Raw genomic sequence first — 121,896 nt, 5'->3', positions numbered from 1 at the left:
CACACACACACACACACACACACACACACACACTGCTGCAGGGAGGATGGAGAAGAAGATGAGGGGAGGGGACCGGATGTGGGCGGAGGAGGAGGAGGTGTGTGGGAGAATCGCTGGGGTGACGTCACATCACGACCTCCTTCCCAGCATCCCCTCCTTCACATCACACACACACACACACACACACACACACACACAGAGTTTTACATCTCCTGAGTGTGTGAGGAGAACGTTACAGGTCTCCGGAGACGACCCCCGATGACTTCACCAGGATGAGGCGTTTCTTTTTAGCAGCACGACGAGGCCATTTATACCTGCGTGTGTGTGTGTGTGTGTGTGTGTGTGTGTGTTTCATCCTCTGCTCAGGTACGATGGGAAAACGACCACAGGATGAACCCCTCCTCCTCCTCCTCCTCCTCGTAAACGCACGCCCACAAATTACATCATCACCATCACCTCCTGCAATACGTCAGCGCCGTCTGCTCAGCAGCCGCTCATTCAGCGAAGGCGGGAGCAGGCCGCCATGTTTGAAGCTCAAATCGTGACGAATGTTTCCTGAGCGGCGTCTGAACTCATGACGCTCCTCTTCATACGTGACTTAAGCGTGTGAGAGGCAGGAGCTAAGATGCTACTTTGGCGGGAATGTGAGCTTGAGTCACCGGGACGCCTGCGACTGCCACCTCCGCCCCTCGACCTCCTCATCACCTCCTCCTGATGGTACCACAGTGTCCCCACACACACACACACACACACACACACACACACACACACACACACACACACTGCACCAGTGTTCGGCCCCAGCTGCAGACACACAGCTGCAGATCAGCGGGGGCGCTGTGACATCACCGCCTCCTTCTCCAATCACCTGCTTTGTGTATTTTAAGCAACATGTTCTTCCTGTTCAGAGGGGGATGAGGAGGGTTCCTGGATCTCGCCGTGACGCTGGCGGAGCGTCATGAGCTCATACCAACATGTATGAATGTGTCGCTCTTTCAAACCTCTGAGGAAGTGCGTTTTAGGAAAAGGCGACCCCCGTCTTCAACCGAGCAGTCTGTGGAGGGAACAGAGGGAAAGCGTGACTTTAAGCTCCTCGCTAACAGCTGAAGAGAGCAAAACTGTCGATCAAGTTAGCCACGCCCCTAATCATGCAAAACACTAACCTTAATAACTTCAAAAATATCGAGTTCAGTGTGTGCTGATAGAGAAATGATCTATTCAGACTGAAACCAGGCTGTAAACATGTTTCTTTCTGCTGTAAAATCCATGGAAGTAATCTCTGTGATGTCATCCATCTGTTTCTAAAGCAGAATTTTGAGGACTATTGTTGAAAAGTTCCATATTTGAAATGCTGATTCATCCTAACTTCCATTATTCAAGATTTAAAGAGAACTAAGGAGTTCCGGAATGTTGCTCTGAATGTCTCTGAGGATAGAGGAACATTCCGTAGACTTATTGTGACATCACTAGCAGTGACATCACTCACAGTGATGGAGAAATGATCCATTCAGATGGAAATATCATTTTGAACCAGGCTGTAAACATGTTTCTTTCTGCTGTTCATCTTGTAAAATACATGGCTGTAATCTCTGTGATGTCATCAATCTGTTTCTAAAGCAGAGTTTTGAGAACTACTGTTGTTAAGTTCCATACTTGAAATGCTGACTCATCCTAACTTCCATTCTTCAGAATTTAAAAAGAACTAAGGAGTTCCGGAATGTTGCTCTGAATGTTTGTGAAAATAGAGGAACATTCCGTAGACTTATTGTGACATCATTCATGGTGACATCACTCACAGTGACAGAGAAATGATCAATTCAGATGGAAATCTTGTTTTGAACCAGGCTGTAAACATGTTTCTTTCTGCTGTACATCTTGTAAAATACATGGATGTAATCTCTGTGATGTCATCCATCTGTTTCTAAAGCACAGTTTTGAGAACTATCGTTGGGAAGTTCCATATTTCAAATGCTGATTCATCCTAACTTCTATTCTTCAGAATTTAAAAAGAACTAAGGAGTTCCGGAACATTGCTCTGAATATAGAGGAACATTCCGTGGACTTATTGTGACATCACTAGCAGTGACATCACTCACAGTGACAGAGAAATGCTCAATTCAGATGGAAATCTTGTTTTGAACCAGACTGTAAATGTGTTTATTTCTGCTGCAAAGATCAGCTTTTTGAATGGGTGTGTATGTGGTTTCTGCTGATTCTGCACAGAGCCTCAAGTGGACACTCCAGGAACTGAAGTTTATCGCCATCACACTAAGGGGAAACATCTTAAAAGTGATAAAAGTTGCTGGCCGCAGTGGAAAAAAACAGACTTTAATGGCACAAAAAAGAAAATCTTTTAACATCCTGGTTTGAAAAACAGCTGAAAAAGAAGATATTAAGATTGTTTGTTTGTCCAATCAGAGACACAGCTCAGGTCATGTGACTGATAGGTGCCCTATAGGTGTTAGGACGGAAGCTCAGAGCCTGTGTCTTATCCAATATGGCCCCTGCCAACGATGGGCTTCATTACTCTGCGTCAGGACGGGTGACGTAGCAGAGACTAAGTTAAACTCAGTGTTTGGAAACTTCTGGTCTGCCATGAAAACTTCAGCATTTTTAGTTATTTTTCATTAAAAAACTCAAAAAAACAGAGTTTTCTGTCTGTAAAGAGGGAAGTTCTCTGAAAGAGGAACTTCAACAACAACTGGTCGGAAAGCCCTTTTTTTTATTTTGTATTTTATGATGAATTATTTATTTTAAAGGTGAAAAAAAGTTGAAAATGAACAAACTATTTTAAAACTACCCTCACAGGGACTTAAAGTGTCCTTAGAGTGTTTTTCTGACGCTCTTCTGACCTGGTGAGAGTTTTCAGACCTGGTGGTGGGTTCAGGTTTATTTGTGGTAAATCCACTTTTAACATCAGGATGTGGGAGCGTGATGATCGAGAGGAAGGCCATTATCCGTCCTGATCCAGATCCACTTTCTGAGAACCAAACGCTGAAGTTGTAATCGTGTTTGTCGGCGGGGATGGTGGCGTGGCGTCGGAGCAGCTGCGTGGTTTCTCTCAGGATGATTTCCATAATTTGTGGTGGGAAAGAAATGGCTCATCAATCAGAACCGCTGGGAAAGTGACCACGGCGAGGACCCCGGGCTGCTGGTGGAGGACCGGGCTCACAGGGGTCAGCCGAGGTGCTGTGTGTGTGTGTGTGTGTGTGTGTGTGAGTGTGTGTGTGTCATTAATCACCACAGGTTAAAAGAGAGTGAGAGGCATCGCAGCCTTTATCCCCCCTCCTCTTCATCCTCCTCATCCTCCTTCACGGCCGGTGGCCTTCGCACCCCATCTGACCACCGCACAGAGGCCAAGGTCAACCTGACCCCCTTCACACACACTCACACACACTCACACACACACACACACATCAACCCTCTCCAGGAGTCCACCCCCCCACTCTCCTCGCCCCACATTCCCCCCGCCGCGTCCCCTTTGTTCACCTGTTGTCCTGGAGACTCCACCGCCACAGAGACCACCCCTCTGTGTGTGTGTGTGTGTGTGTGTGTGTGTGTGTGTGTGTGTGTGTGTGTGTGTGTGTGTGTGTGGCAGAGGTCAGAGCAGGAGCTAAACTAACAGATAATCCCACAAAGCAGCGGTCGCTCCATGACACCATGAGGCCTCAAACACACAGTCACACCACACGACTCAACTACACAAACACACACACACACATTACATAACACACACTTTGAGCTTCAGGTGACTTCACTCAGACCACAGGTGTCCATCTGAACTGCTGCTCGCTGGATGTTTCCCGTGTTGGGGACCGTTCTCTGTGAACCTAGAGATGGTTGTGGGTGAAAATTCTCCTTCAGCAACTTCAGCAGCTCGTCTTGTCTACATGACTACCTGCTGCAGAGCTGCTGCCATTTGATTGGATGATTGGATATTTTTGTTAACGAGCAGGTGAACAGGTGTACTTAATAAGCTAGGCTGATAATTTCACAACAGTTTGCTGGAGTGAAGCCCAGCTCATAGTCAGAAGGCCGATCAGTCAAAAGGCTAGATAATTAAAAAAAAATAGTTGTTACTAGTGCTGTCAGGCGATAAAAAAATTAATCTAATTAATTACAGGATTTGTAATTAATTAATCTAATTAATCGCATTTTAATCTCATATCTGCTTAAGGTCCCAAAATAAAGAATTTGAATTCCAGGACATTAAAATTACATTAAAATTACATTAAAAGACATTTAAAAATAAGGTGGAAATATATACAACACATTTTTAGGTACCCTGATGCATAAGGAACACATGAAAAAAGTGTTATGGTTCTATCTTTACAAAATCTACTCAGTCCTGCACCTAAGATAAGCTGATTTGATTTTTAGGACGGTTTTTGCTTCTGTTCACATTTTTACTCGATGTGGACTCAATTTTCTCTGCAATATGAACTTCTATACTTCTATGAGGTCAGGAGAACCAGGGCTAAAGGCTAAAAACTGTGAGGAACTATGTACAAAACACTTTTTTCAAGTCTTGGATCAAAGACCAACAGGCCTTCTAAATTTCTGACTAACAAGCTCTCTGACTTAGAGGCCTTTTCATTTTCTGACGTACAGGCCTTCCTACCAATGGGTCATCTAAAATTCTAACTAAAGGGCCTACTAAATTTCTGACAAACAGGCCTTCTAATTTTCTAACTAACAGGTCCTCTGGATGTCTTACTAAAGGGCCTTCTAATTTTCCGCCCAAAGAGCTTTCTTATTTTCTGACTTATTGGCCTTCTGATTTTTTTTTTTTACTAACAGGCCTTCTAAAATAAGCACTAATGGGCCTTCTGACAAACACGTTTTCTATTTTTCTGTCTAACAAGCCATCAGGCTTTCTGACTAACAGGCCTTCTATTTTTCCTGACTCAAGGGCCTTCCGTTTTTCAGACTAACGCTTTCTGACTAACACGCCTCCTCATTTTCTGACAAGTGGGCCTTCTGACTTATACGCCTTCAAAATTTCTGACTAACCTTCTTTTTTTTGCAATCTGATTTTCTGAATGACAAGCCTTCAGAATTACTGACTGACAGGCTTTCTGACAAAGAGACCTTTTAATTTTCTGACTAACAGGGCTTCCTACCAATGTGCCATCTGAAAGTCTGACTAAAGGGCCTACTAATTTTCTGACTAACAGGCCTTCTTAAATTTCTACCAATGGGCCTTCTGACTAACATGCCTTTTCTTTTTTTCTGACTAACAGGCCATCTGATCGTCTGACTAACAGGCTATCCCATTTTCTAACTTTTAGGCTTCTGGACTAACATGCCTACTTTTTCACTGACTAAAGGGCTGTCTGTTTTTCCAAGGAATGCCTTTTGACAAACAGGCCTCCCAATTTTCTGACAAGTGGGCCTTCTGATCGTCTGACTTACAGGCCTTCTAAATTTCTGACTAACAGGCCTATTTTTGTAATTAACAGGCCTTGGATTTTTCTGACTAACAGGTTTTAGACTTTTCTGACAAACAAGCCATCTGATTTTCTCACTAACAGGCTTTCTGACTAACATACCTTCTATTTTTCTGGCTAAAGAGCCATCTGTTTTTCAGACTAATGCTTTCTGACTAACTAACCTCCCGATTTTCTGACAAATGGGCCCCTGATCGACTGACTAACAGGCATTTTGTAACTTTGACTAAAGGGCCTAATACATTTCTGACTAACAGGCTTTCTGGATATCTCACCAAAGGGCCTTCTAATTTTCTGACCAGAGACCTTTCTGATTTTTGACTAACAGGCTATACAATTTTCTAACTAATAAGCTTTTGGACTGACATGCCTACTATTTTTCTGACTAAAGAGCGGTCTCTTTTTCTGACTTATGCTTTCTGATCGTCTAACATGCCTTCGAAATGTCTGACTAACAGGTTTTTTGTCTAACATGCCCTCAATTTTCCGACTAACGAGCCTTAGACTTTCTAACAGGCCATCTGATTTTCTCACTAACAGGCTATCTGACTAACATGCCCTCTATTTTTCTGACAAAAGGACCTGCTGTTTTTCTGACTAATGCTTTAGACTAAGGCCGCGTTTACACGGAGACTCCCGCAACAATTCTTCCTTTGCGTTTTCAAAAGCCACCCGCGTTTACACTAGGACGGCGTGAAAACGATCCGCGTTCATACGACTCCAGGAGGAGAAGTCACTTCTTCTGTTCTTTCTTTTTCTGCCGTTTTGTTGTGTGAGACGGTCGGCAATCCAACCATAACGCGCATTACCGCCACCTACTGGCTCAACTGGAAATGTGGCTGAGCGCGGAGCCTTCACCGTCAGCGTTTCACCCTGAGACGCTCCGCTCTGTGTTTACACGAAGCTGGATGGAGGAGCGGATTCAGATCTTTCCACTCTGGGGAGCGTTTTCAAAAGTTTGCGTTTTCACTGAAAACGCAACGTGGTCTCGTCAAAATGGAAGGCCAAAACGCAACGAAATGTTTGCGGAATCGACCGTTTTCGGCGTCATGTAAATGGGGCCTAAAATGCCTCTTAATTTTCTGACAAATGGGCCGTCTGATCGTCTGATCGTCTGACTAACAGGCCTTCTGATTTTCAGACAAATAGGCCTTCTCAAAAGAGGATGGATCCCACAGGAAGTACCTCCTCTTGTGAGAGCTCCCTCTCCCTGTACATCTGCTCTGTGCTCCTCTCTTCTCAGGTGAACCAGTCACCTGTAAAACATCCATTAACGGGGTGATAACTCTGATTACCAAGGCTGGATCCCAACAGAAGGACGCCAAAGAAACAGCACTATGAAGATCGGTCATTTAGGTACCTTTACCAACTTTTTCTTAAGTTAAACTTTTAGGTCTTTTTTTCCTTGTTGATTCAAGAAAGGGGCCACAAGTTGGACCTAAACCTGAGCGACCACTTGAAGACCAAAGCTTTGCTTATGGGGGATGAGATTTAACCACTTGGCCACGCCACAGCCCCTCTTTCCTGACTTTTAACGGTAGAAGGCAACAAATGTTTGGCGTAGCGTACCAAAGTGGATGGTTGGTGGAAAAGCAGCGTTGATAGTGCGTACGTTTTCGTCCTGTGAGTTGATCTGTGTCTAAAACTGATTCTCCGTCTTCTCCTTCCCAACATTGACTGTTGAGCTCTCCCTCCGTCATTCCTCCGCTCCATCACGCTCCCTCCGTCATGCTGGGGGGGGGCGGCTGCAGGAATGCGAGGCGAGAGCGCTGGGCCCGTCCCAACCGTCCCAAATGACTGCACACACAAAAAAGGATTTAACTCTTTGTCACGATTGTCCCCTCACACTCCGGCCGGCCTGCACAGGACTCCCTGAACCAACCCCCCTCCCTCCCGTCAACCCTGACCCTCCCCCTTATTGTATACACCCCCCTCCCCTCCCGCCCCCACCTCTCCGCTGACCTCGGCCGCGTGCATAAAAGACCCATCAGAAGTATCGCTGGCCACATTTACAAGTGAAAGAGGCGCAATAATGGAGCGGTTAGCGAGAAGAATGAGGAGACAGAGGGGCTCTCACAGATGTGGAGGTGGGAGGGGAGGGGGAGGAAGGAGCTGCGTCCCATTGTTGCCCCCCCTTTAAAACCTCCCATTGCAGGGGAGGAAGGAGAAAGGGCTGAGGAGGGAGGAGAAGGAGGAGGTGAAAGTGGCTTTTTGCACTTTCTCCGCCGTCCTCCTCCTCGCCTCCTCTGACTCCAGCTGTTCCTCAGGGAGCGTGTGAAACAGGCGTCGCTGAGGTCAGCCGAGGTGTGTGTGTGTGTGTATACATGTGTGTACACGTGTGTGTGTGTGTGCTGTGGTCATCCTGGCGTTATTATGCATGTGCGTGTCTCATTGTGCAGCTGGCTGGAGATGGCGATGCAGCAGCTGGGGTGAAGAGGCCTCTGAGCTGACCTCCTCCTCCTTGCTCCGCCTGCGAGCTGCTGGGTGGGTGGGTGGGGTTGTGTTTATAGGATGGTGGTGGTGGTAGTGGGGGGTTTAATGAAGTCATCACAGCGGGATCGCAGAGAGATGTGGCGTATATAGGAGGCGGCAGGGTGCCGTCAGCAGATCGGGGAAGTGTCAGCTGCAGCAGGTGAAGAGTCAAACGAATTTAAAGAGTTTGTTGATGTTGAGAAACACAATTTGTTTATTATCCGAAAGTTTTTAAAGATATCATATTCTTTCACTTTTAGAGTCATGTCTGCTTTTTTAAATCCCTTTAGTTCAGAGGTTTCTTTAATATTATTTCAGCTATTCTTTATTTGAGCAGGACGAGACTTGTTGGGATCAAAAATCTCTCTGGTTCATTTGTTGGTCATGGACACCAAAATTTTTGTGTCTTCAGTGATATTTTTACTACTTTTTCTCCTGTGTTTGTCTGGAGATCCTACATGTAACCATGGCTGCATTGTTTACATGTGAAATCAGCTGTTAGCAGCCTATAGCATAACAATGCTAACTGGTGCAAGGCCGGATGTTTCCCCACAAGGTGAGGAGAAGGAGGTGAGGACGACAGTGTGAGCTAAGAAGTGACGACATGGACCTGTCCTTCCATCCATCGTTATTGGGAACGTAAGATCTATCTCCAATTAGATGGACGAGCTAGCTGTGCTAACCCAGCAACAGAGGGAATACCAGAAGGCAGAGTAGCATCATGCTATTCACAGACATGGCTAACAGAGCTAACACTTTTGTTTTCTTGATTGCTGCTGTGACTCCTCCTGAGCTTCCCCTCGGAAATAAATCATTTTCTATTCTATTTTTATTTTATTTTCTATCAGGTTTTCTGACGCTTGTATTTTGTTTTTACTGACAGCATAATTTTGGCAATGGATGTATGTGTTACGTCGGGTACGTGGGCCGTGCATGTTGTTTACGTGTGTTTCAGAGAAAACAGAAAAATTCTTGCGGTCTTTTCTTGCCTATTATCAGTATCACAGTTAGCAGTTCATTGCAGTTGACCAGCTAACTTGGTTAGCATTAGCCAAGCCTAGCTACCGTGTTCAGCCAGACTGCATTGACTGCAAAGTACTGCTTCTTTGTCTTTGACAGCAAACAACTAAGATGCTTACTGCCCCCTACTGTACACATGCATGTACCATTAAGTAAAATCAATGAAACTTTGTTTTCATAGAGTACAAACTGCAGAGCAAAGCGCTTATCAAGCCATTCATGTTAAAGACGTAGCAACACCCCCCACAGAGTCATGTGCCATGTTAAAGCATTTAAAGCAGTTTAAGGTCCACAAGAATCAAAACAGCCATGAAAAAAATACACAATACAAAAGTAAGTCTGATTAAATGAATGCCTAAACGCAGCACCTGTCGTTAGAAAATGGAATATACCAGTCTGAGACAAGTGGAATACCACTGATGGGAGTGGCATACTGTTTTTTTAAAACTGGAATAAGCCATCTAGTAACTAGCATAACAGTTTTCAAACTGGAATATGCGACAAAGGAAGTGGAATACCAGTTTTTAAACATGTAAATCCTGCTAAGGACCATACCAGTTTTTAAACTGGAATATGCCACTAAGAACGCGGCATACCAGTTTTCAAACTGGAATATGCCACTAAGGAAAAGGCATACCACTTCTTAAGCTGGAAAAAAAAACTAATGAAGTAGCATACCAGTTTAACTGGAACAAGCCACTAAGAAAGTGGCATACAAAATTTTAAACAGAAATATGCCACTAAGAAAGTGGCATACCTGTTTTCAAACTGGAATATGTTACTAAGGAAGTGGTATATAAGATTTAAACTGGAATATACCACTGAGAAAGTGGCATACAAAATTTTAAACTGGAATAAACCACCAATGGGACTGGTGTTCCAGTTATCAAACTGGAATTTGCCGCCAAGGAAGTGGCATACCAGTTTGTTAAACTGAAATATGCCACTAAGGAAGTGGAATACCATTTTTCAAACTGGAATATTTAACTAAGGAAGTGACATTCCAGTTTTCAAACTGGAATATGCCATTCATTAAGAGAAATACCAGCTTTCTAACTGGAATATGCCACGAAGGAAATTGCATACTGGTTTTCAAACTGGATAATGCCACTTATGAAATGGCATACCATTTTTTCAAACTGGTATGCCACTTACAAAGTGGCATACTATCTTCAAAATGGGATAGGCCATCAAGGAAGTGGTAAACCATTTTTCAAACTGGAATATGCCATTTAGTAAGAGAAATACCAGTTTTCTAACTGGAATATGCCACTAATGAAGTGGCATATTCCAGTTAGAAAAATGGTATGCCACTAATGAAGTGGCATACCATTTTTCTAACTGGAATATGCTGCTAAGGAAGTGGCATACACGTTCACAAACTGGAATATGCTACTAAGGAAGTGGTATTCCATTTTTCAAACTGGACTTTACCACTACAGAAGGGGTATATACCACTCAGCAGCAAGTGTTATGCCAGATATCCCTTTTTTGCTGTCTGTGTTGTTGGGGACTGTCAGTGGTGGCGGAGTTTCTTGAAAGCTTTTGTCAGAGGTTCAGTCCTGACCCTGGGAACAGACAGCAATATAAGGTCTTACCAACAAAGACCATGACTTCCTGTATTTATCTGTACCTGGTACGTGAGGAAATAAGAGAGAAGCAGATCGTTTTTTTTTTGTTTCTGAAGTGAAGTCTGGTGCAGGTAAAGGGATTGTGGTCAAAAGCAGAGCGTATGGATCACTGACTGTTGCAGAGACTGTGCTCTTTAAGCTGAACCTCAGGTGAGCAAAAACATTTCAGACTTTAAAGATGAAAAAATCAGAGCCAAGTGTGTGTGAGTGTGAGGCGCAGTAAAACTTTAACGTATGTCTCAACAACCCAGGAAAACACACACACACACTTACTCACACACACAACACTACAGACCTCTGACACCTGTTCATTTCCGATGGAGAATCTATTAATTTCCTGCAGGGGGAGATACTGAAGCGACGTCTCTGTCAGACAGATCTCATCTCTGCTGCTTCCTGTTCAGAGGAGGAGACACCAGCAGCTTCACCCGTCCTGCTTCATCTTCAGGTGGAGAAAAACATCACCAGCGTGCACCACAGCGCTCTGCGGACGTGTCTTTAACATCAAACTCGTCTTAAGATGAATGAAACAGACAGACTAAGGATAACACTGACAGAATCTCTTCATTTTTATTATTGTGGTCTTAAATCAAGGTGAGGTGACATTTTTGGCCACTAGGGGTGCTGAGGAGCAAAGGGTCCAAACCTCTTAGCTTCATTCATTTAGATATTAAAAGACAAAAATGACGCCTGAGCTGCTTCAAATATCTGCCAACGAGGTAAGGAAATTTTCTTATTAAAAAGCTGACAAATATTTTGAAGCTTATTGGAGATTGCCAAAGTTTTGTCTAAATGCTAATGAAATTATATATGTAAGTAAATGTTTGTTTAGCAGGGTTTTTACGCCCAGATCCAAATCGGTATTTAACACCGAGCATAACTGAGCCTTACTGGATGCAGTACCACCAGGATCCATGGGGGCAGTGTTGTTATTCCTACCAGATACGTAGCTCTGCTGAGGCATGAGGAGGTAATAACAACGGTGACCGTTGCCTCCTTCAACACTGCTTCTGTTTTTGTCTTCTATGCAAAAGATATATTGGCATAACCTCCTCGGCAGTCGCCATGTTTCTTTTTGAGTTTGTTGTTGTTGTCATAAACTTTTGACTCTAGGCTGCCCCCTGGTGGATGTATTGGTTAATGTGTGTCCACAGGTACCATAAAATAAGATGACATCGAAAGTCCTCACGATTTATCTTTTAAATGTTTCTAATATGCTTCAAATTGCTTCCTTAACTTTCCTTTTCTTTGTTGTTATTTATTATTTCTAATTTTCTTAAGGTTTTTTTTGTGTGTTTTTTTAATTTATTGTCCTGGTTCAGAGACTCTTGGCTATCGAAAGTTTTAAGACTGGGAGAAAAAACAAATAAAAAGATGGAAAAATTAAATGTGACCTAAAAATGTTATAAACATAACTGTGCATGTCCTGCATTTGTGATACTTTGCTTTAATGTTCGTAATTATTATTATTTTTGTATTTATTTCACCTTTATATCAATGTTGGCTGAGTTTTCAGACCCTTTTGTTGTCATGTTTGTCTTGATTGTTGAAAGAAAAAGCTAAAAGCCAAGAAAACATCTGAAATAAAATGCAATATATATATATATATATATATATATATATATATATATATATATATATATATATATATATATATATATACATATATATATATACATATATATATATATATATATATATATACATATATATATATATGTATATATATATACATACACACACACATATATATATATATATATATATATATATATATATATATATATATATATATGTATATATATATATATATATACATACATATATATATATATATATATATGTATATATATACATACACATATATATATATATATATATATATATATATACATATATATATATATATATATATATATATATATATATATGTATATATATATGTATATATACATACATACATACATATATATATGTATATATATATACATATATATATATATATATATATATATATATATATATATATATATATGTATATATATATATATATATATATATATATATATATATATATATATATATATAAATTTTATTTTATTTATTCAAGAGAACTTCTGTTACATCCCAACTTAAAGTGGCTTTATGGGGCCACAGATTGAATCCACATCAAACACCTTAAAACACCTGGATTTATTATTATTATTATTTATTATATTATAAATTAACAGAATACTAGATAAATAAATACAGAAAAACCCCTGATGGAGGAGTGTAGTGAGCTTTAAACACCTGAAACCAGGGAAAAAGGTGTTCAGAGGAGGGAAACACACGGCATCCTGTAAACCCACCCCCTCTTTTAGTGACTGAGGGACAAAGTGAAGAATCACAGACACAATCACATGTTTTTAGCTCTGCATTTACATTTATTGACTTTTTAATGACACTGTGGCTCCAGGAGCTGTTTTTGGCCTCAGAGTCTGACACAAGCATTCGCTGCAGGGCACAGAGGACGCTGAGCCTCAGACACTTTAAAGGGAGACCCTGTAACTTCCTGTAGCAGAGTTAAAGGACTATAACACAGGTTTCCATGTTTTATCCTCAAATCAGACACTGAATAATGAGACAATCATTTAATTTAAACTCTTATTTAAACTTTGTTCTCACACAGAGGAACAAAATCTGTCCCTCGTCTCTGAAACACGTCAGGTCCTCTGTAAAAATAAAGTGCACTTTGAGCGCCTGTAAACACACAATGAATACTTTAAACAGTACATCAACATTAAGACAACAACACGACTCACCTGAGTGAGCCACAAAGCACCGAGCTGCAGGTGAACTCAGAGTCACCGCTTCAGCTTCAGGCATCATAAAGTCTCTACTGCCACCTGGTGGCAGAGCGGAGGATGAGCTCAAAGCAAGAATGAAACCTTGTTTCATCCTGTTGCTGCTTCAGACTCATCCTCTGAGTTTTAAAACCAATTCGCACACACAGGCTGTGTGAGCGCCGTGGCACGGTTTAGCTCCGTTCACACAGGATCCATCTGAAGCAGCTGGATCCATCACAGGAGAACCTCACGTTCCTTCAGCAAAGCTTCAGCAGTTTCATTCAGCGTATTCTCCTTTCTGTTGGTGTCCTTACAGTAAGGCTGTGCTGTCTCATTATTCAACTCCAAGATTAACTCTTTTTCGTCCATGGAGTTGAATTTCCCTTGGGTCTCTCCAACCTAAAGATGACTTCTGGCCCCGTGCCACCGCTAGTTTTAATAAACAAAGATGAGATTAACGATCAGGTGCCAGAACATGGTGCTTTATGTTGAAATTATTAGATATTACGGATGGGTACTAGTAAGATTTTATCGATACCAACGCCATCATTGATTCCATTTATCAATCCCATTCTTAATCAATTCCCTTATCAATTCCTCCTGTGAATTTTCTCTTAACAAAAAATAGCTTTACAGGTTTTCTGTATCAACATTTTATTGAGTTTATAAGTAAATAAATATGAAATTGGTCACTGAATCTGGATATCTCTGGACGCAAATAAATAAAACGTAAGAATCTTTGCACATGGTGCTGGATCCCAGATCTCTGGACTAAAATAAATAAACTACAACCAACTCAACACTTCCTTTATGGGTATCAGGGGCGGACTGGCCATCCGGACGTTCTGGAGAAGTCCAGAACATCCGGTTCGACCGGTCACAACCTTTAGTGGTTTTTCGTCTTTCCGAATGGAAACTTTCTGAATGACTTTTCTGAAAAACAATACTATACATGGAAAGGAATATTCCAATCTCTGGTCTACATGCGCCGCTGTAATCAAACAGAATAGTCAATGGGGCATGCGCAGAAAAAGGTAAACATTGCGTGGTATATCAAATAGTTTTCTTTGACTTGTTGGAATAACTCTGTATTGTGAATTTTCGTCCGTCCTGTCTTGTAATTATGTTCAGCTCTTTCAAAGTTTGGATCAAAAACAATATATACACGATACCTCAATCGGTTTGGGGAAAAGAATATTCAACCCCTGTGAAACCGGTTAAATGTCCATTTGGATTGGCACTTTTCTTTCTGAATGAGGTGTATACAAAGGTTAAATTCTTTCTGTTTCAACAAATAAAGCGAATGCAAGCAGAATATTTGGGTCCATGTAAACGTGGCTATTGTCTCGTAAAATTCTGCTGCTTGGATAACGGGCAAGATTGTGGTGACGTACGGTCCACTTGCTGCAGCATGATGTAAAGAATGGACAAGGGAATCATCCGGTATAAAGGCTAATGATGTCGATGGATCAAACCATTTCTGATTGGTTCTTAACAGGAAGTGGTTATCGATTCCCATCCCTACCAGATACTCTGATCGTTTTTGCGTCTGTTTTCCTGTTCAGCACCAGCTGTTCTGCAGAGATTGACGTTTTTACAGTGTACTTTGGCACAAATAGGGATGGGTACCTTTTACATTTGAAACGATACAGTACCAACACCTGGTACGTGGTAATCAGTATGGAAAGTCATCGGTACCAATCTTTGGTACTTTTTATGTGTTTATTCGGTATTAAATATTAATTTGTTCAATACTAATATCGCAAAGTTTTTTTTTCAATTTAACATAACTTGTAATGCTGTGTTTAAGTCCAGCATGGCAAATCCCCTTCTCTTCCACTTCCTCACAAAGATGTGTTTAGGTACCGAAACTTTTCTATTAATAAAACTTTATTAACATTAATGGGTCTAGACCATGTTTTCGTAAAGTGTCTTGAGATAACGTTTGTTATGATTTGGCGCTATACAAATTAAGACTGATTGATAAAGACTAAACATGGTACCGTTTGATTTTATATGAATCGGTACTCGGTACTACAGATGGAAATCGGTCAGTGCCAGAAGTACCTAATTTGGTACCCACCCCTAGGCACAAGCAGCTGTTGGTAGCATGCATGCTAAGTCGCTAACTGTGAGGTTTAATACTTATAACACTCCTGGGAGCAGATTGTAGTTGAGTTCAAGGTTTTAGCCTTTCAAAATAAAATGCATGAGGACATTTTGTAAACACACTGAATGAAGTTTGGTGTGGCTCAGAGCGGACGCTGCTGAAACTTGGCTGAGAGATTTTAGGTTTTACTGTATCTCAATGATCAGGATCAGTCATCCTGAAGCTGGGAGCTGATCTCTGAGGTCCTCCATGAAGAATAATTTAGATATTTCAAACCTAAATGACAAACGCGTGAAATAAACATCAGAACGAGCCGTCTGAAATCTTAAACTTGGCAATAGAATAAAATAAAATGAAAAACTAACTCTTTAAAACACTAATGTGGATGAGCTTTGACTGAGTAATGTTGTGAAACATTAAAAAATGCTCTTCAAAGTGGTGAAATGATCTGAAACATCAGCTCTAAATGTGCACAGAGTCTCGAGGTTTTGTTCAAGTTTCTGGATCTCAAACAGATTTAAGACTCAATGAATCAAACTGTTCCCTCTGAACATTATTTCATTGTCCCCCTCCCTGCTGTGTTTCCACTGAATGTACGACGGTGAAGTCAAAAGCTCATCATGAACTTCCACAAACGTCGAACCATCTGTGTCTGAAGCGTGAAACCGGCCTGTACCTCTTCCAGAGTTCAGTGGTTAAAGGCAGAGCTGGTTTGAGGTAGAGGGAGGCAGGATAAACTCTCCGAAACTCACTCAGCACAAAGAGTCCAGATCCTCTCGACTCCAAGTCCAGCATCGCTCTGCCGGCTCCCGAGGTGCCACCCTGACCTTTGACCCCGGCGAGGGATCAGACTCTGAAACCTTTCCCTCGTCACTGACTCACCTCAGGAGGAGTTTTTCCCTTTCAGTCTTTGAAAACAAACACGTCTCTTCCGCCGCCGCTCTCAAAGGAAGAGGTTGATTTTGGCGGGGATGCCTTTGCAGCCGGTGGGGGAGAAGTACTGCCCCTGGACGGGCGAGTAGGAGAAGTCGTCCGCCACCGCCTCCACCACGTCGGAGCGATCGCAGCTGCCCTGCTGGCAGAGCTGAGAGCGGGTGCAGCGCTCTATGTGTCGCCTGCTGAGCGGCAGGAAGGGGACGAAGCGTGTGATGAGCTTCTGCTGGATGATGCTGGAGTGGAAGAAACCGCCTGGAGAGAGTGAAAAACAGAGAATTTCCCGCCTTCAGTGAGTCACATGACCAGCTGCACTCACTGTGACATCATCACACAACTGCAGCAGCAGAGAGAGGAGTCAAACCACAAAAATTTAGAAAGAGCTCTTCCTCAGAGGCCAGAATGTCGACCTAATCGCTGTAAAATATATATTCTTGTAGGAAATTTTGCCAGGAATCCATCCATGTCACTTTTAAAGCTGTACAACTCTTACTTTTTTGTGTAGAAGCCAAAATGTTGCAGCTTGATCTTCCCCTCCCATTCATTCTTAATGGGGGAGCTGAGAGGGCTTCTTATAAGTTCCCCTTATTTGTGGGCTTGCCGTTCAAAAACTTCAAAAACAACAAAATCCTGACTAACTTTTGGAAAACATGGTCCAATCTGTCATGTGAGCGAATTTCAAGATGATACCACTTATGGTTTCAGAATTTTTGGATTTTGTTTGAGGGCGAAAAAAAAGTGTGAAAATCTTATTTTGAAAGGGAAATTACCAACTTCCTGTTGGAGATAGGTCAGGGGTGTCAGTGTATGACTTTTGCGTCTCAATGAGACGAACATTTTGATTTTGGTTTGATTTGTGTATGAAATTCCTACAGGATACTAGAGGCGTTTTAGTGTGCCTGGGTGGCGCTACAGAGCAAATTATGGGATGTTAAACGTTTTTAAAAGCAAACTCAAAATTTACCTTTTTAGTCTGACCTTTAACTGAGTTTTATTTTTACTTTAACTTATTTATCTATTTATGTTTGGATCTTCCTCTTTTTAAAGTCCTAACTTTTGGTTCAATATATATTTAATATTTTTTATTTTAATTTCTTTTTATTTTTTTTCATGTGTCTTAACCAAACTATTTATCTTCTTATTTACTGCACTGTTACTTTCAGCTTTTTTAATTTTTGTTTCTTAAAGTTTTAGTTCTACATTGTTTCTTTTTTTTTCTTCAATCTCGTAATACTTTTTTAAATCTTTTTTCTTTTAGCTTGGTTGGTTTATTTTCTTACTGTGAGTTTAACATTTTACTTTACCTTCAGTGTTTCCTCATGAAGGTCTCCAGACAGCGTTTCCACAGTTCCTCAGGTCATCTGCAGGGATTTTAATTAACTGTGTTCCCCGTGTGCACTAGGGGTGTGGGTTGGTGGACTAGAGGTGGAGGGTTGTACACTGATTTTTTATTTATTTTTATTTATTTATTTAGTTTTTGCTTTGTTGTGTTTTGTTTTGATTCGTCAAGCACTTTGTGCTGCCACCGTTAGGCATGAAAAATGCTCTATAAATAAAGTTTGATTGATTGATTGATTGAGGGTCAAGTTTGGTATCATATCACTCTTGGAGCAAGGACCATAATTGAATCAGAAATCAAAAGGTCATTCAAGGACAATAATTGAAAAAAAAAAAAGATTGAATCAAGAAAAGCAGGAAACTCTAACTGTACAAAAACTGTCAGAAAGAAAACTTTAAAATTGAGCAAAAAAAAATAAAATAAATAAAATAGTTTAACCAACAAGCAATTCTGACACCACAAGGGTCTATACATGTACATCCCTGAAAATAACACATAAATTATTCTTTCTATCAACATTTAATGACATGTTCATTGTTGTAAAATGTTTGAACAAATTATAAAAGCACACGCTTATTTAAAATAAAAATTGAACCAAAGTGTTAACATCTAAAATCAGCACACTCCTCTCATTAGGGATGTATAAAATTAGATATTTTCTTTTTAATTTGAACTTTTTAGCATTTAAAAATAGGAAAAGTTAAAGTTGCAGCAATTCAAAAGTAGGCTGGATATAGATTTTAAGAGTTCTTTACATAACATGTAACTGTTTCACTAGCCCTGTTTGATTATTTTTATTTTTATTTTTTTTTACTTTACAGTGAATGGACGCACTTGGACAATTATGGAGGCTAATGAGTAAAACCCACAGACCTTGAACGTCTATAAAAGTTTGTTTCCCTAAGTAAAAGCTGCAGACACGTACTTGTGTTGCTCCTGTAAACCGTCTGTGCGATGGCGTCCTGCAGATCCTCTGACTTTATCTCCTCTCGGTCTCGTCCAGCTTGCCGATTCTCCAGAGCCGCTTTGTTAATCACCTCCTCTCCTGTAGTGCTGCAGAGGAAACAAATAACACATTCAGAAGCTGAAGCAAAGTAGAGATCTGAAGGACGACATCAAGGAGGATTTTAGACAAAGTGTGTGTGTGTGTGTGTGTGTGTGTACCTGATGAAGACATAGATGGCCTTGCGGTAGTTGGTACGAAACACAACGTGGGACGGACCCAGAAAAGGCTCCAGGATGTCAACGACACCTGCAGGCATCTTCTCCATCTCATCGAATATGAAGACAGAGCGAGCGCACTCTGTCAGGTTTCCCTGCACCCAGCTCTTCAGCTCCCCCTGCAGGTCACAGGACAGAAATCCCCAAATCTGACTTTGCACAGGGAACATTTAATCTGCTCTTTATGATATGATTAACTAACAACCTGCACTAAAGTCATTAAATGAAGATTATCACTGCTTCGACTCACTCTGTACACTTCGACCTGATCAGGCAGAGGGAAGTGCAGCGTGGGGATAAACTGGTGGACGAATGGGCTGCTCATGGCCGAGCCGTAGAGGTGGTTTCCCAGCATGTAGCTGACCAGCGTCTTCCCCGTCCCTGAAGAGCCATGGAAGGACAGCACCAGGGGGCGCTCTGGGCTTTTATTCTGAAGGAACCTGGCCACTTCCTCTGACACGATATCCTGGGCCATATGTTGTCCATAAAGATTCTTGTAAAGGTCCCACTCCAGGTCTGGGAGTCAAGAATTAATAACATAAAATTACACACGGTTGTATTCATATTCATATTAATAGAGTCAAAACGCTACTGCCTACTGTTGTTGAGGGAGTGTCCGGGGCAGGTGATATAGCTAAACTTTGGAAGCAGCACTATTCTAAACTATTTACCGGTGTACACAGTGAGCCTTTTGAAAAAAACCCAAGATGCAGTAATTATTACTCCAGGTGAAGTTCAGGAAGCAATAGCTCAGCTCTCTGTCACTGCAGAACATCTAAAGTACGCCAGTCCAAAAGCTGCTGTATTGCTGGAATTGTGCTTCAATGGATTCATGACTCATGAACTTCTTCCTGATTCATTTCTGTCTGTCACTCTAGTGCCTGTTATCAAGGACAAAGCTGGTAAAGTTGGGTGCCTGGATAACAACAGGCCGATAGCTCTAGCTAGTGTTATATCGAAAGTCTGGATGTGTGATTGATCAACCATTTTAAGTATGCTGACGACCTGGCCATCATCTCCCTGAGCAGCGCTGGCTTTCAGGAGCTGCTAAATGTCTGCTCTGATTATGGTTTCAAATTTGATGTCCATTATAATGCTAAAAAGAGTGTGGTTCTCATCTGGAGATGTAAAGGAGACAAAGACCTTTGCTTTCCAGACTTCTATTTATCTGGAAAAAAGCTGAGTGTCTGTGGAAAAACTAAGTACTTGGGTCACTTCATAACAGACCGGCTCTGTGATGATGATGATGTTGTTCGCCAGTGCCGTATACTGTATGCTCAGGCCAATACTTTGGTCCGCAAATTCCACATGTGCTCAGATAATGTAAAAATTAATCTGTTCAGGACATTTTGCACACCGTTGTATACAGCTCCACTGTGGTGTCAATATAAAAAGAGCTCTTTGCAAAAACTCAAAGTTGCCTATAACGATGCCTTTAGGATTCTGTTAAAAAAGCCGCGATCCAGCAGTGCCAGCCTGCTGTTCTGTCAAGCTCATGTAAACTCATTCAGTGCTCTTATGAGACACCTAATGTACAGATTTATGTGTCAACTGAATGACTGTGAAAACTCTTTGGTTCGGACTTTGGTCGATCCTACTGTCAGTGCTGTACGTTACCAGTCAGCTCTGTGGAAGCACTGGTACAGCTGTCTTTAATAATATTGTTGTTGTGTCTGTCTTTTTTCTCTTTTTTCTTTTATATTGACTTTGAGTCTCCTCAATAAAGATGATGATGATGATGATGATGATGATATTCAAATGGATCATTAAGGTGAGAAAATGATCCCAGAGGGGACAAGGAACTCAGATATCCTACACCTGTTAGTAGTCATAATATTATGACCTTGAGTAACCACAAGCCACCAAAATAAAGGTTTTAAATGAACAATAAAAATGCAAACTTGTATGATACAAATGACATAACCTTGTAGAAGTTGTGAAATATTGGCCACTTTTTGGAGAATACCACTGTGCAGAAAACTTCCCTTTTTTAAAGAAATATCGGTCAAGTGGTGCTGTTCATATTAAATAACATAAGTGTGAATTAGTTAAATTTTGAAACCAGTATTATTGTAATCTCTGGCATCAGTAGAGAAGGAATGTTAAACTCATCATCTCTGTTTAGACTGCCTATTTACATTGAAAGCTTTATTTTAAAGCGTTAAATTAATATAACATTAACGCAAACATACAAAAGAAACACTCAAAGCTAAATATTAAGAGAATTTCTCCACCGGTTTGAGCTCAAAGCTTGAAAAACAGATTTTTTTCCGCTATAAGCTTCTCTAACGTTTGTCAGACTTCCTCTTTTTCAGGTTAGCACAACAGCTAGCTATCATAACAGCTAGCTAGCAGGGCAGCTATCACAGAAACAGACACAATAAGCTCTACGTGAAGTCGAATTACACTTAACTTAAAAAAACACACATTTCATGTTCTTATTTTAGTGTTTCCTGGAGAATAAAGCTGCCTACACATGTCGTTTTAGCCCAGCTGTTAGGCTAACAAACAGGAGCTAACTCAGACACACACACACCGGTCGCCTCACCTTTGATACTCGGTTTAAAGTCGCAGTCGCAGCTGTCTGAAATGGTGCAGTAAAGCTTCTGAAAAACGCCCAAAACTGGATTAAGGAAGAACAAAACCAGCACAGACAGGGTGGCCAGCATCTTGGCTGCCTGCTGGCTGAATCAAAAACCCACAAGAATCTCCTCCTCTTGCTGCTTCTGCTTCGTCTTCTTTTTCATACGTCAGCCGGTCAGTTGTAGTTTTTCTACTCTGAGAGAAGCGTACAGTACGACGTGATGACGTATTACACAGAACTACATTTCCCGTCTTCAACGGGGCGCAGTGAGTTGGAGGGTCACAGTCCAGAATGTAAAGCGGTACATCTGCAAAATAAAATAAAATAAAATAAAATAAAATAAAATAAAATAAAATACAATAAAATAAAATAAAATAAAATACAATAAAATAAAATAAAATAAAATAAAATAATAAAATAAGATAAAACAAAACAAAATGAAATAAAATAAAACAAGATAAAATAAAATGAAATAAAATAAAATAAATGAAATAAAATAGTATTATTTTTGAATTACTTATAAAGGCTAACGAACATAAAACAATTAAATCATTTTTTACACTCAACAAATTATTTCCTAAAATATATTGTATAATACTGTAAAATAAAAAAAAGAAACTGTTTTCAGCCCATTTTAGGAAATAAAACACAACTCTATCCATCTATCTATCTATCTATCTATCTATCTATCTATCTATCTATCTATCTATCTATCTATCTATCTATCTATCTATCTATGCAATTAATACATTTTTATTAGTTACAAACTGTACTGAAAGGAATTAACTATACAATGTAGCTTGGACAGTAGAGGGTGCTATCAATGTGAAAATAAGGACACAACATTCAGTCTTACTGTAGGCTCAGGAAAACTAATCAAGCAATAATACTATGCAATGTGTTGTGTTCTCTGAATAATTTATGGTGGTAAGAATTATGGCTTTATTTCATTATTGATTTTTTTCCCAAAGAAAATGAGTAAATGTCTGTGATCTTCAGTCTTATGCATTAATTTCAAAACATAAACTACAATTTGGTTAACAAATTTTAAATAAGACCGTATACACAAAGATATGTTCTCAGATTTTTTTCTGCTTTACCTTACTACCAAGGCAATATCAACAGAACCAGTGGCAGCAAATGACTTCATCTAGTTTACGGACTGGAAAGTTTGGGACTTGGGCCATGATCAAATAAACAGAAATGAAGTGACACAAAAATGTTTATTCACATTTGACATTTAGATAAATATTAGACATTAATACTGTACAGTGTAACGTGAACGCTCTGAACCTAGAGCTGTACTCATTTGGTCGGGGTCATTAAACTCACAGTGACAAAGAAAGGGTTACATCATGGTATGGTAAAGACCAGTTCTAACAAACCTTTAGAAAACAGAAAAAAAAAGAATAAAAAAATTCTTGTAATCTTATTAAATATTCACTTTATGTTAGAAAATCTCAACGATTAACACATTGTGATAAATATGATACAAAAATACAAGAATAAATGAAGTTATTCTGTTATTGGGTCGTACCAGGTCACATACTGATCGTACAGATTTAATGAAGGTCCAGCCTTGTGTTCAGACAGAGCAGTAAACAGTGATCTCACAGAGCGAGGCACAGCTTCACCTCTGTGTATTATTATGAATTAAAGATCTCAGGCTTCATTAACCACCCTCTCTCCTTCAGAATAAAAGCACATCACAACCAGTACCGCTTCTTCACATTTTGGTTCATCGTAGGATGAATGACGTCATCAGAAATGAATCAGGGAAAGTGAAGTCTCCACAGTTTGGTTCAGGTGTCAGGAGGCCGGGTGCTCCTGAGGTGCGTTAGTGGTCGAAGCCTTTGTCCGTCTTTATAACCCCACTGTTACTGAAGGATCACTCTCTGGTTTACAGAGTCATTCAAACTGGGTTTGGGGTCAACGCGCTGGGATGGGCGGCTCCAGCTTGTTGGACAGCGCTGTCAACACCTGGTCAAACTTGGCGTACCGTAGCACCTGGCTCTCCTCGGCCCCCCTGCTCCCCCACAGCAGCCTCATCTGGAAGTCTGTGAGGAAGAGCTCCAGGACCTCCGGCTGCTCCTGAAAACCTGCAACGCCAACATAGAAACCACATCATCAGGAGAAGACAGCTTGGGAGCTATTAAATGATTTTTAACGAACGTCTTCCTTCTTCCTGGTCTCTTTCGTCCTCTCACCGTGCAGTTTGCTCTCAGCGTTAGAGCGGTAGATTCCTCCGAGCTGAGCGATGGTCCTTGCCGCCCCCAGGTGGAACATGACCACATCTACCCCGACTTCCACCGTCTCCCACGGCTCGGTCCCCTCGCCCACAGCCACGCTCTTCTCCAGCAGAGACAGGAGCGGGAGGACATGAGGGAAGGAGGTGTTGGAGAGCGGGCAGCTTTCTGTTGGACGAAAGAGAAAGACTGAGGTTTCTGACTTTGAAAGGTGACCCGCTTTTCTACCAAGTCGGGTGTCAGTTTCAGGGTACCTCTCCCGTCGTTCAGACTCTTCATGAACGGTCTCAGAGTCTTCTCGTAGAGAATAGCGCCCTCTGTGTGCCGCTGTCGTAACGCCGTCCAGGTCTGTTCAAGACGGGACACCTGAGGGACAAAGACGAAACATTAGCCTAGTAGCAAAACTGCCTAAGAAATTGAGATGTAAACAGATAATAGATATGATAATAAAGATAGTTAATACATGAAGAAATAAATGTTACATATTTTCACTATTAAATATTGTTCGGCCAAAAAACTGGGTAGATTTTATCTAGGGATGGGAATTGATACGATTTTGTCAATACCCATACCCTTATGGATTCTGCTTATCGATCTGATTCTTTATCGATTCCCTTATCAATTCCTGTTGTGAATTTTCTCCGTACAAAAGTAGCTTTACAGGTTTTCTGAGTCAACAACATTTAATTGAGTTTATACTGTAAGTGAATAAAATGTAATTGGTCCCTGAGTCTGGATATTTCTGGGCATACTCAAACAGAAACAGGTCAAAATTTCACACAATGTGACGTTGATGTTCTGTGTTTTAATATATTAATAATTCAAGTAGGCCATCTAGTGTCTCAAAGTGGTTATAGCAATGGTTTAAGTTGTTTGAAACCTTTCCATAGTTATGAAGTCAGCCACGAGCCTTTCATTAGCCTGTTAGCTTTTAGCATTTGAAATTATCAGTATTTTTGACAAAGAGTTGATGTGATATGTTTCTGTGATGAAAGTTGAAATTCTATTCTGAAGCTGAAGTTATACTGATGTATGCTAACTGCTAGCATGCCAATGCAGTTTCCCATTTACATTAGGCTTGCGCTATTTTGTTGTTTTGGTAAATAAGGTGATTTATACCATGTTGAATGTACTGAATATGAATCTCCTGAGAGAGAGTGATGAACATTTCTTTATGAAGTCAGTTCTTCAGGAAAACTTCAAGCTGAAAATCCTGAATCAGAGTTTTCTTGGGAAACGTTAGCTAACTGCTAAGCTAAGCTAGCTGCAGCAGACTAGTCGACGTAAGGCCCGGCGGCTCCGGCACAATGTAAAGAATTGATAAGGGAATCGTTAAGCACAAAGGCTAACGCTATCGATGGATTGAAACATTTATTTTTGGTTCCCAACAGGAGCTTGTTTTTGATTCCCATCCTTAATGTTATTACATAAAAAATAGAAAAAGTAAGGCAGATTAAAGCATTTTAAAGAGATAAAAGCAATACATAAATATTTCAAAGCAACACAACATATTAAGACATGGAGGTCAAAGGTGTGTAAACATAATAAGGACATAAAGAAGTATAATAACTAGAAAGTAAACAAAGGAATAATTAAATCCTCCATAAATGAAGAGACAAAATAAATTTAGTGACATTGCTCTTTTAATAATAATAATAATAATTTTTTGGTATTCAGCTTTAAAGAAAAACTCAGATTTTGTCCCATTTTTAAAAATCCCTCCTTATCCAAAAAACTATAAACAGCCTAAAAAAGTCAAATAAATGACGACAGAGATCTTCCCCTGCTGTTGTAAAGAATAGAAGTCTGTGACAGCTGATCTGATTTGTTATGATCTACCTTTCACATAAAGACTTTAGGACACAGATTTCATGTTTAGTGAGCTATTCATGATCTTTTATAACAGCAGATAAAGTGTTCGCGGTGCACCTTTGTTATTGTGTACAGAGGTAAGGCGGCTTCATAAAGATGTTTTATTGTTGATAACAGACTGAGAGTAATAATGACTCAGCAGAAACCTCACTGAGGTGGACACAAATCTCTGTACGGGGTAAACTCTAGTCCAGGTGTTGCGTGTTTACCTGAGGCAGCTCTAACGCTTTCATGACAGCAGCGAAGCCGAACATGTTTCCCATGGTGCCTTTCAGCTCAGCAGCGATCTGGATGATTCTGTGCAGCAGGCCGGCTCGCTCCTCAGACGACCCCGTGCAGCCCAACACATCCACGGCCAACATGGTCGCCATGGTGTGGAACCTGCAGGGAGAGGAGGGCGGAGTCATTACCACAGAGCGTGTGTGACAGTCGGAGCTGTTAGGAGCTCCGGTTTGGTCACCACCAACAAGGCTCTAAATGAGACCACAATCTACTGAATGAACATCAGGCTGTTTTGAAGAAGACTGAAAGTAGAGATTGAGACCTTAAAGTCAATCAGACTGGTTGGCCCCCTGCTGGTCATTAGACAGACTGCATATGTAAAGCACTTAGAATAGATAGTGTCCACCTCGTACACCTCACCTCTCCAGGAGATCCAGCCTCAGCTGCTGGCCGTGCGGCAACGTGAGCAGCTCCATCCCAGAGCTAACTCCCATCATTCTTTGCACCTCGGGGGTCACCTGCAGGATTCTGGCCACCTGGGTAACACAGACGAAGAAATCCACGATGAGAAGTTTTAGACATTGAGCAAAGACGTGAGCTGTGCCTCTAAATGGACGAACTCAGGACCTTAATATCTTGTAAACGACAGAGCTAGAAAGAAAATCACCCCAGTGTTTGTGTGCCAATTGAGAAACAAGCTACCAAGACTCAAGTCATTTTTTCGAACCAGGCTGTAAATATGTTTTTAATGCTGCAAAAGTCCATTTCTTCGGCTTGGTGTGAATTTGATTTCTGTTCTTTCTCTCTATAAAGAGATATCTGCATGAAGAGCGGCTAACAATCTGTTCTAGACCAAACATTTACAGAGACACAAATCTGCTTTTTGCCGAGTCACTAAAGACAATCAGCGCTTAGATTTCCTGACTTTACTAAATGCATCAGAAATGATGGATCCACCTCCAGTCGACAAACTTCAGAGAGTTTATTGACGGTTTATCAGTCTACGTCATTATGAAGATGCACACACATATTGACCACAGAGGCAGCGTTTAGCGCCATTCATTCAGACCAGTTATTGTTTATTTAGCACTAAATTAAAGCTGTTGGCAACATTAAAATGTATGGTTGTTCTGTAGTCAGCTGTTGGATGGATACTTGATTTATCCGGACAGAAATTCAAGATACTGTACAACAGAGGCAACGTCTACCAAGTTTGGACGGTCACAGAGCAACTGGTGTTTTGGAGTTAATAGCGACCATGCTAACTGGTGACTCTCAGCGGGGGGTATCAGTGATAAACGGCGGAGAGTCACCAGCTAACAGGGTCACACTTTACACCAAAACACCAGCGACGTCTGTGGGGGTGTAATTAAATGCGTTAACCAGGTTTAACCACAAACAAGCAACATTAGCTGCTGATATTCAAAACACAGATTTGACTTTGCTTATGTAGTGAAAAAGTTAGTTTGGGGTCGAGGTTATGACCAAACATGGACTCAATATAGAGAGGAAATAATGAGTAAACCTATAAATTATGATGAACAACAGATCTTAGGATTAAAGTAAAATTAGTGACTGTTACGAAATGATGAACCAGTTTATCAACCCTGAAATACTCAACCATTTCTGTCAAAGTGATGATATTAAGTTAAAATGTGTGTATTTTGGTGGTTAACTCCCCCACTAACTCCTCCCTCTATAGATTACAGCATAAAAATGCAGAGACTGTGTAATATGAGAAGTGATCTGGTTTGTGTTTGCAGTCTGAGAGCTATCGACCAATCAGGAGCATGCATGCAAAACATTCTGTTTGCAGAGCAACAGCAGGAGTTCTAGAACTCTGACATCACAGAGAGAATTACATCATTGAGTTCTAGAACTCCCGCAGAGCTAACCTCAGTCTAACAAACAAACACTGTTAAAGTAGCTTTCTTCATTTTTAACAGTTAATATAAACACATGTGATATCACTATTACTGACCACAGAAGACCCATTTTAATGAGCCAGGTGGTTGATCTGTGGTAGACAGGGTTGGGTACCTGGCTCCAGCGCCCACCCTGACCCTGAATCTTAAGAAGTGTTGCAGAATACAGATGGGTGTAGAGTATTAAAGTACACAAACACACCTTGATTTACCCTGAGCTGTAGTTTAATCTCCACCAACATCTGAGAAATGCCCTGACTCTACAGTGGGTTAATGTTTAACTTTTACAACCTTGTTATTTCCAGGTGTATCAAAATCCCTCTGCCCTGGATACATGAAGGCTAATATTTTACCAAGGAAGTTCTCAGTTGTTCTTCTATCTTCTCTGTTTTATTTCGTCCTCTAGAGCATTTCACTGATTTGCTGTTTTTGCTGTCATTTCCATTATGGTTAATCTGGATACACCTGGTAGCAGGAGCTTGACACAGTACCATGCAGTCGGCCTTGGTGATGTGTCTAGCCGCCGTCCTGGGGTCGATCTCCGCCAGCAGCTCCTTCACCCTCCTCAGGATGGAAACCTCAAGAGGCTTGTTCTCTTTGGACATCAGCGCCGACCTGTACCTGCAGGGTTTGAAAGATGAGACGGTCTCCACTACTGGCGTGACGAACACGTTCCCATCCTCCGCCCTTAGCGGATCAACGCCCGCTGACCCCTCCTCCGCTCGCAGCCTCTCCACGTAGCTCTGAGGGCCGGGGTACAGCTCTGTGTAGCAGCTCCCATCAGAGGATGGGGAGTCCTGGGAGTTCAGAGAGGCCTGGTCCTGGTCGCTGGGCGGTCTGTGGAGAGGGCTGCTTGGAGAGGGTGAGGGTTGGGGGGCATCCAAGCGCCTGGATGGCGCTGGGGATGGAGCCACGCTGCCTGCATGGCTGCTGCTCGGACTTCTCGACAGTGGGGCTGGAGGGGGAAGAAGAGACACAGCAACATTCATTAACTCAATCAAAAACATGCACACAGTGCAACTTTTCAGTGAAGGGGAATACCAGAGTCTCTGAAAACAAGCTGTTTATCAGGACTGAACTCAAAGTGACCGCTTCATTCACTGAAACAGAGCGCAGTTATGTAACAACTGAGCAGACTTTAGTGAATATTAGTGAAACACAGAGGAATAGTAACCTAATTGGGGATTACCACCAGCTGCAGGTTAATTCAGGCTTAGTGCTCCACTGAGTATTTGGTAGCTTTTGGACAACAATGGGGGTCTGTGGCTGAAGCTGTACCACGCTGTGATACATGCACAATATTAGATCAAATTAAAAACAGCGGACTAATCCTTTGGCTTCAGCGCTACATGAGTCAGCTTGTTGCAAAGGCATGTTGTTGTTCAGCTCCTGTGTAAAACCTATTTGTTTTAATGTGTGATTGATTCCTCAGGTAAGGGAACATGCTGTCACTGAGGTTGTGGAGTTCACCTGTGTTTGGCAGGTAAACCGCTTGGACAAACTGTGGTGACCTTCACACTGACTGTGATAGAGGTTGTAAAGATTTGACAGACTTGAAATATTTTCATCTCTTTTTTTCATCTGATTTGCCTCTTGTCTGTTTCAGTTCCTGTGAAGCTGCCCCCTAGTGTTAGGCATAGTTTCCAGTCCTTGCCTACTGGACCTTTTTGACTTCTTGGGACTGGAACCTTGCTAGGACCACAACTTTCCAAACTGTCAACTCCCTCTGCATTTGAATCCACTGTCTGTGCTGAAGTCACGACACAATCTATTAACACACACTATCATACAATACCAACGTTACACTAAAACCACACAATACCATAAGACACCGTACAATATATCGCCACAGTTTGGCCCAATACAACAGGACACAACATGATACCGTTTGATACCATACAATCAATGAGATACAATGAGATGCCATGAGATCCCTTGAGGTATGGTGCATAATGATACAATTTGATACCTTATGATATGTTATGATCCGATACCACGAAAACCATGATGCTTTATGATCACGGCTTGACATTAAGACCCGCCAAATGTGGGTGAATTCCAGCTGTGGTGGGTAACACTGCCACTCCTACTTAGCCACTGTGGCGGGTTGAATTATGTAATTGTAGTTTTCTGAAATGGCATCTGAAATACTAAAGCTAGTGCAATATGAGACTATGGCACTACATCTCCCATGAGCACTGCCTGCACACAGTGCTTGCTCATTGGTCCATTCGCCAAGTCTTTTGCTGACGTAACTGCTGAGATGCGCTCATTTATCTCCAGGCTCCCGCTCGGACACCGTGACTGCTCCCAATGTTTAGCGCCTGATAATGTGATTCAAAACTTCACTCGCGTCTTTTTCGCTCTCCATTGTATACCGATTCCGGGCTCTGAGTCACAAACTAGCGCCTAAACTCCCGTAACTTTTTAAAAGTGAGGACGTCTATCAGATGGGGCTCATTTAAACTCACACTGCACCAATCTCACCTGCAACACTCACCTAGAGCAGGAGAGAAGCAAAGCTGGTCACAGATAAGAGGAGCTGAAGGAACAATATTTTAAAGCTCCAAATGTAAAAATACTGTAAACAAACCAAATCATTCTAAACAAATAAGACTTATAGTCCAGTGTGACTTATATATGTTGTATATGTATACATACATATTTAATCTCCAACGTTCACAACTTTTATCAAATGCAACAATGCACAACCCTCCACACGACTGTTTCAAAAGTGGCATTAAACATATATGTAGTCTTTATCTGAGTGTAAACAGGGGTCATTTACATTTAAAAATGTCGTAAATCTAGTTCAAGTAAATTTTAGCATTTCATTATTGGCTTTAATCACATTAAACATAATTATCCAACAACAAAATTGTGGCTAGTGAAAATGCTGAGTGGCTAGTAATTTTGGGAAACCACTAGCCACAGTGGCTGGTGAGCAAAAATGTTAATGTCAAGCCCTGGTTATGATATAAAATGATACCATGTGATACCACACAGTATGATACGGTACTATGGAATGAGATGTAATGAGTTAAAATGTATAATGAAACATCAAAATAACATTTGATATCATAGGTATAAATGAGATGGGATGAGATCCAATGTGTTATGATACAATGGGATACTAACTGATACCATACGATGAGATGTGATGAAGAACAATACAATACAGGACAGTGGAATTAAACTGAATTCAGTTAGATACCATACGATGAGATAAGAAGAAATGAGGTGAGGATAGGGACGATATGATATGATATGATGTCATGTGATAAAATATGAATCAAAACGATATGATTTGTTACCATACAAAAGATTAAAATATGATATGACACAATATGAATATTTTAAAGTGTGACACAACCCAACAAGAAGTGAGTTATGGGATTCAACACTATAGACATGAAATGTTACAAGATTTAATCAGTTAGAAACTATTAATACAGTGCAATAAATTAAAATATGAAATTAATTGATAAAGTAAAACGGTATACAATGAAATAAAACAGGATACGACACATTAGGGTTTACATCCCTACATCGTCTTAAAGGCAGTGATTTTTATGAGGCTCAGTATATAGAATAAAACTGATCCTGGATCTGATCTCTGGAGGTTTTATGTTAAAGCAGACTTTAGGTCAACAGCCTCCGTCAGTCCGTCAGATGGTCCACCTTTGATCCATCCTTATCTCTGTACTCCATCAAGTTCAAACTCAGACTTTGCAACATGACACTCATTCAGCTTTGCCTTGTGTAACCGAAGCGTGCCTGTAGCTGCTGTCCACTCACACACACACTCTGTTACACACATGAAACACACACACACACTGAACTTTAGCCCTATTACCTCAGTACCAACGCCCTCCGAGCTGCTCTGAAAGCCAGAGCTGGACCGCAGTCAGTCAGCTGTGTGCAACGAGGGGGGCAGGACGAAGCGACAACAGGCTGCTGTGGACACGTGAACCGCTCTCGGTGAGTGTTGACATCAAACAGAGAGGATTTTTTAGCTCACAAAGCGTTTGCACTGACATGTTTTTGCAGTCCTCTCCGTCCTAACGTGGTATTTCACTGAGCATGAATGTGCATGCATGTGTGTTTTTTCCACCAAAGCTGAGGTATTTGCAGATGGATGCTCTTACAGCCAATACTACTTCCAGATGTTTCTGCATGACGAGAAGACTAACCTTTACAAACACACCAAGCAACCTGACTTCTTTACTTTGCTCTTTCACAACTTTTGCAGTCTCAGAGTTCAGCTTGTTGGCAGTCAGATTAAAAAATGCGGAGGTCGAGTGAGCAGATTAACAACACAGGAAACAGCAGGAATGTTGGAGATTTATCTTGGATCACGCCAGCTTGGAAAACATGTTTTTTTTTCTGTGTGCTGCAGGGAACAACAGGGTCAGATCTCCCCTTCCTTATGAGACTTGTTTACATCACAGTTGGTCTGAATGCTCAAAAAAAAGAAGTTTTTAGACTCACAAAATTATCCAAAATCAACATTTGTAAGGACACATCTTTAAAAATCTGTGTTGTGGTCTCCATCCCTCAAAGTTTGTGCTCACAAAACCTGCATTATACACTTTGACTCAAGCAACAAAAGCCGCGCAGAAGCTTCCCAGCCCTTTGAACTTGTAAATACAAAAGTTTACTCTCATGAAACCTCTTTGTAAGGGGGCACCAACACAGCCAAGCCAAACAAGCTCACAAACACAAAGCTGGAAACTGGAGAGAGGTGTGTTGCCTCTCTCCAGCCCTCCCAGGATTTAGCTGCAGGGATTCACACACTGTGCAGTTATGCAAACAGGAAACTGTGATGACTTGTGGGGAAACCTAGAGTTATGCAAGGTTAGGGGCAGCGTTTCTCAGTCTGCAGAACAAAAACATCTGCATCCTTTGGGGAAATTAGTGATGTGAAGATAGTTTGCTGTGGCTAAGAAATCTTTAGAGTGTTTGAACTTTGCAGTGAAGATACTTAGGCTGTTGGGGAACTTAGCAATATGGCATTTTGAACTAGGTTAGCTTAAAAAAAAGGTGTTGTTTTTATGTTCACGAATTCAATATTGTGAAGAAAAACAAGAGACTGATACAGCTCCTTTCTTGCTTCCATCTCGACCTGTCTGCATGTTCATTTGTCTATAGTGTAACTGAATGCAAAAGCAGAAATCTTATTCTCCACATTGATGCGTCGTCTGTTTTACACGCTCTGCCTCAGATGCACTGGGTGCAGATTTGGACTACAAACCTGAATCCAGATCTGTTTTTTGTGCCATTGAAAAAGTCTAATTATCAAGGATCAAGGCTGCAATCTTTCCAAGAAGTTTTAATCTGTGTTGTTGAAACTTTTCCTCAAAGTCCAGCCCCTACTGGCTGTGTCAGACATTCCTGTGATGGTTGTATCCCAGAGTGAAAGCTCAGCAGCTCAGTCATCAGTCTGCTTTTCTCATGGTTCTGCTCCGGGACTCAAACTTCTTCTTCTTCTTTAAAAGGACCACTCCATCCTGCACTTATCTCTCGACACGATTTCTTTCAGAGATGTACCGACTGGTAGCGGTGGCACTCACGGTGCTGCTCTGCTCATCGTCCGGCGTGTGCGGAGGGAAGATTTTGGTGTTCCCTGTGGATGGAAGCCACTGGATCAATATGAAAGTCCTTGTTGAGGAGCTGCACTCCAGAGGACATGAAATCACGGTGCTGCGGGCACTGGACAGCTGGTACATCAAGTCAGAGTCCCCTTTCTACAAGTCCATCACGGTAAACTCTTTCACTGGATTTGATGAGAAGAAGTTCGGAGGATTTGTGACCACAATGATCAACATGAGAAGGGAAGGTGCTTCACTCTGGGATCGGTTATCATTGGAGTATGAAGTGATGGAGCAGTTATATAAAATAAGTAAGCAGGTGCTTGAGTTTGTTAAAGACATTTTTGAGAATACAGACCTGATGCTGAGCCTGCGTGATGCCAAATATGATGTAGTTCTCACAGATCCTGCTCTTGGTGGAGGGGTACTTCTGGCTCATCGTTTGGGTCTTCCACTTGTTCTAAATGTAAGGTGGACCATTCAGGGTGAAGCGCATTACGCCATAGCACCTTCACCACTCTCCTACGTCCCACTACCAGGGTCAGAGCTGACAGACAAAATGACATTTTCCCAAAGAGTGAAGAACTTTTTCGTGTACTTGTTCACATGTCTTCAAACTATGTACATCACAGACCCAAACTACCTCCCATTTGTTCATAAATACTTTGGAAAGGATGTACATTACATGGAGCTGTTCCAGTCAGCAGACATCTGGCTCATGAGGAATGACTTCATCTTTGAGTTCCCTCGACCAACAATGCCAAACATCGTCTACATGTCAGGATTCCAGTGCAAACCCTCCAAACCTCTATCCAAGGAACTGGAGGACTTTGTCCAGAGCTCTGGTGACCATGGTATCATCATCATGACTTTGGGAACCCTGGTGGAGAAGCTTCCTGAGGACATCACTGAGGACATTGCTGCTGCTTTCGCTCAGCTTCCTCAGAAGGTGATCTGGAGGCACAAAGGAAAAAGACCATCCACCCTGGGCAATAACACCTTACTCCTGGACTGGCTGCCCCAGAATGATCTCCTGGGACACCCCAAGACCAAACTCTTTGTGGCCCATGGAGGCACCAATGGGATCCAGGAGGCCATCTACCATGGGGTCCCCCTTGTTGGCCTGCCCCTCATCTTTGACCAACAAGACAACTTCTTCAGAATGACAGTCAAAGGAGTGGCAAAGGTCCTTGACATTGCTACTGTGAACAAAGACAACTTCCTGGAGGCAGTGAGAGAGGTACTCTATGATCCCTCCTACAGGGAGAAGATGAAGACCATGTCCAACCTGCAAAGAGATCAGCCCATGAAGCCTCTGGACCGCGCCATGTTCTGGATTGAGTTTGTCATGAGGCACAAAGGAGCTCCACATCTGCGGACAGAGTCTTACAAACTGTCCTTTATCCAGTACCACTCCATTGATGTGATGGCTTTTCTGATGGCTGTCATTTTGCTTGTGTTGTTAGTTTTCATTCTGACATTGAAGTTTTTGTGGCGTAGAGTGTTTTCAAGAAGCAAAGCCAAGAAGGACTAGTGATTTTGGAGCTCATGTCAATGCCTTTTATCAATGGACGGATGAATAAACGCTTATTTTGTTTATGTAGATGACAACTTTAACACAGAAAAATACAAATTGGTGAGAATCAGAAAATGTGAAAACACAACAAGACAATAATTTCTCAAAGTTCTCAGTTAACATGCGCAAAAAGAAGCAGGAAGAAGTGTAATCTTATCTAACCCTAACCCTTTGAATTAGTTGAATAACTTACAGAAATAGTTGTTTGATGCTACACAACGTCTAAAAAAGCTAGCTGGGGGTGGGGGCTGAGGGATTTTTGAACATGTCTGTTCTTTAATGTTTTTTAACAATTCAATGCAAAAAGCTCCTGCATAAATAATGAGCTCAGTCATACTGTCAAAATGTTCTATGAACAGCTAACCAACTGGGAAAGTTTCATTCCTGTTAATAGATCTGATTTAAAGTGTACCACACATTCACAAATGACACAATAAAAAATTACCGGAGATACTAAGGAAGCCTTATTTGCTGCTTGAAGCATCCCCAGATTCGCCAAACAAACAGGACCGTTGAACTATCATAGTATATGTTCCTGATCCATTGATTTGATTTCTATATTCATGATTAACCACATTTCTGTAGCTCCTTTGTATTTCCTTTTAAACACTTTTAACTCCTGGTTGACAGAAAAACTAAAACACTTGAACAGCGGGGTCAGTGGCGCCCTGTCCTGCAGTCAGTTTCTGCCCATAAAGCATTGATAAGTAGCTAACCTCTTTGATTCAGACTGAGGTGATTCCCTCTCCTAGATCTCCCCCTACCAGCTTTTGTGATGTAGCTGCCCACTAACATCAGTCTGTTCAGCTCCATCTGTATGCTTAGCTTTCCTCATCGTTAACAGCAGGAGCAGGAGGATGCTTTAGTGGCTTGATTATGGTGTGCCTAACACTGACAGGCCAACAACCCACGCAGCGTTTACAAACTGAATTCTTCTTATTTGAATTTCACTTGAATCATTTAATCTGCTGCTTTTGCTCCTAACAAGCTCCAGGAGAACTGCAACTCGGTAAGTCACGCCTTTCTGTAAACTATTAACACATTTTTGCAAATGAGACCATGTCTGTGTTGACCGCCTCTTGGCCACAGTTGGCAAGGGTCGAAATGTTTTAAATGTTGAAAGGAAGGAGAGACTTCAGAGAGGAGCCTTCAGTATTAGGCTCAATAATCTATCTGGACTGTTTTACCAACTAGAAGTTCATCCTTTCAGTAAAATGTTGATCCTTTGTAGGAGAGCTGTTCCAAGTACAAACATTTCCATACCCATTAAAATGGACTGTTCTATTTTTCAGTTCCTTGTGTGCAAGAGTTTGAAGTCAAACACATGCAAGATCTTATCAAAGAGACAGATCTAACATTCAAACATCTTCTCTCACAGTTTCTTTCAGGGATGTACCGACTGACAGTGGTGGCTCTTGCCACATTGATCTGCTTTCCACCCTCAGTAAATGGAGGAAGAGTTTTTGTGTTCCCTGCTGATGGAAGCCACTGGATCAATATGAAGGTCCTCATCAAGGAACTTCACTCCAGAGGACATGAAATCACAGTGTTGAGGCCATCTGACAGCTGGTTCATCAAGTCAGAGTCCCGTTTCTATAAGTCCATCACGGTAAACTCCTCTGCTGGATTTGATGAAGATAAGTTTGGGACATTTGTAACAACAATGATCAACCTGAGACGAAGTGGAGCATCCCTGTGGGCTCGGTTATCATTAGAGTATGAACTGGTGGATCAGTTCTATCAGATGTTCAGACAGAATCTTTTATTGGTGGGGGAGATATTTGAGAATAAAGAACTAATGCTGAGCCTGCAAGATGCCAAATATGATGTGGTTCTCACAGATCCCTTCCAAGGTGGAGGGGTACTTCTTGGTCATCGTTTGGGTCTTCCACTGGTCTTAAATGCCAGGTGGACTATTCAGGGTGAAGGGCATTATGCCATAGCACCTTCACCCCTCTCCTACGTCCCGACACCAGGGTCAGAGCTGACAGACAAAATGACATTTTTTCAAAGAGTAAAGAACCTTATGTTTTATGCTTTTACATGGCTTCAAATACAATATGTCACAGAGCCAAACTACCTCCCATTTGTTCATCAATACTTTGGAAAGGACGTACATTACATGGAGCTGTTCCAGTCAGCAGACATCTGGCTCATGAGGAATGACTTCATCTTTGAGTTCCCTCGACCCACAATGCCAAACATTGTCTACATGTCAGGATTCCAGTGCAAACCCTCCAAACCTCTGTCCAAGGAACTGGAGGACTTTGTCCAGAGCTCTGGTGAACATGGTGTCATCATCATGACTTTGGGAACCCTGGTGGAGAAGCTTCCTGAGGATATCACTGAGGACATTGCTGCTGCTTTTGCCCAGCTTCCTCAGAAGGTAATCTGGAGGCACAAAGGAAAAAGACCATCCACGCTGGGCAACAACACCTTACTCCTGGACTGGCTGCCCCAGAATGATCTCCTGGGACACCCCAAGACTAAAGTCTTTGTGGCCCATGGAGGCACCAATGGAGTCCAGGAGGCCATCTACCATGGGGTCCCCCTTGTTGGCCTGCCCCTCATGTTTGACCAACAGGAAAACTTTTCCAAAATGAAAGCCAGAGGTGTGGCAAAGGTCCTGGACGTTGCGACAGTGAACAAAGACAACTTCCTTGAGGCAGTGAAAGAGGTACTCTATGATCCCTCCTACAGGGAGAAGATGAAGACCATGTCCAACCTGCAAAGAGATCAGCCCATGAAGCCTCTGGACCGCGCCATGTTCTGGATTGAGTTTGTCATGAGGCACAAAGGAGCTCCACATCTGCGGACAGAGTCTTACAAACTGTCCTTTATCCAGTACCACTCCATTGATGTGATGGCGTTTCTGACCGCTGTCATTGTGCTTGTGTTGTTTGTTTTCATTTTGACATTGAAGTTTTTGTGGCGTAGAGTGTTTTCAAGAAGCAAAGCTAAGAAAGAATGAAGTATGTGATTCCCTTCTGTTGCATTTAAATTTCATTCTGCTCTTTAATGGAAAACAAAGATACATTCACAAATTATTACTAGGAATTAACAGTTTAAGAGATTACTGAAATGTTAATATGATCCTATGTTCTGTTGCAATTTATCTGTGATCTTTCCAAATGTACATGGGAGCAAGTTGTCAATAAATACACTCAAGTTCAAAGAAGTGAGTTTGTTTTTGTGTGTATTTGTGTGTTACTCTACATGAATTTCAATGTTCATTTGTTGAATGATGTTTTGAGAATTGAAAGCTTTAAGTAATATCATGTAACGACTCTCAATATATGTGACCATCAAAGATTGTATCTAAGTCACCCCTTAGACAAAACATTATCACGATAGTGCATCAGATACACACAGGTCTTTCTGAAAAACAAACACAGTGACATAGCATCAAATAGAGCTGCATACTGTTTTCCAAATGTTTGAAAAGACCCAAATAAATGATAAATTTACATTACAACAATGGTCACAGCTGTTAACAACTTGTGTCAAATTAACCAGTGGTTTCCTAAAACGTTCCTTACTACCAGGACATTCCTTTCTACAACTAACAGTCATTTCTTCGCAGATGATGAGGTTATGTTACATGAATAAAACTATGATTACCAGAAGGCACTGGGAAACTCCAGGTTTTAGTTGGGGCTCAATCATGCTATGTGTGGTTGGTTTCCATGTCACAAAAAAATTGCGTAGTGCTACCTTTTTTTTTTAAGATGAAAACATTTAACCAGCCATCGAGCTGGTGGTTAACCTCTTTGATATGGTGTGTTGCTGTTTTGAAGCTGATTCACGCAAAGAACTGCAAACTCTTCTTTAATGAGGAAATCTAACGACCATGTTCTCCTGTCGTGGTTTCTTTCAGAGATGTTCCACAGGATCTTAGCAGCACTCTCAGTGCTGTTCTGTGTTTTGTACTCGGTCAATGGAGGGAAAATCCTTGTGTTCCCATTGGATGGAAGCCATTGGGTCAATATGAAAGTCCTCATTGAAGAACTTCACTCCAGAGGACATGAACTCACTGTGATGCGTTCAATGGACAGCTGGTACATCAAGTCAGAGTCCCCTTTCTACAAGTCCATCACTGTGAACTCCTCTTCTGGATTTGATGAAGAGCAGTTTGGAGCATTTGTGACCACAATGATCAAATTGAGAAGGGAAGGTGCTTCACTTTGGGCTCGGTTATCATTAGAGTATGAATTAGTGGAGCAGTTCTATGAGATGCACAAGCAGTTGATACAGATGACTGAGGACATATTTGAGAATACAGTGCTGATGCAGGCCCTACGAGATGCCAAATATGATGTAGTTCTCACAGATCCCGGAATAGGTGTGGGGGTACTTCTGGCTCATCGTCTGGGTCTTCCACTTGTTCTGAATGTTAGGTGGACTGTTCAGGGTGAGGGACATCATGCTATAGCACCTTCACCACTCTCCTATGTCCCAATACCAATGGCAGAGCTGACAGATAAGATGACGTTTTTCCAGAGGGTTAAAAACATCCTGGTTTATCTCTTTAGTCAATTCCAAATATGGTACATCACAGACCCAAACTACATCCCATTTGTTCATCGGTACTTTGGAAAGGATGTACATTACATGGAGCTGTTCCAGTCAGCAGACATCTGGCTCATGAGGAATGACTTCATCTTTGAGTTCCCTCGACCAACAATGCCAAACATTGTATACATGTCAGGATTCCAGTGCAAACCCTCCAAACCTCTGTCAAAGGAACTGGAGGACTTTGTCCAGAGCTCTGGTGAACATGGTGTCATCATCATGACTTTGGGAACCCTGGTGGAGAAGCTTCCTGAGGACATCACTGAGGACATAGCTGCTGCTTTTGCTCAGCTTCCTCAGAAGGTAATCTGGAGGCACAAAGGAAAAAGACCATCCACCCTGGGCAACAACACCTTACTCCTGGACTGGCTGCCTCAGAATGATCTCCTGGGTCACCCCAAGACTAAAGTCTTTGTGGCCCATGGAGGAACCAATGGGATCCAGGAGGCCATCTACCATGGGGTTCCCCTCGTTGGCCTGCCCCTCATGTTTGACCAACAAGACAACTTCTTCAGAATGAAAGTCAGAGGTGTGGCAAAGGTTCTGGACATTGCAACTGTGAACAAAGACAACTTCCTGGAGGCAGTGAAAGAGGTACTCTATGATCCCTCCTACAGGGAGAAGATGAAGACCATGTCCAACCTGCAAAGAGATCAGCCCATGAAGCCTCTGGACCGCGCCATGTTCTGGATTGAGTTTGTCATGAGTCACAAAGGAGCTCCACATCTGCGGACAGAGTCTTACAAACTCTCCTTTATCCAGTACCACTCCATTGATGTGATGGCGTTTCTGACAGCTGTCATTGTGCTTGTGTTGTTAGTCTTCATTCTGACATTGAAGTTTTTGTGGCGTAGAGTGTTTTCAAGAAGCAAAGCCAAGAAAGAATGAAGTATGTGATGCAAGGTATGAAGCAAGCTTTACTTTAAATTTTAATAAAACTTGACTTTTAAAAAGTACAGTTATAAAAATGATTATGACTCCAGTTATTTAAAGGAAAATGGATGGCAAGGGAATTTGGTAATTCAACTTTTTTAACAATTCAAATTTTTGTATTTTCTACACCGGGGGTCACCAACCTCTTTGAATCTAAGGGCTACCTCACAGAAAATGAGTGGCATGAGGGGTTACTTGTCTGATTAAAACTTTCTGAACTCAATTTCACAGATCACTTTTCAATATTATTAATCATTATAGAAGTGGTTATACTATGTTCAGAGACTTCTCACATGTCAGTGTTAATTATTTCATGATTATTATTTATAATTATTATTATTCATTATAATTTACAGAACAATGATGATAGGAAGGAGCTCCATTGTGACCAGTGCTGTATTTTGGAATATGCCTCCTGGGCACTTTAAGAGGTTCTTGCGGGCACCTAGATGCCCATGGGTACCATGATGGTAAACCCTGATCAACACTCCATTGAAAATGTAATAAATGTGTAAACAAGATTGTACACGTGTGTGTTTCTTTGTCATTTATCAATGATAAGATAAGTAATTCATCCAAATTCTGTCTGTTGATTCCATCACGTGTTACAAAGAATTACATCCTAACAAACATTGGGTTACCAGGCAGGAGACTGATGGACCCCCCTGTGGCTGCCATGAAATAGTGAATCATGATCACCCTAAAATATGCTAAACTAGATAGTTTCTCTGGAAATCGTGAATTGGACTTGGCGGTGGCAGCAGGGCCTTTTGCATTCATCACAGGCGGTGAAATAGTTCAGAAACCCGGGAGCAATGCCACAAGACCTTATTCATGTGTTTTAGACTGACGTCACCAAACACTTCCACACAACTGGTTACTGGTTTAACTGAGGTCAAATTTACCTCATACAGACTCATGCACGCTTGGTGCGCCCACTTTTATATAAACACTGTTCTAACTCAAAAACAATATGTCATGAATATACACCTACATGTCATGGTACATGCGAAGGAGTGGCTCGTTGCAAAGCCTGGGCCCCAATAAAATTGCTTAGAGCTGATTGTGTGGAATAGAGAAAGAAAGAAGCATAAGAAATAGTAAAAGTAGTACAAATAGAAGTCAGAGTGATAGAAGAAGTAAAAGTATTTTGAGTCATAGTTATATTACAATAAAGCTGTATAAATAGTAGAGTGAGCAGAGCAAGTTAATATAGTAGTTATGGTCCAGTAAGTGACTAATGTAGAAATACTAGTATCAGTATATGTGTGCATGTAGATATACTTGCATGTCAACAAACACGTGTTTCTCTGTCCTTTAATGACCTCATAACTCAGTATACGCAGCTCTGTGGTTACCATGGTGATGATGATGCTTCAAGGGAATATAGGAACTCCTTTGTGTTCACTGATCCAAAGCTAGAGTATTGGGTTAGACATGGGTCCGAAATACCTGTATTTGTGCAAAGACCTGAGGGGCCATTAAAAAAAACGATAACATCGTGAGAATCTAAAGACTCTGTTGAACACAGTGATTTGCCTGGGGCAGCAATCTAAAAATAGGGGTTGTGAATGGTACTTGACAGATTTTTTTCATCAGAAATTACATGGGAGTGAATGAGAGCCAAAACAGGTCTTGTCCAACAGCTGGCTGCATACTGACCAGAGGGTACAATCTTTGGATTAGATATCCCTTTTGTTACAAGCAGGAGAAGCCAGGGAACATTTTGATACCTTATTTTTGCCAGTAGAATGAAGTTTGTGGTTCTTATGGCAGTTTGTTTGGGAAATTTCTTCTGTCCCCTCAATAGGTCCTTCACTCTAGCTAATGATGTTCTCCACTCTGGGAGCTCAGTTTTCAGTGAAAAACCCCAAAAGTTTGTGTTGTTTAAACAGCGAAATATTAAAAACTAAAAAATATATTTTAAAGTTAAACCATACATTAACAGCCAAAAGATTTGGTAACATTTCAAAGCAAAAATGGAGTATGTAAGTGGAAATATGCTGAAGTTTTAACACCCCAAAATTTAAGATAATTTTAGGGGTAAGAGTTAAAGTTCCCCATTCATTTGCAATCATACTTTCTTGCTGCTTTTTTTGCAAATAACGAAGCCAACAATTTGCTAAATGATTACAAAACTCATAGCACATCAGGTTTTAGTTTGGTGCAGTCACGTATTGTGTGGTTGCTTTCCATCTCAGTAATTTGAGTGTAGGGTAACTTATTATAATGTAAACTTTAAACCGACTACCAGGTTGGTTGTGAACCTTTTAACTTAAATGTGTTAGTGTTCCAAAGACAAATTAAGACAAAAAAAATACCCTGTTTTTAGAGAATGATCTAATAATCCTGTTCTCCTGTCTTGATATTTTTCAGAGATGTACCACAAAATCTTAGCAGCACTCTCAGTGCTGTTCTATGTTTTGGACTCAGGTGATGGAGGGAAAATCCTTGTGTTCCCATTGGATGGAAGCCACTGGGTCAATATGAAAGTCCTCATTGAGGAGCTGCACTCCAGAGGACATGAAATCACTGTGATGCGTTCAATGGACAGCTGGTACATCAAGTCAGAGTCCCCTTTCTACAAGTCCATCACTGTGAACTCCTCTTCTGGATTTGATGAGGAGCAGTTTGGAGTATTTGTGACCACAATGATCAACATGAGAAGGGAAGGTGCTTCACTTTGGGCTCGGTTATCATTAGAGTATGAAGTAATGGAGCAGTTCAATCAGATGCACAAACAGCTGCTCAAAATGATGGGGGAAATTTTTGAGAATGATGAGCTGATGCAGGCCCTACGGGATGCCAAATATGATGTAGTTCTCACAGATCCTGGAATTGGTGGAGGGGTACTCCTGGCACATCGTTTGGGTCTTCCACTTGTTCTGAATGTTAGGTGGACCATTCAGGGTGAGGGACATCATGCCATAGCACCTTCACCACTCTCCTATGTCCCAATACCAATGGCAGAGCTGACAGATAAGATGACCTTTTTCCTAAGAGTTAAAAACATTCTGGTCTATCTCTTCAGTCGACTCCAAATATGGTACATCACAGACCCAAACTACATCCCATTTGTCCATCGGTACTTTGGAAAGGATGTACATTACATGGAGCTGTTCCAGTCAGCAGACATCTGGCTCATGAGGAATGACTTCATCTTTGAGTTCCCTCGACCAACAATGCCAAACATTGTCTACATGTCAGGATTCCAGTGCAAACCCTCCAAACCTCTGTCCAAGGAACTGGAGGACTTTGTCCAGAGCTCTGGTGAACATGGAGTCATCATCATGACTTTGGGAACCCTGGTGGAGAAGCTTCCTGAGGACATCACTGAGGACATTGCTGCTGCTTTCGCTCAGCTTCCTCAGAAGGTGATCTGGAGGCACAAAGGAAAAAGACCATCCACCCTGGGCAACAACACCTTACTCCTGGACTGGCTGCCCCAGAATGATCTCCTGGGACACCCCAAGACTAAAGTCTTTGTGGCCCATGGAGGAACCAACGGAGTCCAGGAGGCCATCTACCATGGGGTCCCCCTTGTTGGACTGCCCCTCATGTTTGACCAACAAGACAACTTCTTCAGAATGAAAGTCAAAGGTGTGGCAAAGGTCCTTGACATTGCAACTGTGAACAAAGACAACTTCCTTGAGGCAGTGAAAGAGGTACTCTATAATCCCTCCTACAGGGAGAAGATGAAGACCATGTCCAACCTGCAAAGAGATCAGCCCATGAAGCCTCTGGACCGCGCCATGTTCTGGATTGAGTTTGTCATGAGGCACAAAGGAGCTCCACATCTGCGGACAGAGTCTTACAAACTGTCCTTTATCCAGTACCACTCCATTGATGTGATGGCGTTTCTGACGGCTGTCATTGTGCTTGTGTTGTTAGTTTTCATTTTGACATTGAAGTTTTTGTGGCGTAGAGTGTTTTCAAGAAGCAAAGCCAAGAAAGAATGAAGTATGTGATTCATGATACTAAGCAGTGCATACTTGAAATTTTTATAAAATATGATTTATTAATGGTACTGTTTGATTAATGAATGATCAGGACTCAGGAAAGGAAAGGGAAATAAGTCATTCGACCTTTTTAACATTTTTATCATGACATACTTTTTGCACTCTAAATGGAACATAATAAATGTGTAAAATGAATTGCTCACAGTCATGTGTCTCTGTGTCCTTCATTAATTATAAGATGAGTATTTCAACAGAATCATGTCTTCTTTTAGCAGCACATATTGTAAAACATGAAATCTTCTCAAAGAGTTACATGACTTGTTTCTGATTAGCCAGCCTGTGGCAGCCATCAAATACTATACTATACTAGGACTGGGCTAATAAAACACAAGTTAATATCACAGAGATGGTTTCAACTTGTATCTCCTGCTTCTGCATCTGGGAAAAATTGATTGGTGGTCTTCAGGCATTCCTCATCAAAGGACATTCTTGACTGTGACGAACACTCATTTCTTTGCAAATGATGTGGATCTATAGGTTAAATCAAAATGTGATCTCTAGCAGGCACTGGGGCAATCCAGGTTAAAGTTTGGGCACAATCATGAAATGAAAGATTGCTTTTCATTTCAGTGGAATTTCAATAGGGCCAGATCTTACTGGAAATGTTCCAACCATTTCACTGGTTGTAAACCTAAAAATTTCAATGAGAAGGTGTTTTAAAGCCCCATCATGGAAAACAAGCAAAACAAAACAAAATAAAAAAACAGTGACTCTGTCATGAGACAAACCTAACAGTTGTGTTCTCCTGTCATGGTTTCTTTCAGAGATGTACCAGAGGATCTTGGCAGCGCTCTCCCTGCTGTTCTTTGTAATGAGCTCAGTCAATGGGGGTAAAATATTGGTGTTCCCACTGGATGGAAGCCACTGGGTCAACATGAAAGTCCTTATTGAGGAGCTGCACTCCAGAGGACATGAAATCACAGTGATGCGTTCAATGGACAACTGGTACATCAAGTCAGAGTCCCCTTTCTACAAGTCCATCACTGTGAACTCCTCTGCTGGATTTGATGAAGAGCAGTTTGAAGCATTTGTGACCACAATGATCAACATGAAAAGGGAAGGTGCTTCACTTTGGGCACGGTTATCGTTGCACTTTAGGATGGTGGAGCAGTTCTATCAGATGCACAAGCAGCTGCTCAAAATGATGGGGGAAATATTTGAGAATGAGGAGCTGATGCAGGCCCTACGGGATGCTAAATATGATGTAGTTCTCACAGATCCTGGAATTGGTGGAGGGGTACTCCTGGCACATCGTTTGGGTCTTCCACTTGTTCTAAATGTAAGGTGGACGGTTCAGGGTGAGGGACATCTTGCTATAGCACCTTCACCACTCTCCTATGTCCCATTACCAATGGCAGAGCTGACAGATAAGATGACCTTTTTCCAGAGAGTTAAAAACATCCTGGTCTATCTCTTTGGAAGAGTCCAGTTACGGTTTGTAATGGACCCAAACTACATCCCATTTGTCCATCGGTACTTTGGAAAGGATGTACATTACATGGAGCTGTTCCAGTCAGCAGACATCTGGCTCATGAGGAATGACTTCATCTTTGAGTACCCTCGACCAACAATGCCAAACATCGTCTACATGTCAGGATTCCAGTGCAAACCCTCCAAACCTCTGTCCAAGGAGCTGGAGGACTTTGTCCAGAGCTCTGGTGAACATGGTGTCATCATCATGACTTTGGGAACCCTGGTGGAGAAGCTTCCTGAGGACATCACTGAGGACATTGCTGCTGCTTTTGCCCAGCTTCCTCAGAAGGTGATCTGGAGGCACAAAGGAAAAAGACCATACACCCTGGGCAACAACACCTTACTCCTGGACTGGCTGCCTCAGAATGATCTCCTGGGTCACCCCAAGACCAAACTCTTTGTGGCCCATGGAGGAACCAATGGAGTCCAGGAGGCCATCTACCATGGGGTCCCCCTTGTTGGCCTGCCCCTCATGTTTGACCAACAAGACAACTTCTTCAGAATGACAGTCAAAGGTGTGGCAAAGGTCCTTGACATTGCAACTGTGAACAAAGACAACTTCCTGGAGGCAGTGAAAGAGGTTCTCTATGATCCCTCCTACAGGGAGAAGATGAAGACTATGTCCAACCTCCAAAGAGATCAGCCCATGAAGCCTCTGGACAGCGCCATGTTCTGGATTGAGTTTGTCATGAGGCACAAAGGAGCTCCACATCTGCGGACAGAGTCTTACAAACTGTCCTTTATCCAGTACCACTCCATTGATGTGATGGTGTTTCTGGCGGCTGTCATTGTGCTTGTGCTGATTATACTTCTCACTGCAGTAAAGTTTTTGTGGCGTAGAGTGTTTTCAAGAAGCAAAGCCAAAAAAGAATGAAGTATGTGATTCATGATATTAAGCATGGCTTACTTTAAATGTTTATGAAATATGATTTTTGAACAGCACAATGATCATAACTCCAGTGATATTAAGGGAAAGGGAAGAAAATGGAAATCAGCCATCAACCAATATTGACATTTTAATAATTGTGTAATTTTTGCACTCTTAATGAAACATCATAAATGTGTTAAAGAAATTGTACACATTATTGTGTTCCTATGCACTTTATCAATAATAAAATTTATTTTTTAACCAATTCATGATTGTCCTTATCATTAATGTTGCAAGGTATCAATTCTTGATGTAGATTGGGTAGTCTGACTTGTGTCTGATTGGCCACCTAGCAGCCAATCAAAAAGGGAACCCTCATAACCTTAATAAATAACACAGACATGGTTTAAACTTTTACCTCCTGCTTCTGCATTTGGCAAAAAAAGATTGATGGTCTCCAAAAATTCCTCATTAAAGGACATTCCTGACCGTAACAAACACTTGTTTCTCTGCAGATTATGTAAATCTGTAGGTTACATGAATTGTGATCTCCAACAGGCACTGGGATGCTCCAGGTTTAAGTTTGGGCTCAGTCATGAAATGTTGGATTGCTTCCAATATCAGCAATATAATAATAGCACTATCTGTTTTTCTTTTTTGTGGCAGTTACTGTTCAACAAGCCATTGAGCTGGTTGTAAACCTTTAAAGTGAATGTGTGTAAGTGTTTAAATAATATGTAATGCAAATAAATAGACACTAATGACTGTGTTCTCCTGTCGTGGTTTCTTTCAGAGATGTCCCACAGGATCTTAGCAGCACTCTCCCTGCTGTTCTGTGTTTTGCACTCCGTCAATGGAGGAAAAATCTTGGTGTTCCCATTGGATGGAAGTCATTGGCTTAACATGAAAATCCTTATCAAGGAACTTCACACCAGAGGACATGAAATCACTGTGATGCATTCAATGGACAGCTGGTACATCAAGTCAGAGTCCCCTTTCTACAAGTCCATCACTATTGAATCTAGTTCTGGCCTTAATGAGGAGAAGTTCGGGGCATTTTTAGCCAGAATAATCAGCATGAAAAGGGAAGGTGCTTCACTTTGGGAAAGGTTATCTTTGGAGTACAGACTGGTGAAGCAGTTCTATGAGGTGCACAAGCAGTTGGTACAAATGACTGAGGACATTTTTGAAAATACAGAGCTGATGCTGAGCCTGCGTGATGCCGAATATGATGTAGTTCTCACAGATCCTGCTTTCGGTGGAGGAGTACTTCTGGCCCATCATTTGGGTCTCCCACTTGTACTTAATGTTAGGTGGACTATTCAGGGTGAGGGGCATCATGCTATAGCACCTTCACCACTCTCTTATGTCCCATTACCTATGGCAGAGCTGACAGATAAGATGACCTTTTCGCAAAGAGTTAAAAACATCCTGGTCTATCTGTTTGGCCGACTCCAAATATGGTACATCACAGACCCAAACTACATCCCATTTGTCCATCGGTACTTTGGAAAGGATGTACATTACATGGAGCTGTTCCAGTCAGCAGACATCTGGCTCATGAGGAATGACTTCATCTTTGAGTTCCCTCGACCAACAATGCCAAACATTGTCTACATGGCAGGATTCCAGTGCAAACCCTCCAAACCTCTGTCCAAGGAGCTGGAGGACTTTGTCCAGAGCTCTGGTGAACATGGCGTCATCATCATGACTTTGGGAACCCTGGTGGAGAAGCTTCCTGAGGACATCACTGAGGACATTGCTGCTGCTTTCGCCCAGCTTCCTCAGAAGGTGATCTGGAGGCACAAAGGAAAAAGACCATCCACCCTGGGCAACAACACCTTACTCCTGGACTGGCTGCCTCAGAATGATCTCCTGGGTCACCCCAAGACCAAACTCTTTGTGGCCCATGGTGGCAGCAATGGAGTCCAGGAGGCGGTCTACCATGGGGTTCCCCTTGTTGGACTGCCCCTCATGTTTGACCAACAAGACAACTTCTTCAAAATGAAAGTCAGAGGTGTGGCTAAGGTCCTTGACATTGTGACTGTAAACAAAGAAAACTTCCTTGAGGCAGTGAAAGAGGTACTCTATGATCCCTCCTACAGGGAGAAGATGAAGACCATGTCCAACCTCCAAAGAGATCAGCCCATGAAGCCTCTGGACAGCGCCATGTTCTGGATTGAGTTTGTCATGAGGCACAAAGGAGCTCCACATCTGCGGACAGAGTCATACAAACTCTCCTTTATCCAGTACCACTCCATTGATGTGATGGCTTTTCTGACGGCTGTCATTGTGCTTGTGTTGTTAGTTTTCATTTTGACATTAAAGTTTTTGTGGCGTAGAGTGTTTTCAAGAAGCAAAGCCAAGAAAGAATGAAGTGTGTCATTCAAGGTATTCAGCAAGTCTTAAACTCTTATGTGATATGAATCACTTTGTCGAACAGTTTTGACAATGATCATGACTCTAGTGATAAAGGGAAAGGGAAAGAAAGGGGAAATACATGCATCAAGTATTTTAACATTTTTTTCATCTTCTGGAAAAAATTTTGGTTAGCTACTCCTCCTAGGCCTGTAAGAAAACCCCCACAAATTAAACATCAAAATGTGTGGTTTGGCTGGGAACGGTGTGCTTTGGCTTTTTATGTGAGTACGCCAATCTTTGGCCGATTTATTCACGAAAAACGGTGAAAAATGTCTTGTAAGGAATCAATGGCAATCTAGGACTCTCTCCCCCAAATTTCCACTAACTTTTTCATGCTAAGACTTCAGCATACTTTAACTTACAGGCACCATTTTCACTTTAAAGTGTTTACTGATCTTTCGGCTCTTTAGGTATGACTTTACTTTTTGATATCTCTTACAGTGTTGAGATTTTGCTGTTTGTGCAACATAAACTTTTTAGTTTTTTGCCCTTAAACCTGAGCTCCTAGAGTGTGAAACTTCTTCAGCTAGAGTTAGAGAGGCTGTTGCTTTATTGTTACAACTTAAGCCAACAAATTGTCATAACTTCCAAAATCTTCACAGTAGAAAAATAAAAAATACATTTAAATGTAGGTAACCTTGTCCTGCTTCTGACAAAGTGGTCTTTAAAGCAAAAGGATAGAGCACTTTTTCACAAAATGGCCAACTTTTAGGAAAAGTCAGCACCAGCACACCATGTACTTCCATGTTAATTCCTGGGGGGTTTTCTCAGAGATCAGTGGAATTTCACTCATTTGTCTCTTGCCGTCACGGGCACATTTCTGGGTCTACAGGCATGAAACTAACAGACAGCTTTCTCAGGGTTTTGGGGTTCTCACAGTGTGTTCATTTTTCTCCTATTTGGCAAGGTGACATGGGATTCTGACTCTTGCTTTGCCACAAAATGTCCTAAGATTAACTGAGCATAGTTTCGCAGCTGCAGCCTAACGAGCACATCACTATGACAACCTTTCATCTCATGCAGCTGCTTATACTAACTCATCAAAACCTTCAGGAACAAAGACACATGTGCGTGTTTATCTATCAGTGATCACCAGTGCAACATGAGCCTCAGCAGACAGGCTTACATGATTGAACACACACACACATACACACACACAGGGCACAAAGTATCACACTTAAACAGCATTTGACTTCCATTTCCCTGAGTCAGTTCATTATTTTCCAAGATTTTTTTTCTTCAATCATGAATTCCTTCCTCTAATTCTTTGATTCATTCAGCCATTCAAACTTCTAAATCCATTTTTCTATACAATGATTCATTCTTCATGATTTATTACTCAATCATTTTTTGTTAGAATTGCAGGCACTTTAACACCCTGATTTTAGTGGGAATATGTTGGGAATCAACAGACTTCACCAGATCTGTGATGGCAGCTGGTAAACAATGATCACCATGGCAACATCTGGTTTCAGATGAGCCTCAGCTGACAGGCTCATAAACAGCCAACCCACACTCACACACACACACACACACACACACACACACACACACACACACACACACACACACACACACAGGTACTCTAACAAGTTCTCATGTACTTATTTGGAGTAAAGGCTTTTCAACGAGCCACTTTCCCACATGTCTCATTACACATAGGTGTATATTTGTGACATATTATTTGGGGGCTAGAAAAGTAAAAATACGAAAGTGTGTGTGCAAAGCGCGCTTGACTGTGCATGAGGTAATTTGACACCTGTTGAATCAGAAATAAGAAATGTTTGGAAGTGTTTCGCAACATCAGTCCAAAACATGCGTTGGTGTGACGAAAGCCCGGCGGCCGCCCGAGCCCCTCTCACGATTTCTGTGAAAAATACATCATTGTGTACTTATTACACTCCAAATAAAATGAAACAAATGTGTTAAAAATGTACAGAATTTTGTGTTCCTATATCATTTATCAGCAATAAGATGAGTTGTTCAACCAAGTCATGTCTGCTGTTTGCTACATCTGTTGCAGGCATCACATCTTTACAAACATTGAGTTGCTTGACTCGAGTCTGATTTGCCTCCAGTGGCTGCCATGAAACACTGAATAATGACTAATATCCCAGACATGGTATAAACCTACCCCTGTAATAATAATAATAATTATAATACTAATAATAGAAATAGTACATTTTAGAAACCTTTAAAAAAAATGTTTTCAGGCCCTTCTCAAAGGAGTCATGTTTCTACAGTCTAGGGCTGCAGCTATCGAATATTTTAGTATTTGAGTATTCTACTGAAATTTCCATCGATTAATCGAGTAATCGGATAAAACACATTTTTGTTAAATTAAAGATCAGTTGTTTTTCAAATGAAAATTTGTTTCAAGCAAGTGTAAAATCAAGTGACTTTGGGTGATAAATTCCAAGTTCCGTGCAATCTGATGCGATATGAGATACAAGCAGCTGATGCAGATCAATACATGCTTTCATATCAGTCTCCAAACTCCAGAAAAGAAGCTAGATTTGTTGCGAGTCGCTATTCTAAAAAAGAGGTGGCTTGAGGGGTCTGAAAACACTCTAAATATGGCGTCAGCTCTATTTCAAAAGCCACTCTTTGTTCTTTTTTTTAAAATAAAACGATTCCTCGAGGCGGAGAAAATTCCTCGATCATTTTTTGTAATCGAGTACCTCGAATTATTCGAGGAATCGTTTCAGCTCTACTACAGTCGGATAAAATGAAACAGTGGTCTCCAGAAAGTCGTCATTACAGGACATACCTTTCAATAACTAATGCTCTTTTCTTTGCAGATGATGTTGTTCTGTAGGTTTCATCAAACTGTGATCTCCAGCAGCCACTGGGCTTCTCAAGATTCCAGTTATCATCTTAATCATAAACTGTGTGGTTACTTCCCATGTCAGTAAAATTAAAATGGGGCAAATTTTTGGTTATTCATTTTTCTGGTAAACATATTTATCCGACCATTGGACCAACACTTTGAAATGATGTCAGACTCTTAATTGGGAAACAAACCTAACTGTCTTGTTGTCCTGTCTTGATATCTTTCAGAGATGTCCCCGAGGATCTTAGCAGCACTCTCAGTGCTGTTCTATGTTTTGGACTTGGTCAATGGAGGGAAAATCCTTGTGTTCCCATTGGATGGAAGCCACTGGATTAACATGAAAGTCCTCATTGAGGAGCTGCACTCCAGAGGACATGAAATCACTGTGATGCGTTCAATGGACAGCTGGTACATCAAGTCAGAGTCCCCTTTCTACAAGTCCATCACTGTGAACTCCTCTTCTGGATTTGATGAGGAGCAGTTTGGAGAATTTGTGACCACAATGATCAACATGAGAAGGGAAGGTGCTTCACTTTGGGCACGTTTATCATTAGAGTATGAATTAGTGGAGCAGTTTTATCAGATGCACAAACAGCTGCTCAAAACGATAGGGGAAATATTTGAGAATGATGAGCTGATGCAGGCCCTACGGGATGCTAAATATGAAGTGGTCCTCACAGATCCTGCCATTGGTGGAGGGGTACTTATGGCTCATCGTTTGGGTCTTCCACTTGTTCTAAATGTTAGGTGGTCTGTTCAGGGTGAGGGGCATCATGCTATAGCACCATCACCACTCTCCTACGTCCCAATACCAATGGCAGAGCTGACAGATAAGATGACATTTTTCCAGAGGGTTAAAAACATCCTGGTCTATCTCTTTAGTCAGTTCCAAATATGGTACATCACAGACCCAAACTACATCCCATTTGTCCATCGGTACTTTGGAAAGGATGTACACTACATGGAGCTGTTCCAGTCAGCAGACATCTGGCTCATGAGGAATGACTTCATCTTTGAGTTCCCTCGACCAACAATGCCAAACATTGTCTACATGTCAGGATTCCAGTGCAAACCCTCCAAACCTCTGTCCAAGGAGCTGGAGGACTTTGTCCAGAGCTCTGGTGAACATGGCGTCATCATCATGACTTTGGGAACCCTGGTGGAGAAGCTTCCTGAGGACATCACTGAGGACATTGCTGCTGCTTTCGCTCAGCTTCCTCAGAAGGTGATCTGGAGGCACAAAGGAAAAAGACCATCCACCCTGGGCAACAACACCTTACTCCTGGACTGGCTGCCTCAGAATGATCTCCTGGGACACCCCAAGACCAAACTCTTTGTGGCCCATGGAGGAACCAATGGAATCCAGGAGGCCATCTACCATGGGGTTCCCCTTGTTGGACTGCCCCTTATGTTTGACCAACAAGACAACTTCTTCAGAATGAAAGTCAGAGGTGTGGCTAAGGTTCTGGACATTGCGACTGTGAACAAAGACAACTTTCTGGAGGCAGTGAAAGAGGTACTCTATGATCCCTCCTACAGGGAGAAGATGAAGACCATGTCCAACCTGCAAAGAGATCAGCCCATGAAGCCTCTGGACCGCGCCATGTTCTGGATTGAGTTTGTCATGAGGCACAAAGGAGCTCCACATCTGCGGACAGAGTCTTACAAACTCTCCTTTATCCAGTACCACTCCATTGATGTGATGGCGTTTCTGACCGCTGTCATTGTGCTTGTGTTGTTTGTTTTCATTCTGACACTGAAGTTTTTGTGGCGTAGAGTGTTTTCAAGAAGCAAAGCCAAGAAAGAATGAAGTGTGTGATGAAAAATTATCTGCATGTCTTACTTTAAATTCTAATGTGATATCAATTATTAATGGTACAGTTCTGAAAATCAATAATCATGGCTTCAGTGATGTTAAGGGGAAGGAAAGAAAATTATTATTTACTTTTTAATTCTTTAATCGAGACGGTATAAACATTTTTTGTACGTGCTATTTTATGTTTTCATGTACTGTATAAATGCATTGTGTATTTCTGATTTACTCACAGTGATATGTAAGCTGACATTGTGTTCTACTTATACATGAAACTATCTAAAAATAATAAAAGCATAGATTGTTGTTTTGGTTATTTATATCTGTTAGCATGATTATGACCAACTCTGGTGGCTAGGCTAACAAAAGGTTTTGCAATGCAGATACGTAATGATAGCTTCAATATTGTCTTTGGCTCTATTTAAATGAATTCATTAACCGTCATTTTAACAGCATTGCACATATCTGAACAAGAGAACGAACAAAACAAAACATTTTTAAAAAATTCAAATTCCTAATATTGTGCTACATTGTCAGTAAGAACAGGAAAGATGTAAACATTATGATATACAATGCAGGAATTGGCATGAGCTCTTACAACTGTTAATCTAACATTTTGTGTTTGTTTTGAAAGTTTCAGTCTATGGAGCTTTATTTTCTGCAGTAACAAATAATTATAATTGAAGCTTTTCAGGATCTCCTTTAATTTTTTAAAATCAAAAAATCAAAAGAATTAAAAAAAAAAACATTTCAAGAGTTTAAAAAAAATCCTGTTTTTACAACAAAACTATCTCACAAAAACAGAAATTTATTTAAGAATTTCCTGATTTCATTTATTATTATTCTTGTTACTATGTGATTATTAGTATTATATAAAATCACATTTTTATTGTTTTTGTTATTTTTGTTTTTATGATCTATTATTATTTATGTTTTTCATCAAGATGAAAATTAATGACTTCCAGGAACTCTTTTACTTTTCAGAATAAAAAATCAAAAGATTAAAAAAAAAAAGGAATTTCAAGCTTTAAAAAAAATCCAGTTTTACAACATAACTGTCTCATAAAAAAGGAATTTATGTATGTTAGAAATTTCTGATTTTTATGTTTTGTTTACCCTGGTTGTTGGGTCTTTTTTTGGTATTTCTTTCTCTTTTATTATTTATTTTTGAGTTTTGATTTGTTCTTTTCCTTGTTGATTATCTTTTTTTTTCTTTTTGTATAATGTTCACATGTTCGTATTAAAGGATTCACTCACATTCATTCATTCACACTATCTTTTAAGCATAGAAATTTATTTACTTAAGAATTTCCTATTTTCATTTATTATTTTTCTTGTTATTTTAAATTATTACATATGTTACTGCAGATAATACAGCTCCAAAGGACACTGAGCACGTAAACTGAAAGGACATGAAGAACAATGGGAACAGGTTATGCTGTAAATGGTTCTTTCATGTGGGTTTTCTTTCTGAACTTAAGGACAGAAAATAGTCACGTATTTAGTTTCTGCTCGGTTAAAGCAGGAGGTTGAATTACATCGGCCCCCTGTATTATTTTACTTAAAGTGCTTTAATGCAGACTGTTTTTAAAACTCCTGTTGAGGAAGAGTTTAGGTGAACACGATCAGTCCCCCAATATAAATTTGAAGCTTTTTTCAAAAATGTACCTATCAGCCTGGTTTTATACCTGATGCTTGTATTATTTCACTTTTCACACAAAAAATGACTTCACATGAAAAAGTAAATAAATACAACCAAGGTCAAAACCATCAGCCCCCTTTAGAAATGAACTGACCTTTTTACTGAGCCAAATCACAAGATTGTTTTTAACCCTGGTAGTTTTAGTTAGAAAAGGGAGTTTAAAATGGCAACTCCATAAGTTCCATTCACAAATATTTTGGGATTGGCAAATACTCCTTGTTAGCTCCCATCGCTGATAACCCTGACTCTGACTACTCTTGTAAAGATAAGGGATTTCGATCAAATTATAATGAAAGCAAAAACACTTAATAGGAAAATAATGACTTATTTTTATGACCAATTGTTAATGAATGAGAAGTGTTCAGCTTAATGACCAGATCTGGGGAAGATTATTATATAGTGCCAAAAAAATCACCAGATCAGATAAATCACACGAAACACAATATGAGATAATTAATAAACTACATGTAACTCCTGAAATAAGAAGCAAATATGACAAAAAAAATGCTCCCCAACATTTCGTAAAGAACAAGTAGGAACATACTACCACTTAATATGGGCATGTCCAGTTATTATGAACTTCTGGTCTGCTGTTTAAAATGAGTTTGATTAATTTCTTGGAATAAAAATTGATATGGACCCAAAACTCTGCGTTCTTGGTGCTAACTCCAAATCTGCTAATGCTAATGCTGGGAACACAGAATAAGAAAGTTGTGAATTTGAGTTGCCTGCTTACAGATTGTATCCTGTACTCCTTGCATGAATTGTTTTGATGAAATCATAAATAGAAAGTAAAAAATAAAAATTGCAAAATAAAACATCTGAAATTGACAGTAGGGGGCGCTGTAGCTCCAATTTAAGAAAAAACATACAGATATACTCAGTCTGCAACACTGAATTAAACACTTACATTAACATTAGTATAAAAAATAAACTAGAGAGTTATAAAGATTTGCATGTTGCCCAAAAAATCGTCAACTTAAGTGGTCGTTTGTGGCCACGCCCACCGAGCTACGAAAATCCTTTCATAACTTTTCATTGTCTCTGTGTCTAGTATGCACATACCAAATTTGAAGATGATTTTAAGAAAACTGTGGGTAAGATTTGTTCACAAACATACCCTATACATCGTTAAAATTCAACATTTAACTAAAATTTCCGAACTTTCCAAACTTCCAGGGTTTCAAGATGTCTTTTCGAGACTTTTTCGTGGGTCTTGGCATAAAAGTCATGCAATAACGTTTCAGGCCAGTGGCTTAAAGTAACAGTAGGGGATGCTTTTTTCTCACCTAGGGGGCGCCCTGGAGCAGGAATCGGCATGAAAACACTGTCATGACTGTCATTTGCCATGACTGAATTTTGTGGCATGTTTTGGCTTTTAGCATATTTAAGGAAATTAAGAATAATCCTTCGGGTTTTCAGAGTTCCTTCACTGTTTTTTCAGCTTGGGCCCTTACTCGAAAAATCTGTTCAACAGCACTGGGGAAAATTTTGAAAAGCAGTTCTGTGCAGTTTGTTTTGCATGTGATTGTCAAGCTAAGCCGTTAGCATCTGCACGGAGCTTCATTCTGTTTATACGCAGATGATGAGCTGAATTTAAAACATTTGTATTTGGTGTTATGAATATTTTATTGTCCGTGTCGTTAAAGAATCACAACCTGGTAAAAATCTCACCATAAATGCTAGTGCTTTCTTTTGTTTAGAGTTCATGGAGCTAGCTCGGTTGTAGCACAGTTTTGGCTCTAAGCTGACACAGAGATATTATATTTAACCAAACAGATTTTTCTGCAGGATGAAATGTCAGATTGTGAGGGCTAAATAAAGCACTGAAATGTGCCTCTGTGTCTTAACACTGCCCACTATCATCCTGTTCTTATCTTTAGAGCGATAACACCGGCTGCGTCAGGTTTCTCTGTGAGTATGAAGTTCAAAGTGTTTATCCTGAACTGATAAACAACTGTGTGATGGAGCACGAGAAAAAAGAAGAAAGGTTTTCATCAAACTCACTGTCACTGAGAGGAATGGAGAGGGAGGACTCTCCTGAGGTCATCACAGGCTGGTCGTCCTGTTCCTTGTTCAAATCTGCCCCCTTGTGGTGGAGAGAGGAAGGACTGCACGGTGGGAAACAGAGGAAGACTGATGGTTATCACAGCACAGGAAACAGCATCTCATGTTGACTTTCTCAGAGTGATAAAAGGATAAAGACCCATAAAAAATCCATATTTATAAAATGTCAACAGCCTGTGTATGTCCTTTAATCTTTGTTCTCTTAACATCCAGCAGGGGGAGCTCCACTGCTGCAGAAATACATAATAAAATCAGGAAGTCTGTGAGATAAGGGTCTATGGTTTGCTCATGAAACTGTAGCTACAGGATGTCATTCTACAGCTTTCACAGCTACTAAACTTTCCACCGAAGAAGAAATCTCTTGTCTCTCTTGTATTGCACTAACTTGTAAAATTGAGATTTTTATTTTAAAATTTCCTCTCTATAAGATACTATCTGGTAAACAGAGGAATTTATTTATTTCAGATTTTCCAGTTTTAATTTGTTATTATTACTATTACTATGATTATTATTATTATTAATTATATATCATTAAATTTTTATTGTTATTTTTATTTTTGTTGTTATTATCTATTATTATTATTGCTTTTCATTAAGATGACAAATATTTTCAGGAACTCCTTTACTTTTCAGAATCAAAAACTAAAAGAATATTTAAAAAAAAGGATTTTAAGTCAAAAAAATTCCTGTTTTTACAACATAATTATCTCATAAAAACAGGTATGTATTTATTAATTTATTTATTTGAGAGTGTCCTGTTTTTGTTCATCAGTATTTTTGTTATTATAATGTTATCATAATTTTATTTTATCATCCATTCTCATATTTTTTATTGTTTTTGTTATTTTTGTTGTCATTATCTATAATTATTTCTGTTTTTATATCAGATGACAAAGATTTTCATGAACTTTTTAACTTTCAAAAATCAAGACTTCACAAACAAACATCAAAAAAGGAATTTCAAGATAAAAAAAAATGTTTTTACAACATAACTTTGTAATAAAAACAGGAGTTTATGTATTTAAGAATTTACTGTTTTTATTAGATACTATCTCGTAAACACAGACATTTATTCATTTATTTTTGTTTTTAGAATTTCCTGTTTTCATTTATTATTATTCTTGTAAAATATAATTATTGTTTTCATATATTACTATCATTATTTTTGTTTTTCATCAAGATGACAATGAGAGATTATCAGGAACTTTTTTACTTTTCGGAATCAAAAATCAAAAGAATTAAAAAAAAAAAAAAAAAAAAAATCCCAGAAATTTAAAGACTAGAAAATGTCCTGTTTTTAAAGACATAACTATCTTGTAAAAAAAAAAAAAACAGGAATTCATTTATTTTCATACATTCATTTTTTGTAGGAGATACTGTCTTGTAAACAGAGGAACTCATTTATTTTTTTTATTTTAGAATTTTCTGTTTTCATTAGTTATTCTTATTATTATCACATAGATATTGTTATTATATATTATTATGTTTTTATTGTTATTTTTGTTGTTTTTTATCTATTTATTATTTCTAATTTAAATGACAAATTAAGATTTTCAGGAACTCCTTTACTTTTAAAAATCAAAAAAATCAAAAGAATAAATAAAAATTAAAAAAGGTAGGAATTTCAAGAGTTAAAAAAAATATCCTATTTTGACGACATAACTATCGCATTAAACAGGAATGTAATGGATTTATTTATTTTAGAATTTCCTGTTTTTTGACATGCTCTCTGTAAACAGAGGAATTTATTTATTTTTATTTCAGATTTTTCTGTTTTTATTTATTATAATTCTTGTTATTCTATAATTAGTGTTATAATATATTATGATATTTTTATTGTTATTTTTGTTGTTTTTACCTTTTTAGGAACACCTTTACTTTTTAGTACAAAAATTCAAAAGAATAAAATAAATCAATAAAATTCCTGTTAATTCAAAAAAGTACCTCATAAAACTGGATTTCAACAATAAACAAAAATACAGTTTTTATGAGATAGTTATGTTGTAAAAAATTAGGATTTTTTTTATTTTTGGGTGAATGCAATACGCCAGTGTATTTCAACAAAGAATCAATACGTAAAGCCCTCACCTCCTGGGACACGCCCTCTCCTCTCCGTTCTGCTGCCCCCTGTGGCCGGACGGCGTACTGGCCGTGATGCAGAAAGCCGTCTCCAGGTAGCTGAGCGGCAGCGTGCGGTTCACGGGCCGGTGGATCTGCGCCCCGCTCCAGCGGGTCAGAGCCGCTCTGCTGCCCACGTAGAAATGCACGAGAGCGGGGAGAGAGTCGAAGGCCTCGCCGTCCAGGCTGAACTGGACACGCGTGTACGTGTCACTGGACTGCAGCACCGTCCTCCTGACCAGGAAGTGACGGGTCCTCTGCTCCCAGTGGCTGGTGAGGACGAAGTCGCCCGGACTGGACTGAGAGTCTCTGATGAGGAAGTCTCCGTGGTTAAAGACCAGACTCTCCGACACCTGAGGACACGTGACGGACACCGAGTGAGACCTTAAAGGGGCATTCCTGTGTTTTTTAAGTTTGAGTGTGTGTGTGTGTGAGGGTCTGACCTCCCAGGGGATCGGTCCGTGGTACCAGGCGTGACTCTTCAGGTTGCTCCTGCTCAGCTTCAGCTCCTCCTCCAGCTGCTTCCTCAGCTTCTCCGTCTGCGGCTCCAACCAGAACTTCTCTTTGGAGAACTTGAAGGACATCACACACACACACACACACACACACACACACACACACACACACACACACACACACACACACACACAGAAAGGAAAAGGAAAAGTTTAGTTCCAGCTCTCCCCAAACACACTTCCTTTAAAACCAGATGAAAGCTGCTCCTAAGCGCGAGCCGTCCTCTGAGGAAAAAAACAGGCATTGTGGGTAATCGTGTCCCCGTGTGTGTGTGTGTGTGTGTGTGTGTGTGTGTGTGTGTGTTAGAGGAGGACAGCTCTGGCAGCTCTTCCCACACTGGCATCCACGCTGGCGACACCAGGGGCCCCTGGGAGCCGGAGCCATGCTGGAGTCTTGTCCTTGTCACCATGGAGACGGGGGTCATCGCTCAGCGCCGCTTTTGTGCGACCCGTCTTTAACCAAACACTGAGCGCAACAAAGATACTGTATATCAGGAGTTTACACCGAGAACGGCCTGGGAATGCTTTTGTTTAGGGACACACACACACACACACACACACACACACACACACACACACACTTGTTACTGTTACACACTGTGTCCCTCCCACCCCCTCTGTTTTTGACAGAATGGTTCGTCCCAGCAGACGGTGAATCAAGAGCCAGGCAGCAGGCCAGGACCACTTCAAAACAAAGTGTGTGTGTGTGTGAGCATGTGTGTGTGTGCGACCTTAATGAAAAGCCTTAATTTCATTAGCGTTATCATTCATTGCCAGCTTGTCCCTTTCAGACCAGCGTGTTTGTCAAGTATCTCATTATGAGTCGATGAACTGGAAGTTTCTGAGTCCTCTCCGTCACCCCGACTGATCGAGTTAGAGCCGGTTAGAGGGCTCTAAAACATTTAATTCAACCTTCACAGAGAAAGGGAAACAGGGAGTGAGGAGAGGAAGAGGAGGAAAGAAAGAGGAAGCTCACCTTCACGTACTCCCCGCTGCTCTCCGTCCCGTCTTTCTGACTGGAAACAAGAAGAAACAGGAAATCAGATCAAAACACGCTTCACAGCCTCAGAGATCTTTAACCGTCTCTGCTTTGATTCAGGGAGCGTTTCCTGCCTGCGTGTCTGAAATAAACTGGATTAAAAGTTAAAGATACTACGAATCTGTTCATTTAAACTGTTTCTGTGTTTGTGTTTGTGAACGTGTGGAGCAGTCTGTGGTGGCTGTGACGGAGAGCAGAGCAGAGAGACACACAGCAGCAAGCGTCTCCTTACTGCAAAATACAGAAATCTTATCAAGTGTTTTTGTCTTAAATTCAGTAAAAAATGTCTTTTTAGACTTAATATGAGCCACATCCACCTAACTAGCGAAGAAAAATGTCTTGTTCCAAGTTAGTTAAAGACAAAAATGAGCTCTGAAGTGCTGTAATAAGTAAAACAAAGTCTGCCAATTTGATTTAAATTATTAACACTTTATTTTTACCAGGAAAAAAAAGACGCGTTGAGATTAAAAACCTCAATGACCTGGCCAAGACAGCAGCAGCAAAGTTACATTTCCACCAATAGGCGGCAGGTTTGGAGGTGTTGATTTTTTCACCAGAGAACATCATGACTTTTGTTTTGTTTGCATTAAAAAACAGTTTTAAGCCTTAAACATTTTGTTGTACCCCCAAAAATATCTATAAAAAATATATTTTTTTGAAAATTTCTTTAGATTAAGTTTATTCGATCAATTTTCAGAAAAAAATACTCAATTTTTTTACTAACTTTTCTTTTTCAAAATTATTCTTTAATTTTCTTCATTTTTGTTAATTTTTACGTCTTATATGTGAACTTTTTCTAGTTTCTATTTTACTGACTGTATAGCCTATAAATTTGTATAATTTAAGCAAGGCAAGTTTATTTATATAGCACAACTCAGCCGGGCAATTCAAAGTATTTAAGAGAGAAAACATATTAAAGAAAACAATTCAAATTCAATTAAAAAGCTGATAAAATATAAATTCAATAAAACAAAGTAAAATCACAAAAAAGTAGTGCTGTTCACATTATTTCCTAGTTCTTTGTTAATTGTTATCACCAATACTATGGAACCCCAAAAGGTTCATAATTAAATAAATAAAAACAACATTTTAAAATAAATACCATTTCAATAAATAACAGATTTTTTTAAATAAAGCCATTAAATTGTGAAATATGGAACTATTATTATGAAATATTTTTTATTATTATTTAATATTGTATTTTTATAATTAAATATTTCATAAGGATTATTTTAACAATTTCATACTTTAAAAAAGTGATTTTTCATTTATTTTACAAGCTTTTATAAAATAAAATAAAATAAAAAACAAAATAAAATAAATTATTTTAAAAAAAACGAAGTCAATTTTTATTTCATAATATTTTTATTTATTTAATTATGAATCTTTTGAGGTGCCATACAATACATCAAGGTAAATTCCCTGTATGTGCAAATTTAAATGGCAATTAAACCTAATTATGATTCTGAGAAACTTTTTGAAAGCATGAAAGCTTTTTAACCCTGACACACTGAGAGAATAAGAGCTATTAGATCTGAAACTATGAATCTCTTTGAATGTTTTCCTTATACTGAAAAATCTGCAGCCTCAGCGCTCTCCAGACCAATTCTTACCCTAAACCCAAACCTGACCCCCTGAACAACGCTCCTTTGTGCTCCCTGGTCAGCTGGTCCTCCCTGGTCAGCTGGTCCTCCCTGACCCTCGTACCCAGAGGGACTGGCACACATTGGTGGCACGGTCCCAATCTGCAGACTAAAGCTGGAGCAGTAAACCCTCATGGACTCAGCTGACCTGACAACGCGTCAGGCTCGGTGTTTGAGTTCACCACTGACTCCTGATTGGCTCGTCATCATCACGGAGGAAATATCAGTGCAGAGATACTGAGATCAGATTATTCACAAAACACGAGTCAGCAGCAGAATCAGCTGTTTGGCTTCGGCAGAGATGACTCAGCAAATTTAACATGGGTACAACTTGTGCTGCACAATATACTGTGATAGGGATTATAATGAATGCTAATCTGAGGCTACAGCTTTGCTCTAAAGGAACACACACAGATTATTTGGAGTTGTAAAATATGTATTTCTTAATCATACATACAGATGCACATTAAACCTTTAAATAGCAAATCACAGCCTTCTGAGAATTACATAATTGCATATTCTCAATAGCTAGCTTGTTGCCACGTTAGCTTACTGATACATCAGAGCACCAGGCCGCCAATAGCACTACATATGGCTGGCTACGACAAAGTTAGCTTGTTGTCACGTTAGCCTATTGATACGTCGAAGCACCAGGCTGACGACTGCACTCCATAAAGCCTGCTACTAAAAAGTTAGCTTGTTTACAAAGTTAGCTTCCGATACATTGCAGCACCAGGCTGCTGATAGCGCTAAATATAGCTGGCTACTACAAAGTTAGCTTATTGTCATGTTAGCCTACCAACAAGTCAAAGTTCCAGGCTGCTGAAAGCGCTACATAAATTCCGCTACTACAAAGTTAGCTTGTTGTCACGTTAGCCTACCGATACATCAGAGCACCACGCTGACAATAGCACTACATATAGCCGGTACTATAAAGATATCTTGTTGTCAACTTAGCCTACATATACACTGGACCACCAGGCCGACGATAGCACTACATATTGCAGGCTACTACAAAGCTAGCGTCTGATTTGATTCTACAAATAAGTTGGAGCACCAAGCTGAAAACAGCACTACATTTAGCCAGCTACTACAAAGTTAGCTTGTTGTCACATTAGCCTACCAACAAGTCAGAGTTTCAGGCTGCCGAAAGCACTACAAACAGCCGGCTACTGCAAAGTGAGCTTGTTGTCACGTATGTGCACAGATACATCGAAGCACCAGGCTGTCCATAGCACTTGATATAGCGGGCTACTTCAGAGTTAGCTTGTTGTCATGTTAGTTTTCTGATACGTTGGAGTACCAGGCTGGCAAAAGCACTACGTAAAGCTGGTTACTTCAAAGTAAGCTTGTTGTCATGTAAGCCAATATCTATGTTGGAGCAACAGGCCGCCAATAGCACTACATAGAGCTGGCTACTACAAAGTTAGCTTGTTGTCACGTTAGCCTACAGATACATCGCAGCACCAAGCTGCAGCCTACTAATACATCAGAGCACCAAGCTCAAGATAGCACTACATATAGCTGGCTACTACAAAGTTAGCTTGTTGTCATGTCAGCCTACTGATAGGTAAGAGCGCAAGGCTGATGATAGCACTTCATAAAGCCAGCTACTATAAAATTAGCTTGTTGTTATGTGAGCCAACATCTATGTTGGAGAAACAGGACGCCAATAGCACTACATATAGCTGGCTCCTATCAAGTTAGCTTGTTGTCACGTTAGCCTACCGATAAGTAGGAGCACTAGGCTGACAACAGCACTACATATAGCAAGCTACAACAAAGTTAAGTTGTTGTCATGTTGGCCTACCGATACGTTGTAGCACCAGGCTGCCAATAGCACTAAATATAGTCGGCTACTACAAAGGTAGCTTGTTGTTGTGTGAGCCTACCAATACATCAGAGCACCAGGCTGGTGATGGCACTACATAAAGGCAGCTGCTACAAAGTTAGCTTGTGGTCACGTTAGATTCAGATACATTAGAGCACCAGGCAGTTAATAGCACTACATATAGCTGGCTACTACAAAGTTAGCCTGTTGTCACGTTAGCCTACTGATATGTCGGAGCACCAGGCTGAAGATAGCACTAGATAAAGCCGGCTGCTTCAAAGTTAGCTTGTGGTCACGTTAGATCCAGATACATTGGAGCACCAGGCTGGTGATAGCACTGCATATAGCTGGCTACTACAAAGTTAGCCTGTTGTCACGTTAGCCTACTGATATGTCGGAGCACCAGGCTGAAGATAGCACTACATATAGCCGGCTACTACAAATATAGCTTGTTGTTACGTTAGCTTACCGAAACATCAGAGCACCAGGCTGGTGATAGCACTACATAAAGGCAGCTGCTACAAAGTTAGCTTATTGTCACGTTAGTTTACCAATGCTTCAGAGCACCAGGCAGACGATAGCACTACATAAAGCCGGCTGCTACAAAGTTAGCTTGTTGTCATGTTAGATCCAGATACATTGGAGCACCAGGCAGTTATCAGCACTACATATAGCCGGCTACTACAAAGTTAGCCTGTTGTCACGTTAGCCTGCTAATATGTTGGAGCACCAGGCTGACGATAGCACTCGGTATAGCAGGCTACTACAAAGTTAGCTTGTTGTTACGTTAGCTTACCAATACTTTGGTGCACCAGGCTGGTGATAGCACTACATAAAGGCAGCTGCTACAAAGTTAGCTTATTGTCACGTTAGTTTACCAATGCTTCAGAGCACCAGGCAGTTATCAGCACTACATATAGCCGGCTACTACAAAGTTAGCTCGTTGTTACGTTAGCTTACCAATACTTTGGTGCACCAGGCTGGTGATAGCACTACATAAAGGCAGCTGCTACAAAAGTTAGCTTATTGCCACATTAGCCTACTATTACGTCACAGCACCAGGCTGATGATAGCACTGCATACAGCCGGCTACTACAAAAGTTAGCTTGTTGCTATGTTTCAAACCGTAGCGCTGGTGCGTTTTATCCAGGAAAAAGTTGTTTTGAACAAAGAAAATTTGTTTCCATTTGATTCAAAAACAAACACACACTTTGCTAAATTTAATTTATGACAGTGTGCGTGAAAGTCCAGGCCAGAAGGTGGCTGACTAAGTTTTGGCTAAGTTTTACTGATCCAACTGTACTGATCCAAAACGGACCACTTGGTGGAAACGGGGCTAAACTGACCCATCCTGGACTTCTTAGTTCTGTCCCATGAACACATATTTTGTTGACTTCTGCGTTCGACACTTGCTGCAACCCCTCGGTCCATCCCATACGAACAGATGTGACTCTAAGAGCAGAGTGTGTTTGTTAGAGACGATGAAGTCACTGAATATTTGTGATTCCTTGTGTAACGATAGTTTTAAGGGTAGTGTTGGTACAGCTTGTGTTGCACAACTCTGACAGCAGCAGTGTGCAAATCAGACACCACCCAGCAACGGCCTGCAACACAACAACACAACGAGGAGGAAGAGGAGGAGGAGGAGGAAGAGGGGGATTCTGCTGCTGTGAAACATCAGGGCAGCCAACGCCAACGCTGACGGCGCTTCAACCTGACGTTAAGAAGAGGAAAATCACCCTGACAGACAGCGAGCGCTGACGTTTCAGATCGGTCACCCCGCTCTCCTTCAACACGCTGCATATTTCCACGGGTAACGTCGAGGGAGGTGACCTTCTGTTCCCGTCAGACTCTGGGAGCAAACACACACACAAACAGAAACCCACTGACACCCAGGAGCTCCATCGGACCAATCAGCTGCAGAGGACACGTCTGTTTGTTTGTTCCTGATATCTTTAGGTTTGTCCTGGGATTATGTAAGAGCTGCTTCACTCAGAGGGAAACAAAGCGGCTGTAAAAGGCAGGAAACGTGATTTATTAGCATCGTGAAATCACTTCCTCTCAATCATGGGAAAATATCTCTCAATATTTCATCATCTGGCTCTCGTTACAAACACGGGCCCAGCTCTGAGGATTGAGAAACTGAACAGAAGTGGTCCTAAAACTCCCCCATCCTCATCAGGCTGCATGATCTTAGACTCAGTGCTACAAATATGAGCTGGTTTTACGTCTGATCATAAGACAGAGATCAGAGTTTAGCAGCTAAAAATTCATGTTTCTGAACTGGAGATTAGATTTATACCCAGATTAAACTCGAGTGCTGGATTAACGCTGCAGATTCTTGGCTTGACACAACCCAAAAAGAAATTTAGCAACAACATTGATTGGGATTAAACCACTTTTTCAATTCGATGTTCACAAATGGACGACACGTCTGATACAAGGAAAATGAAGCCAAAACACTGACGCCATGAGCGTTCGTTCCTCCTCTACTCTGAAAGACACAGTGCTACAGCGCCTCACTGTGTTTGGATTTTACAGTTTGACACACACAGACTGTAAATAATAAATTAATGTCATCTTGCTCAATTCAAAGGGTGCCACAAAAACTGCTCCCCCTGGTGGCTGGCTGCAGTATAGGTCAAAAATCCATCTCCCCAGTCATTCCAGATGGGCTGTGATCAAACTTTAAAAAATAAAAGAAACTGGTAGAAATGTTTCTCTCATCCGTATGTTGTGGGAATATGAAGATACTACGTTTCCCAAGAAAATTCTGATTTAGCATTTTCAGCTTCAAGTTTTACTGAAGAACTGAACTCACTAAGAAATGTACATTCCTCTCTCACAGGAAGTTCCTATTCAACACATTCAACATGGTATAAATCTCCTTATTTACCAGAAACAATTCAAACAAAATAGCGCTAGCTTGATGCTAACGTATTTAGGAAATTGCATTGATATGCTAGAAGTTTGCATACATCAGTATAACTTCATCACAGAAACATTTTATAGTCAGTCTCTAAAGAAAATTAAAGAAAAGCTACATTCAGCCTCATGGCTAGCTTTATAACAACGACAAGGTTCCAAACAACTTAGAATAATGCTATGACCACTCAAAAACACTAGATGGCCTACTTTTTAGACACGCATTGATCGATCGGTTTTTGCTCCGAGACCTAAAACTCAGGACACTTTATCGGTTGTTTAAGTTGAAAAATAAAGGTTTTATTGTTTCACGGGTATTGTTCAATGATTTTCAATAAAATAATACTGGAACATTGAAGGTATATGCTGTCAGTTGTAAAAAATAAAAAATAAAAATCTGTATCGGTATTGGCAGGTCAGGCTTTTTAAAGATCGGCGATCGGCCCAAAAACTGTGATTGGTGCACCCATAGACAAATATACACAGACCCCTCATTACGTACTGAACCACGTCGGGCATCACCGCCATATTGGATGGGTCTCCTCACTGCATTCCAGCAGCAGACACAAATGGATTGAGCACAAAGTGATTAATTATGTTGGTATTCTGTGCCGCCTACGGTTGCTGTAACCGGCGCAATATTGAGATCAGATCACGTGGGATTACCTTCACAAGTAAGACTTCACAATAATTTTGTTTTATGACTCTATAATACTTTCTTTTTTGTTTTATTTACTATGATATATTTACATGTAGAGTTACTGTAATTATACTGCAGCTGCTAGTGTTAAATGACTTTACCCCCTTTTATAACAAATTATTAATATTATTGTTGTTCTACTTATTATCTATTTTTTTTATCTTTGTTCTCATAAGCATCCATACTACAGTTAAATTTAATTTCATTATTATCGTGGCTGATGTTGCCATCGTTATTATTAATTTTATTACGATTAAGTAGTAATTAAAATAAATATTTATTATTTTTATTATTATATTATTATAATTTTATAATTATTATTTATATTATTATTATTATATTAGAAAATATGTGTGAAGTTGGCATTGTTAATTATATATATATATATATATATATATATATATATATATATATATATATATATATATATATATGTATTTGTATATATTTTGTCTGTCCGTCTCACTGTCCTGTCTCATTGCACGACAAAAAATAGCACATTAAAAAGTATTTTAATTTGAAAGAATGTATTAAAATGTGTGACCGCTTCCTGTATTATTAGTTAATCTCTGTTGTTTGTAACAAACGTATCCGTGTGAAAATCGGGTAAAATTTCGCTGAGTTATGCTCATAACAGTTGTGCATTCTACACCTTTCTCAGTATAATAAATGCACAGGGGCCATGTGTGAGACCCATCCAAGATGGCGGCCGGCAGCTATGTCAGCTCCACTAGGCAGGGCCAGTCAATGAGGCGTCTACGTATGTTATCTGTATGGGTGCACCCCTACCTACTCTAATCAATAATATATTACAAAAAAAGTACATCAACGTCACATGACTTGTGATTTCTATTTACGTCTATATTTTTACATTACGTCCAAAAATATCCAGATCCAGTGACCAATCACACATTTATTCACTTGTAAACTCAATTTCATGTTGTTGAGACAGACAAACTGTAAAGCTGCTTTTTATAAAGAGAAAATTCACAGATGGGAATCAACTCAAGGAGGGAATAGATGAAAAATCTAAATCAATAAGTGCATTGATATCAATAAAATCTTATCAATTGCCCTGAGGTTAGCTCATTGTAGCAACCTGCAGCACCTTCCCCTCATGTCACTGCCCACTCTCGCCCTGTTTCCTGCTCTATCCACGGTCCTGTCCTCTCCAGGTTAAGTCATAAAACTCCTCATTAGAAAAATAACTAAACGTCTTTCTCTGCTGACCAAAGAATGAGGAGAGTCAGCTGAGTGATGGCCGTGACGGAGAGCGGAGCAGAGACACACACCAGGCAGGAAAAACACAGCTCTAGCACTTTTGTTAACTTTCTTTCCTGCAGCAGCCTCTGGTTGTAAATATGAGCGCTGGATGAGGGACACCTGTTGTTTCACTTACACAAACTCAAACCCTCAGAGAAACTCTCGTCTGACGCTGTTTTTATGTTTCTGAAGCTCGCTGGGTCCACTGAGCTGCTTCTGGAGCCCCATCAGGGGGAACTCCTGACACCAACCTTTACAACACTTCCTGTCCCTTCAGCCAGAAGCTCTTACGACACACACACACACACACACACATTCAGAGAGGCTATCTGTGGTTTAGGACTAAAGCACAAACACCACAAACACCTGTCCCCTCAGAGAAACAGGAGCTGAGGTTTAACAGAGAAACGAGCGCTCTGCGTTTGACCTCGATACGCTAACCTCACAAACCGCTTCTGCTCCGGTGACTTCTCATAAACAGGAAAACAGAAGTGACTCATTCATCACCAAACAACGAGGCCAAGAGCCGTCACCTGCTACCTGAGAATCTGGTTCATCGCCGTGAGTCTGTGACTAAAACACAGAGCCGGAAAGCGAAAGTCTTCAGCTTCAAAACCAGGACGACAAACCACAACAAACCCCAAGAAAAAGTTTCTCAAAGTGGGGACCAACAACCACTGACGTCCAAAACCAGAACGAGCTCAAAGATCTCAGTTTAAATAGACTTTAACTAACATCAACAACCTTAAAGCTCAACCCTAAAGGTCTGTCTTTAGAAAATCAGAAGGTCTGTTAGTAAATCAGAAGGCCTGTCAGTCAGAAGAACAGAAGGTCCGTTAGTCAGAAAATCAGATGGCTTGTAAGTCAGAAAAATTAGAAGGTCTGTTAGAAAATCAAAGGACCCGCGAGTCAAAAAAATCTGAGAGCCTGTTAGTCAGGAAATTAAAGGGCCTGCTTGTCAAAAAATCAAAGGGTGTGCTAGTAAAAAAAATCAGAAGGCCTCTTAATCAGAAAATTAGAAAATCTGTTAGTAAGAAAATTAAAGGACCCACTAGTCAAAAAAATTCAGAAGGTCTGTTAGTCAGAAAATCAAAGGACCCGCGAGTCAAAAAAATCTGAGAGCCTGTTAGTCAGAAAATCAAAAGGCCTGTTAGTCAGAAAATCAGAAAGTCTGTTAGTCAGAAAATCACAGGGTCTGTTAGTCAAAATTTTCAGAAGATCTGTTATTCAGAAAATCGAAAGACCTGTTAGTAAATCAGAAGGTCTGTCAGTCACAAGAACAGAAGGTATATTAGTCAGAAAATCAGACGGCTTGTAAGTCAGAAAAATAAGAAGGTAAGTTAGAAAATCAAAGGACCCGCGAGTCAAAAAAATCTGAGAGCCCGTTAGTCAGAAAATTAGAAAATCTGTTAGTAAGAAAATTAAAGGACCCACTAGTCAAAAAAATCAGAAGGTCTGTCAGTCAGAAAATCAAAAGGCCTGTTAGTCAGAAAATCAGAAAGTCTGTTAGTCAGAAAATCAGAAAGTCTGTTAGTCAGAAAATCAAAAGACCTGTTAGTCAGAAAATCAAAGGACCTGTTAGTCAGAAAATCAAAAGACCTGTTAGTCAGAAAATCAAAAGACCTGTTAGTCAGAAAATCAGAAAGTCTGTTAGTCAGAAAATCAGAATGTCTGTCAGTTAGAAAATCAGAAGGTCTTTTAGTCTAAATACCCATCAGCTTGTATTTCAGAAAATTATCTAAATCCAAACAAATTTTCTGACCATCAGTTTACTTGACAAAAAGATGGATCATCTAACACACCTGGTTTAAAGATGTTCAGTGAGCTCTGTGTTAGATAATAATAATAATAATAATACATTTTATTTATAGAGCGCTTTTCAAGGTACTCAAAGACGCTTTACATAGGTAAATATTTAAAAAAAAAGCATATAAAATAACACAGAAGATAAAGCAGGAAGAATCAAGACAAAATAGACAAGAACAGCCAAGTAAACTCAGAGACAAATCAGACATTAAAAGCATCTTTAAAAAGGTGGGTTTTGATGAGTTTTTTGAAGGTGGAGAGGTTGGGGCATGTACGGATGTTTAGTGGTAGAGTATTCCAGAGGGTGGGGGCAGCAACAGAGAAAGCTCTGTCCCCCCAGGTTCGGTGCTTGGTGTCAGGTGGAACGGCGAGGAGGTGGGCTTCAGATGATCGAAGGATTCGAGAGGGGGTGTAGTGGTGGAGCAGGCTGGAGAGGTAGGAAGGGGCCTGGTTGTGGAGGGCTTTGTATGTGAGGAGGAGGATTTTAAAGTTTATTCGCTGTTTGACGGGGAGCCAGTGAAGTTTCTGGAGAACAGGAGTGATGTGATCTCGGGAGCGGGTACGAGTGAGCAGGCGGGCAGCAGAGTTTTGGATGTATTGTAGTTTATTGAGTTGTTTCAAGGGGAGGCCGTAGAAAATGCTATTGCAGTAGTCGAGTCTGGAAGTGATAAAGGCATGGATGAGGGTTTCTGCGGTGGAGAAGGAGAGAGATGAACGAAGACGGGCAATGTTTTTTAAGTGGAAGAAAGCAGTTCTGGTAAGTTGGTTGATATGGTGATCCAGAGTGAGATGGGAGTCAAATAGGATACCAAGGTTGTGTGCATGTAAGGATGGAGCAAGGGAAACGTTGTCGAGTGAGAGTGTAATGTTTTTTGTGGTAGTGGTGAGGGATTTTGGGCCGATGATCAAAAGGTTAGATTTATCACAGTTCAGTTGGAGGTAGTTGGCTTTCATCCAGGATTTGATGTCTGATAGTATCTGATATGTAACAAACAACCTGAAATATAATTTAAAAAATGTACTGAAACTTAAATGCAATAACTGACCCAAAATGTACAATGCTTGGCTTTCAACGTGTAATTTTTGCCCAAAACGCAACAACTTGTTTCATTTTGAGCCAGTCATGACATTTTGAGCTCTTTTCTTTAATTATGGAAGTTTGGGCTCAGTACTTTGGTTACATTATCATCGAGACCTTTAATGTTTTTGTTTATTAATTTCTTTTTTTCATTTTGGGTTGTCATGTTTAGGGTCTTTGTTACTAATCGTGCTCTAACAGAAAATCTGCAGACTCTCTATGAACTCAGACTGGTTTGGTCATTGCCTGCAAAATCAAATGTCGTTCATCTCTATATTTTAGGAGAGGCATGTTGTAGAGGTATGAAAATTAAAATATATTTTTATATTTAGTTGGTATAAATTCTGGTTGACTACGGTTGTAAGAGGTTTGTTGTTCAGGTTGGTTTTGTTCCTTTTTTTGATTTTATGCATCTCGTCCTGAATTTATAGGCTCAGGTCATAAAGTCCTGATCCTTTAAAACCTGAAGGAGGCATTTATACTGTATATGAAAGAAAAGGAGCATAAATCTTAAAGAGCTCAGGGTCAAAGGTCAGGAGTAAATCAGAGCAGCATAGAGCACAAGCTGAGTTGGTTTTCCTCCTTATAATGTCGATAATCAAAAATATGATCCATAACTGATCGATCTGAGGTACGAGTTTCTCTTCAGCCTGCTCCAAATATCTAAACAAAGGTTAATTTAGTGTGAAAACTGTTTTTTATTCACATTTCCAGCTCAGCCTGCAGCTCCAGGCTGAAAAAGTGCGAACATGCTGCATCTCTGCCTGACTGGGATCAAATTCCTGCTCTTATGTAACAACCAGTCCGGTCCAGTTTCAGACCCTGTACACACACACACACACACACACACACACACACACACACACACACACACACACACACACACACACACACACACACACACACACACAGTGGGCTTCAAAGAGGACTAGTTGTAAATGTTTAACTGCAGCTTCTCTCTTTTAGAGCAAACTAACCTCAAACACGTGTTCGTGTTTTTGTGTTTCCGGTTTTTAAAGCCAAACTTCCTGCAGAGAAAGTCTTTAAAGTTCACACACAGACTCAAACCTCCTGCTTCAGTTACTCCGAGCTGTCAAAGTGACAGATGGCTCACATACCGAACATTTCTGCTCTCACACTTTGTGTCAGGGATGCTGTTCAGCCTCCGCGCTAACGTGTTACTGTGACCGTTTTTAAAAAGTAATTAATGAAGTAATTAATGATGAAGTGATTAAATCTTCCTCTCACCTCCTCTCCCTCTCCCCGGAGCGCACACAGCCGCCGCTAACAGCCCCAGTTTCTCCCATCTTCCCCGGCACAGAGTGACACGGAGAACCGCTGAGACTGGACCAGCTGACCGACTGAGCGCAGCAGGCAGGCTGGGAGCTACTGCGCATGTGCAGAGCTGCTACATCCACTGACAGATTTAAGATCATTCATTTGGATGGTAGTTTCATTTTAAATAACAATTATCAGGTTTTTATCTTTTACTATTTCAAATATCTTTTTTAAAACGATCAGAAAAAAACTGTTTTTATTTATTTATTTATTTATTTATTTATTTATTTATTCAACTACTTTAAGTATTTCTACATACACATGTTGTAATATTTTCAAGTACTTAAAGATTAGCTTTGTATAATGACACTTAAAAAAAAAATGAGTGAACGGGCACATTTTGATTTTGTTAAATATTGAAGAAAAGTGTAAAGTGCAAAAGTATAACAAAATAAAATAAAAGAAATTGTGTTCATCTTTAAATACGACTTTCTTGACTAATATTTCTCAAATTTCAATTTTTTTTAGATTGTTGAAGGTGACATGATCACAAATTGCGACGATATAAAAGCATAAGCTTAATGTTTTTTCATTTTTAGTTAGTATTTGACCTATTTTAAGTTATGATGATGCCTTGCACAATCTTTGAGAAAACCAGTGTGACATGTCCGTATTGAATATATTACAAAAAATATTTTGACAAGTGAAAAAGTATAGAAAAATGATAAAAGCATCAAAATATTAATTTTTGAATAACAACCTTTTCTAATAAATTACTGTGAATTTTTAAAATTTTGCAAAAATATTAAAATTCATGTTGCCCATCAGATTACTCTTACAATAATGTAACAGTTTGATTATTTTCTTCGTTTCTTTCAGTTTAGAAAAATAGAATAAAATAAAGTGAAAAAACAAACAAACAAACAAAAAAACCCATAAATATCCCTTGGTGCAAATAAAGATATTTCTAAAACAAACTTATCTCAAGAGTCATCTGAACTTTAAAATCTTTTTTCTTCATTTATTTTACTTTAAGTAATGACAAAGTACTGTATGAGAAGTTATCTCATAAATTGTTTCATTTTTTACTTCAAACCTGAATAATGAAGTATTTTTAGTCATTATTTTCTAAATATAAGAGCTTTACGACTCTTTTTACAGAAACAGCAACCAATTTATTTTCTAGATTTAAATTTAAAACAAGATCACCTGGGTACGATGGTGTGTTACATAAACTTTGAGAAAATGAACACATTATAAACCTGTTAAATATAAAAAATAAATATAAATATATATTTGATTGGCAAAACGCAAATTAAAAAAAGTTTAGAAATTTTTGTTTCTGAAGAGGAAATCAAAATAAATGTCAATTTAAAAAAATGAAATAAAACCAAACAAACACAACCAACCGAACAAAATAAAATAAAATTAAATTAAATTAAATTAAATTAAACTAAATTAAAGTAAACTAAATCAAATTAAATCAAATTAATTTAAGTTAAATTAAATTAAACTAAACTAAATTGAATAAAATTAAACTAAATAAAATTAAATAAAATTAAATAAAATCAATTAAATTAAACTAAATTAAATTAAACTAAATCAAATTAAATTAAATTAAACTAAATTAAACTAAATTAAATTAAACTAAATCAAATTAAATTAAATTAAATTAAATTAAATTAAATTAAATTAAACTTAATCAAATTAAATTAAATTAAATTAAATTAAATTAAATTAAATTAAATTAAATTAAATTAAATTAAATTAAATTGAAAAATAAAACAAAAAATATAACAGCAAAAATATATTTGATGTTATCGAGTTGATAACTTGTTTTACTTTCCAGTCGTTATTTGAAAATAAGTTTGTGAAAGTATTCCTTTGAGGTCTTTCTGTAAGGGTCCTCTGAGCACAAGTTTCTTAAATTCCTCTTTAAGCGCAGCGACCAGCCTCTCTCTGTCTCCAATCAACAGCCTCTGTCAGTAAATTTGTTAAAATAAGCTCGTAATTAAAAACCAATCAGTGATTTTTAGCGTTGTGTTGAAGTTTGTCGACTCATTTTGAAGCTGTTTCCTCTGAAGGTTTGATAAATCATCTTTCTTACCTGTGCACTTTATGAGCCTCCTGTGTCTTCATGGTATCCTGATTACCCATGATGCCTTGCTGGGTCTGCTCGTCCATGTGCCGGCGAGATAGCTCAGATATGGGGTCCATGGGTACATACAGGTCCTGAGAGGAGACCCCTTTGGGGCTGTTCGCTGTCATGTTGGGAGACTCTGGTTCAGGTTTTCCAGTTTTTAAAGGACCCCCGTTCTCAGACAGACCATCCTGGCTCTTCATGGGGTCCGTTTCAGGGTCACTTGAGGTCAAAGGTGAAGCCCAGCTGGGGGCCGGTGTAGCAGGCAGGGGTCTGGTGAGCGTGGGTCCTGGTTTGAGCTGATCCAGGCTGGTCAGACTGAGGCTGGAGAGGGCACTGAGGAGAGGAGAGTCTCGGACGTGCTCCCCCGCCCTCCTCTGACTCCCCCCCTCCTCCTCCTCCTCCTCCTCCTCTTCCTCCCTCCTCTTCCTCCTCTCCTTCAGCCCCCTGCAGCTCTTCTTCTGCCTCTGGCTGCGGGGCACCGTGCCCACGTGTGTGTACATCTGGGTGGATTTGGCGTAGCTGGGGCTGAGGGGGCAGGACTCCAGGTCGTCCACGGACTGGTCTGCTGCTGCTGCTGGTTTGGCTGCTGGTTTCCCATCATGCTTTGTGGCTGCCTTGGTGCTGGCCTTGTCTGATGAGCGGCGGGCTGAGAGGTTTGTGAGGCTCCCGAACCATTTAAAACCTGCAGAGAGACGGGACGGAAACATTTCATCCTTAGATTAAACCACTTTGCAGAAATCACACATTTACAAATTTCTACGGAAGCCTGGAAGGAAAAGTGTGCAACAAGCCTGCCTCTTGTTTTCTGACTTCTCACAGTGTCACGAACATTTCTGCTTGTTGATGTTGAAATATTTCTCTGACTCTGGCGCCGCTCCAAAGCTCATTCTTGCATCTCGCACTGAATCAGTTATTTTGCATATTTGAGCGACGTGTACGAACATCCGGCTCCTCCGAAGGTCCTGACACCAGCGCTCAGAGATTTTAATGTGAGATAGAGGATGATGAAGTGCAGGAAATGACTGATGCTCTTTCAAAACAGAACATGATGCGTTATTAACCCTTAAAGTGGCAGGTTTCCTCTGCTTCCTGCTCAGGGTCACGTCTCAGTCAGGCCGCGGATAAATCTCTAACTGAGATTAAAAAATGAAGGACCTGCAGATGCTGATGTCTGTGAATAAAGAGGTGGAGGTTTTCTGTGCCTGGGAGTAATCTGAGGAATGTTTTCCTGACCTCATGTAAAGAAACTCTCATGGTTTTCTTCCAGAGAGCGGCTCTCAGCTGTGTTTGGTTATGTTTCAGCCCCGGGGGACGGTTACCCTCTGAAAACTCTGACGGATATTTATTCTCGGGGCTAAATTTAGACCAAAGATCTGAGAAACGTAGAGATTGGAGTAGAGACGGCTCAGAGTTTTATTTTGATGTTGGAGCCTGCAGATCTGAACGTTTTTGTTCCAGTTTGAAGTTTTAAAAATGTTCCAGCGTGAACGGATCTTAAGACCAACACGATGTCCCTGAGTTTTTCCTGCAGCTTCTAGGATTAATGTGAATTCAGATGTTAACAATGATCTCAGCGTTCATCATAACCAGGGGTCTGCAAACTTTACTAAGAGCCATTTTTCTTCAGCTCACCTGGATTAAAGTCATTCAGGAGCCACAAAATCTACTTTATCTTCACAATAAAGACAAAAAAATGCATAATTTCTATTCATTGTCAAATGTAGGAAATAGTTATCTAAAGATTTTTTTTTTAATTAAGTTTTACATGTGATGACTGAATTTTAGAAATTTCAAAAAGCAAAATTTGAATGACTTAAACAAATTTAAAATGTTTTGAAAAATTTGGAGAAAGAATAAAAATCACTGAGATTTGGAAAATTCACAAAAAAATTATTTTCAAAATTTATGTAAATATTATTAAAAGTTGCTAAATAAAGAAATGGAAATAAAAAAATTGCAAAATATAAGATTTTGGGGAAAAAATGAAAAAAATAAAAAAAAAATAAAAAACCCAGAAATTTAAAAAATTCACAAAAACTTCAGACTTTTTTAAAATTTCAATAATTTGCAAATATTTTTAAAATTTGCTGAAATCTCAAAAATAAAAAAATTTCAAAGGGCAAAAGGCTCCTTGGTCAGAAGGCCAGCCATTCAGAAAATAAGGAGGCCCATCAGCCAGAATTCAGAAGATCCATAAGTCAGAAATTAATAGACTTGGTAGTCAAACTAGACCCATTAGTCAGAAAATCTATCAGAAAATCTGCCGGCCCATTAGCCTGAAATCAGAAGGCCCAGAAGTCAGAAATTAATAGACTTGTTAGTCAGAAATCAACAGGCTCATTAGTAAGATATAGAAGGCCCATAAGTAAAAAATTTGAAGGCCTGTTTATCAGGATATCAATCAAAAGTCTGTAAGCTCGTTAGTCAGAAATCAGAAGACCAGTTAGTCAGGAATGAGAAGGGTTGTTAGCCAAAAAATCTGTCTAGTAAATCAGAAGTCCCATTGGTCAGAAATCAGAAGGCTTGTCAGTCAGAAACTAAAAGGCCTGTTAGTCAGAAATCAGAAGGCCCATTAGTCAAAAATGAGAAGGGTTGTTAGCCAAAAACTCATTTAGAAAATCATTCAAAAACTCAGGACTCCCATTTGTCTGAAAGCAGAAGGCCTGTTAGTCAGAAAATCAGTCTACAGGGGCGTCAAACTGATCCAGTAAAGGGCCACTGTGGCTGCAGGTTTTCTTTCCAACCAAGCAAAAACACACCTGACGCAAATTATTCAATCAAACAACCAACACCAAGGCAACAACCGAGACAGCACAGCAGAGATTTCACTTCCTCAGACTCCTCCCACCTGAAACTGCTCCTGCTCCTGTGCTCATGTTTCCTACGTGTGTGTTTGTGGTTTATCGGCTGCACAGCAGCAGAAAGAAAGTTGCTCCAAACAGACATCAACACACTTTTTTTTCTCTTTTCTTCCTGTTTTCTCCTTTCGGTGAATCCTTGCACATGCACGTCTCTCTCTCTGCAGTCCCACACCTGCAGCTCGTCTCCTCATCAGGCCTCACCTCCACAGCTCATTTCACTCTGTGTGTCCTAAAATAAAACTTCACAGTGACAGGAATTCATCTTTTTCTGGGTGTGATAACAACAAACTGTCTCCACCCAGACGTCCACATCAGCGCTCTGACTCAGAGATATTTATAAATCATTTTAAGGAAACAGTCAAAGTGCAGACGTCTCTAAACGTCTCCAAAGTTCAACTTTCTCCAACAGATGATGAAAACCGAGCATTTTGTTCCCGATGCAGCTGAAAGCAGCTCTGTGGTTTGTTTACTGTCCTAAAGCCTGAGTCTGAATGAAGACCTCCAGATGCATCATGGGGGATTATTTGGGCTTTAAATAGAGGACACTTATTGAGGCTGAAACAGCAGAAGAAGAAGACGCACAGGGAGCCGTTGTCCTCTGCAGACATTCAGCGTGTCTCTGCGCTCAGCCGTCCGTTCAGACGCACAAAGACGAGACTATCAGGCAAACACAATGCAGCAACAACACACACACACACACACACACACACACACACACACACACACACACACACACACACTGTTACAGTAAAACAAGTGTGAATAGCTTCTTTTGAAGGGTTACACAAACAGGCTCTCATCAGCCTGACTCATCTCGTTGCTCCATCTCTGAGTGATAAACTTTATCTGACGATGACGGAAACTCACAGACACTCAGAGAGCGCTTCGAGGGGAACTTTGGCTTTTCTTCACGATTCAGTGGAAAATATTGTGACAATTTAAAAAAAAACTCTGATACGGAGAAAAGTCTGGATTAACTTTTAATGGGGTGGCCAACCTGTAGCTTGCGAGCCACATGTGGCTCTTTTCCCTTCGGTGTGTGGCTCTTCCATCCATTCATAAAAACATATATATATCGTTATGAGTAGCAGTGTGCCGATAAATCAAAAATATTGTTATACTGATGCCAACATTGGCATCAGTATTGACCAGTGTTTGGGTGTACAGATTGATACTTAAGTTTCAGTTTCTCTTCTCTTGTACAAATTTAAACGCACTAACAAACACAATAAATCTCGCTTTGAAAATTGGAAATGTATTGATTTTCATTTTATGTCATTTTGTTTGTATGTGAGAGGATATGTGTTTGTAAGACCACGTGTGTGATGTGGCTCTCTGTAGTACCACGGCCATTTTTGTGGCTCTTGGTCTCTGATTGGTTGGACACTCCTGTCATAGAGAAATGATCTTTTCAGACTGAAATCTTGTTTTGAACCAGGCAAGTTTATTTCTGCTGTGAAGATCAGCTTTTTGAATGGGTGTGTATGTGGTTTCTGCTGTTTCAGCAGACAGCCTCTAGTGGACACTTCAGGAACTACAGTTATTTTATTTATTTTAAAAAAAGGTTTTAAATATATATTTTTAAAATATCTTTTTTTGGATAGAGGAGCCTCATGGGGTGCGACCCAGACCTCTAGGCCATCTCCATCCTGGAACTGCAGTTTCTCACACACTTCTGCATTTCTTTAGACCGGAGGCTGCTGTTTTTAGCCAAAATACACCAGATGCGCTCTTGGTCCAGGTTTTCTCCATCATGGCACAGAGTCTGAAAGCTTTCTATTCAAGCCAATGGGCCAATCCCAATTCAAATCTTTTGCCCTTGGTTTTGAGTGTGCATGTGTAGTGAAGGTGTGTCCCAATTCTCTGTAAAATTAAGGTGAGGAGCTACACATCCCTTGAAATGCAGACAAACCGAGACCTCACTTGAAACCAAGGGGTAGGACAAATTTCCCATGATCTAGATGTTCTTTTTTCAGATCCTTTGCTACTTTACCTAAATAATAGCCATGTTTAGAACTGTTGGTTTTATTTTGAAATCACTCGTTATGATGATCTACCTAGTGTCAGCAGCGACAGCTACAGCTAATACTAGCTACACCGATGTCAGACTGGGGTGACGAGTTCACAGTGGACAGACTTCACTGCGGTGAGCTGCGTTTCATATGTGATTGGACAGAAATACAGCATTCAGGATCTGCATTAGCTACATAAGCTACGAAAGGCGAACGATACAGTTACAGAAGCTACAGAATATAGCTTCTGAATAGCATTATGTTGACTTAGCGTTAGCTTTTCATTGCTCAGCTGTCTTGTTACTCATGTGATGTGGTGCATCGTAGTGAAGTCTGTTTGCTGAGAATGCGTCGCCCTAATCTGACGTTGGTTTATCATCAGTTTATGATAATGTGTTCGCTTTGGAAGAGGAGAAACAGTCACTCTGCCCACGACAGATAGAGCGTCTAGCCCGGGGGTGGGCAAACTTTTTGATTCATGGGCCAAAATGGGTTCTAACATTTCACAAAGGGGCCGGACCAGGAGCAGATGGATGGAGTGCTTTGGTAACTATCAGGGTATCATTCGTTCATTCCATTTCCGTTTTAGAATCCAAAATCAGAAAATGGATAACTACTCATCATTCCATTTTTCGTTTTCAAATCAAAAATCAGAAAACAAATAACGGCCTATTTTTTGCTGTTTTGATTTTGTTTTGAAATTAAAAATTAGAATATGAGAGAATGGAATTATAATGGAATTTTTAATCCGTGTATGGTTCGTTCTTTCGTTATTCTGTTTCAAAACAATAAAAAAAAAAAAACGAAAAAATTGACCTGCTTTTTTGTTTTTTTCTGTTTTAAAACCAAAACGGGAAAACGGAATTACAGAAAAAACATTTTTTTCTGTCCTGGTTTTAAAAATGAAAAAACAAAACAAAAAAATAGATTGTGTCAAATTGTTTGTGTGGTATTTTGATATTAAATGTGAAGGTCTCTAAATAAAAATGAGACAAATAACTCACATTGAAGGTTTATACAGACATGTTCCTGAGCTTTTTTTATATAAGTAACAGATCGCTGGCGATCCACTCCATCTTATCCGCACGCATCTGCGCACTTCCATGTGTTTCAATGAGTTTTGTTTTGTCCACTTTCCTTTTCTTAGGTTCGTTCATCTTTACAGAAGGGCTGATGGGTCAGAGCGTAAAGTGCAAATGTGGAGTAATAGGTCTACGCTTCACCTCAATAAAGCCAATGTCTCTACAGTGCGCCATCTAGTGGGAAAACATCAGAATTGCAGGGAAAATACAACATTAACAAGGTTTATTCATTTAATCTTTTCAAATTCGGCGGGCCGGATTAAAACATTTAACGGGCCGCATGTGGCCCCCGGACCGTAGTTTGCCCATGCCTGGTCTAGGGGGTGATGGTATAGCGGGTATTGAGTGGCGTCTCATTTCTAGGAGATGTTTTTTTTAACCCCTTCCCCTTGGCCCTTATATGATAGGGCCAAGGGGAAGGGGGCCAATGTGTCAGTTCACACTGGATCCACTCAGTTACGGTCCAGCTGCATCCCAGCGTCGCATCAGATACCTTAGCCTCCTAACTTTGCTAGATGTTGGAGCAGTGAGGCATCAATTTACAAAAAGCAGATTGAGCAAAACAGGATGGTATTTATCTTGACTTCAACAACAGGAATCAGACCAGGATCAACAGGCTTGAGGTTTTACAGCCCGACAGGAACCAGTAGAGGGTCATCAGTGGGGAGGGGATCCAGGGAACTCCTCAGTCTGTGACTCCAGCTGTCTGGAGGACCTGATACGAGCTAGACTGAACACAGCTAACACGCAACTAAGTGGAGACGGATCTGGTGTGTTTTGGATATTATTTTTCCCATCTTGAGCACGACAGGAAGCCGTTGACAGAAACCACCTAAAAACGCCTAAAAACGTCACTCCAGGGTTTTTCTCCTGATCCGGCTCTAATCGATGACGCGCCTCAACTCATGGTTTAAAGAAATAAAGATAAAAACGAGTGGGTCGTGTTTCTGTGTCTGTCTTTGGTCCAAACTTCAGGATCAGGATCTCCGTGGGGGTCTCCACATGAAGCCGGTTTTATGAGGAAAAAATCCAAAAAGCTAAAAACTCAGATGGAAAGTTACAGTTTTAACCTCCATGTTAAAATCTTGTTTTTGGTTGGAAATAAATCAGAGATTAAATAAAGTTTAGAGGCCGTCATTGTCAGCGTCTCATCAGTGTTTTTATGCTAATGATGCTGAAACCATCAAAAACACATCTGTTCTGATCCGTCTGCAAAAATGATTGAGTATCTTTCTTAAACCAAAAGTTCAAAGTTTCCTAATTTTTCACAAAGTTACAGCGTGCTGGTCTAAAGAAAACTTGATAATCTTTTCTATTTACTGAGCTTGTATCCTAAATATGATAATAATGACACTTTAAGAATATTTAACATCTTTTGTTGAATCTGGCTCTTTCTGGAAAGTAGTTTTTCTGAGATGATGATTGACAGAAGAAAGCGTAAAAAGTGAAATAAGACTCACTGAGTTTGTGTTTGTTCATGGTCAGACCTCCTGCGTCGTCTTCCTCTTGTTCCTGTGGTGTGAAAATGAGCCCCACGCTCTCTGCCAGCTCAGTCAATCTACTTCCTGTTTCTGAAAACGCCGGAAACGTGAATATTTCAGAGCAGGTTTGTGAAATCAGGAGGAAAAAAAAAACGTGTTTCTTTGACTTTTACAGAAACAAACGTGTCAGTTTGAGGAGCTCTGACGGGTTAATGTGTCAGGTGTTTAGATGGAGAATTAAGATTTTTCTGATCCTGATGAATAAAAACATCTGATTGTCGGGCACACGGAGAGGAAGGTGTTTCAACATCCACAGGGTGTGGTTTGGTTTGGAGGTCACACATCCTCCTCAGGTCGTCACAACTTCTCTGACAAAAACAAGTTTTTCATTTACGCTCCAGAATGTGACTTTACAACGTTTCTCTGCAGATTTTAGAGCTCAAAGAAAGCGCTGAACGTTGTTTGACAAACAGCTGTTTCTGACCAAACACGTCACACACCAAAACATTCAATTTCTTGTTTGTGTTTTTGTCCTAGCACCTGGTTCTTCCCAACAAAAGAGTTAAAAACTACAAAGACAACGATCATAAAGACAACATTCGGTGTGCAAAGGCCTTCAGACTTAAAAATGTCTCAGAGCTCCTAAAGGTGCTGAAAGGTCAAAGGTTAAAGCAAAACCCAGCGCTTCAAAAACAGAGTTTCATTCTGACTTGTTCTGGTAACAGGAAGATCCCTGTAAAAAGTGTGATCGTGTGTTTTCAAACTCAAAATGAAAGTGATTCAGACAAAAACACAGGAACTGAGAAAACCCTCTGACCTCTAGAGATAAATTTAAATTAAAGAGAGGGTATTATACTTTGAAAAGTCTTTATTTTGTCCCTCTGGTGACCCTGTAGTAGCTTTAAACGGCTCAAAACAATCACTTTTTTCTTCCTCTGGTGTTTTAAATCAGTGTTTCTCAATTTTTTCAGACCAAGGACGACTTATTCCCCCAGAGAACTCTTGCGGACCACCACAAGCTAAACAGCCCCAGAACAACTCCCCAGAGAAAAAACTCATATGCAATAAATTTTGAAAATGGATTATACACCAATTATTTTTATGATTAAAATTTTACATTTTATTTCTTTAATTCATTTTATTCAGAACAAGTTTTTTCCAAAATGACTAGAGTAAAAAAGTCCCCTCGTTTCCTCATAGTTTGGTGTTTTGTTTGTTGTTTTCTTTTAGAATGAGGGAGAAAATGGACCTGAAAATCTGAGTATAACTACATCACTGATACATTATTCCAAAATACTTAAAATTTATAGTATTTAATTACTTACGTACTTAGATTAAATTAAATTACTCAACGCTTTTATGAACCAATTTTTGTAGATTTTTATCAATCAACCACCACCCCCTCTTTTCAGTGAAAGTTCCATTAAAAGCTGAAGACTCTGCTCATGTTTTAGTGTTTTATGGTTGTTTTAGTTTTTATTAATTGTGTCATTGTTTTAAATTATTTTTAGAAGAATGTCACAATTTATTTTACCATGTTCACCTTTGTTTCAATGATTTTGTTTTATTTACTTATTCATTACGGCACTACTTTTATGTACAACACTGTGTTTCAACCAAGGTTGTTTTAAACTGCTTTATAAACAAAGTTGAGTTGAGATGAGTTGAGTTAAAAAAAAAAAAAAAAATCCTCATGGTCTTTGTGGACCACTAGGGGGCACTCGCAGACCACTAGTGGTCCGCGGACCACAGTTTGAGAAACACTGTTTTAGAAAACCTTTATTTCAACCTCTGTCTGCAACACTTCATTTCAGCTGCTGTCTCTTTAAGGCTTTCCGCTTCACAAACCCCCTTCGCTCTGATTGGCCAGCCCCCTGGAGGCCTGTCAGAAGGGCCAAGCAGACCTTGGTGTTTGAGGCCCCGCCCCTCCAAAGTGTCATGAACCAGTTACAGCTGTATTTTGCTTTCCACACAAACTTGACATACAGAAATAAAATGTGCAGAGTCATCATGAGAAACCACCTGTGGCTTTCATATTTTTTTTACACTCTGTGGTTCATCCATTCCCAAACAGCAGGGGGCGATGTATCGTAAATGCACGTCTACCACAGAACTCAATAAGAGTAGAAGAAGTTTACACTGTTTACATTTTTTTTCTTCTTTTTTTTCTAACTCCTCTTCTCTGCCAAGTTTTTGGCAGTTTTTACACCAGGAATGTTCGTCACGTGGTTACCACGGTGATCTCTGTGTAATGAGTCAAAAACATGCCTGTACTTTTCATACTTTGGACAATTTTCCTTTCCAAAGGATCGCAAAGCTAATATAGTTGCAGATCTTGTGGACATCTGGTGCCTTTTTAAAAATAAAAGCTGCACATATATATATATATATATGCACATTTAGCATGTTAGCATAATTGACCAGCAGGTTAATTATGCTAACATGGTTATTAAATAAATGTGTCAGAGTCTGAAGCTGGATAGATTTTACCTGCTTAAAGGAAAATCAGATCTGTTGTTTCACTTCTCCTCTCAGTTCTTCTAACCTCAGGGTGGAGCTCATTTTCACTTTAACCGGCTCCAGCTTCACCCTTCCTCCTCCATCCTGTCACCTCCTCCTCCTCCTCCGTCTCACGAAAGAAGACAGATCAATTCAACATCCTGGATCTTTTTTTCACCACCGCTGGAGCCCAGCAGAGGGCGCTCCTGGAGATAAACTTCACAAACACTTCATGATCATTTGATCAGGCTCCATCAGTTTCACCTGTGTTCACACCTGTTGCTGGTTACTCAGTGTCTCATTTAAACCTTACCTGAAGGTGGATTTCCCATTTATTTTCCATTTATTTATTTATTTATTTATTTATTTATTTATTTATTTATTTATTTATTTTTACCACTTTTTGTTGAATATTATCAGTTTTTACCTTTGATGTGCTAAAAGCAGAACAGGAAGAGTGTGTTTTTGATTCTCATTATTTCTGCATCCTCTTGCTTTTTTAATTAATTAATTAATTAATTAACTAATTAATTTATCTATTTATTAATTTATTCATTTATTTATTTATTTGTTGTTTTATTTATTGGTCTATGTGAATGAATTGTTCCTGACTGAGTCTCTTTCTGGTGATGGAAGAGCTCCATCACTAAACCCCAGTGATTCATACTACAGAGGGATGTCGCCCTCTAGCGGCAACAAAGAGCATCACAGCTCTGAGCTGCACCTTAATACTTTGTACTGTGTTTATGAAGGTTTCCTTTCATCGCTCTGTCTTTGAGAAAAACTTTTCTTGATTTTCTAACTTTCTTAAGCTTTCCCTCTACCTTCATCGTCATTGTCATCATCTTCATTTCCACTGTCAATTTTTTTTAAAATTAAATCTGTATATGTCAAAACACACATAAACAACAACAGTCACGCTTTATCACGCTTTATAAGAAGAGAAACACACCAACTGATTTCACACTGACTTTGTTCTTATCATGGGAATATGGAGTTAGAGAAAATATAATATTCTTTATTAATTTATTGATCCCCATGGGGCAAATTTTCTTATCACAGCAGCTCACAAAGTGAAAAAATGCAAAAATAACAATTAAAATAGAATAATATGAAAAAGAATATGACATTAGAAGTTTAAACAAATATACAAAATAAAATAATTTAAAAAAGCTATTTACATTAGAACAGAATAAGTACAAGAATCAGCACTGAACTGTGTGTTTTCAACGTAAACTTTTTGTTGTTGTTGTTGTTGTTAAAATATCTAATGTACTGCTTTAGTAATACCCTTAATTCATGTATTGTTTTGTTAAAATATCTATTATTCTCTGACAACTCACACACAGGCAGAAAACAATGTTTGGACAGTTGATGTAATGACCTGCCTTGGCCACTAGATGGAGCGTGGTGCTGAGCGAGTCCCTCTGCTTAAAGTTAATATAAAGCTTCATTGATGTTCAGCTCTCTAACGTGAAGCTGTGCAGAGACATCACAACAATGAGCATTTTCTCCATCTGTGTGTGTGTGTGTATATAACCACAGGTAAGCAAACATTAATGATGATAAACACAGAAACATGAAAGTTAAAGCAGAGTGTCACTAACAAACAGGAAGTGTGTTTATCCAGCAGTTGTTTTGTTGCTAGACATCCCAATGTAGCACTGAAGCTAATTCCCATCACATATTGCACCTGAGTGACTGAGAGTGTTTAGTGTCTGAGAAAGATGCTGAGTCACTAAATATGTCACTTATGCTGAGTCATAGTCACAGTAGTGTTTTATTTGCTTTGTCCTGGATTTGTGTTGAGATTTCTCTTGAAATGTGTAAAACTAGCTTGTCGTTGTTGTTGTTGTTCAGTGCTGTAGCATGAGGCTGTGCAGAGACGTGCAGACGATAATGAGTAATTTGTGTCTGTGTGTATTCACAGCATTAAAAAACCAACAAACATAAAAAGTCAGTTATTTTAAAACTTCCACAATTTAACTCCAATTACAGAAACAAAACTTTGTTTTAAAGTTGTCTTTGCAAACTGAAGCTTAAATTATTTCTCCTAAGCTCTTTAGAGCTAAAAACAAACATGTTTAGCAAACTATCCTGTTATACTTTACACTATGTTCTTTAATTTATGTGATGCAAGTTTTATTCAACACATAATAATTGAAATAAGGCAACAAAAAAAAAAGTGATTAATATAAAATTCTCAGTACCCTACAAACCAAGAGGAACTTAGCTTTAGTTAAAAAAAAAACAAAAAAAACCTATGTTAACTTATCATCTTTGATCACTATGGAAGCATTTTTAGGACAAAAATCAAATAAAAATGCAGTATGGGAAATACAGATTAATTTCAAGTATTAAGGTGAAATTTTTGAGTCATAATGAAAATTAAATGTCACATAAAAGGAATTAAATTTTTTTATTTTATTTTATTATATATATATATATATATATATATATATATATATATATATATATATATATATATATATATATATATATATATATATATATATATATTTATTCCAATTGTGTGACATTTAATTATCATTACAATTATTTTATATAAAAAAAAAATGAATATAATTTTAGAAATTGTAATTTGAATTTTGTCACATAAAGTTTAGTCTTGAAGACAAATTTGACATTTAATTTTTATTTTGACTTAAACATTGCGCCAATATTCCTGAAATGAAAACGTATTTCCTGTATTGCATTTGATTTAAATTTTGTCCTGAATGGGCTTCCATAGCTCACACCCCAAACACTTAATTGAGAAACTCTTTTAATTCCTACAAAACATACAATTTGCAAAACATTTTCATCCTTTTTTGTCAACTTGCAATTATTATAAACTTAGTTTTATTCAATTTTAAGTGACTTATTTTTCGTGAAACCATATTTTTGATTTGACCATTTAAAAAAATTCATATAATCAGCAAATAAGACAAATTAAAAAGTCTAGAGTCCTGATGAAGGTGTGTTTTAGATAAAAACTGACTCATATGTTGAAATATGTTGAAGTGTTTGATGTATTTTCTCTGGCTGGTGAAGAAATGTGTCTGATAAAGTTTTCCAGGAGTTTTGAAAAGACCTCTGAACTTTAACTGGTGTCAAATATTTCATGAAGACCGAGCGGAGCTGATACTGTAAGCTTTCGTCGTAGCTTTAAAAACTCTCAGCCTGGTTTCATGTCAGAGAAACAAAGAGAAAACGGTCAAAGATCAACATGTTGAAGCACTGAGTGAAAGAGTAACCTCTGAAATCTGAAGAAACGCAGGAACGCTTCGTGAAGGCGTGGGCAGCGATGGTCAGGTGTTGTGAAACGTGTGCAGGACTGAGCCGTGAGGAATCCACGCTCGCTGTAATTTCCCCGGTGGAAACAAAGCTAAATGTGACGGACAGAAATACCAGAGCAGAGGTTTTCTGGAGACGTGACCACAGCTTTCGTAAGGGTGGTTCAGCGCTGGTTCAGGCCCAAAAGGGGAGTCAGAGGCAGAAAAGGAGCGGTCCAGTTTTTTTCTCCAAGCTTCGGCTGTGCCAGCTTCAGGTGTGGAGATAAGAGACTCCTCCAGCCGACAAACATTCAGAACAATGACTCCTGGACTCAGACCTGGTCCGGGTCCAGTGGAGCGTTGGCGAGGTGACAGCAGCTTTTATAAGAGCTTTCTCTTCCAGCTCTGATGCTGGAGGAGTCGCAGCCAAACCCCAGCCGGCTGTAATTGTCGGTGCCGCTCGGCCTCCCTGCCGTCCTGCTGAACGTGTGCAGTATTTTTATCTGCAGGGTGTGAACACCAGCACGTCCACAGACACATCCACAGGAAGCCAGGAAGGCCACAGCTCTCTATCTTTACACATTTACTCTCTGAGCGCGTTATAAACCTCTTTAAATGATGGAAACACAGAATCAGACCCAGAATAAGACGACCCAGGGTTTCTTTACTGAGAGCTTCTTGTTTTGTTGTTCACTTTCTTCTTAGACATGTTTTGTCTTTCTTTCTGTTTTTACCTCCTAGTGATGAAGTGTTTCCTGTTTTATTTTGAAAGTTCTTGCTACTTATTGTACTTCCCCTGTGTGTTTCCCTCCACTTTGATTGAGCCCGTTACTTTCACCTGTGTCTGTGCTGCATCACTGCGTTTACATGCAGTCATTAACCCCTTCATATTTAGAATACTAGCAATAACTCGGTTGCGCATGGCCATGCAAACACTAACAATCCTTTTTAAAAACCTGAAATCCCCCTGGGTTCCTCCTTTTCTGACTATCAGGATATCCCCATCCACAGGAACATTAATTTGTGTTCTGTGCATGTCCTGTTTGCAAGGAATCATGGTCTTTTGAGTACAGGAAGTCAGCCGTGCTGCTGTTTTTGTTGCTGTTGTTGCTATGGATACAGGAAGAAAAAGCGGAAATGATGCGCATTGCTTCATGATGTTTTCTGTACATCGCTGTTTTAATCGGGATACTACGGTAGCTGGTGGGTGCCAGGCGATTTTGCAAAAGCTGCAACACAAATGCAAGAGCAAAAACATTAATGAACCTTAATATTAGGGATGGGTACCGAATTAGGTACCTTTACGGTTACCGACCGAATTCTGCGGGTACCGATTTACATAAAATCAAAAGGTACCATGTTTAGGTACCTAAACACATCCTTGTGACTGTGAGGGACTGGAGGAGTAGGTGATTGTTCATGCTGGACATTAACACAGCATTGCAAGGTTATACATTGAACAATAAATATGTTACATCGAAAAAAAAAAAATTAAAACAAATTGATATTTTTTACCAGGTAAACACAAAAAGTACCAAAAATTGGTACCGTTGAGTACCGGTACCAATTGTCAGGTACCAGGCTTCGGTACGGTATCGTTTCAAATGTAAAAGGTACCCATCCTTACTTAATATTGACTGCATGAAAACTTAGCTATTGCCTCTTGTCCTGCTACTTCCTGCTTCCAACACCCCCTCTGACTTCTTCCTGTGCTTCTCATGGTTTCTTGTTTTCTGTTTCACCTTTTTCAGATTGTCTTTTAAGTAAGCTGCACAGAACTCCTAATCAGTGTGACATCATCACCAACTGCCGCTCAGTGAGGACTAAAATTGACAGAAGTTCTAGAATCAACTCCTTATAGATGCCACAATTTTCACCAAATTTCTGCAAAAATCAGATGTTTTGATTGTAAATTTTGTCAAGAATCCATCCCTGTCAATTTTAAAGCTGTACCACTTTTATTTTTTGGTGTAGAGGCCTAACTGCCACAGCTTGTGTGGAGCTGAATCCTCCGCTACAATTCATTCTAATGGGGTGAGCTGAAAGGGCTTCTTCGGGGTTCACCGACTTTGATGTCTCGTCATTCAAAAACTGTTTTTGAAAGAACAAATTCACGCACAAATTTTGTAAAGCAGGGTCCACTCTGCCATCTCAGTGAATTTCAAGCCAGTTCCATTTTTGGTCTTGGAGAAGATAAATTTTGTAGAAGGTCAGAAAATGTGGCCAAACTTTTTTTAAAAGGCAAATTCCCGGCTTCCTGTTCGAGATAGGACCATGGTGTCCTCTATACAAGTTTTTGAGTGTCAATGAGACGAACATTTTGACGTTTTGATCTCTTTACAACATTCCTACTGGTAATAAGAGCTGTTTTAGGTTGCCTAGGTGGCGCCAGAGAGCAAATCTTGATATGTTTGTGGTCATTTTGTTTACAATATCAAATCTTTTTGCCGAATGTGAGGTGTATGCTGATTTTGGTTAGCTTTGGAGCACGCTTAGGGGGTCAAAGTAGGGTTTAAAGAGCAGGCAAAATAGTTAGGGGAAGAAAGAAACTGAGCAAAAACAACAGTGTGGTAAAGACCCTAATAAAATAAAAACCTGTCTATGTTGTTGTAATTGATGGTCATCTAAAACAGTGTATGAGCATCATAAGAAACCAACTTAAATGTCTGATAAAAACAGAAGGTCTTGGTGCATTGTAGCTCATTCTGTTGCGGTAAAACTGCAAAAATTTGTTATGCAAAAACATGAAATGCTGCTATTAAACTCATATATATGTGACAGTCAGCAGGGTTAATTCAGAAAAGTCATTATCCAGAAAAAAATCATAGGTTTGAGATAAGGATGTGTTTTAATAAATGAAACGGGCCGAGAATAGCGCCCTGAGGATCACCTCAGGGTGAAAACCTACACATGCCATTGAAAAATAATTATATTTTTTATAAGGGGTGAGTGGAGAGTTGAAATTCCTCTCACTGTAACAAAAACAGCACCCTTTGTTTCAGCTACAAAGGAACCAAAAGCAGCACTCCTTTGATTTGATCTCGACGCGGACCATCGGTAAAGGACTGTGGAGGTCCTGTCTGAGCCACGTGTTTTATTTAACACAACAACAGCTGCTGTAGGTGGCTGCTGGTGAGCATTCATCTGAAATTACTCTGCAGAAAGATAAAGTGACCTTGACTCCAAATACCAGTCTTTGAGGAATTATCTCTGAAATATAGCTGAAATAATGATGGTGTGAAAAATAAAATATTTAATGGTCTGTGCTGAGAAACTGGGCGGCTGTTTGACTTAATTAGGTAAAAAAAAAAATGGAATGGGGCTGAAGTGCTCCGTGTTTTTTTGTCAAGTTGATGGTCAGCTGATGGCGTTTTTTCACATGGTGACAACATATTCATCAGATGATTTCACCATCATCAGGGCCTCTTGATTCAACCCCTAAAAGATGGGAGACGGTGTCTGCAGTCGTGATTTGGATAACTGAAACACAGATACACAGTCATCATCCAGGATTTTGCAACCACCTGTTATCTGATACAGTTTAACACAACAGATTAATAAATTCTAAAGCACTCTGAGTGTGAGTTCATTTTTCCACCACTTTGTCATAGCATGAGGAAAGTTGAGACAGTGATCAAAATGTTCCTCTAGTGTCCACATGAGGCTGGCCCCAGAAATCCAGTTCAGGGGTCTGCAACCTTTACTTTCATAGGAGCCATTTTGCCTCTGCTCACCTGAATTAAAGTCATTCTGCAGCCACAAAACCTTCTTTGTCTTTACAATAAGGAATATAAGGTGTGTTAAACGCTATACATGGTTAAAATCTGAGGAAAAATTATCTGAAGGAGAATTATAATTTTTTTTTTTAATTTATGAAAGTGTACATGTGGCGCCCCTTTTTGTAGTTGGTTATTATACTTTAAAAAAAAAGAAGATGAAATTTCAATAATAAAATGAAATTATAATTTTCTTTTAATTTTTAAGATTTCAAAAATTAGCAAAAAAGTCAATTTTAAAATTTCAAAAAATGTGCAAAACTTTTGAATTTTATTAAACCAAAAAAAATTCAAAAAGTTTTATTTTTTTTTACATTTTTTTTTTTTTTCGAAAATTCATTTTTTAAGGAATTATTAGATTTGGTAACATTTTTTATAAATTGAAAAAAATATTCAAAAAGTTTTGAAACCTCAAAATGGCAAAAATTTTCATTTTTTTTTATAAATTTGCAAAAAAAAAAAAATCATTTTTTAAAATAATTTTTGGATTTGATAAACTTTTGCAAAAAAAGGCTATTTTGAAATTTCAAAAAATATGCAAAATTTTGAAATTTTACAAAATTGAAAAAAGTTCAAAATGTTTTGTAACCTCAAAAAAGTTTTACAATGAAGTTGCAAAAAATGCCCTTTTTTTTAAAAGAATAATTGGCTTTGATAACATATTATTTTAATATTCGATAAAAATTATTTCAACAGTATTCTTTTAAAGCTACAAGGAGCCATTGGCAAGGAGTCAAAGAGCCGCATGAGGCTCCAGAGCTGCAGGTTGAAGACCCTTGTTCCAGTTACTCCCCATTAACACCCATATTGAAACGTCTGAGTTTACATCAGAAACTTGCATGTTAACGCCATTTACAAGAAATAATTTGCGGTTTGTTGAAATTTTTTTAGTTCCTTCACACTGCACAGGATTTTTGTTGGTGCTTCAGATAAAACAAAGGTCAGAGGTCAAACATACTGAGCCTGATTTATTAATAGTCAGCTTTTCCAATTCAAGCATAGATGGTCTTTAAAGTGTCTTCAGAAACCAGTGGATGGCGCCACAGAGACTCCATCACAATATGTAGTGAAAGCAGAAACCTTCTTCAAACAAAGCTAGAAATGGAAAATAAAGGTCTGCTTTAATCACTCCATGGAAATAAAACTGGGAACCCCTCTTTAAAGTGACGTTGGAGTCCACGCCGTCAGGTTTCTGATGGTTAGTGGAAAGTACAGTGAAACATTAGCTCCTCTCTGATGTTTAATGGAGGGCGTGTGGATCTGGACTCTCTGTATCTGAACCCTGGACTCAGAGGTCAGGGACCAGCTGGTTGGAGTAGAATCAGACTCTGTTGAGTTTTTATTGAGTCTGTCTTCTATTAGCTTCTGTTTGAGCTGCTTCACAGGATCAGGAACAGATACGGGCTGCGCTGACAGACTGATTTACTGATGTACACGGAAAAACCTGACGGTGCAGGAGGGAAGGGAAGGACTGGGTTCCTATCTGGACTCTGGACTCTGTTATGTTATACAGTATTCCTTTGGCCCATGACTCGTTTTTTTGTGTCTTGGCCTCTTTTAGAGACACAGTCCAACCATAAAGGCTGAAAACTGGAGGCAATGAGAAACTTTTATAACTGTAGTTCCCTGAGTGTCCACTAGAGTCTGTCTCCAGCAGTGAGTCAGTCCCCATAGAGCTCCATGACAGCAGAAATAAACACATTTACAGCCTGGTTCAATTTTTTAATTTTTAATTTTTTTTTTTTTTTTATAGTTTATGCAATTTGTGTATCATTCATTCAATTGATATTCATTATGAATAAAAAAACAAAACAAAACATTGAAACATGGTTGATTTTCAATTTTTTCCTTTTTGAAATGAAAACAAATACTTGAGAATCCATTCATTTTTCAATATTCTGTTTTTTTTTCTGCAGATCTAACAAAGAAAAGTAACTAAAACAAAACTAAAAAGGAAAACTAAAATTCAAAATACATTGCAGTTAACTCAAACTAATAAAAACTAGAAAAGAAAACAAAAACGATAAGTAAACTAAAACTGTATCTTGTGTTCACAAAACTAACTGAAACTAACTAAAATTAAAGACAAAATGTCCTTCGTTATTGTTTCTGACAATATTAATAGCCTTCAGGATTTAAATTAATCCGACACATTTTCCCAACCAATTTTACAACAGTTTTCGGCAGTTGTCAGCGCCGTATGGCACCATCACAGCGACGTACTGGGACGTGCTTGTTTACTGCACTGACTGGCTGTGCGCTGTGCTGCGACCAAACGTAGAGGAGCAACAAATCAGAGCATCTGTAACAGTTTAATTTAATGTGAGTCTAACTTTATTGTTACAGAGTCCAAGTTTCTAACTACTAAAGCTTAAATTATATTGTTTTATATCATTTATATTAACATTATTTTTATATGGTTTATGTTTATATTATTTATATTAAGTTTATATTATTTTCATGTGTTTACGGCAGCAGCCAACAGTTCAGTATCAGCATTGACTGAGCAGTGAGCACTATGTTGGACTTGAAAATAAACAGTATTAGAAAATATTTACTCTGACCTTTTTGTATCCTGAATCTGGTTAATAAGGTATAAAAAACTAAAACTAAACTAAAACTGAACTGAAACTAAACTAAAACTGAACTGAAACTAAGCTAAAACTAAACTTAAACTAAACTGAGACTAAACTAAAACTGAACTGAAACTAAACTAAAACTGAACTGAAACTAAACTAAAACTGAACTGAAACTAAGCTAAAACTGAACTGAAACTAAACTAAAACTAAACTGAGACTAAACTGAACTGAAACTAAACTAAAACTGAACTGAAACTAAACTAAAACTAAACTAAAACTAAACTGAGACTAAACTAAAACTAAACTAAAACTAAACTGAACCAAAACTGAACCAAAACTAAAACTAAGCCTTGTTGCAAAAATAAAAACTAAATAAAAAAACTGTGTAACAAAATATTTACTCTGACCTTTTTGAATCCTGCACCTGGTTAATACGGTATGAAAAACTAAAACTAAAACCAAACTAAACTGAAACTAAACTGAAACTAAACTGAAACTTAAACTAAACTAAAACTAAACTGAAACTAAACTAAACTTAAACTAAAATAAAACAAAACTAAAACTAAAATAAAACAAAACTGAAACTTAACTAAAACTAAGCCTTGTTGCAAAAATCAAAACTAAATAAAAACTAGAATGCCCGCTCTACAACTAATTAAAACTAAACTGTAATGGAAAAAAATGTCAAAACTAACTAAAACTAAACTAAAATGACAAATCCAAAACTGTTATAACCCTGCTGGCTGCAGGTTTAAAAATCCATCTCCCCAGTCATTCCAGATGGGCTGTGGTCAAACTTTAAAAAATTAATCCACCTGGTAGAAATGTTTCTCACGTCTGATTGTTGTGGTGATTTGAAGATATCATTTGGCTGCCTTGTATCCAAGTCCTCTTTTTTCTGAAAAGTTTTGTTTTCATTAGTTATACGAGGTTAAAAACGAGGCTTTATGTCACGTTTAACGATGATTGACAGCTGACGTTCTCGTGTATTTTTTTCGGGGATTGTAGATTTATGTCATATTAAAATTTGGGTTTATGGTCGTCTTTTGAAGCTCTGGTTCTGCTGTGTTCACAAACGAGACTTTGAAGAGTTGAAAGCAGCACGCTGTATTTAAACACATGGCTGAGCTGGAGCTTGGTCCTGGTCCTCACGTGTCCTAATTTGCTGAATGCAGGTGTGACGCTCCCTAACACGGCTGCATCGAGTCTTTAACACCTTTTTACGATGCGGCTGTGGAGGGTTTGTGTTCGCTGCTCAGCTCTGACCGTCAGTCACCGAGCTGGAAGAAAACAATCCCCCCACCTCAGACTCGTACCGCCATGATGCTCGGTGCTGTGTGTGACTTTAATGGTGTTAAACTAAAGTCTGATGAAGACTCTTCAGGTGATGATGATGATGGTGGTGGAGGTGATGAAGGCTGGAGCATTGTGTCTGGTATTTCCACGGCTCTTTATGTGTCCTGTGTGCAGGAGGCCCCTCCAGGCGGCCAGCCCTCATTATGAAGCAGTTTAAAGCGCTGCGATGCTGCGACACCTGCTTCTCATTGGACCCAGCGGCGGCTGCTGCCTGTGTTCCTGAGCGGGAAGTGCCGATCGCTGCGATAAAGCCCGCCTGCCTTTGATCTTTACACTGATGTCGTAAAAAAGCAGCTCTTGTTCAGCTTGATCACTTTTTCCTTAGAGTCGGAGGAATCGCTGCAGCGCTGCACACGTGTTGCTGCCGAGGGCTCGCTGCGTGGCCGCCTCCTGCTACTGCTCCAACAATGGAGCGCTTCCAGGTCTGCAGAGTCCAGGTGTGACCCGGCGTGATCCTGCTCCTGATCCAACATCATACAGCTGTGTTCATTCACTGAACACATTCATGTTTTAAAACCTTTAATCTTTTTACGCTCACGTCCACCAGCCTCATGTTTCTCTAACTCTGCTGAGAAACTTTCACACAGGCAGAAAGAAACGCACGGCTTGGATTTATTTAGTGTCTCCATCCTGCTCCACATTGACCTCCTCCTGTGAACAGATCCTGTGTTTGTCTGGAGATCCTACATGTAACCATGGCTGCATTGTTTACATGTGAAATCAGCTGTTGGCAGCATGTAGCATGTCAATGCTAACTGGTGCGAGGCCGGATGTTTCCCTCAAGGTGAGGAGAAGGAGGTGAGGATGACGTGCTGGTTCTCAGGTGTGAGCTAAGAAGTGACGACATGGACCTGTCCTTCAACCCATCGTTATTTCTTACTTTGGTTTTCTTGATTGCTGCTGTGACTCCTCCTGAATTTCCCCTCTGGGAAAAATAAAGTGTTTTCCATTCGATTCTACTATAAACGAGTTCACCTAAAAACTGATCTCAGTAACTTCATTTGTGGTCGTTTGGGTTCCTGGACAAGCTGTGTGTCGATTGCGCAATCACCCACGGGTAGACCGGAGCTTGGTGATTATTTGTAACACGTGACGAGCTGATTGGTTGTGATCCCATGTTAATGAACGTCTTTTGTTATGAAACTGTCACTTTTTCGCGCACAGTTCACGTTTATATATCTTCACAGTAATAATAATAATAATAATAATAACTGAAATTTATATAGCCCCTTTCAAAGAACCCAAGGTCGCTTTCACAGTAGAGGGACAAACAAATTAACAACAAGGCCTTAAACAGGGAAGGCCAGGGAGAACAAGTGAGTTTTGAGAAGTGATTTGAAACAGTCCAGGGTGGGAGAGTTGCGGATTTCTGCGGGGAGAGGGTCCCAGAGGGTGGGGGCGGCCACACTAAAGGCTCTGTCGCCGAACGACTTTAGTTTGGTCCGCGGGATGGAGAGGAGACCAGCATCGGATGATCGGAGGCTCCTGGATGGGGTGTGCTGGTGGAGAAGATCAGCCAGGTACCGGGGGGAAAGTGCATGAAGGGATTTGTAAGTGAGTAGGAGGAGCTTGTACTGGATACGGAACTAAATGCAGTAAATCCTATAATCAATACAGCTTCCTTAAAAAAATCCAGACTGAAAGTTTGAACCAGCATCTGAATGTTTTCTGTAGAGACTTTATCCTGGACTAGTGATGGGAAACTCTATTCTTTTTAGTGAATTGAGCTTAAATGAGTCACTCACCAAAGTGAATCGGGTTTTTGAGTCATTTGAGTCACTTGAGTCAGTTACCCAGAAAGTGCATAGAAATCTATATTTCAGAGATTCATACCAGTGAAATGACTGAAAAGGACAATTAATACACTGCAATGTGAAAAGAAACTTTTATTTTTCTAACTCTCAAATAAAATCACATTAAATTAGATAAATATAACTGAGAAAAATTACAAAGTTCAAACAGTGCAACATTAGAAAAATTAACTATGTACAATAAATCTAAAGTAAAATAAAGCCTCTTGACAAATATGAAAATAAACAAACAGCTTAAAGAATAGTGAAATAAAAATAAAGTGTCAGCAATCATCAAAAAGTCACCCCTCCTTTAAAATGAATTGTCCTTGCAGCAAATTAGCATTCAGGAAAATGATCTCACGAACCTTTCCAGGACTGAGACGGTAATGCTACGTACGTTTGAGCTGGTGAGTGACTCGTATGAGTGATTCTGTGAGTAAGTGCGGTACTGAACGATTCGTTCATGTATTAAAAACTAATAATCCTCCTCCACAGATGGATTTCCCTCGCTGTATCACTCTGCCCACTGATAATGTAACTTGCGTATTTAAACTCAGACCTGGCGTAGGATTTGGGCGTACCCTAAATGCCGATCTTTGCGTGGAAATGAGCGTACACCCATTTTTCGGTCGTACGCACGTTTGATAAATGAAGACTTCTGTGTTTAACAGGACAGGAAAGTGACAGGAACTTTGAGATTGGGCTGATTTTGGCGACCCCTGTGGACAGAGTGTGATCACTACACCACTAACTCTTCCTGTGTATATGTAGGTCATTTAATTTTTTGCAAAGAAATATGAATTTTCCGTCTTTTACGTTTATTATGTATTGTATAAAGAGAAGACTTTGTCTGCAGAATGCATGAAATCTCATCTACACGTCGCCTGTTAAAAGCACTGTGAAATATTTATAAATACTAAATGTGCATTGAATTCTTTTATAACCAGCTAAAAACTTCTCACAGATCAGCGAGGCTCTTTGACTCTCTGCGTATTTCAGGGAGTTTCCAGCAGGAGAGATTACAGACCTGACTGAGGACGAGCAGCTGATGGTTAGCAGATGCTCCAGCTGTTCCTTCAGGGGGACGACATACAGCTTCATTAGGTCGGCGCTCTGTACATCATCAACATGACAACAACATCAACAGACTGTAAACAACACGGGAAGGTTCAGGTCCAGGCCTCACAGTCTGCTGAGCTCCGAGTGTCACAGTGTGGTCCGATGTGAGAGGAAAGAGTTCTCGGTGTTTGTTGCTCCTGTGGTGTTTTATTTTTTTAGACCTCTCCAAACTACAGAGGTTAAAATTAATTCACCTCTCCTTCTGTTTGTGCTGTGACAAAAATAATCCATTCACTCTAAAGTTGGCTGTTAACACGTTTGAATGAGTGTGTGAGTGCTTTTAAACTTCAGAGCCAGCCCCAAGTGGACAGTTGAGGAACTGCAGCTTTGTGCTTTAGTGAGGGGTAAAAGGCAAGACTCAATCTACCGGTCAATCTACGTCCCGACCCTCTCCGATGGCCACGAGCTGTGGGTAGTGACTGGAAAGAAAAGGTTTGGATTACAAGTGCCTGAAATGAGCTTTCTCCACAGGGGGTCTAGACTCAGCCTTAGAGAGAGGGTTCAGGGAACCAGGGAGAGGCTCAGAGTAAAGTCACTGCTCCTCCTCATCGAGAGGAGCCAGATGAGGAGGTTCGGGCATACCCAGCTTGGAGGAGACCATCTAGACCAGGGGTCTGCAACCTTTACTTTCATTGGAGCAATTTTTCCTCAGCTCACCTGGATTAAAGTCATTCAGGAGCCACAAAATCTACTTTATCTTCACAATAAAGACAAAAGAGCGTGAAAAATCTAGTAAATAATGAACTAAACAATTGAGGATTTTTTAACATTATTTTTTTTACTTAACCTTTGATGGCTTAGTTTTTTTTAAAATTATTATTGTTTTTAATAAATTTGCAAATTAAAAACAACAACAACAACAACAACAAAAACATATTTTGAAAAAGTTGCCAAAATACTTTTTTTTTTTTTATTTCAAAATTTCAAAAAGTTGCAAAACAATTTAAAATTTTAGGAATTTCAAAAAGTTGCATTAAAATTTAAAAGATTTTAAAAATTTAAAAAGTTTCAAAACAAATTCTAATTTATTATATTTTTTTTTTACAAAATTTGCTTTAAAAAAAAAACATCAAAAAGCTGCAAAAAACTTTTTTTTAAAACTTGAAATTTTAAAAAGTTGCAAAAAAATTCTGAAAATATTAAAATTTAAAAAAACTGCAAAAAGAATTACAATAAATTTTATTAAAATTGATTTTTAAAATAATAAAGCAAAAACTTGCAAATACTTTAATTTTTTTAATTGAAATTTCAAAAGTTGCCAAAAAAATTCAGAAAATTTTGGAATTTCAAACAGTTGGGAAAAAGTTGGAAAATACTAATTAAAAAAAACTTGAAATTTTAACGTTGCAAAGAATTCAGAAAATAAATAGAAATTTTAAAAAGTTGTTGCTAAAAAAATTCAAGATAAGCAGCGGAGGATAGATGGAAACTTACTTCTTGAAAAGCCTACTGAGTTTTACACACAAGAATTATTAAAAGATGTTTAAAAAGTGTTTTTAATGGTCAAAGAGAAAAAAAAACACATGTACTCTAAACATTTATAGAGCATTCATCTTGCACTGCTCTAACGTCTCAATCACATCTGCTGTCGTAGCTCTTACTGAAAGAGGTGGACTAACCCACAGACTGACATTTCTCCAGCTATCACACCAACTCCACGGAGCTAACGTATAGATTTTATAAATTCACTCTTTATTTGATGTCAGAAGCTGCTTTAATATTTGAAACCACCCTTTAACTCCTCTGTTCCCACGTTTATATCAAGTTAAAGTTTGTTAAAGACTTTCCACAGCTCTGTTAGCAGATAGAAAATAGAAAAAGATTAGTTTCCCCTGGTTTAAACTCCCTTTATTCTTGCTCAAAATGTGTGTGTAGCCTGGGTGTGTGTGTGTGCAGCCTGTGGGTGGCTGGTTGTGTGTTTTACGGCGCTCTGACAGGAGGAAACTTCTCAGTTGGTAAGTGCTTCAATTTCAGCGTTTTTAAAGCATCCTGGGAGCTCAGCGGGGGGAGGAGGGCAGAGTTTCTGCAATAAAAGCAAACAAAAGCTGTTTAAAGGGTTTTTACTGAACAGGAACAGAAAGAGGAGCTGGTATGGGTCAGAGAAATTACACTTTAAATACTTTAAACCTGATAACTGAGAGAAAAAAGACTCTTCCTCTCTTTGCTGACAGTTTCCTGATCAGAAATCTGACGTTTAACCTCAAAGATCTGTGAGAAGTGAGCAGATTTAGTGTTTTTAATCCTCTGGATGATGTCTCCTCTCAGTTTTTCTTCCCTGGGTTTGAGACGAGCGAGCAGCTCTGACCACAGACGTAATGAGACGGACACAGGACGAAGCCTCTGAAGCTGTAATTAAACCTCAGCCTGTTGGAGAAAACATCGGGTCTGACTCTGAAATCTGACAGCAAGACCAGGTTTCAGCTGCAGCTGAAGTTAAAGCTTTTAAAGGAGCATTCCACTGTTTTTACAGCAGATCAGAAAGTTTAGTGACATTAATCCCTTACCTGCTTAACATAAATATAACAAATTATTTCTGTAAATTTGTGCTTTCTGTTAAAGCCACAGTGATCAGCTCTCTTTTTGGAGACAGACCCTAGTGGACATTTCTGGAAATGCAGTTTCTGACACTATATTTGCCACATTTGACAGTAGGTTAGCTTCTTTAAAAAATATCTCCACGTTCACTCATCTGCACTGTAAAACACGTTTGTTGATCTAATTTATTAATTTAAGAGAGGATGACCAACGATTACTGAAGTTATTGTTTTTTAACACATAATCATAAGTTGCCATCATCTCAACTACAAGGTACGTTTTAACTTAAAACACTTTTCTACGAGTGTTACCCAGGTGCATTATGGGCATTTTTAGAATTAATCTTTTTTTTTTTAATTATAATTGTTACTTTTTTTTCTTTCTTTCTTTAAGATTTAAAGATATTTAAGTCATACACTATTGTCAGTAAATTCCATTTGGGTGAATGACCCTTTGTATCTATAAACAGGTATCTTAAAAAAAAATGAAAAAAAAAAAAATTGCATTTTTTGCTCTTGAAGAAGAGTTTTCTTCTGTACACTCTCACAAGTTAATGTAAATTTACTTGGAAATTTTAACTTTAAAATCCTGTTATTTTTAAAAACAGCACTGTAAAAATTACACTGTAAAATAACAGTAAAAGTGTCATAAAATGTATGATAATAATAATAATATAAAATAAAAATAATGATATTAATAATAATAATAATAATAATAATAATAATAATAATAATAATAATAATAAAAAACACTTGCTAAGCTGCTGCCAGTACTTTACCATCGTTTTACAAGCAAGGATAATTATTGTTGTGTTTGGGTTTTTTAACGGTGAGTGAGATGTAAACAGAGTGGATATGAGACCCTGCTGTATATTGAGAGTTTACACTAGCTTCGTATACATGGACCCAAATATTCCGCTTGCATTCGTTTTATTTGCTCAAACGTAAAGAATTTAACCTTTGTATTCACCTCATTCTGAAAGAAAAGAGCCAATCCCAATGGACATTTAATCGGTTTCACAGGGGTGGAATATTCCTTTCCATGTGTACTACTGTTTTCGGAAAAGTCATTCGGAAAGATTCAATTCCGAAAGACGGAAAACTCCTCATGTAACCGTGGCTACTGTGGAGGGCACAGGCCGTCTGTGACAACGGTTTTAGAATGAAACACAAAAGTTTTGTTGTGTTGTTACAGGGAAACAATGTTTTAGTCGCTCTACAAGGCAAACTTTTGAAAACGGCCTGTAGAGTGGGATTTCTCTGAAATGCTGCCAACCGTTGCCGTGTAAACAGTAAGCTGGCGTTTTCAGTGGAAACATTGACGTCACACTCCGCTGCACGCGAGTCGAACAGTCCAACAGTCCCGTTGTTTGGATGGTGGTGATCTACCGTGTTGAGCTTGTGCTGCTCAATCTGCTGAATCTGTGACTGTCTTTAACTAAATGAGCATCTGTTGCTCCACTTCTGCTCTTAGCATTAGGGATGGGTACCTTTCACATTTGAAACGATACGGTACTGATGACCGGTACCTGGCAATCGGTACCGGTACTCAGCGGTACCAATTTTCGATACTTTTTTGTGTTTCTGTGGTAAAAAATACCAATTTGTTTAGTAATAAAATACATATATTTTTGTGACTACACATATTTATTCTTCATTGAATAACCTTGAAATGCTGTGTTCATGTCCAGCATGGAAAATTGGCTACCCTTCCACGACCTCACAGTCACAAGTATGTATTTAGGTACCTAAACATGGTACCTTTTGATTTTACATGAACCGGTACCTGGTACTTTTGACAGAATTCGGTCGGTACCTATAAAAGTACCTAATTCGGTACCCATCCCTACTTAGCATTCACCAACACACCAGATGATCAGCCCAACTCTACTTCAGAGGAGATCTACTAAAAGCTGCTTCTGGACAAGACAGTTATAGCACCACCTACAGGTCTGGCATGCTTACTACAGCGTTTTCAGTCCGCCAGTGTTTCCGTGTACACCCAGATTTTGTTTTTTTTTAATGCGTTTTAGCGTTTTTGGATGAAATATTACCGTGTTAATGGGGCCTACCTTCCACCACACAGACTGACTGTCTGTGCTCATCTGCACAGACAGTCAGTCTGTGCTTCACAGGGCATGGGGCCATGTACTCAGTGATTTTTACAGTGTCTTTACTGTTGATGCTAATGAATGAGATCTGTTGATGGGTTTGGATTGTTCCCTCCTCACTCACGGTTACAAAACATCACAACAAAAATCACAATCTGAAGTCACATTTTAAAGTAAACCTAACAAATGATTTGTGTTTACTACACTTAAGGCTGCTGCCATGACATGAGTTGTCTAAACATAGTTCTTTTCAGCTTTAACCACTTAAAATTAATGATCTACCTCACTTGTAAATTTTGAGGCAGTCAGTTTCCAACGTTTTTTCAAAGTCAACAAAATACATTTCACAGTGTAAGGATCAACTAACATCTTTTTAAGTCACCTTTCTCACTGGATGCTGGACCAAATAATGTCTCCTTCTCCTTGATTTTACACCCGGCCTTTATCAACCCTTCTTAAGTATCTGAAATTTCTGAAAATGTAGTTTGGAAAGAGGAAAAAGAGCAAAGATTGTCCCTGAGAAAAGGTCACGAGAGGCCTTTTCTCACAGGTCTCTGAAGTTCAGTTATATCACCTTTTTGTTGGATAAATGTCACAGCAGAGGAGTCAGAAAGTACATCCAAAACCACCCTGAGGATTACCAAACTCTCCGCTCCTCCTCCACCTCCTCCCTCCTCCTCCTGCTCCCTCTCTGTGGAGTATCAGTCGCCTCAGAGGAGCTCCTCAGAGCAGCAGCTGAGACCTGACGGAGGAGAAACGTTTCTCTTTAATTTAAACTTTAATTTATTGTGAACCATGAAGGAGCTTTCTCCTGACACTCTGCTGCTCTCTCTCGCACACCTCTGCCTCTTCTTCAGCGTCCTGCAGAGAGCCCGCGCTCAGGAGGCCGCAGGTGACGGCGGGGATGCGCTGCGGCGGGGGTTGACATGGCAACATAACGGACAGGTCTTCAGCATCCTGAGCCGCGGGGCTCAGTACCGACCCTCATCCCGGAGGAGAGTCAGCTCTCTGCGCCGCAGCAACCCCGTGGTGGTCGTCAGGAGTAACGACACGGTCCCCGCCGCGTCCCGGAGCTCCCAGAGGGTCCCTGCGGCGTCCAGCACCACGCAGCTGCGCACCGTGGCGCGTCCGCAGCAGCAGGTGTCCGGCAGGGCAGGAGAGTCTGCGCCGGGCAGGAGGGAGGACATGATGGTCGGAGATGACCCCTACAACCCGTACAAAGCCTCCAACTACTACCCCTACTACAACTACTACAACTCGTACTACAGACCCAGACCCAGGGCGCAACAACGGCACGGGTACGGAACCAGCTACCACCAGAACGGTACGGACTCAACCTTTAATATTTTTCTTCTTCTTCTGCTTTTCATTTCATCCTCTAAACTTCAGAAACAGGAGAAAGGGATCTCTCTTCTCTCTCTGACCTCTCCTGAAATAAGTTTATCTTCTTGTTTCGCAAAACTTATAAAGAAAATGTTTCACTAGCAGCAATAAAACCCTTATTTTTTACTCCTGATGTCCCTGAATGAGTTAAAACCTGGACTCTTGGATCAGTGTGGGTCACATTTACTGTAATGAGACACATCCAGTGAGTAGGATTTGACTTTTTGCGGCGTTAAGACCTCACACACTCACCATCATTACACATTAATTTGAACTATTTCCTGGTTTTTCCATTTTTCTCCATCGGTGATCACCCCCTGCTGGTGAAAACCATTTTTCCAGATCTGTCATAAACCTGCTTTATGGTTTAATCCTCCATTAAACCGTGAAGTCATAAAGTCTGAACCTTAGACGGGGGTTTTACGGGCTCATTATTCCTGCAGCCCCTCGGTGCTGCTCTGATGAAGGGAAGCAGATGTCTCTGTTTGACGTGCCGCTCATTAAATTTGGTCTTAATTTCATACGGATTTTAATTATAGAGCTCAGAGCTTTTAACACTTAACTGTCTCAGCCTACCACCAGGAGGAACAGAGGAAGCAGCTATGCAAACTCTTAGGATGAATAACTGTACGTATATATGGACGACACGTCTCTATCTGCTCCCACTGAAAACAAAAGTGAAGCCAAAACTCCACGGATGGGTTTCTGTTGGTGCACAAGTGATGTGATGCATGCATACTGAAGCATTCTGGGAGGTGGAGTAGATGCCACCGGGATAAGTTACGTTTCTGCTCACAAAAACTGCTCCCCCTGGTGGCTGGCTGCAGTATAGGTCAAAAATCCATCTCCCCAGTCATTCCAGATGGGCTGTGGTCAAACTTTAAAAAATTAATACACCTGGTAGAAATGTTTCTCACGTCTGATTGTTGTGGTGATTTGAAGATATCATTTGGCTGTCTTGTATCCAAGTCCTCTTTTTTCTGAAAAGTTTTGTTTTCATTAGTTATACCAGGTTAAAAACGAGGTTTGACGTCACGTTTACGGATGATTGACAGCTGACGGTCTTTTATATTTTTTGGGGGGTTTGTAAAATATGTCAGACGGGAAAGTCAAGAAGTGATTAGACTCTCAAAGAAAAATATTTAAGAAAAAAATAAGAAAAAAATTTTGTCATCCGGCTTCACTCAGATTCTCTCTTATACGTATGATATGATACGTATGATATGATACGTACGATATGTACAACACTAGCAAGAATTTAGACAGAATGAAAACCTTGTTAGTACAACAACAGGGCTACAAGTTATTTGGCTGCAGCTGCTGCCATTAAGTGCAGATATTTTTGTTAAATAATGTAGAAAAATCCAGCCAACTAACCACAACCAATCGCTGCAACAATACACTTCAACCCTCAACAACATTCAGTAATTAGTGCTGAAAATTCACTAAAAGCTGGTCTGAGACCTACTTACTCATTCTACCACTGAGGACAAAGAGGAGAAGGCTCAGATTAAGGGTCTAAGTGGCTCTGGCTGCACAACAGCTGCCAATGGTAAATGGTGGAGCCACACTGTCCACTCTGTATAAAGTCTAAGGTAGAGATGGGCCAAAACCCTTTTCTACATTCTGATCCGATCTATTAAAATGTAATTGTGCCAATACCTGATCCATACCGATACAGTAGGCAACACAGTAAAACATAAAACAAACAAAACATTCTCAATTTCAAGCTGTTTATGAAATAGCATTGCAACAACCTGAGTGCAATATGTAATGGCATGGTATATAGGGATGCACTGATCCAACTTTTCTGGTTCCGATACCGATGCCTGGGCTTTGGGTATCAGTCCATATCGATACTGATCTGTAATCAGTGTTAAATAATAAGCTTCTCGCTCTACTGTGGGATAAGACTGGTAACGTTTTGGGTAAAAGGCAAAAAATGAGTAGATGTAAAAACTGAAGTAAATAATTATTTTAACTGTAGAATATTCAAATGATCAGCACTATTTTGGTAAAAACAAAGCTTCAGAATGTATAAAAATTCTATTCAAACATAAACTTTTATATCCTGTAGACTGGTAATGCAGCAAAAAAAAGTGCATCAAAGAGATTTTAAATCAAGTAGCCAAGAGCGCTGGTGAAAAAAAAAGGCATGGAGCTCTTTGCCTGGATCGGCACTATAGATCGGCCCCTTTCCCACTGATACCGATCCAGCCTTGAGGGGCACCGATACCCGATACCAGGATCAGTATCGGTGCATCCCTAGTCTAAGGTACCAACCAGATTCCACCTGTACTACCAATTCATGTAAAATCAAAAGGGACCATGTTTAGGTACCTAAATGCATCCTTGTGACTGTGAGGGAGTGAAAGAGTAGGAGATTTTCCATACTGGACATGAACACAGCATTACAAGGTTATATATTAAAGAATAAATATTTTAAAATGGAAAAAAAAAATTATTGGACAAATTGAAATTTTTACCACATAAACACAAAAAGTACCGAAAATTGGTACCATTGAGTACTGATACCAATAGGCAAGTACCAGGCACCTGTACCGTATTGTTTCACATGTGAAACATCCCCATTTCCGCTAGAGAGGAACAGAGCTGTTAATCTGTCGACCAAAGATTTCTCATTGAAGTATTTTTAACACAACTGCAGAACAAAATGACCTGTTGCTGTGAGGGATGATTAGGGATGGGTACCTTTCACATTTGAAACGATGCGGTACACATGCCCTGTACCTGATAATTGGTATCGGTACACAATTTTAGTGTATTTGCCAATTTTAGTTACTTTTGTGTGTGTCAACGTAGTAAGGAGGGGGGCGGACATCACGAGAACCTGGAGACTCTGATGAACAAGATGATGTGCTTCCCAAGTCTGTCTGATCAGAAATGAGAGCAGGAGAGCGATCTACAAATGTAGTTAGGAAATGAAGCTGAAGAGAAAAATAGGTCAAATTTTAACATTGCTCCAGATTACAGAAAAATGAGGGCTTCTTGTACACTGGGGCATTTTTTGGCAAAACATTACAATTCTTTTGTAAAATACCCACTTTGATAGAAGCAGGACAAGATTACCTATGTTTTAATGTATTTTTTATTGTTCTACAGTGAAGATTTTAGAAGTTATGACAATTTGTTCGAGAAAGCTGCAACCTGTCATCAGCAGCCACTCTCACTCAAGCTGAAGAAGTTCCGCACTCCAGGAGCTAAGGTTATGGGGCAAAAAATGAAAAGTTTTCGTTGCTTAAACAGAAAAATCTCAAAAACTGCAAAAGATATCTAAAAGTAAAGTCATAACCATAGAGCTGAAAGATCAGTGAACATTTTAAAGCAACAATGGTGCCTGTAAGTGGAAGTATGCCAAAGTCTTAGCATCTCAAAGTTAGTGGAAATTTTGGGAAGACAGAGAGAGAAAGTCCTAGGTTCCCATTCATTCCTTATGAGAGATTTTTTGCCATTTTTTGCGAATAAGTCGGCCAAAATTTCATAAAATGGTGAGACAAGTCATAGCACACCATTCCCGGCCAAACTGCACGTTTTGATGTATAATATGTGGGGGTTTTCTCAAAGACCTAGGACTAGTAGCGAGCCAAAATTTTGTCCTGAAGATGAAGAAGTTTAAAAAAAAAAGAGGCGAACGGAAGAGTAATTAGGGCTTGCTATGGAGGAGATATTAATAAATATTAAATATCAAATATTAATTTGTGTCATAAGAAAATCTCAAAGTTTTTCAATTTTTTATATATATATATATATATATATATATATATATATATATATATATATATATATATATATATATATAATATATTGATTCTTCAACATATAAAACTTGCAATGCTGTGTTCATGTCCAGCATGGACATGAAAATACCTGTTTCGGTACCCATCCCTCGCCTTATTTCTCATTTCACCAGCCTCCTCTTCTTGTTTGCAGGTCTTCCTGATCTGGTTCCTGATCCGTATTACATCCAGATCGGCTCCTACGTCCAGAGGGTCCCCATGTACAACCTGCGCTGTGCTGCTGAGGAGAACTGCCTCGCCTCGTAAGCCGGGTTCATCGACTCAGATTTGTTACAGGAAAGGACTCAGAACGAGATCATTAGACCTGGTAGAGACCTCAGTTTGGGTTTAGAGAGGAGTCTCTGCTAGTTCTGGATCAGGTTTACATCTGGTTTCCTCTCAGTATAGTGTAGTAGGAGTGGTTTAGAGTCTATGTGGTGATTTCCACTAAAAATGATGAAACCCATCATGTTATCTCCTCCCCAGTTCCTCTGTGTACTCTCAGGACTACGACACGCGGGTTTTGTTGAGGTTCACTCAGCGGGTGAAGAACCAGGGCACGGCGGACTTCCTGCCCAGCAAACCTCGGTACTCCTGGGAGTGGCACAGCTGTCATAAGTAGGTATCTGCAGACTTTCAGGGTGAACAACACTTCATGTCGCTGTTTAACGAGCGTGTCCCTCTGCTGCTCAGTCACTTCCACAGCATGGACGAGTTCAGCTTCTACGAGCTGCTGGATGCCAGCTCCCACAGGCAGGTCGCCGAGGGACACAAGGCCAGCTTCTGTCTGGAGGACACGTCCTGTGACTCGGGGTACCACCGCCGCTTCGCCTGCACCTCACACACTCAGGTACACACCTCAGATCACATGACTAACACACACGGTTACCATCAAGACCAGACTGACAACAACAACAACGGAGTAGAGCTCTAGTCACGGCTGTGGCTGGCTGGAGCTCACTTCCTGTCTGCTAAAAGAAGATTTAACGTGTTGTGAACTCAAACGCTGTTGTTCATCTTGGTTAAGAGGTTTTCTGAGACTGCAGGGTGTCAGCAACTTTCTAAATTAGGCTCAGTATTTACCACCACTTAAAGCAACCACTCCCATAATTAGGTCCAACTTTAACGCTGGACTAAACATTAAGTGAAACAGCAGGTTTTTTTTTTTTCTTCTTTTTTTTTTTCTTCTTTTTTTTTTTTTCTTCTTTTTTTTATTTTCTTTTTTTTTCTCTTTTTTTTTATTATTTATTTATTTATTTATTTTATTTAATTTATTTAATTTAAAAAAAGTGAAGTGAAACAGCTGTTTTTTTTTCTTTTTTCCTTTTTTCTTCTTTTTTTATTTTTTTCTTCTTTTTTTCTTCTTTATTTATTTATTTATTTATTTATTTATTTATTTATTTATTTTATTTTATTTTATTTATTTAATTAAAAAAAAAAAAAAAGTGAAACGGCTGTTTGAGTCGAAGACTTACTGAAGAGACCTCTAGTGACCAATCATGGAACTGCAGTTTTCATGACTTCCTCCATAACGATCAAATCTGTTGTTTTCACGGAGCTCTGAGGATGTGGTCTCTTGTTTTTTAATGTTAATGAAGTGTTGTGTACTGTGTGTCTCCAGGGACTGAGTCCAGGTTGTTACGACACGTACAGCGCCGACATCGACTGTCAGTGGATCGACATCACCGACGTTTCTCCTGGAAAATACATCCTCAAGGTTTGGATCTCAATAACTCCTGGTTTTCAGTTATGATAATTATCTTTTTTCAGTAAAGTCATCAAACTGTCTCTGTTTAGTCTCATCATTTTCCATCTTACAAGATGATGTACAACAGGAGTGTCTCTCTTTAGGAAGTGTTAAGCCCCATTTCCATCAAGTGGTCCAGTACGGATCAGTAATTTGGTACAAATTGGATCGGTAAAGCCTGATCCTGTTTGCGTTTCCACTGTCAACCGTGCCCTTTTTGTAAGGCAGCGTGTAAGCTGGAAATACGGGAAGTGACCATTCTACACCAATCAACAGACTGAAGTGTTTCTAGCTTCACTTTCTAGGGTTGGATCAGTTTAGTCTGGCACCCCAACAGAAGGGTCCCAAAAAGTGGGACGGTAAGGGTCGGTGATTTGGGGATCAGTCCTGGTTTTGGTCAAAGCCGTACTGAGACGTAACAGGGTTTAGCATTAGCGCACTAGCTTTACTGAAAGTCATTGCTCACACTTGTCGTGTCGTCCCGGCAGGTGACGGTGAACCCTCGGCAGCAGGTCCCAGAGTCCAACTACAACAACAACGTGGCTCGTTGTGACGTCCAGTACACCGGCACCTCTGCCCACCTGTCAGGATGCACCATTACATCGTGAGAAAGACTTTCTTCCTCTCCAGATATTAGTCTGTACCAGGTTTAACCAGTGAGCTGGTTTTAAAAGTTCATCAACACTTCCAACAGGTTCTCACTTCCAACTCGTCATATATCAACCATCGGTCGGGAGCTCTATGCGTTAGTCGTCGATGCACAGGGGTAACCCCTCGTGTCATTTTTCAATGACATAGACTTCAATGAGAGTCAGGCTTCATCAGGTAGTGGCACTTTGAGACCATGCTCGAGTCGTTGGGTAATGGGTATATTATGATTTTGTATATGTATCATATTTTAACTAGGGCTGTCATTTTAACGCGTTAATTAGATTAATTAATTACGCCGCAAATTAACGCATTATGAAAATTAACGCAGATTAATCTAGATCCCAAGTGATTTTTGGGGGACTGCCGTCCACATCTCGTTTATTCACACGTCCTTTTTGAAAATCTGCAGAAAATTAACTGTTTGCTGTAGCTCAATTCTGTAAAAAACAGATAATTCTACACTCTTTACTGCTTTAAACAAGCCCTGAATGATCAATATATATCCTGTATTTAAATCTAAAGAATTCTTTGAAAATTTCCTTCCATCTTCCTGGTGTCATGTCTCAGCTTGGGGCTGCTCTGCACCAATCAGCAACAGTTTGTGTGTTCAGAGCATGTTAAACTGAGAATACTTCACTTTTCTTTGATCCAAGACTTGAATTAAGTGTTTTGTACATAGTTCCTCACAGTTTTTAGCCTTTAGCCCTGGTTCTCCTGACCTCATAGAAGTATAGAAGTTCATATTGCAATGAAAATTGAGTCCACATGGAGTAAAAATGTGACAGAGGCAAATACCGTCCTAAAAATCAAATCAGCTTACCTCAGGTGCAGGACTGTGTAGATTTTGTAAAGATAGAACCATAAAACTTTTTTTCATGTGTTCCTTATGCCTCAGGGTACCTAAAAATGTGTTATATACATTCCCACCTTATTTTTAAATGTTTTTAAATGTCTTTTAATTTAATTTTAATGTCCTGGAATTCAAATTCTTTATTTTGGGACCTTAAGCAGATATGAGATTAAAATGCGATTAATTAGATTAATTAATTACAAATCCTGTAATTAATTAGATTAATTTTTTTAATCGCCTGACAGCACTACTTTTAACTCTGTTTAAGTTGGAGGTGTGAAAAAATGTTATTATGGCAACAAACCACAACACTTTTACCTGTGATAAATAGGATATTTCAACTCTTAATATCTTTTTTTTTGAGTAGCATTGGCTACAACAAGTGATATTTACCAGTTTCACCAACTGACCATGTCTTTCAGCCAATCATTTCTTCCCAACATTAGTTAAATGTCGCAATAGTATATATATAAAATATATATATAATAAAATAGAACAATTATTTTCGTTTACATCGTTAACTGGGTAGAATATCACAATATGATGAAGTGAATGACACAGAACGCCACTGTTTCCGAGACCTTGAACATTTGGAGTTGATCAAAACCTTTTATTTCTTCAGTCCTGCTCTGGCTTGGCATTTGAATCCTGTTCAAATAAAGGTCTGCAAATTCTTGATGATTTTTATATCAAGGGCATTTTCCCTTCATTTGCAGAACTATCAAGGAGAAAAACAATTCTCACTCTCAATATCGCTTATTTCGTTTTTTTTTCCAGATCCATCTTTTTGTGAAAAATCAATTCTCACTCCCCCTGAAAGGTTCCCTTAAGCCCATGAAATCTGGCAACCTTTTTTTTACTTCATATAGATACCCTGTCTGTTGAAGCTGAAAACTAATGAACTACTGTTTCACTGTTTTATTTATCTATTTATTTATTTATTTTTATTTATTTATTTATTTATCATTTTATTTATTTATTGGTATATTTATTTATTTATCATCTTATTTATTTATTTATTTAAATTATTTTTAAAATTTATTTTCATTATTTTTTATTTATTTATCGATTTATTTATTCATTTGTTTATTTGTCTATTCATTTATTTATCAATTTATTTATTTATTTTCATATTTTTTTTAAATATTTATTTATTTATTTATTTATTTTCATTTTTTGAATATTATTACATACAGGTGTATTTTTCCTTTGCTCTATTCCTTTCATTTTCTCTCCTCTTCACTTTTGCGATACCACTTGTCCACTTGTTGATATCCCATGTCGATTGAGTGTGTTGTCTTGTCCTTTTTGTTCTTGTAGTGTGAATGAGTGTGAATAAATTTGGTGTAACTGTTCCGAAATTGTTCCATTTTGTGTATCTAAAATGTCTTTTCCCTCCCAATATATCACAATATTGTTATATTGTGATATTATCGTATCGTGACCCAAGTATTGTGATAGGTAACGTGTGGATCATGCCAATGCACACCCCTAGTTTTATTGCCGATTTTAGTTGCTGACAGCATCCACAGCTACCGCCACTGTAATGGTAGAAATGTAACATACCAACCTCTGTCTGGAGAGATCTGAAAGAATAAATTATCTAAACAATCAAACTAAAGATCATAAACATAAACTGAAGGAAGATTATGAGGATACAATTTACATTTGTCACCAGACAGCTTATCAAAAACGAAACTTAAGCCTCAAACTATTTTGAAAAGATGATTTGAGCAAGGTCTCAAAGGACACCCCCTGTGTGTCATCAACTGACTGTTCATCCAAACATTCATGACGAGTTGGGAGAGAGATCAGAGATCTTAAAACGTTGCTGTCAGATGATCTATCACAGACTTTATCATACATGGTTTTTTTGTGGGTTAACATGTTTCATGTGTTGTTTTTTTCTTTGCAGCTACTGAGATGGACCTCACTCGGTGAACTTGAAAACAAATGATGGGAACAGACAACGCTGAGAAGTGACTGAAATAATTCAGGTTTAGTAGAAACATGTGAAACTCGTTTAAGGGCTTCTGTAATTTTAACTGTTGAGTAAATATTAATTTATGTTTAGGAGCTGGATTGGGTTGCACCATCTTTTTATAATTCCATCATTAGTCCCTATTCTGTCCCTCTGGTGCCCCCTGTAGTATCTTTACATAAATACAACTATCCTTTTTTCAGCCTCTTTCTGGAAACACTTCATTTAGCTGCTGTCTCGTTAAGGCTCCCTGCTCCATAAACCCCCTTCGCTCTGATTGGCCAACCCTCCAGAGACATGTAGGGGGTGTAGCTTTAAGTAGACCTTGGTGTTTGAGGCCCCGCCCCTCCAGCGTGTCATGAACCAGTCAGGAGATGTGACGACCTCATCATTTCATGAAGCTTCTGGGACATTTTTAGGGCGAATATTTCACCGCTTCTTTAATGGCCCAGGTTAAAGTGGAATTTACAAACAGGTGGTGCAACCACATCCTGACACTCGACTGTAGATTAATCTGGTGTGTTCTCATTTTCCTGAATCTGCTCTCCGCTCTTTGAATGCACATCTCTGTGACCACTGGAGTTGGTGGTTACACCTGTTTTAGTCATTTTGCACATTTATTATTTTTCAGTAAATGTTTCTTTCTTTCCTTTTTGGTTTCTTTTGAAGTCAAAAGATCTTTTTGTGCTGATAACAAAAGCTACTTAACATATAAAAACATGGCTGGTTTGGCTGGTATACAATAAGATGGATCAGGGGTCTGCAACCTTTACTCTCATTAGAGCCTTTATGTCTCAGCTCACCTGGATTTAAGTCATTCAGGAGCCACATAATTTACTTTATCGCCACAAGAAAAAACAAAAAAAAGGATAAAGTTCGATACATAGTTCAAATCTAATGATTTATTATTCAATCATAAAGTTTTTTTTATTTATAAAATTTTACATGTGATGTCTGTTTTTATTTATTTATTTTTTTTAAATTTCAAGTATTTTCATTTGATTTAAAAAAATTAAACCACAAAGATTTGCAAACATTTAAAAAAAAATTTCAAACAGTTATTAAAATTTCAAAAATTGCAAAAATTTTTAAATTTTGTGGAATTTCAAATATTTGCAAAAATTTTAAAAAGTTGCAAAAATTTCAGACATTTTTCAAAATTAAAAATATCTGCAAAAATCAGAAAATTAAAAATTCTGCAAAAAATAAAAAGAATGAAAGTTGACGTAAATACACTAGAAAAAATAAAAAATGCAAAAATTCTATAAAGTTGCAAAAATTTTAAACATTTTTAAAAATTTAAAATTTCTGCAAAAAATCTAAAAAAAAACCCCTGAAAATTGATGCAAGTACACAAAAATTTTGAGAAAAATTGGAAACGTAAAAAAGTGCAAAAAAATGAATTAATCAGTTTGCAAACATTTTTAGAAATTTGCAACAGTTTAGAATTTTGAAAATTATTTTTTGGACAAACTGTAAAAAAAAAAAAAAAAAAAAAAAAAAAATTAAGTTTATTTGCCAAAAAATTAAAATTCTTGCAAATTAATACCCAATACCCCCTGTGAAAAATATAAAAGTTATTTATTTGAATAATATTTTTTTAAAGCTACAAGGAGCCACTGCAAAGGAGGCAAAGAGCCGCAGGTTGCAGACCCTTGGTTTATGATGTTTAATTCACAAATCTGTTCATTTTTTTTTTGTTATGACATCTCAGCAGGAAGTCAATCAAACTTCACTCAAATGACTTTTAAACAGACTCATAGATTTACTGTCATCAACATGTGACATTAAAGATTTCTATTTTCATTGTTTATCTGATTTTAAACCCCAAAAATCTGCAGAGCTGGAGAAGTCTTTGAAGGTGAGGGGTTTTATTTTTGATGTACAGGGTAGTGAACGCAGTTTTTCTGATAACAACAGGAGTAAAGGCGCCCTCTTCTGGCCAAATTCTAGCTCTTGGTCTGGTCCATCTTGGTTCCATCACAGCATTAGAGCTGGTTCCAGTTCCAGCTGATCTGGGTTTGTTTACAGGCCAATAATCCAGCCCTGACTGTAGAAGTGAAATGTTTTCCTGCTCTTTTTTTGGTGCTGTAGAATAGACTTATGATTCCTGGTGCTAAATAAATCCAAACAGAGCTTTTTGTGTTTGAAAGATGAGTTTCACTCTGAATCAGGCGGACACAAAGGGACATGCTGGAGTGGGTCTTTACAGACGGTGAGCTGGTTTCTGTCCTTGAATGCTGTAAAGAGTGTGTAAACAGTGTGTGTATTTTTACTTGAAAACCTGTAACCACACATATCTGCAGAGCTGTATATACCTAGGCTCACATATCATGATATCAACCTGCATTACTGCATCATATCACATTAATAAAGTTTGCTTGAATGGGGCCTGAGTTATCACCATGTGTTCACCATTTTGTTTGTTTATTTATTTGTTTATTTTATATTTTTCTGTTTGTTCAACACAACTGTTTTTCTCGACTAATGAATGAGGCCTGTTGTAGGTGGATGCTGTGTAAGAGCTGACTCAACCTCGACCTAACAACAAGCAAAGAGGTGGAGCAGAGGCAGGCCTTTAGCTAACGGCTAGCAGCTCCAAAGTGCTTATGATTATGCAAAATTAATTTACTTGATGTCTTTAAAACTAGTAAATAAGACCAAAGAGTAAAAAGAACAGAATCAGAATCAGAATCAGAAAAACAAAAAGGGGAAAGCAGCAGCTCCTGACTGTGTCAGTCCAGAAAAAACTGAAACACTGTGCTTACCAGTTAGCTCCAGGGTACACCTCCATCTTTAGCAGCTCCTTCAGTCAATGAACAGTACCCAAATGCTTTAAGGACTCTGTCATCATACCAATCCCCAAAACCAATAAAATATAATCTCTTAATGATTACAGACCAATCGCTCTTACGTCAGTCATCATGAAATCATTTGAACACATCATACTTTCACACCTCAAAGAACTCACCACCACCCTAATGGACTGTTTTCAGTTTGCATACCGGGCTAACAGGTCTGCTGAGGATGCAGTCAACCTGAACCTGGCTCTTCACAGGATACTCCACCATCTCGAAACCCCCCGCACCTATGCCCGTGTACTCTTCATTGACTTTAGCTCTGTCTTTAATACAATAGATCCAGTTAACCTCTACAATAAACTCATGGACATGGACATCAGCATCTCATTATGCCGTTGGATCAGGAGCTTCCTGTCTGAAAGGACACAAAGGGTTAGGATGAGCGGCCTCTCATCCCAACCCCTGACCATCAGCACCAGCGCCCCCCAGGGGTGTGTCCTATCACCCTGGTTGTTCTCTCTCTGCACAAACACTCTAATGGTACGGCCACACCAAACGAGAATTTGTGGCGCGATTATATACAAAGTCAATGCAAAGTCGGTTTAGACACGTTTAGACGCCGATTCGCCTCGGTCGGCGCGTTTGGGGCGTTTGGCGAAACGCGTTTGGGGCGTTTGAGCGTTTGGAGCGTTCATGCACTTGAACTTTTGACGCGTGAAGGCGTGCCGTGGCCGCCAATCAGCGATGACATTCCCCCACGATGTCATTGATTTGACGACATTGGGGGGGAACCGCCGCCTGCCCCGGCTCCAACTCCGCAGAAAGATGGAGGAGAAAACAATCTGTGCGGTGTGTCATCATCCAGAGTTATACGATACCACGTGTGTACTCTACAGAGACAGAAAAAAAGGATCAGGCTTGGGTGAAAGTCTCTTAGGAGACAGGTTTTGAAGGTAAGTTCTGTAAACATTCGTTCCCAGCTGGATTTGCCTGCACGGGCTATCACTGAGTCCGACTGTGTTTTCCTCAGCGGAGTTTTGAGCCTGATAGAGAGGAGGAAAGAGCAGGGCAGGGGATTCGCGTGAATAAATTCACAAGTTCGCGTTTGGTGTGGCCGCACCACAACATCCTCACACAGCTCAGTATCCATCCTCAAATATGCAGACGACACAACAATAACTGGACTCGTCACTGACAGCAATGAAAACCACTACCGTGAGCAGGTTACCCAAGCAGTCACTTGGTGCCACAACAACAACCTTCAGCTCAACACATCAAAAACAAAAGAACTCCTCATCGATTTTGCCCGTTCACCCAGGTCAACGACTCCCATTTCTATCAACAATGAAGACATCTCCAAGACAGGATCCTTTAAATTATTTATAAAAAGCCAAAAAAAGACTGTTTTTCCTCAGACGGCTCAAAAAGTTTTGAGTCAGACACAACATGCTTCTTCAGTTTTACACTGCCATAATTGAAAGTATTCTGACCTCAGCAATAATTGTTTGGTATGGGAACTTGGACAGTCACTCACACACAAAGCTACAGCGGAAAATTCGTAAATCATCCAAAATCACTGGCCACTCACTCCCATCCATAGACACACTGTATCAAAGACGCATCACACAGCGAGCGATAAAAACCACCTCAGACCCAACACACCCTGCCCATCATTTGTTTACACTCACGCCCTCTGGGGGGCGCTACAGGTCCTTGCAATCAAAGTCAGACAGGTTTAAAAACAGTTTCCACCAGCTCTGTTGTATGGCCATTAATAAATGTTTCTGATCTGACTAGCCCAGAAACCACCTGTATCATCATGTTTCTACGTGGGACTCGAGAGCCGTGCACCTGGCTTAGCATGTTAGCACAAGCTAATCACAGGTACTATTTGACACATACCTGGTTAGCATAAAGTGAAAGAAAGTCGAGCCAAGCTTCACACTTGTTTAGGAAAAGGTCTTTTCTGTTTTGAGATTTACCTGAAAATAGAATTAATATCTTAGTCAAAAGTGTGATTGTTACTTTGGGTCAGACTGCTGACTGAGCTCCCTCTGGCTTGTCCAAGTCGAGCAGGTTATCTTGGAGCTCACCGTTTGCAGACCATGCAGACGTTGGAGGGGTATAGAGTACAAATTTATAAGTAAAGGTGAGTTTAACAAGCCTGCTTTCTTTTCTTTCTTCTTTTCAAATTATCTTTCATGCTAAAAAACATTGAATGCATATTAGTCAGTGTAAGGGATCAGATATTATCCTCTTGTCTGTGTTTGTCTCCACAGGTGCTGGAGCTGGACGTTAGGTTTCACCACACCCTGAATGTTGGAGAGCTCTTCAGTCTGGATGACCCCAAACGGAGAGGAGATTCAGGAGAAAGAAACATCCCATCCAGCGCTCCACCATCCAGAAGAAGACAAACCTTCACATGAAAAACACTGTGCAGACAGGTTTCTAATAAAAGACACGCTGAAAGCCGTCTGAGCGTTGTTATCAGGCTGTCTGCCACACCTTCACATGCCTGGCTCTGATGATGGACAGGTTCAAGTGGTTATCTCATCTAGACACTGGAGTAAGGTCATGTTAGCATGAAGCAGGAGGAGCACAGGACATCACTGAGGTCACTGAATGATAAACACAGAAACATACCTTCAGTACGCTTTAGACACATGTTGATCAGGGGAACTATGAAGAGAGAGATGAGTGTTGGTATGAGCTTTTCAAGGTTTTCTTTCTCTACCCGGACCTGCTCTATTTTCATTTGACCAAAACTTACCAACATAGAAAAATAGATAAATAAACCTTCTTTCATGCAGACTCTTATTTACTGCTGCTTAGGATAAGCTAGGTTTAAACGCTATTTTTTTTTTAGATCTTTTCAGTCGCCAATGTTCTAATGTTCCCATAACAGTCCTTCTGATTACCTAAGTAATAGGCCTTTTGACCGAAGTCCCCTCTGGTTTTCTGACTAAGGGCCTTCTGTTTTTTTCACTAATTGGTTTCTGAGTTACTGGCCCTCTGATTTCCTGACTAACAGACCATCTGATTTTTAACTAAAAGGCCTTCTGATTTCCTGACTAATGAGCCTTCTGTTTTTACAATTAACAGGCCTTTTAATTTTCTGACTAAGATATCCACTGATTTTCTGACTAAACCACTTTTTGACTAAAGGGCCTCCTGATTTCCTGACTGACAGACTTTCTGACTGAAGGTCTTTTTGATTTTCTGACTGACAGGCCTTCAGATTTCCTAAATAACAGGAATTTTGACTTAAGTCCCCCCTTTTGCTCTGACTCAAAGGCCTTCTGTTTTTCTGACTTAAGGGCCTTCTGAGTAACAGGCCTACTTCCTGACTAAAGGACCTTGTGATGATTTGACTAAAGGTCCTCGTGATTTTCTGACTGATGCACCCTCTGATTTTCAGACTTAAGGGTCTTCTGATTTTCTGACTATCAGGCTTTCTGGTTTTTTCACCAATTGGCTTTCTGAGTAACTGGCGTCTGATTTCCTGACTTGAAGACCATCTGATTTTTAACTAAAAGGCCTTCTGATTTCCTGACTAATGGGCCTTCTGTTTTTCGGACTGAGGACCTTCTGGTTTTCTAAATTAGTGGTCTTCTGAGTAACAGGCCTACTTATTTCCTGACTAAAGGGCCTTTTGATAATGTGACTAACGAGCCTTCTGATTTTCTGGTAGGTAGACCATCTGACAGGCCTTCATTTTACTGACTTACATGCCTTCTGATTTTTAAACCAATGAATTTTCTGTTTTTCTTTTGACTTCCTGGCTAAAAGGCCTTTTGATTTCCTAGCTTACAGGCCTTCAGAGAATGAGGCGATTCCCTCAGACTGAGAGCACTTCTTCCTGTAGCAGAGCACAGTGGGGTTGTGTCCACAGTCAGTGGTAAAAAGTCTTTGTAAGAACAAAGTAAAGTGCTGAATAAAGTCTCAGTAGAGCGTAGCCTTAAACTGAAATCACCTGGTTTATCAAAGAATAGCTAAACTCAGTCATCTGACCTCTCCAGAAGAAAGACATATTTGCATGTAGGTGTGTTGTTGATGTTGGACTCATGTTGGAGCCATGTTGGATTAATGTAGGTCACTGAAGTCAAACAAAGAGCTGGTTGTCTTTTGGTTCAGCTCATCACCTGGAT

The 121,896-nt window shown here is 39.6% G+C and overlaps 4 protein-coding genes and 6 pseudogenes across 6 annotated transcripts; 8 read left to right on the top strand and 2 right to left on the bottom strand.

Moving 5' to 3' along the window:
• Positions 1-14,669: 14,669 nt before the first annotated feature.
• On the bottom strand, positions 14,670-21,744 carry tor2a (torsin family 2, member A). The gene is made up of 5 exons (XM_074670372.1): positions 21,553-21,744; positions 19,255-19,520; positions 18,948-19,123; positions 18,709-18,836; positions 14,670-16,699 (listed from the first exon to the last, which is right to left on the bottom strand). Exons 1-5 carry the CDS (start codon positions 21,671-21,673, stop codon positions 16,455-16,457), a joined length of 936 nt encoding a protein of 311 aa, XP_074526473.1. The 5' UTR covers positions 21,674-21,744; the 3' UTR covers positions 14,670-16,454.
• Positions 21,745-22,821: 1,077 nt separating this feature from the next.
• Positions 22,822-83,521, bottom strand: sh2d3cb (SH2 domain containing 3Cb). 2 transcript variants are annotated; one of them, XM_074669687.1, is made up of 12 exons: positions 83,476-83,521; positions 76,025-76,742; positions 61,331-61,370; positions 60,283-60,411; positions 59,810-60,192; positions 57,662-57,765; positions 28,345-28,808; positions 26,349-26,464; positions 25,916-26,087; positions 24,089-24,200; positions 23,796-24,002; positions 22,822-23,687 (listed from the first exon to the last, which is right to left on the bottom strand). In XM_074669687.1, exons 1-12 carry the CDS (start codon positions 83,492-83,494, stop codon positions 23,518-23,520), a joined length of 2,634 nt encoding a protein of 877 aa, XP_074525788.1. In that variant the 5' UTR covers positions 83,495-83,521; the 3' UTR covers positions 22,822-23,517. The 2 variants fall into 2 exon arrangements, with proteins under 2 accessions (XP_074525788.1, XP_074525787.1); XM_074669686.1 differs by lacking the exon at positions 83,476-83,521 and adding an exon at positions 78,909-79,085.
• Positions 33,289-34,978, top strand: LOC141790052 (UDP-glucuronosyltransferase 2A1 pseudogene; annotated as a pseudogene).
• On the top strand, positions 35,820-37,991 carry LOC141790056 (UDP-glucuronosyltransferase 2A2-like). Of its 2 annotated transcripts, XM_074669689.1 has the most exons (2): positions 35,820-35,853; positions 36,460-37,991. In XM_074669689.1, exons 1-2 carry the CDS (start codon positions 35,838-35,840, stop codon positions 37,989-37,991), a joined length of 1,548 nt encoding a protein of 515 aa, XP_074525790.1. In that variant the 5' UTR covers positions 35,820-35,837. The 2 variants fall into 2 exon arrangements, with proteins under 2 accessions (XP_074525790.1, XP_074525789.1); XM_074669688.1 differs by lacking the exon at positions 35,820-35,853 and having other exon boundaries at positions 36,411-37,991.
• LOC141790053 (UDP-glucuronosyltransferase 2A2 pseudogene) lies at positions 38,900-40,480 on the top strand (annotated as a pseudogene).
• Positions 42,904-44,484, top strand: LOC141790054 (UDP-glucuronosyltransferase 2B13 pseudogene; annotated as a pseudogene).
• Positions 45,311-46,891, top strand: LOC141790055 (UDP-glucuronosyltransferase 2A2 pseudogene; annotated as a pseudogene).
• On the top strand, positions 47,774-49,261 carry LOC141790058 (UDP-glucuronosyltransferase 2B13 pseudogene; annotated as a pseudogene).
• Positions 52,369-54,058, top strand: LOC141790057 (UDP-glucuronosyltransferase 2A2 pseudogene; annotated as a pseudogene).
• Positions 83,522-105,333: 21,812 nt separating the features above from the next.
• lox (lysyl oxidase) lies at positions 105,334-115,637 on the top strand. Its single transcript, XM_074670687.1, has 7 exons — positions 105,334-105,862; positions 109,873-109,981; positions 110,205-110,336; positions 110,412-110,568; positions 111,340-111,435; positions 111,954-112,069; positions 114,882-115,637. Exons 1-7 carry the CDS (start codon positions 105,334-105,336, stop codon positions 114,886-114,888), a joined length of 1,146 nt encoding a protein of 381 aa, XP_074526788.1. The 3' UTR covers positions 114,889-115,637.
• Positions 115,638-121,896: the final 6,259 nt, after the last annotated feature.

This window comes from Halichoeres trimaculatus, unplaced genomic scaffold, assembly GCF_033239565.1.
Source record: "Halichoeres trimaculatus isolate MK-OKI-2021-1 unplaced genomic scaffold, fHalTri1.1 fHalTri1_scaffold_5, whole genome shotgun sequence".
NCBI classification, from domain to species: domain Eukaryota; kingdom Metazoa; phylum Chordata; class Actinopteri; order Labriformes; family Labridae; genus Halichoeres; species Halichoeres trimaculatus.
Note: the sequence above shows the minus strand (reverse complement) of the source record. Positions and strands in the feature narration are given on the sequence as shown.

Excerpts from the sequence above, each read along its gene's own strand:
- tor2a (XM_074670372.1), bottom strand. The coding sequence starts at position 21,673 with ATGCTGGCCACCCTGTCTGTGCTGGTTTTGTTCTTCCTTAATCCAGTT. Across the intron at positions 18,837-18,947 it reads GCCATCTATGTCTTCATCAG|CACTACAGGAGAGGAGGTGA; the intron begins GTACACACACAC and ends TTTCCTCTGCAG. Across the intron at positions 16,700-18,708 it reads GGTTTACAGGAGCAACACAA|GCGGTTTCTTCCACTCCAGC; the intron begins GTACGTGTCTGC and ends CACTCTCTCCAG.
- LOC141790056 (XM_074669688.1), top strand. The coding sequence starts at position 36,411 with ATGTACCGACTGACAGTGGTGGCTCTTGCCACATTGATCTGCTTTCCA.
- sh2d3cb (XM_074669686.1), bottom strand. The coding sequence starts at position 78,936 with ATGAGCACAGGAGCAGGAGCAGTTTCAG. Across the intron at positions 26,088-26,348 it reads AGGCTGGATCTCCTGGAGAG|GTTCCACACCATGGCGACCA; the intron begins GTGAGGTGTACG and ends CTCTCCCTGCAG. Across the intron at positions 24,201-25,915 it reads AAGCGTTAGAGCTGCCTCAG|GTGTCCCGTCTTGAACAGAC; the intron begins GTAAACACGCAA and ends TTTGTCCCTCAG.
- lox (XM_074670687.1), top strand. The coding sequence starts at position 105,334 with ATGAAGGAGCTTTCTCCTGACACTCTGCTGCTCTCTCTCGCACACCTC. Across the intron at positions 105,863-109,872 it reads AACCAGCTACCACCAGAACG|GTCTTCCTGATCTGGTTCCT; the intron begins GTACGGACTCAA and ends TCTTGTTTGCAG. Across the intron at positions 110,569-111,339 it reads CCTGCACCTCACACACTCAG|GGACTGAGTCCAGGTTGTTA; the intron begins GTACACACCTCA and ends GTGTGTCTCCAG.